This window comes from Eurosta solidaginis, chromosome 2 (genome assembly GCF_040869045.1).
Source record: "Eurosta solidaginis isolate ZX-2024a chromosome 2, ASM4086904v1, whole genome shotgun sequence".
NCBI classification, from domain to species: Eukaryota; Metazoa; Arthropoda; class Insecta; order Diptera; family Tephritidae; genus Eurosta; species Eurosta solidaginis.
The window spans coordinates 248935173-249079351 of NC_090320.1; the positions used below are offsets into that span (position 1 = coordinate 248935173).

At 37.3% G+C, this 144179-nt stretch overlaps 1 protein-coding gene across 2 annotated transcripts; it reads right to left on the bottom strand.

Moving 5' to 3' along the window:
- Positions 1–32225: 32225 nt before the first annotated feature.
- On the bottom strand, positions 32226–108074 carry LOC137242713 (T-box protein H15-like). 2 transcript variants are annotated; one of them, XM_067769966.1, is made up of 6 exons: positions 106800–108074; positions 83898–84262; positions 83685–83815; positions 48817–49102; positions 46735–46979; positions 32226–33231 (listed from the first exon to the last, which is right to left on the bottom strand). In XM_067769966.1, the coding sequence occupies exons 1-6, from the start codon at positions 107296–107298 to the stop codon at positions 32691–32693; spliced, it is 2067 nt and encodes a 688-aa protein (XP_067626067.1). In that variant the 5' UTR covers positions 107299–108074; the 3' UTR covers positions 32226–32690. The 2 variants fall into 2 exon arrangements, with proteins under 2 accessions (XP_067626067.1, XP_067626066.1); XM_067769965.1 differs by having other exon boundaries at positions 83886–84262.
- Positions 108075–144179: the final 36105 nt, after the last annotated feature.

A 144179-nucleotide genomic window follows, 5' to 3' on the forward strand; every position in this document is an offset into this window, starting at 1 on the left:
AGTCATCGATATGATTAAGTAATCTCATCAACCCAATATCACATCGTTTTATCATAGCGACAAGGCAGATCATATAAGTCAATAATTTGGTTGTTGTTGTGTTGATTTTAACAGGTGAAACCCTTCTCTGCTCATAGTATTATCACAATATCACTACACCTTATACCCACATTTTTGTGGCACTTTTTCAACAAACCAATTATTACAAGATTATCTGTTAGCCAAATAATCACTTACACAATATCACGTCGTCATAGCATAGTTGTCAATCGCTTTTATTGTTTTTTTTTTTAACATCAAAAACATTTAATCTCAGCACATCAATAAGGATAGAGCAAGTCTTTACCGCGCATTTGATTTTGGTTTCAGTCAGCCAGCCCGGCACCAACCGCTCCGTGAAGGAAGTGTAAAAACTGTCTATCGGTCTAAATGTGTGTCGATAAACACCTCCGAGGCATACTTCACTGCTACGCGACGACTTTCCGCACTCTTTCTTCAAGATAGAACTTTCTTCAACATCGATATTTCGCTGTAGCACTCGATGTGCGTACTGAGAATTTCACGTTTGTTCATATTCAGCAGATCTATATACTCATACCTGCACGTTTCGATAGGTGACATTCTTTATATGCTGATATTTTTCATAATAAAAACTTTTAATTACTTAAAATTGAAAGTAATTTTCCAAACACTGGATTTATTAATTTATAAAAATAAGGCAATTCAGTTAATTTAAATTTTGCAAACAAAATTTTTTGGAGAGTTCCCTCCTCCCCTCCATTCCTATTTGGCCCATTGGCAACCACGACCGCTAGCATTTAAACGTATTTTGCTAACGTTTGGCCATTAAAAATCTGGCTTCGAAGTACCTACAATGACGAGATCTGACGTACGTTTTTTCATGCTAAATCGTTAATTTTCACATTTTTTAATTGCTCCCTTTATTAATTTGGAATGCCAATATATTTTCAACGTTACAAGGAGTAAGAATTTAAAATAAGTATCATCATGAGAAAAAAATTAAAAAAAATATATATTAGACTGGGTCGATTTATTAACCGATATCGCACCATCGACTTTTCGATAGGATTTGGGCTCAGGAAAAAAAGTTCCACTAAGCATACCCAAAAAAATAATTTTCGAGCCAGCAAAATTCGAGTTTTTTGACTTTTTTTTTCTTTGATTTTTAAGGTTTTTTTCATGACCTACTTAAAAAATTTTCATTTGATTTTAAAATTTTCATGTATACCCTGTCCGACTCAAAATTGTCCGCTAAAAACGTTGGCGATAACAGTTTTTTGAAAAAAAACAAAAAAATAATTGTTATCGCCAACGTTTTTAGCGGACATTTTTGGGTCGGACAGGGTATACATATGAAAATTTTTTAAGTAGGTCATGAAAAAAACCTTAAAAATCAAAGTCGAAAAAAAGTAAAAAAAAATTAAATTTCGCAGCCTCGAAAATTATTTTTTTGGGTATGCGTAGTGGTACTTTTTTTCCTGAGCCCAAATCCTATCGAAAAGTCGATGGTGCGATATCGGTTAACTTTCGTCCATACAAATCGACCAACCCTAATATATACATATATAGAAAAAAGAAAAAATTAAAAATTAAATAATTCTCTAAAATTCCTTAGCTAAAATCTTTTTTTATTATAAATAAATGTACGGAAGCCACTATAACCCCCGAGGAGATTTTAGGCCGAGTTTATCTTTGAATTTGTTTCGTGCTCCTTTTAATTTTTCTTACAAATTGTTTTATGTCGATTCCGAACGGCATCTGCAAGCAGATGAATTTACATTGAGAAGCTTTTCATGGCAGAAATACACTCGGAGTGTTTGCCAAATCACTGCCGAGCGGCGACGCCGTTTAGAAAAACTTTTTTTCCAATTGAAAAAAATGTTTTCAAAATTTTCGCCGTTGCTTTGACTGGGATTTGAACCCCCGATCTTCGGTATGGTAGGCGAAGCACGCCTGTGATGGATCTTTTATTGTTTAAACTTTGAGCTGGATATGACTACATTTCGGGAAATAGCAAAGTCGATAGTCGTCACACCATTCATTATTATTTGTGATTCTTGCCGAGACAATTCTATTTTGAAAAAGTTATAGCTAAGTTATAAATAATATCACAAAATCTTAAACCGTTTTTGAAGTCGATGCAAAGATTTTCCTAATATTCGAAAAAAAAAACGCCCGGCAACGCCTGCTAAGTTATAAATGACGGAAATATCCCCTTAAGTATTGAATTATCACGGAATTATATTTCTTTTCTATGAGTTAAGCGGGGATTAGGTTAGGTTGAGCTGGCCGCTCCATGAAGACCTTACATAACTAGACTGAATAAGTCCGTAGTGTTACCAGAAGTTTGTTTTAACGACCAAACTGGAAAACCCTATCAAAAACCAGGACCTATGTTATAATATAACTCCGTCCTGTTGGCAAATACTAGAAGCTTCCTAGGATATAAGCCACTTGCTGCTTCTACATCTAACAGCTGTATCACTCCTAATAGCTGGAGTCTTAGCCTGGCAAGCGTAGGGTAAGAGCACAGAACGTGCTCGATCGTTTCCTCCTCCAGCCCGCACTTCCTACATCTGCTATCACTGACCAAGCCTAATTTAAAGAAATGTGACGCCAGAAGGCAGTGTCCAGTCAGAATACCCGTCATGAATCTACAGACCTCTTTTTTTTAATGATAGAAACAACTTTGTTAGTCTAAGGTTGTTAGACCTACACATAATCTTCGAAACTTTACAGCCACGCGCTTGAACCCACTCCTTTCCTGCTTGGTCGATCATGTGCACCTCTCGAATTCGTTCAATTTCGCCCAGTCTAATTGGGACGTCTACGGAGCAAGCTTCAAGGGATGCGCCCCTTTTAGCTAGTTCATCCGCTTTTTCATTCCCATCTATTCCCATATGCCTTGGGAACCAATATAGATGTATGCATCTCCCTGTCCCGATTCTCTCCAGAGACTGCTTACACTCTAACACGCATTTAGATGCTGTGCTATGCGAGATTATTGCCTTAATTGCTGCTTGACTGTCAATATAAAAGTTAACACGATTGCAGCTTGGGCTATATTCTTCCAGAGTTTCTACTGCTTTGGTTATGGCTACTATTTCCGCTTGGAAAACGCTACAGTAATCCGGCAGCCTGTAAAATCTGTTTATTTCCAGATTAGCACAGTATACCGCAGACCCTACTCCTTCCACTATTTTAGAACCATCTGTGTACACATGTATCGCCTCGTCCGCTATTTGAGCACCCTTGCGCCAATCCTCCACCTCTATTGTTGCCTTAAGATCGCCCTCGAAGCGCAGATAGGGAATCAGGTAGTATGTTCGTCTTGTGATTGATGACGCTATACCAGCCAGCCGTATGTTGGGCGCTCAAGTTGCCCCGAGGCACTGTGCCTGGTTGCAGTTGTTAACGCTATGTTCTTTGCTACCAGGTCTACAGGTGGAATGTGCAGAATGGCACACAGTGTAGCTGGTTGCTTTCAGATAGTCTGCATACCCCCTCTAATTTTTTTAAAGTAGGTTGCTTTTTGTGTGGCTTTCCACCAAACAAGAACTCCATAGTATAGGATAGGACTTACAATCGCTGTAAAACCCAGTGAGAAAGAGAGGGCGATAAGCCCCACGTACACCCCAGCATTGTTTTACTTGCATAAAGTGCTGTTGAAGTCTTCTTCACCCTCTCCCCCACGTTGAGCTTCCATGACAGCTTACTGTCTAGGATGATTCCTAGATACTTTGTGCAAGGTTTCTCCTGTAGGGTCACCCTTCCTAACTTAGGTCTGATCAAATTTGGGACCTTTTACCTCTTTGTAAACAAGACCATATCCGTCTTATCCGCGTTGACTTTCAACCCGACATTTGATGCCCAGGTATGAATATCCCGAAGCGTCCGATCCATCAAAGAGCTAATCGTTGGAAGGCACTTTCTACTTATGAAAATTGTAACGTCATCCGCGTAAGCCGTAAGTTTTACGGGTCCCTCATCAAATTGCCTGAGCAGTTGGTTGGTGACCAGCGTCCGCAGCAGAGGTGATAGCACCCCTCCTTGCGGCGTTCCCCTGTCCTCTGATTTCGTGGCCTCGTACAATCCCCATTGTAATGTAATCTTCCTGCAATTTAACATGCAGCCGCTCCATCTGGTTAAGGCTGGATGTACTTTAATGTAATTAAGGCCATCCATAATCGCCCATTTAGAAACATTATTGAAAGCCCCGGCAATGTCTATGAATACTCCTAGAGCATATACCTTATATTCCAGGGCTTTCTCTACGCTTATTACCACCCTATGCAATGCGGTGTCTACCGACTTACCTTTGGTGTACGCATGTTGTGTTGTGGAGAGCAGCTTTTCATTCACGTTGGACTTCATGCACACATCTATCAGCCTCTCAAAGGTTTTGAGCAGAAATGATGTTAAACTAATGGTTCTATAATCTTTGGGATACACGTGACCGATATACCCCGCCTTTGGTAGGAAAGCTACACGAGTAGTTCACCAAGAGTGCGGTACATGATTCAGTCCTATGCACCCATCGAATATTATTTTAAGCCATTCCACGACCGCCCTACTTGAAACTCGTAGCATGGCCGGGAATACACCATTTGGGCCCGTCGATTTAAACTTAGAAAACGTCTTCACTGCCCATTCGATCTTGGTATCGGTTACCACGCCCGGCACTACCCGCTCCGTGATCGAAGTGTGAGTGCTGTCTGCTGGCTCTTCTAAACCATCTCGCGATGGAAAATGTGTATCGAGAACCACCTCAAGGGTTCCTCACTATTACGTGACCATTCCCCGTTCTCTTTCTTTATTAGTCCTTGGACTATATTTCCCCTTGCTTGGACTTTTCTCAACCGCGCTGTTTCGCTGGAGCACTCTATGTTCGTACAGAAACTTTTCCATGAGATTCTCTTGGCTAAGCGGGGATTACCCTCATTGCTTTTTTAGATGTATGAAAACATTTATTTGAATTTAATTATATAAGATACATTAGCGCTTTGAGACTTAATCTTTTAATCTTTATTTTAGAATTTGTTTAATAATTTGGGAATATGAAACCGTCAACAAGAAGCATAACTTTAACACATGATTCCATACAAAGTATTTACTGTACAAGAGAATAAAAAATGCAATTAAGGCAATTGGGATAAAGTTTACAACAACTAAGGTATGACGTGGCTGAATGCGTTTGTAACACTTCAACCATCGCAGGAGTGCGGGTTCAAATCCAACTCCCGGGGTTAAAGGCTTTGCAGAGATTTACAAGGTATAATCGAAACAACTGTCGCCTTGTCCGTCCTGATGTCACGTTGCTTAAGTTTTTCCCAAATTTTTAAACGGAATTATATCTCATTTCGAAATAAATTTTATTTTTTAAATGAAATAGAATTCCGTTTAATAATTTGGGACGGACACGGCGACAGGAGTATTCTGACCGCGATTAATAGTAAGAAGTAGTGTATTTAGTTTCATACAATACATTTCTTTAAATGAAAGTTAAATAAAAACAAGTAAGGAAGGCTAACTTCGGGTGTAACCGAACATTACATAATCAGTTGAGAGCTATGGAGACAAAATAAGGGAAAATCACAATTTAGCAAAATTAACATAGGGTAACCCTGTAATGGGTTTGTATGACATGGGTTTCAAATGGAAGGTCTTAAAGAGTACTTTAAGAGGGAGTGGGCCTTAGTTCTATAGATGGACGCCGTTTCGAGATATCGCCATAAAGGTGGACCAGGGATGACCCTAGAATTTGTTTGTACAATATGAGTATCAAATGAAAGGTGTTAATGAGTATTTTAAAAGGGAGTGGGCCTTAGTTCTATAGGTGGACGTCTTTTCGAGATATCGCCATAAAGGTGCACCAGGTGTGACTTTAGAATTTGATTTTACGATATGGGTATCAAACGAAAAGTGATAATGAGTATTTTAAAAGGGAGTGGGCCTTAGTTCTGTAGGTGGACGACTTTTCGATATATCTCCATAAAGGTGGACCAGGGGTGACTCTATAATGTGTTTGTACAATATGGGTGTCAAATTAAAGGTATTAATAAGAATTTTAAAAGAGAGTGGTGATAGTTGTATATGTGAAGGCGTTTTCGAGATTTCGACCAAAATGTGGACCAGGGTGACCCAGAACATCATCTGTCGGGTACCGCTAATTTATTTATATATGTAATACCACGAACAGTATTCCTGCCATGATTCCAAGGGCTTTTGATTTCGCCCTGCAGAACTTTTTCATTTTCTTCTACTTAATATGGTAGGTGTCACACCCATTTAACAAAGTTTTTTTCTAAAGTTATATTTTGCGTCAATAAACCAATCCAATTACCATGTTTCATCACTTTTTTCGTATTTGGTATAGAATTATGGCATTTTTTTCATTTTTCGTAATTTTCGATATCGGAATAGTGGGCGTGTGCATAGTCGGATTTCGGCCATTTTTTATACCAATACAAAGTGAGTTCAGATAATTATGTGAACTGAGTTTAGTAAAGATATATCGATTTTTGCTCAAGTTATCGTGTTAACGGCCGAGCGGAAGGACAGACGACCGACTGTGTATAAAAACTGGGCGTGGCTTCAACCGATTTCACCCTTTTTCACAGAAAACAGTTATCGTCCTAGAGTCTTAAGCATATATATAGTAATAGAAGTAACGTTCCTGCCAAATTTCATCATGATATCTTCAACGACTGCCAAATTTCAGCTTGCAAAACTTCTAAATTACCTTCTTTTAAAAGTGGGCGGTGCCACACCCATTGTCCAAAATTTTCCTTATTTTCTATTCTGCGTCACAAGTTCAACCCACCTACCAAGTTTCATCGCTTTATCCGTCTTTGGTAATGAATTATCGAACTTTTTCGATTTTTCGAAATTTTCGATATCGAAAAAGTGGGCGTGGTTATAGTCCGATATCGTTCATTTTCAATAGCGATCTGAGATGAGTGGCTACAGGTTCCTACGTACCAAATTTCGTCTAGATACCTCAAAATTTACTCAAGTTATCGTGTTAACGGACGGACGGACGGACGGAAGGACATGGCTCAATCAAATTTTTTTTCGATACTGATGATTTTGATATATGCAAGTCTATATCTATCTCGATTCCTTAATACCTGTACAACCAACCGTTTCAATCAAAGTTAATATACTCTGTGAGCTCTGCTCAACTGAGTATAAAAAAATAAATGTAAGGCGCGATAACCTCCGAAGATATTTAAGGCCGAGCTTCGCTTCCAATTTGCGTCGTGCTCCTTTTTAATTTTTCCTACACATTGACGGGACGGGACCTACTTGTTTTATGCCGACTCCGAACGGCATCTGCGAGGCAAATGAGTTTTCACTGAGAGCTTTTCATGACAGAAATACACTCGGAGTGCTTGCCAAACACTGCCGAGGGGCGACCCCGCTTAAAAAAATTTTCTTCTAATTGAAAAACCTTCATTCTAAAATTTTGATGTTGCTTTGCCCGGGGTGTGAACCCAGGGCATCCGGTGTGGTAGGCGGAGCACGCTACAATCACATCACCGCGGCCGCCATGAAATGAAAGTTATTGCAAAGAAAACGTCTGATGATGACCCCTCGGACAAAGAGGTTGACGGATAGACCGATGAATGGATTAGCAGTGCTTACATACATTTTTTTTGGTTGAGACTACCGATTTTTTGGCTTGACTTAAGTAGGATACCAAACAAAATTGCAAGGTGATAACACCGATCAAATCGATGGTGGCTACTGAAAAAATTGGATTTTTTCGTGCCTAAATTTAGACATAACAGGACGCATGAAAAATCGTTATCGCGCTGTCAATAACTTCTTTTAGGTCAAAAAAGCGATGATGTGTGTCGATGATCTCCAGGACTTGGCGTGTCGTGAAAATCTGAACAATCGTACATCCCTTAAGTTTGCTGGGTAGTATTTTGAAAAATATTTCTTTGCCTATCAATACTTCGTATGAACAACAATTAAATAATTCTACCCGCATATAACCTATATAACTATATTGGCTTACCACATTCTTTAAATTCTCACGCAACCAATTATTAAAATATTTTTGAATTACTCAAGAAATGTGTCAATTTCTCAACAACTTAATTAAAAATTCAAATATGAAATAACACAAACTTTAAATTAAGTAATTTTCTTTGAACACTCATAAACGATTTTTAATTGCTTTAGAATTATTGGAAAAGGTGGAGAACATATTTAGGAAAGCGTTAGGTTAACTAAGTAATCATTGATATGACATTACGACAACGTCAATGACACAATGTGAAAATTAAGTAATTAAAATGACATATTTTACATAACATGATTACACATGCAGAGGTGTGTCTTAAGTTAATATATGGTTTATAGATAGGTCTTTGTGCTATAACAGAAATTGGTTGCATAGATTTTGCCGAGGTAAACCATTGGTAGTACAAAACATGTAATTAAGGTTAGTGTTTATAATAAGTAAGTACGTATAAAATTTCTATTTTGTGTGTTGACTATAATGAAATAACCTACTTGAATATAGCTTTCTCTGCAGTCTGTATACTGAATTTAATTATAAGGGAAGAAATTCTATAATTATGCATTCAAATTTTTGTCCAAAAAAATAACGCCGGCTAATAAGGAAGCTATCAAATTCAAAATCATATTGGGCGCTTTCATAAAACACAACTGTTCATCAGCCGTTGAGTAATAATCTTCTTAATGTATCGATACGTATTTTTGACCCACTCAACGCAGAAAGTTTTTTCGCTAGCAGTTCTTTGACATTTTAAAGTGTTGGTAGAGATTATGTTTTTTACTATACGAGCTCGAGCCAATCGATATGTCTAGTTCTTCAGCAACTTCTCTAACGGTGATTCGACGATTGGCCAATACCATTTTCTTCACTTCGTCGTTCACATCTTCTCTGCGTTCTTAGAACATTTCGCTCCAAGGTAGCTTCTCCGTATGCCACATTCGGAATGCATCCGCGCACTTAATTTCGTTTTTCACACAAAATGGGATATAGGTTCTTGGATCCATTTTTTTTTGTTTGTTTGTTTTTTTTTTTAATAGTTAAAATTGAAGACGAGCCACAACTAGTGCAAACAAAGCAGCTGTCAACAATTAAGCGAACATTCAAAATGGCCGAACTTGCAGGCATTAGGGAAAGACATGAGTACCAACATAACACCACAAAAAAATATACATACGTAACCCGCGAAAATTCAAAAGTCGCGATACTTTTTGAACACACCACGTATTATAGTGAAGTATGAAAACGAATTTAAGAAGTAATTTTGCCTGAAAGTGTTTGCCAAATCACTGCCGATTGCTTCTGATTGCAAGAACTTGTTTCTAAAATTTTGATGTTACTTTTCCCGGAGCATGATCCCACGATTTTCGGTGTGGTAGGTGGAGCACACTACCACCACATCACGGTCTCCGCCTTAAAATTTAGCGATATTTATTTCATTTATGACGGAAACATATTTGCAACGTATTGTAACGAATTTACTGCAATTCCCCTTATTTGCAATCTTCTGCTAACGTTGGAATCACTAAACTGTTGAATAAATAACTCCACTATTCAATAATACAAAATGGCCTTTATTAAAGTACTTCCAAAATAACATTGCTATTGCTCGCCAGATAGCGTCTTACATCAAACTGATTGTCGCGCCTTTACTGTTGCTGCCTTTTATACTCTGTGATTTCCTCGTTGCATCTTCTAGGCGCTTCCAGAATTTACTTAGTTACTGCTATAAAATTATAACTATAGATGCACGTGTATAGCTTCTCATATGCGCCTGTATTTTTGTGAGCGACACTTCCACAATTATAATTGCATACTTTTGGGAGCATCTCAGATAAGATATCTGCATGTGTTTGTGCGTATCTTCTCTGCTGCGTGTACTTGCATATGTGTAGACATAATGATTGATCTATTGATGTGCATACAAGTCATTGCTTAGCATCGGCATAGAGATGATAGTATCAATTAGTGCTGCTAATATTCGTTACACTGCCCTCCACCTAAGTCTGATCGTCCCGATCAGAAAAATCTGCCGATCTAAACGCTTCCAGCCTTTCCAAATGAACCACTTTCATTTTGGTTCGTGGTTTGCCAATGGTTTGTATGCGGTACACTACATCGTTGATCGGTTTTATAACTTTGTATGGGCCTGCCTATTACACTGCAGTTTCGGGGAGAAACCTTTTTTTCATTGTGGGTTGTATAACAGCACCAAATCTCCTCTCTGAAACCCTTCCCAATTAATTGCTTTATCGTACCTCGCTTTCATCTTGTCACTCATAATCTTGGCCCGTTGCGTTAACAGATCGTGTATATCTCTCAGCTCTTCTTCCAAGACACCAGTGGATTTCTTGACATTTCTCTCCGCATCGGCATCTATCCCATACTTCAAATCAGTAGGTCATTGCCAAAAATTACCTTTGCGGGAGTTTGGCCCGTTGTTTCATGTACTACCGGTCGGTAGGCCATCGAGAATAATGATATGTGTGTATCCCACTCCTTATTGTACTTGTCTACTACTTTTCTTAAATTCTCCTCCAATGTTCTATTGAAACGTTCCACCACACCTTCGGACTGAGGATGCAATGTAGTTGTCCGTGTTTTTCGAATGCCCAACTTTTTACACATTTCCTGGAACACAGCTGATTCGAAATTCTTGCATTGGTCAGAATGGAGCTCCATTGGTACACCATACCTTGCAACCCTTATAAACACTTCTGCTACTGTTTCCGCACCTTGATTTGGGATTGGGTATACCTCTGACCATTTGCTGAAATAATCCATAACCACCAGTACATATTTGTTTCCGCAGTTGCTAGTAGGAAATGGACCTGCGACATCCATAGCGATTCTTTCAAATGGCGCACCTGAGTTATATTGTTTCATCTGGCTATGACTTTGGGTTTTGGGACCTTTCGCTCTGCTTCAAACCTCGCAGTTCGCAATCCACTCAGTGACCGACTGACGGCAACTAACCCAATAGAATCTCTGTTTAATCTTCTCGAGCGTCTTCGTGATTCCAAGATGACCTCCGCTTGGACCGTTATGCAGCTCGCTGAGCACGTCAGGAATCCTCTTTCTGGGAACAACTATACACTCAGAGAAAAACGCCGTTCTAAAATCCAGCACCACCGGACTCAATTCAAGCTTTTCATGTTCTTACTTTTTTGTTCTTGAAAAACGAACGACCTGTTCTTAAAACAACAACCTTGTTCTTAAACTGACACCATTTTCTTTAAAACAGAACGGCTGGTCTTAAAATATGAACAAATGTTCTATTAATGAGAACGATATTCTTAAATTAAGCCCAAGAAAAAAAAAACGGTGCAATTCGTGTACACTACAATGTTAAATACAACATTTGGCACCATCTATCAAGCAGTTGTAATGGCCCAGCGGCTATGAAGTTCATCTTGCGATAGTGTGGCGCGAGTTCGCTCCCCGTAAAACCCTAAATTTTTTTAAAACAATTTTTTTATGTTCTATTTTTTTTAAATCTTATTTTTCGTTCAGTTCCATTTACATATGCACAGGTAATTCTCAAACTTGTTATGAAATGTTTTAAGTATATATGCAGATTACGTCTTCAAATAAGAATAATTTCTCAATAAGAGAAATGTATGAGAAAATGCTTATTATGCATTTTTTCTTAAATTTTTAAATTTAAATAACAATTTTTTTGTTATAAATATTTTTTATTTATGAAAAAAAAATTATTATTAATAAAAAATAAATAAATATATTTAAAAAATACTTTCCCCTCTCACCAAAGATCAAGCACGAACCGTTCTTAAATTGAGACCGAAAAATGTTAAATCGAACCCAAATCGTTCTGGAAGCATGAGAACGAAAAATCCTAAATCAAGCCCAAGTAGTGCTTGAAATGAGCACAGAAGTTTCACACATCAATACCAAACTGGTCATAAAATACGAACGGTGTGCTTGGAAAAACTGTTCTTAAAACAATCCCATCGGTCACGAGTTAAGAAAAAACGTACTTAACAGATTTTTTTGTCAACGAATGTTCTTAATTTTGAACTTGTTTCGTTCGTTTTAGAACGATTTTTTCTCTGAGTGTATCAGTTTCTTCTTGCATTGACCATCCTCACTCTCCCATACTCGATGCAAGCAACCGGACATCAATTCTAAACTGTTCCACTGTGCCCTATATGACTACGCAAAGGGACTCTCTGCTGACATCTCCTCTCTGTTTGGCTTTTCGTTTCGCTCGAGCCCTTGCATAACATGTGACAAATCTTTATCTTCCAGCTGACACTTTCTTAGTTCTTCCTTGTCCCATTCATCCGTGCACGTTATAGACATTAGCCGGACATCTATAATGTCTTCTTTAGCCTCGGCCCTTGAACAGTGCTTGCATTCCAAACTACATGGTCTTCGTGACATTGCATCGGCATTTCCATGGGTACTACCTTTTCGATGCTCCATGGAAAAGTCATAGCTTTGTAGTCGCTCGATCCACCGTGCCAATTGTCCTTCCGGATTATGGAATTTCATAAGCCATTTCAGCGCTACATGTTCTGTCCTGACGCGGAATCGCTGGCCGTAGAGGTATTTGGGAAAATGTTTAATGCTCTCTACCAATACCAACAGTTCTCTCCGTGTAACGCAATATTTCCTCTCTGGTTTTCTAATCGAAGGGCTGTAATATGCAACTACCTTCTCCTGTACATCGATCAGTTGTGATAAAACGCCTCCTATAGCATATCCACACGCATCTGTATCTAGAATAAATGTTGCTCCTGGAATCGGATATGCCAACATTGGGGCAGTGCACAAATGCTCCTTCAATGTTTGGAAAGCCACTTCTTGCTCCTTCTTCCATTCAAAAGCTTTATTTTTTCTTGTAAGCTCATGGAGGCTATGGGATACGTTGGAAAAGTTTGGCACAAATCGGCGGTAATATGTGCATAGCCCAAGGAAACTTCTCAATTCATGCAAGTTCAGTGGTCTTGGCCAATCCTTTACTGCCTCTATATTTTCATTGGCAGTACAGATGCCTTCTGTCGTTACCTTGTGACCCAAATAATTTACTTCTTTTTTAAACAGCGAACACTTTTTGAGACTTAGTTTCAGACCAGCGCCAGCTATTCTCTGGAAAACTTCCTCTAAGTTTTTACGATGTTCATCAAAGTTCTTGCCCAATACGAAGATGTCGTCCAGGTACACCAAGCATATTTTCTAATGTAGTCCTTTCAATACCTGATCCATGAGTCTCTCGAAAGTAGCTGGTGCATTACATAGTCCAAAGGGCATTACTGTAAATTGCCAAAGACCATCTCCGACGCTGAAGGCTGTTTCCTCTTTGTCTTCCTCCTTCACCTCCACTTGCCAGTAGCCACTTTTCAAGTCCAGTGTGGAAAACCATTTCGTACCAAAGAGCGAGTCCAGAGTGTCGTCAATTCTTGGCAATGGGTAGCTATCATTTTTTGTGACGTCGTTCAACTTGCGGTATTCCACGCAAAACCTTATTTTCCCATCCTTCTTCTTCACAAGTACCACAGGTGAGCTCCATGGGCTAGGTGATGGTTCGATGACGCCGCTGTCGCTCATTTCTTGTACGATTAGACTCACAACTTCCCGTTTCGCCAGTGGAACTCTACTAGGAGTTTGGCATATCGGCCTCGCGTCTCCAGTGTCAATTTGATGTTTCACAACATTGGTGCGGCCTGGTTTGGAACCATCCTGGTCAAATATGTTTGCGTACTTTAGGAGCATTTGCTTTGCCTTACTCTGATAATTTCCTCTAGCCCCTCCGTCCATGCCGTGATGTCATTTGAAAGATCAGTTTTGCTAGTTGAAACGTGGTCAAGGAGCTGTTCACAGTTAATAACTATTTCAGCCTCTTGGCGTTTTCCCAATATAGCTCCTTTTGTCAGTTTGAGTGGTGACTTGAACTCATTGAGTATTCTTACCGGAATGCGTCCATCTTATTTCGTCATAGCCAGGGTTTTCCTACAAGTACGTCCAGTGTTGATTTGTTTTCTGCTTCGACAACCCACAATTTGTTTGTCCAACAATCTCCATCAACCTTTGCCCAGATGACTGCTTCGGATTTTGGTGGTATTTGCTGACTCTCTTCCACCAGCACTCGTTTACTGCTGTAGCCTCTCTCGTAGCCGAAATTAAAAGGCACATCCATGTTCATATATCGCATCTTCTTGCTTTTCATATCGATATTGTTGCCTTGGTCGATTAAGAAGTCCACTCCAATTATGATTTCATCAACAATTTCTGCCACTATAAAATTGTGTAGTAGCGTGCGTTCCCAATTGCTACTTCGCATGCTACTTCTCCAATTACCTGGGTGTCCTCTCCCGTGGCTGTACGTAATCTTGCTCCAAGCATTGGTCTTATCTTCTTGTTGACTAAATCTGATCGAATGATGGAATGGGATGCACCCGTATCTACAGTCAGTAAACGTTCCTTTCCATCCACATGTCCTCCGACAGTAAGATTGTTTGACCTTCTTCCAATTTGTGAGATCGAGATTATGGGGCATTCAATTGAGGGAGCCAGCTGTCACCCCTTGCTGCTGACTCGCTTTAGTTTAACGATTGATTGGTCTTGGAGATCTGATCATCTCCTTCAGCTCTGCGTTTACGACCACCCACATTGTTGGAACTGTTAGGGTTGGTGTTGCAATAACGTGCAATGTGCCCTGGCTTTCCACACTTAAATTGACTGCATCATTATTCTTCTGCTGCGTACCCTTCAATGCTTCCAAAATTGTGTCTACCCACTCTGGTCTTTCTACTTTCACACGACGAGCCTTATATGCTGGTTTACTCAATAGGGAGGCAGTTTGATGAGTCAATGCATGTGATACCGTTTCAGCAAATATCAGCTTTGGGTTTGCGTATGTAGCTCGCTTCGTTTCCACGTCCCGTATGCCATTTATAAAACTCTGGATTTTTACCCTCTCGGTGTATTCCACGGGTGCGTCCGCATTTGCGAGATGAGCCAATCTTTGAACATCCGAGGCAAACTCCTGCAAAGTCTGATTCGCTCTTTGGTGACGGTTTTGCAAATCAAGTTGGTATATCTGTTTTCTATGCTCGCTTCCATAACATCTCTCGACAGCGGCCATCAATGCTTCATAGCTGTTCCGCTCTCCTTCGGGAATCGTCTGTAGGATTTCGGCTGCTGGCCCCATCAATGCTACGAATATAGCTGCAACTTTATCTTCAGCATTCCAGTTGTTCCCTGCTGCGGTCTGCTCAAATTGTAGTTTAAAGACCTGGAAAGGAACAGAACCGTCAAAGGATGGTGTTTTTACCTTTAGATTGCTCGCTGAAACAGCTGGGCGATTTAGTTGCAACTCCTGTATACGACCTCTCAAAGCATCCACCTCGGCTTCGGTTTTTCCTCAAACTGCGTTATTTTCTCGTCCATACGCGCTTCGAGTTTTGATGATATATGCGCCTCTTGCGCTTCGAGTTGTATTGTTATGCCAAATATTGATCGAAGAGTAAAGATGTTGCAGGAAAGAAAAATCGTATGAAGCAAGCTTCACAAAACCTCTAGTAGGTCACATTCACCACTTACCACAGCAGAATTTGTTAAACTACACTGTCTTTATTTGTTATTTGACAATTATTTGTACACTTTTTATTCAACTAATCTGTTCAGAATTTACAATTTTACACTCTAAAACTACAATCGGTGTATTTTGTGTGCTTAAATTATGTTAAAACTTGTGCTAAAGTTTGTGGTGTGGTGAAAGTGACCTACTAGAATTTTGTTACGCTCCGCTTTTTTCCACCGAAGTTTGCGCCTGCAACATCTTTATTCTGCGATCAATCTTTGGCTATGCGTTCCTCTTGTTCTATCAAGTGTTGTGTTTCCATCATTGATGTTATTCGTGTCTCTTGGGATTCCATCTGTGATGACATATAAGTTTTCTGTTCTTCCAGTTGAGTTTCCATCTTGGATGTTATGCGTGTCTCTTGCGATTTCAGTTGGCATGCAATATTTGTGGATATTTGTGATGACATTTCTGTTATGCGTGTTTCCTGGGTTTCCATTTTTGCCGATATCTGTGATAACAAAGCCAATATCGCATTATTCTCGCCGTTTGCGACTGGACTCGGACTTCCGTTCTTATCTTCGATTTTTGTTGTTGTCTCGTCCCCATCAGGATGAAAGACATCATCGTCCACATTAATTCTTCCGAATCCATAGCGTCTCGTAGCCGTGCTTGAAGTTCGATCTTATTGCCGGTTGTATTCAATCCACGGGCTTCCAACTCCTTTTTAAGTTGCTGTATCCTTAATTCACTTAACTTTGCTATGTCCAAGTTGTATTCGAAGTCTTCGGAATTTATTCAACAATTCCTCTTCTGACACCAATTGTAACGAATTTAATGCAATTCCCCTCATTTGTAATCTTATACTAATGTTCGAATCACTAAATTGTTGAATAAATAACTCCACTATTCAATAATGCAAAATAGCCTTTATTAAAGTACTTCCAAAATAACTCTATTATTGCTCGCCAGATAGCGTCTTACATCAAACTGATTGTCGCGCCTCTACTGTTGCAGCCTTTTATACTCTGTGATTTCCTCGTTGCATCTTCTAGGCGCTTCCAGAATTTACTTAGTTACTGCTATAAAATTATAACTATAGATGCACGTGTATAGCTTCTCATATGCGCGAGTTAGTGCAACAGAAAATACATTACTGTACCGATAACATCATCCCATGTATGATATAGAATCAGTAGTTTATATAAAAAGTATGGTCCTCTTTAAACATTGTCTATCTATCTATTAACCATTATCAGAAACCAAAACATTGTAAGCAAAGATAAGATTTCTATTTAAACATAAACCAAATACAAACATAAACAAAACATAAACAAAACCAAATAAAATATTATCAGCGAACAAAAGATTCCTATTCAACCATTGTAAGCATAGATAAGATTTCTACTTAAACATTATCAGCAAGATCCTTTTTTTGAACATTATCAGCAGCCACTAAACAAACGAAACCAGAGCATATAAATAGACGATTAAGCATAGAAATAAGTTAGTCTTCTATTACACTGAAGCATATGAACTTCAGTTTAGAATTCATTAAAGTACATATAGATACAAATAAAGTATATTGTTTTATTTAAAATCGAAAGTACATACTTAACTGGGGGCTCAATAAGTGAATAATAAAAGGAACTCCTAAAAAATCAAATTCCACACGTCCTGAAAAAGAGGACAAGGAGAACCAGAAAATAAAACTGGACCTCTTCCGCAAAAAACGATTACAAGTGTTTGACCAAAGCAGGGGAATCATTATGGAAGCAAGGTTAGTAACCTTGGAACAAGCTCATGCCGCTATAGAAGCACAATTAGCCCAGCTGCGGCAAGCGCAAGTACCTAATATCGAAGAATTCCAACCGATAAGTCCCAGGATAAACAATGCAAATGAAATAAATCTGAGACTATTCGAACGGCTACCAGTGTTCAACGGAGACACATCCAAATACAGGACATGGAGGGCAACCATTATATCAGCAATGAGTCCCATAGAAGCCTTTATTAATACCAAACCATATTACGATGCATTATTTATAATACGTCACACGAAGATCGAAGGAGAACCAGCAACTCTTCTACAGAATCATGGCACAGTGTTCCACTTACAAGCAATACTCAATCGCCTAGATTACAGCTACGCCGATACTAGAAGCTATAACGCCCTCATAGAGGAAATGAAAAGACAAATACAAGGAAAACAGACGCTATCCGAATTCCACAGCAAGATCTGTCAAATCTTTAATTTAGCAATGACTAAATGTGAAATTGATTACCCAGGGAATACTCACTCTCTACAGCAGGTCACAAAAGAAATGGCCATAGATTGCTTCCGCAATGGCATAAATGATGAATTTACTCAACACACATTATATGCAGCAAAACCAAGAGATTTAGAAAGTGCATACGCAATTGCCACGGAGATTCTTTATAAAAGGCAGAATAATCCAATACGACGAGAAGCGTATAACTTCCCTAAATAGCCACAAAATGAAAGGAGGTATCAACCAGGAGTTCAACCTATTCCCCATATGGGAAGATCAAACCCGACACCAATGGACGTGGATACATCAATAGGAAGATTCCGGCAATCCACGAATAATCAGCATCAATAACAGCAATCGTATCAACAGAATCCTTTCAGAAACAACTATGAACGACAAAGAGCAGGATATGCACCTTTTAATCCCAATAGAGGAGAACCATTTAAACGAAACCACAAACCAACGTCATCAAGATATAATATAGTACCGCAGAAACTACAAAGGATCAATCAAATAACGTATAATAATAGTGATCAGTCATTAAAGGTAAATATAGATGAAAGCGAATTTGAAAATAGAGCTACTTTTTTAGACGAGTAAATAATCTGCCGTGTCTTCAGATTATTTTACATGATAATAAAAAACTTTTAGTTTTAATAGACACAGGCTCGACATTAAATTATATTAGGAAAAATATTCCAAATGGAAAGACCTTTCCAGTTAAACAATTTGTTAGTAGAACTCTGAATGGTTCAAACACAATAAACTCAGCTAAGAAGATAAGAATGCTAGGACAAGAATTAGTATTTTTTGAAATCGAAGAATTAAAAGAATTTGATATGATATTAGGAGAACAATCCTTAAGAGAAATGAAGGCTAAGATAGATCTGTTCGAATATAAAATGATGTATGTCAGGAGAACAGAGCAGAAGAAAAAGAAATGGATGTCAGTATGGTGTGATGTTTCTCTACAACCTTTTCGACCTTATGTTCCACATTCTATGAGAAGAATTATATTTGACAAAATTCACTCATTATCTCATCCAAGTATAAGAACAACTAGAAAATTAATTCAAAATAAATATTATTGGCCTAACATGCGTAAAGAGATTAACGATTGGACTTCATCTTGCATCAATTGTCAAAAATCCAAAATTTCAAGACATACTAAATCTCCTATCCAAAAAATTCAAATACCATCAGGCCGTTTTGAACATATTCATATGGATATTGTTGGACCTCTTCCAGTTTCAAATGGAAATTGTTATATTTTAACAATTATTGACAGATTTTCACGTTGGCCTGAAGCTTATCCACTTAAAGATATTTCAACAAATACTATAGTAAAAACTTTTATTCAAAATTATATACCACGATTTGGTATACCATTGAATATTACAGTAGATCAAGGTTCACAATTCACCTCAAAATTTTTTACGGAATTAACTAAACTTTTAGGTTCTCATAAAATTCATACATCTCCTTACCATCCCCAAGCAAATGGCATGATAGAGAGATTTCATCGAACTTTAAAAGCAGCAATTATAGCATCAAACGACTCGGTTCATTGGTCTGACATTTTACCATTCATTCTACTTGGTTTACGAACTTCTATTAAAGAAGATTTAAAATGTTCATCTGCTGAACTTGTTTATGGCCAAACACTTAGAATACCTGGTGAATTAATTATTTCAGATAGTAATAAAGAACATGATTTTTCTAATGACGCTCTTCATAAAATAAGAGAATATTTTTCGCTTGTTCGTTCTAAAGTGTTTCATCATAATAAAGAAAATTTTTTCGTTCCTAAACAATTAGAAAATTGTGAGTATGTTTTTGTTAAAGTTCTTCGTAAATCTAATTTAGAATCACCTTATGAAGGACCTTTTAAAGTTATCTCTAAGAAAAATAAAACATTTACAATTCAATACAAAAATACTATTAAAAATATTTCAATTGATATACTTAAACCAGCAAACATACTTATTAACACTAATTTAAATACAAATACATTAAACAACAAAAAACAAAAAAAGGTTACTTTTAATATTAATTAATAATTTGTTTGTTTCAAATTTTCTTGGAGGGGGAGTAAATATAGTGTTAACTACTTTGTACTCTTTACTTTAATTTTTAAAATAATTTTAATTGAGTTTTCGTGTTAACTTAAAATTTTGAATAACTTCAAAAAAAGAAAATTCTAATTAGTTTGAAAATATCTAAACTCAAAAATAAACAAAATCAAAATAAAAAGATTTTTTAAATATCAACTTGAATGTTGATATAGTCAGTCAAGTAAATTTCACAATAGATGAGAGCAAATATAAAAAAGAGGTTGAAGAAATTATGAGAATTAATGAGGAAACAAATCCTATTTTACCATTTACAACAACAATTGAAGCCACGATTCGCACTAAAACTGAAGAGCCAATATGGACGAAACAGTACCCTTACCCCTTTTTAGACAATAATTTCATAAATAAAGAAATAAATAAAATGCTAGAGAATAATATAATTAAACCCAGTAAGAGTCCCTATAAACCACCCGTTTGGACTGTACCAAAGAAAGGAACTGACGAGTTAGGAAACCCTAAGAGAAGAATGGTCATAGACTTCCAGAAATTGAATAGCGAAACCATTACCGATAGATATCCCATACCTGATGTCAACATGACAATACAGAATTTAGGTAAAGCAACTGTTTTTACAACCCTAGATTTGGAAGCAGGTTCCATCAGATAAAAATCAAGGAGTCAGACACCGAAAAGACAGCCTTTAGCATAAACGGAGCAAAATATGAATTCTTAAGGCTGCCGTTTGGACTAAAGAATGCACCTTCAATATTTCAAAGATGCATAGATGACATATTAAGAAATTACATAGGAAAATTCGTACATGTATATATAGACGATGTGTTAATATATTCATCCTCACATGATGAACATATGGAACACATAAGAATTGTTATAAATGCACTGCGTCAAGCAAATATGAAGATTTCATATGAAAAATCTCATTTTTTCAAAGACAGCACTGAATATTTAGGACATATTATTAAACATAACAGAATAACTGTAGACCCACAAAAAATTGAGACCATAAAAAACTACCCTGTGCCTATGAATCCGAAAGAATTAAGATCATTTTTAGGGCTAGCAGGATATTATAGAAAATTCATCAAAGACTACGCCAAGATTACCAAACCCCTAACATTGTTTTTAAGAGGAGAAAACGGTATCGTAAAGAAAAAGCAAAGTGAAAGAATGCAAATAAAATTAGATGAGGAAGCCATAAAAGCGATGAATATATTAAAAAAGGAATTACAAGCACAAGTCGAACTCTTTCAACCCGATTTCAATAAACCCTTTGATTTAACCACGGACGCAAGTAATTTTGCCATAGGAGCTGTGTTATCCCAAGGTAGAAATCCCATTTGTTTTATATCCAGAACACTAAGCAAGACGAAACAAAAATATAGCACAAACGAAAAAGAGTTATTAGCCATAATTTGGGCACTACAAAAACTCAGAAACTATTTATATGGACGATCAGACCTTACAATCTATACGGAACATCAGTCCTTAACCTACTCTATTTCAGAGAAGAACCCTAATAATAAACTAAAAAGGTGGAAAAACCAAATAGAAGAATACGGTTCCAAATTGGTATACAAACCAGGTTCTCAGAACATCGTTGCGGATGCACTAAGTCGGCAACAAATTAATGAATCAACCGACTCAGAATCGCAGCACTCTCAACTCAGCTCACCCACTGAAACCATAAGAAGGGTAGGCACTAGCTTAAACCATTTTAATAATCAAATTATTATCCAAACTAACAATGGATTAGTAAGAATAGAAAGTAAAAATATATTCGGAAAATTTAGACATACCATATACTTCACAACTATAGAACAATTGATAAGTGATATTAAAGGCGTACTACACCCAAACAATATTAACGCCATAATCACTACCGAAGAAATTCTATACAAAATAAAACTACACTGGTACAAACTTTCCCAACCACTACTTTTGTAATAACAAATGCATTAGTCAGAGACATCACTGACGAAAATGAACAGAATGAGATAGTTGAACAAATACACAGAAGAGCACATAGAAATTATAGAAATAATATAAAAGAACTGTCTGAGAGCTATTACTGGCCTAACATGCGAGATATGGCAAAGAAGGCAGCACAAATATGTGAGATATGTAAAAAATGTAAATACGACAGACGTCCTAATAAATTACTTTACGGAAAAACACCAATACCAAATGAAGTAGGTACACATCTGCACATGGATACATTTTTTATGGACAACCAAATATATATAACTACAGTAGATAGATACTCAAAATTCTGCTATATAAGAAAAATACCAGATAAGAAAAACTCATACATATATTTGAATGAAATACTATCCCAAATATTCCCATACGCAACGAACCTAACAACTGATAACGACCCGACATATGTTAATGTAGTAGCAAAATCCTTATACGATCGACTACATATACAGCACACAGCAGTGCCACCACAACATTCGACAACGAACGGTCAAGTAGAGCGGACGCACAGCACAATAGTGGAGCTAACTAACTTACTAGTAAAGGAAACCAAAGGTAAACACGAAGAGGTAATATTCGAAGCAGTACGGCAGTACAATAAAACCATTCACTCGGTCACAGGACATAAACCCGAGGACGTTTTTTTCAACAGGGGAGGATACGACTATACAGTCATCAGAAACAGAATTCGTTATAAGCAAGAAAGAGATATCACCCAACAGAAGGCACCGAACAAACAAATTATTTACGAGAAAGGTGATATTATTTACGTTAAGAGAAGCCGAAGAAATAAAAAACACGATGGATTTATGAAAAAAATAATTGAACAGGATAACGGTAAAACAGTCACAACGAAACAGTCAGTACGAACTAGAAATGAATCTCACAATAATAATAATCTTGCTGTGCATAAACAGAATTAGTTCAGACACAAGTATTACAGACCTGAAAGGAAAAGATTATATATTAATAGAAACGAATCCAGCTTTTATATTTGATAGCTATGATTATTTATATCATATTACAAATTTAACTAGAATATTAACAACTTACCAAAATATATTAAACTCAAAATATAATTTAGATTCAAATCCTGAAGTGAAAATATTACACCAAAAAATTTAAATATTAATAAAACAGATTAATCCAGTTAATAGATTTAAAAGAGGATTAAACGCTTTAGGGGCAATATTAAAATGGATAACAGGTACACCAGACCACGATGATGAAGTAGAGATACAGACAATAATCAATCAACTAATTGTGGGACACAATAAACAAAAAATAATAAATAGTAATTTCGAAAAAATGTTAAACAAATTAAACCCCAAGGATTTCTCTGAAAAATTAATACTCACAGAAGTCTACAATGAACTTAATACTCTCCTAACTACAATTAATTTAGCTAAAAATAACAACTTCCTGTCAACTTCATTGGACTTAGAAGAAATTACAGAAATCATTGCGAAAGAAAAAACAAATGTTTTAACCATAAATATTTTAGAATATGCAGAAATTAAAATTGTTAAATTCAAACAAAACTTTGTAACAGTTTACAAATACCCAAAAATCAAAGAAAAATGTGAACAATTCTACATCCACTCATTAGCTTCAAAAAAAGGAAAATTAGTTATGGATAAAAATATTGCTTTATGTAAAGGAAATCAATACGTAAGAATCAATAAATGTAAAGATATTATAGATCAAACTATATGTAAGCAGAATAAAAAGGACGGATGTACAATACAAATATTAGAGAAAAATAATGCTCAATGTAAAATGATAAAAGAAAAGAATCCACCCTTTATTAATTATGGTAACGGAAACATTATTATTAGCGGATTGAATATATTAAACAACGAGATTTTAGATGGAGATTTTTTAATTTATTTCAAAACCAATATAACATTAAATAACGAAGTATATATAAACATTAGGGAAACTATGGTAAAAATACTCCATAAAAAGCATAAAGAAAATCTAGATATATTAGAATACTTAGAATCTCAATCAGAATACAAGTTCAATAATCTAGACGAAATATTATCCATATTTGTACCAATTGAACAAAATCCAATCAAGACTACATTTATAACTATATTAATTATAACCCTATTAATCACAATAACCAAACTATTATTAGAATTTAGAGTAAGGAGAAGGAATATACTTTATCAAAGAGGACTAATACAATGTCAAAAAGACCATGAAGAAAGAAAACAAAAATTACTAGAGTCCAAATTGTAAATGAGGACATTTAATTTTAAGAGGGAGGAGAGTTAGTGCAACAGAAAATACACTACTGTACCGATAACATCATCCCATGTATGATATAGAATCAGTAGTTTACATAAAAAGTATGGTCCCCTTTAAACGTTGTCTATCTATCTATTAACCACTATCAGAAACCAAAACATTGTAAGCAAAGATAAGATTTCTATTTAAACATAAACCAAATACAAACATAAACAAAACATAAACAAAACCAAATAAAATATTATCAGCGAACAAAAGATTCCTATTCAACCATTGTAAGCATGGATAAGATTTCTACTTAAACATTATCAGCAAGATCCTTTTTTTGAACATTATCAGCAGCCACTAAACAAAAGAAACCAGAGCATATAAATAGACGATTAAACATAGAAATAAGTTAGTCTTCTATTACACTGAAGCATATGAACTTCAGTTTAGAATTCATTAAAGTCCATATAGATACAAATAAAGTATATTGTTTTATTTAAAATCGAAAGTACATACTTAACTCGCGTGTATTTGTGAGCGAAACTTCCATAATTATAATTGCATACTTTTGGGAGCATCTCAGATAAGATATCTTCATGTGTTTGTGCGTCTCTTCTCCGCTGCGTGTACGTACATACGTGTACACATAATGATTGATCTATTGATGTGCTTAAAAGTCACTGCTTAGCATCGGCTTAGAGATGATAATATCCCTTAGTGCTGCTAATATTCGTTACAGTATAAACAAAAGAAAGTGTTCGCTGAAAGCGCCCATTGATTGTTCAGTTACGATAACTGTTGGTGGTAATGGATCTTGTTTACCATCGATTATTCGACTAATTGAGTAGCATTGATTGAAAATCTACTAAATTGTGGTCGACTGTCATAATTCAAATTCTGACGGTTTCATATATAAAACCGTTTGTCACTAAAAAAAAGAATTTTAAACACTTAATAAGTTAAATTTTTTTTATAAAAATTAAGGAAAATAAATTTTTTGCTGCAAAGCTAGCTTCTGAAAATGGGGCTGGGTATGAAATTTCTTTTCTAGACCGAAATATGTGAGCGGCCAAATTTTTGCAATTTCAAGTTTAGGTTCGACTGGCCTGACATTGAGGACCTCACATAGATTGAATGAGTCTGTAATGTCACCAGAAGTTTGTTTAACGACCAAACTGAAAAACTCTATCAATAACCAAGACCTATGAATGTTATAAAATAATTCGTCCTCTTGGGGAATACTAGAAGATTTCTAGGACCTATGCCACTTGCTGCTTCTAGACCTAGCAGCTGTATCACTTCTCTAAGGTTGTAAGACCTACACATATTCTTCGACACTTTCCAAGCCCGCGCTTGGGTCCACGCCTTTCCCGCTTTGTCGATCATGTGCAACACTCGCCTTTTCTTAATTTCGCCATTATCCGCTAGTTCATCGGCTTTTTCATTCCCATCTATTCCCATATCAACAACCAAGTCTGTAGGTGGGGTTGTTTTCAGGGCTCTCGTTGTGCTATTGAAATATTGTAATCACATTTGATTTTTATATATGATGTCTCCAAGTCTCAAATCATTTCATATTTGATGATTGCAATCATAGTATTTGGTTGAGTCTTTAAAATCATTGCGATCAAGTTGGTTCTAAAGAAGTGCTTGATATATAGTTGATTGAAAATGAAGTACTTAAAGTCATGTTGACTGTAGATTCTATTTTTTAAAATCGCAAAAAATCAATGAAATTTGTTTGCATTATTTGATTGTAGATTGCAACTTTTATTAACTCAAAAAAGCAATCAAACTTGATTACAATCATAAAAGGGAACCAACTTCGAGAAATCAAATAGCTTATTTGTCGGCACCCGTTGCCTGGTAATCTGTGAGCTACAGTTATCTAACAATAACTTCACACCGTCTTTACAAACCGTAGATCCCACTAAAAATTACAATAAAAATGTATTATTCACACACTCTAATCTGTCAATAATCTAATGCAAACAAATAGTCGATTATTGACAATCGATTATTTTGCTCAACAACTTTTGCTAATAGACTGATCGATTCTTTGAATTGTTGATTAACAATAGCTTACTACCAGGACATCCTAGCAAACAACTGTTTGATCTGGCCCCGCCTCCTCGGTGATTAAGGGAACATCTCCATAAGAACTATGACGAGATTCGGCCCCTGCCAACATAGCTGTTTGATTCAGACAAGCATAAGCAGGCTCTACTCCTAACAGAATCGGTAAACGCTTTTTCCAGGACGCGCCCGGTGAACCATGTTATTAATATCCTACCCTTGCAGAAGAAGAAAGCACACTACCAAGGGATACGCGAGTCATCCTGGCCCAACTTCCTTCTGGATACTGTAACAGATTAAACTCTTGTTTGTCCAGAATCAACCCCGACATACGTAATGTATGTCCTGTATGCGATGTGTCCCTACATGACACCAACCATCTTTTCAATTGTAATGTGGAACCTACGCCTCTAACTCCAATCCCTCTTTGGTGCGCCCCTGTTGTAACTGCCAGTTTCCTTGAACCCCCGTTGATAATTTGTGAGTGGTCGTGCCCATTGAATGAGGCGAAGCACTGTTAATACAACAAAAGCAACAATTTTGTTGCGGAAGCTCTGAAGCTATAAATGTTTGTATTGCGTTTATCAACCCCTTCAATTTCCGTTCTCGCTTTCTGAAGCGCCGGTACGTAGTGAGGGAAAAAAGTACTCCAGCTGCTGAGTTACAAGGTTAGGACTGAGAATCCGGTAGCGAGAGCCAATTTTGTTTTAATTATGAAAGGTCTTTCACGTGAGTCAGCAGATTTCAACAGCAAACTTACCTTGTGTAACACTTCCTACTCACAACGAAACAAGGTGCGAGCCGATATTTGGATGATATAGCTTTTCCACATCCAGCCGTCGATCTCGACATAATCAATTTGATTCCGTGGTCTTTGTTAAGGAGACAACCAATTTCTTTTATGGATATGGTGAAAGATGGGATTATTGCTCGGTAGTGACGATGCACTCAATGATTGGTCTACCAATACGATGCCACTCACTTTTAACTTGGCCCAATCAGTCTCATGCTTTTATTCACGTCAAGTTGCAATTTTACCACCAATAAGGAAACAGGTAAGAAAAGGCAGTAAGCCGAAGATTCAATGGGTTAAATATCAAAAACGCTATTTCAAAATATGCTAATACCGGAGCGTACCGGTTGCATATTCGCCATAGAACCGTTCTTAACTTTATGGCATTTCGCCTACAGCATCAATTTTGTGTCCACTGAATTATTCAAGTGAATGACCCAAGATTGCTTTCATGCCCATCCTGTCATTAAAGTCGTCAATCATTATGTTGATATCATGGCGGCGGCTACGAACTGATCCCGCTTCGCCTTTATCTTTGCAGCAATCCTTTTTAATGACGTCCACATGTTTTATCGGCTAGTAGGCGCAGATAGTCACATACTCAAAGACCTCAAAAATTGAACTTGAATCCGAGGTTTTGTACACCTATACCAACTTTCCGATATCATCCTCTGCAAGGCAGGAACGCTTTCAAACCCAAAAGTTACAACGCTGAACTAATGCGTCATTCCAACTTTGCGGTATCATCCTCCTCGTATCTGCAAAGAAATTAAAACGCTCTGCAGTCTCAAAGTTTTAAAGGCATGAATGTAGTTACGTCATCATTTACACTTTTGATCCAAATGTTCATACCTCACTCTATAAAGAATGCGAGCACGATGCTCAACTAAAAACTAAAACTCACCGCGAGTTGTTTATTCAAGATTGCTCCTTACTGCATTGTAGGATTTTAGTAGCAATTTACTGCCAGCATCCTTACGCCGGATTCACATTCAAAGTACTTACCCAGCATAGCACCCTCGCAGGCTCCCCCCTTATCTGACGCAACCCTGGACATCGCTCGGATAGGTTACGACAACTTGCATTTGATCTGCTCATATTGCTTAGAGTGCACAAACGTGATGGTAGGAGACAGGATCAGTGCAACGCAAATGAAACAGTGGGGAGCACTATTGAGTATAATTGTGTGCTTCGTGCATTATTTACTGCATGAGAATGAAAGTAACAAAGCAAACTAAAATGTTTTATTTCCTTTTATTTATGGTCAATTCTCTTCTGGACAAGATGCTGTCCTGGAGGCCCAATGTGGAAGATAGGGCCAGGAAGGCCGCGGTTGCCTTGTACTGCTGCAGGGGGGCTATCGGAAAGAGATGGGGGCTCTCGCCAGGAGTAGTACACTGGCTTTATGAGATGGTGGTCAAACCGATTCTGCTCTATGGCGTGCTGGTCTGGTGGAAAGCACTGGACACGGCGAGCACCTCCAAAATGTTAGTGCCAGTGCAACGAACGGCGCTTATTGGTATCAGTGGCGCTCTGAGAACAACACCTATCTTGGCACTGAATGTCATGCTGAATATACATCCAGTAGATATTGCAGGAAAGGCAGCCGCGGCCCGGTCATTGGTCAGGCTTCGTGATATGGGTTATATGCTTTCTGCTTTCGGACACTCTAGCCTTCTTACTAGTTTCGACTTTATTCCGGACAGGACGAACTATTGCATGCCGATAGCCGCTCCCTATGCAACCTTCACCCCAGTTATTCCCCCGAGGGAGGAGTGGGAAGGAGGAATTATCTGGAGCATGGGACCGGTTAACTTGTTCACGGATGGGTCGAAGTTGGACGGAAAGGTTAGCGGGGGGATTTTTGTCAAGAGCTAATTGTAGGCCACAAGTTTAAGTTGGCTGATCTCTGCAATGTATTCCAAGCGGAAGTTGCTGCGATTAAGAACGCGGTGCGTGAAATGCTATCCAGCGCTACTACGGTTAGGGAATTTAACGTCTACTCTGATAGCCAAGCGGCTATAAAGGCCTTGAGCTCAACTACAGTGCGATCGAGGGTGGTCTGCGAGTACCTGACCTCACTTGCGATTGCATCGAATTATTTTACAATTAAGATTATCTGGGTCCCGGGCCATAGTGATATTCCGGGTAACTGCCAAGCGGATCTCTTAGCCTGAATCGGTACAACTGAACCGGATGAAGATGGCTGTAGGGATTTCGGGATTCCGCTAGCCACCTGTGGATTGCTCTTCCATAACTTCGCCTCGAGTCAGCTCAGCAAACGTTGGGCTGGCACTACGTCTTGAAGGGTAGCAAGATCTTTCTGGCCGAAAGTGGATGGCAGGACGTCTGCTGAAATAATTGGGTTCACTAAGGCTCAGCTATAAATGGTCATTGGGGTTTTGACAGGGCACTGTTTCATGGTTATCCATGCGGTACGTCTCAATATATTGGAAACTCCATCCTGCTGCAGCTGTATGGAGGATGATGAGGTGGAATCACCAAATCACTTTATGCTTGATTTCCCAGCTTTTGCCAGAACTAGGCGAAAGTATTTCGGTCGTGACTCACTTGGATCTCCCGAGGAGCTATCCAAGGTTGATATCGGGATCATTCGGAACTTTATTGCTGCTACCCAACGATTCTCTAAGTAGTTATATCTACGTCACCGTTAGTTTAGTTTATTATATGTCGTATCAAAACGGACCGTCATGTTGTCCAAGTGAGCTTCCCCTATCAGGGAAGCTACCACCCAACCTAACCTAACCTATGTTCAATTCTTAAAAAAATGGTCCATAACACAAAATTGAAAACAACCAGTTGTATGAAAAAAAAAAACCAGTAAAACCAAAACAATTTTGCATCTTCGAGAAAATTTCGGGTTAGAGCTAATGTTTAATACTTTGTCCACTGCCCTTTATGTGTATGGCACTTTGTACACGGTTTGGCATACTTTCCACCAAATTCTGTATTATTACATTTGAAATACCATGCCATTCCCTTTGTGTCCGCTGCCAAAGCTCTCCCAGGTTTGTTGGCATTGGTCGGTATTGTCCTAGCCGTATTTTCACAATGGACCACAAATTCTCAATAGAACTGAGATCGAGACCATTCGCTGGCCACCACACTCAGAGAAAAACGCCGTTCTAAAATCCAGCACCACCGGACTCAATTAAAGCTTTTCATGTTCTTACTTTTTTGTTCTTGAAAAACGAATGACCTGTTCTCAAAACAACAACCTTGTTCTTGAACTGACAACCATTTTCTTGAAAAGAGAACAGCTGGTCTTAAAATATGAACAAATGTTCTATTAATGAGAACGATGTTCTTAAATTAAGTTCAAGAAAAAAGAAACGGTATAATTCGTGTACACTACAAAGTTAAATACAACATTTGGCACACGCTATCAAGCAGTGGCTATGATGTTGCGGTTGCGATCGTTTAACGCGGGTTCGATCGCCGCCAAACTCTGAAGTTTTTTAAAATAATTTTTTTATATTCTATTTTTTCAACTCTTATTTTTCGTTCACCTCCATTCACATATGCACAGGTAATTCTCAATCTTGTTATGGAATGCTTTACATATATATATTCAGATTGCATTATCAAATAAAAAAAATGTCTCGATAGGAGAAATATATGAAAAATGCATATTATGCGTTTTTTCAAACCTTTTTGAAATTTTAATAATAATTTGTTTTGTTATTAATATTTTTTATTAATGACAAAAAAATTATTTATTAATAAAAAAATAAATGAACTAACTTGAAAAAATTACCTTCCCCACTCCCCCAAAGATCAAGCGCACCGAAAAATATTAAATCGACCCCAAATCGTTCTCGAAGTGTGAGAACGAAAAATCTTAAATCAAGCCCAAGTAGTACTTGAAATGAGCACAGAAGTTTCACACATCAATACCAAAGTGGTCATAAAATACGAACGGTGTGCTTGGAGAAACTGTTCTTAAAACAAGCCCATCGGTCACGAGTTAAGAAAAACCGTACTTAACAGACTTTTGTCAACGAATGTTTTTAATTTTAAACGTGTTTCGTTCGTTTTAGAACGATTTTTTCTCTGAGTGTACATCAATAAGAAATTTTGCTCCGAAAGCCATTCCTTTACGATTTTAGACGTTTTTTTTAGGTCGCCATTATGTTGAAATATGAGTTCTTCTCCAGGATAGGTGCCCCTGTCCCCAAATCGGGTAAATGGGTTTGGAAAATATGCAAGTAGTCTTCTTTCCTCATTATTCCACGTTTTTGCAGTGGGTCCCCCACCGTGCTTCACTGTTCCTTTCACATGGTTCCTTATTTGTTTACAATTTATTTCAAAGCATTTTTTTTTCCGAGAATTCTAAATGCTTAACATAACGTAAGCAACATGTTGCATTGATAAGTTGCAGCTGTTTGATGCTTTCGAGAGAATTGGTGGAAGGAGATTGTGTGGAGTTTCAAAATCTGGAAAATAGCGTTGCTACCCTGTTGTAGTACTACGTAATTAATGAAAAAAGTATATTGGGTTTGAATGATCCAGTACAATAATTTTATTCTGCACAAATTTTTATCCAAATATTCATTCCAACTAAAATCTTCTCTCGCAAGCGGCAAATTATGTTGAACGTTTTTCGAATTATTTGAAATTTTTTATTCGATTGGCTTATTATTTAACTTTAGGTTTGTACAACAATAGACATTAGTATTTGTTATCATATTCATACAAATTAAAATAGTTTATGCATTAATGGGGTTGTGCGATTGATTGATTACTCCGCATGTGGATTAATTAGATCTTTATTGAGAGATTAATAAAAAGTTCGTACTAATCACAAAGCAAGTTTACTTTAGTTATCAATTTGTGGATTAAGCAAAAACTCAATCGATTGAATAATTAACACCTCTTCGAAGTCGCTTACATTTTGATATTACATATTATGAACTTTTTTCATGTAAAGTATTCTCTTTTGTAATTTTTATTAGAAGCAAAACTTTACACACTTATATTTTAAAAAATCAGGAATATTTGATTTAATTTTTTCTGACTCAGTCGAGTGATGTTCTATTCAATTCATCTAAACTGTGATTAGTTAAATAATTGATTATTCAAATTACTCGATTAATCAATCAACGCACAGCCGAATTATTTGTATACATATACATTAAATAAATACACATATTTGATTAGGAACATAAACACAAAAAATAAAAAGAAATTTGATAGAAATATTATTTATACACATAAATAAAATTCATTGCATTATTTTACAATTATTCAATTATTGCAATAGCCTAATATCATTTAATACTGTAGTCCTACATTGTCAACATTTCAATTAATTTATTTTTTATTTTTCTCATACTATTACAATATTTGCTTACAGCTCAATTACACACAATAAATACTTATAAATGTAGTATACAGCTAAATTTTACAAATAAACAAACAAAAAATGTTTCTGGCAACATGTTGCCGCTTACGTGCTATCACTGCTTAGCAACACTGTTTATGCTCATATGAAAATAACAAACATTTCTGACAAACACATTTTAAATCAATTCATAAATAAATATTTACTTATTTTTAAATATAAATATTGAATTGCACATTTTTACATCAGCTCATCATAATAAGCACCATCTCAAAGCGGTGGAGTACGCGTTAATGGTGGATGTTGCTGTTGCTGCGACGGCACCTGATATGGACTATAACGTTGAAAGTGTCGTATACGCATATCGGGTGATGCCGAACCTGATGATGAAGGCGTTGTTGCTGGTGGTGGCGGAGGCACTCCTAACATTATAGTCGATGTTGGTGGTGGCGGCGGCGGTGTACGACATGCATTTACAGCAGCAGTCGCAGCGGCAGCAGCTTGTGCTTGGGCTGCAGCTGCTTGTTGGTTGGCGCTCGCTATGAAACTGGCAGTCAATTGTGGCCATTGTTGCTGCCACATGCCTATATTGAATGCATTCAATACGGGAGGCCGTTGATAGATTTGAGGCAGCAACATTTCCGTATATGGTGAACGTCCGAATATTTGTAGATGTTGACGCGCTTTCTCTAGGAATGCCAACGAAGCGGCATCGGCCTCTTGTGGTGATAGTTGTGCCATAAGTGGATCGGGAAAGAATCGCAATGGTGAACGTAAATGTTGCTCAAGCAGAAATGAGTCCATTGGGTCTCTGTGGAAGATGAACAATGTTTTGTTTTTATTATATTTGTTATTTTTAACAAAAAACATAGGAAACATATTTAGGGTTTATTTGTATTTGTATTTGGTTAACTTAACTTAATTTTTTATTAAAGTACAACGAATATAGCGTTACTACCAAAGTTCAGCAAAGATCACAAAGTATTAAAATTAAAAAGAACCCCATATATCGCCAATATAAAATAGAAAACAAAAGGAGGACAAACGAATCTACAATTCCCGGGACCCTAGCTGCTAATAAGTATAAAATAATAAACTATATCTAGGGCTCAAGTTTCCATATATTCAGAGCACGTATTTTGGAACACTGCTCGACGTGAACTTCCTTCGTTTAATCCTAGCACGAAACTGAATAAAGTTTGCTTGAAGGCGTAGTGCTGCTTCTTGTCAAATATCTAGCGGTCCTTGATGTGAAGCAGTTATCTAGTTCGTTCGATTTTCTGCAAGTTCCATCATTTGATCTTTTGCATGCACAAACCTATTAAACACATGATAATGGTTTATGGGCTCTGAATTGCTTTAGTTTAGACGTTTGGTTAATCCTTTTATTTTAGCAGCCGGGGTCCTGTTCCTCATGGAACTAGGGGCTGGGAGCGAGCTAAAAACGGCGCTATACAGTATGAAGCCCGGAAAAGCTCTTTCAAGTATCGACTAGCTCTATTAAGGGACTACCTAAAATATCGCTGGCTCTCGTACGAAACAAATCAAGGTCAGATAAAGGTGAGGATAACAGGTGGGACAGACCAGGGATCGGTGTTAGGTTCCAACTTCTGGAATGTTTCGTATGACACCCTTGTTCGCTTGTACATGCCAGAAAGAACTTGTCGCTTTCGCAGACGATGAGGCTGCCGTAAAGATTCTATCTTACGATGACCACAACAATCGAGCTTCAGTGCTGCAAGCGAGTGGACCAGGAAAGTGATTTTAGAGCAGAATCCATGGTTGGATTGGTCACATGGAGATGTAGAATTCTACCTTACACAGTTTTTGTACTTCAGGGAATATCTCCACAGAATGGGTAAGGTTGAAAATCTGAACTTACGCCACACCTTTTTCGAATATGATCATCCACAGCAAAGAAGAAAAGGAGTAGGTGATCTATCTCCTTGCAGGCAGTGTCATTCATAAGGTGAACTGCGGAAGTGACAGATAAGTTATTGTCAGCCTACCTTGGGGAGATTCTCCTCGTAAAATGACAAAATGGTTGCTTAGCCCAATAACGTGAGAGTGGCCAAAGAGCTCATATAGCGCGCTTTCGTACCCGAAGTAATGCGTGTTCCATGGGAGGTTAGATTTTAGTTGGTTGCCCATGAACAATAGAAGGGAGACCGATAGTCGAAGAGGCTCCTTACTACAGAGTGTAGCATCGGGGCTTAGCTACCCGGTTAACTACAAAACTTCCCAAGCAGTGTTGGTCGAAATATATTAAGAACCTCAGGATAGAAGCACTGGTAACTTCCAGCACAAAAAACTTCTCATAGGATTTTGGAATCTGCAAATCTACATGCTTTCAACAGCAAAATCATCAAATCTTAAAAAAAATTCAAACAAATTACCAAAAATATTTCAAAAATTTACTATTCACATTCTTTATCACACTTTGCTTTCATTTCTCATGCGTTCACCAATATTCGGTAGGTGAAAATGATTAATTGCATTCGACGCTTGTCAAAATACGTTCACATTCTTGTCGCACCTCAGCCAAAGGCAGATCGGTACGTACATACATAAAAGGCAAAAACCAAAATTTGGCAAAGCAACAAAAGCCAATTTAGCAATAAATAAATTTTCAGCAACAATTACGCATTTCACTTGTATCGCATGTTGCGTGTCTTACTAGCAACCGCAAACGCCTATGCACGCTCATGCAACCTCTATACACCCCCTCTCATGGGTCGGCAGTTTCATAATGCAAAAGTGAGACTTTCGATGCAATGCGTGTGCTGTTGAATGAAGTGTTAAAAAATTAAATCGCATGTCATAAAAGACGAAAATATTTTTTGGTTGAAAATTTGCTACATTTCGTATAGACTGCGAAAAAAAAATTTTGAGATAATAAATTTTGGAATGCATGTAGTATTGCTATAAAAAAGCAAAAACTGGCAGCAAAAAAAATTAAATGTTGCAGACAAGATTGCACGCACCTAATAAAAACTGAGAACACAGTTTTCGAAAGTGTTGGAAAAAGGTAAGTGTTTTATTTCCTTAAAGTGTTTTTAGTGATTAACTTCGTTTCATCTTTTTTTTTGTTATTCGACACTTTCATTTCAATTATACGAAATCAACAACAGCTACGACTATAAAGCGACCAGAAGCGGATTAAACATATTTGGAAAAGTAAGGTAAACAATTAAGGGGAGCACAACGAATAAGGGCCCTGTAAAATTGAGCAGACCATTCGGGTTCATCTCTTTCGTGAAATAATATAATAATGGTAACAAAGTAATATTTTTAAAGCATATTAAAGAATTATTTTTTGAGTATTAACAAAAATACGTGCGTACATCTTACGTCGTCGCTCGTTAATCAACGACACACCGCTACAATTAATTTACTCTTACCAACACAGCCACAGTGTGGTGACCTTTTTCTTAATCGGAGAACAAACCTGCTAGAGCGCTGGGGAAACCCAACTGAGCAAAAATGATTCCGAAAAGATAACGCCAAAATTTAGAACCCGTCGAATAAGAATATGAATTTCTTAAGTCCACGAAAAAAACAAATTCGTACTCCATAGGATATAGTGTTAAAATTCAAAGAAATATCCAACCGTTCGAGCTCATGCTGCCTGAATTTATACAATTCTGACTTCCTAATAAGCTTTAAGTCAACATTTCCAAGGAACATGTTTCAATACTGTAACGTTTTTAAGGCTCACCATATAAAAGATAGTTAGAATCCCCTTATACAGGAAACCGTAGCCTGAAATTACACATAATGGACGAAAGGGTGTCCGACCTAAAAATTCACATATATAAGTGTTCTCTGGACTGAGGAACCACTAACAACTGTCAGCCCCACCATGAATTACAAATGCATAGGGTAATTTATTACTCATCAAAAGGTCAAATGGCATTCTTCAAATATGAACCGAGGCAAAAATAGTGTGCGTACCTAAAAAAGTAAGGGTTTCGTACTAGATCGACTTCCGGCCTATTAGCCTTACTTATGTTATTTCAAAATCTTGGAGAGATTTCAGGATGTGCACATTGAAACTATTCTGCTCTATCGTTCTGAGCACGCATACTCCAAAGTTAAATCGGCGAAGGCAGCTAACCACCGTATCGCCACAAAGACAGAGAAAGGGATTCTTGTTGATGAATATCTCCTTTCTACAACCAAAAAAAACCCTTAGGCGAACTATTGCGCACCACATTGAATCTCGTCGAGAGAATGTTGCGGATACATAAATGATTATACTTATCAGACGGTGTAAAATAATATTGCTCAAGCCACTGGTCTTGAATGGAGTAAGGCTTACCTCGACGTTATTTTAGATAGTAAACTAGACTGGAACAAACATTTCCAATTATATATTTGCTTTCTAGTTATCTAGAAAAGCCATGCGTGAAATGTTGGGGAGAAGCACACTACACTGCGGTCGTAAGACTCATCTTATGGTTTGTAGGCCGTTACCCTGAAGAGGCAACACAATCAGTGAATCCTCAATTCTCAACTTAGAGGCACCTCCCACAATATCCACAAAGACTATGTAAGTTGTGATCAAACATTTTCCAGAAAGACCAATATGGTGAACTCCAGGTAAGTTGTTACAGTTAGACTGAATGCAGCCCTATACTCAGAGTACAAGCCCTATTCGCATATAACTCTATATTGAATGCAAATGTAGGAAAGATCTTTCGCTCCTCATCGCCGATCGATTGCAGCGTCTTTTCAAGCGGAACTAATAGTCCTAAAAGAAGCCACCCCCTATGGCTTCTCTCTAAGAATTCCACGTCTATGCCAACTAACTCTGACAGAAAAGCAGCGATCATAGCAGGTCAAGCCTTGAATACTTCATCGATAAAGCTTTAAATTGCTATCATTTACTAAACAATTAGTGATAAGGGTCTCAGGCACAGCGATGAGCATGAGAACTGTGCAGCGGGCGAAAAAGGGAGGAAAGCTACTGAATAGATCGAGTTATATCAGTTGAGAAATATCGCAAATTCTCTTGTCGTGTGTAAATAATGCCTATGGTCTCTTCTCACCGAAAAATCTAATTCCAGATTTGAAAAAAATCCGCGTTTGAGGAGTCCAGACAAATTTGTCCTCTCATAAATGAGAATTAGTGTATAGGAATTGCTTACAAATTACTTTTGCTGCAGCGTTAGGGATGAAGAGGAAATACATGGCTGCTCTGACCAGGACACCTTTGCAATATCTTAACAAGCTCATCGTTAATTGTTAAGCGGAGCTTGAGTCAAGGACACTCTGCGCTACACAACCTTACCTAACCTAACCTACGGTAAACTAAGCACTCTAGCATCGATAAAAAATTTGTTTCAAACGAATATTTTTATATCTGTGGATTATTTCATTTACCGCCCGTTGCATTTTGGAGGGTCTCCGACATGGTTACTTTGCCTCTGACAATAAATAACATCAATAGCAAAAATTGCACTATACGTACATATGTATGTGTAGAATATTTTCGTACAACAACACAAATTACTCGCAGCGGCCGGCAATATTTTAAGTTGGCCGAGAAAATTATAGGTCGGCGAATTTAACTTTGAAGCTCATTCGTACATGCAACACGAACATGGCCAACTAAAGAAACGCGTGTAATGAGCGAATATCGCTGACGTACAATGTTAGTCTTACAACAACAATAACTATAAAGAATGTTTATGTATTCTATTATTTTTTTCAGTTTTGTATTGATGTTATTACTTTTTTCCATGTTCTAAGTTTCTGATGTTGGTCATGTTTTTGTTTTGTGATTGCTACCTTAATGTGTTAGTTGTAATTGTTGTTGTTGTTTAAGTTGTTAGTCAACTGTTAATTACGGTATGAAATGCGAAGTCAATGAGACGATGCAATTGTGCATTGAAATATGTGGTGTTGTCGCAAAAAAACAAAAAAAAAAAAACATAAACACTCAGCAACATGTTGCAGGAGCTTCGAGCGAGATGTTAACTAAAGTTCGACTTTTATGTTTTGAGCAAGGATTGGCGTTGTTGACAATTTTTGTTATTTCAATGCCAAAAATTTTAATTTCCGAATATCTTATAACAGTTTCCAATATTTGCATATGAATATATTTTCATTACCCATGCGGTTCTGTTACGAATAGAAATAGGTGGCTGTTATCAAGGTTTTAATCAAATAAAAGCAGTGAAAATGAAACTTATGGCTAAAGCATATCACATGTGACCCTTATTAACATCACAAACTATGTCACTTTCACATGAACCGGGCGCTTCTAAGAGGTCCAGCTAACTGCATGTGAATTGATTACAATTACAGCAGCGAACATGAAAATAGTAATGGCAATTTTGATCTTTTGTCAAGAGCTAAATGTAAGCCGCAAGTTAAAGTTGGCTGATCACTGCAGTGTATCCCAAGTGGAAGTTGCTGCGATTAAGGATGCGGTGGATGAAATGCTATCCAGTGCTACGGTTAGGGAACTTAACATCTACTCTGATAGTCAAGCGGCTATAAATGCCTTGAGCTCAACTACAGTGCAATCGAGGGTGGTCTGGGAGTGCCTGACCTTACTTGCGATTGTATCGAATTATTTTACAATTAAGATTATCTGGGTCCCGGGCCATAATGATAATCCGGGTAACTGTGGAGCGGATCTCTTAGCCCGAACCGGTACAAATGAACCGGATGAAGATGGCTGTTGGGATTTCGGGATTCCGCTAGCCACCTGTGGACTGCTCCTCCACAGCTGGGCCTCGAGTCAGCTCAGCAAATGTTGGACGGACACTACGTCTTGCAGGGTAGCAAGATCTTTCTGGCCGAGAGTGGGTGGCAGGAGGTCTGCTGAAATAATTGGGTTCACTAAGTTTCACCTATCAATGGTAATTGGGGTTTTGACAGGGCACTGTCCCATGGGTATTCATGCGGTACGTCTCAATATATTGGAAACCCCATCCTGCTGCAGCTGTATGGAGGAAGATGAGTTGGAATCATCAAATCACTTTATGCTTGATTGCCCAGAACTAGGCGAAAGTATTTTGGTCGCGACTCACTTGGATCTCCCGGGGAGCTATGCAATTTTTGCAATCGATCACCAGATGAATACGGCGCAAAAGTTTTTGACATTGCTACCTGCCGCAAGTCTGGCTCTCAAAGCTAACACAGTTCCACAAAATTTGTACTTTTTATACTCAGTTGAGCAGAGCTCACAGAGTATATTAAGTTTGATTGGATAACGGTTGGTTGTACATATATAAAGGAATCGAGATAGATATAGACTTCCATATATCAAAATAATCAGGATCGAAAAAAAATTTGATTGAGCCATGTCCGTCCGTCCGTCCGTCCGTCCGTTAACACGATAACTTGAGTAAATTTTGAGGTATCTTGATGAAATTTGGTATGTAGGTTCCTGAGCACTCATCTCAGATCGCTATTTAAAATGAACGATATCGGACTATAACCACGCCCACTTTTTCGATATCGAAAATTTCGAAAAACCGAAAAAGTGCGATAACTCATTACAAAAGACAGATAAAGCGACGAAACTTGGTAGATGGGTTGATGTTATGACGCAGAATAGAAAATTAGTAAGATTTTGGACAATGGGCGTGGCACCGCCCACTTTTACAAGAAGGTAATTTAAAAGTTTTGGAAGCTGTAATTTGGCATTCGTTGAAGATATCATGATGAAATTTGGCAGGAACGTTACTACTATTACTCTATATGTGCTAAATAAAAATTAGCAAAATTGGATGAAGAACACGCCCACTTTTTAAAAAAAAATTTTTTTTAATTCAAATTTTAACAAAAAATTTAATATCTTTACTGTATATAAGTAAATTAAGTCAAAATTCAACTCCAGTAATGATATGATGCAACAAAATACAAAAATAAAAGAAAATTTCAAAATGGGCGTGGCTCCGCCCATTTTCATTTAGTTTGTCTAGAATACTTTTATTGCTATAAGTCGAACAAAAATTTACCAATCCTTCTCAAATTTGGTAGGAGCATAGATTCTATGACGGTAACTGTTCTCTGTGAAAATGGGCGAAATTGGTGGAAGCCACGCCCAGTTTTTATACACAGTCCACCGTCTGTCCTTCCGCTCGGCCATTAACACAATAACTTGAGCAAAATCCTATATATCTTTACTAAACTTAGCCCACGTACTTACCTGAGCTCAGTTTTTCTTGGTATAAAAAATGGGCGAAATCTGACCATAACCACGCCCACTTTATCGATATCGAAAATTACGAAAAATGAAAAAAATGCCATAATTCTATACCAAATACGAAAAAAGGGATGAAACATGGTAACTGGATTGGTTTATTGACGCAAAACATAACTTTGGAAAAAACTTTGTAAAATGGGTGTGACACCTACCATATTAAGTAGAAGAAAATGAAAAAGTTATACAAGGCGAAATCAACAGCCCTTGGAATCTTGGCAGGAATACTGTTAGTGGTATTGCATATATAAATAAATTAGCAGTACCCGACAGATGATTTTCTGGATCACCTGGTCCACATTTTGGTCGATATCGCGAGAACGCCTTCACATATAAATCTAAGGGCCACTCGCTTTTAAAACCCTCATTAGTACCTTTAATTTGATATCCATATCGTCCGAAAACATACCAGAGTCACCCCTGTCCCACCCTAATGGCGATATCTCGAAAAGGCGTCCACCTATAGACCTAATGCCCCCTCCCTCTTAAAATGCTTAGTAACACCTTTCGTTTGATACCCATATCGTACAAACATTCCAGAGTCACCCCTGGCCCACCCTAATGGCGATATCTCGAAAAGGCGTCCACCTATAGACCTAGTGTCCACTCCCTCTTAAAATGCTCAGTAACACCTTTCGTTTGATACCCATATCGTACAAACATTCTAGAGTCACCCCTGGCCCACCCTAATGGCGATATCTCGAAAAGGCGTCCACCTATAGACCTAATGCCCACTCCCTCTTAAAATGCTCAGTAACAGCTTTCGTTTGATACCCATATCGTACAAACATTCTAGAGTCACACCTGGCCCACCCTAATGGCGATATTTCGAAAAGGCGTCCACCTATAGAACTAAGGATTACTCCCTTTTAAAATACTCATTACCACCTTTCATTTGATACCCATATCGTACAAACACATTCTAGAGTCACCCTGGCCCACCCTAATGGCGATATCTCGAAAAGGCGTCCATCTATAGACCTAATGTCCACTCCCTCTTAAAATGCTCAGTAACACCTTTCGTTTGATACCCATATCGTACAAACATTCTAGAGTCACCCCTGGCCCACCCTAATGGCGATATGTCGAAAAGGCGTCCACCTATAGACCTAATGTCCACTCCCTCTTAAAATGCTCAGTAACACCTTTCGTTTGATACCCATATCGTACAAACATTTTAGAGTCACCCCTGTCCCACCCTAATGGCGATATCTCGAAAAGGCGTCCACCTATAGACCTAATGCCCACTCCCTCTTAAAATGCTCAGTAACACCTTTCGTTTGATACCCATATCGTACAAACATTCTAGAGTCACACCTGGCCCACCCTAATGGCGATATCTCGAAAAGGCGTCCACCTATAGAACTAAGGATTACTCCCTTTTAAAATACTCATTACCACCTTTCATTTGATACCCATATCGTACAAACACATTCTAGAGTCACCCTGGCCCACCCTAATGGCGATATCTCGAAAAAGCGTCCACCTATAGACCTAATGCCCACTCCCTCTTAAAATGCTCAGTAACACCTTTCGTTTGATACCCATACCGTACAAACATTCTAGAGTCACCCTTGGTCCAGCTTTATGGCGATATCTCGAAAAGGCGTCCACCTATAGAACTAAGGATTACTCCCTTTTAAAATACTCATTACCACCTTTCATTTGATACCCATATCGTACAAACACATTCTAGAGTCACCCTGGCCCACCCTAATGGCGATATCTCGAAAAGGCGTCCACCTATAGACCTAATGCCCACTCCCTCTTAAAATGCTCAGTAACACCTTTCGTTTGATACCCATATCGTACAAACATTCTAGAGTCACCCTTGGTCCACCTTTATGGCGATATCTCGAAAAGGCGTCCACCTATAGAACTAAGGATTACTCCTTTTAAAATACTCCTTACCACCTTTCATTTGATACCCATATCGTACAAACACATTCTAGAGTCACCCCTGGCCCACCCTAATGGCGATATCTCGAAAAGGCGTCCACCTATAGACCTAATGCCCACTCCCTCTTAAAATGCTCAGTAACACCTTTCGTTTGATACCCATATCGTACAAACATTCTAGAGTCACCCCTGGCCCACCCTAATGGCGATATCTCGAAAGGGCGTCCACCTATAGACCAAATGCCCACTCCCTCTTAAAATGCTCAGTAACACCTTTCGTTTCATGCACATATCGTACAAACACATTCTAGAGTCACCCCTGGCCCACCCTAATGACGATATCTCGAAAAGGCGTCCACCTATAGACCTCATGCCCACTCCCTCTTAAAATGCTCAGTAACACCTTTCGTTTGATACCCATACCGTACAAACATTCTAGAGTCACCCCTGGCCCACCCTAATGGCGATATCTCCAAAAGGCGTCCACCATAGACCTAATGCCCACTCCCTCTTAAAATGCTCAGTAACACCTTTCATTTGATTCCCATATCGTACAAACACATTCTAGAGACACCCCTGGTCCACCTTTATGGCGATATCTCGAAACGGCGTCCACCTATGGAACTAAGGATCACTCCTTTTCAAAATACTCATTAACAGCTTTCATTTGATACCCATATCGTACAAACACATTATAGAATCACCCCTGGTCCACCTTAATGGGGACATCTCGAAAAGGCATCCACCGATAGACCTAAGGCCCACTCCCTCTTAAAATGCTCAGTAACACCTTTCATTTGATACCCATATCGTACAAACAAATTCTAGAGTCAGCCCTGGTCTACCTTTATGGCGATATCCCTAAATGGCGTTCATCCATAGAACTGTGGCCTACTCTCTCTTAAAATACCCTTTAATACCTTTCATTTGATACACATGTTATACAACCACATTCCAGGGTTACCCCAGATTGATTTTCCTTATTTTGTCTCCATAGCTCTCAACTGAGTATGTTATGTTCGGTTACACCCGAACTTAGCCTTCCTTACTTGTTTTGTATAGCGTTTTTCAGAAAACTCACTTTATAGCTTCAAAGCTTAACATTTCATACAAACACAACAACTTACACTGTTAGTACTTTCATATCCTTAAGAAGTGAAAATGCCAAGTATTTCTTTAGCAGCATGTTGCATCACCATGTAGAAATTATTTGGAGCCTTCGGGAAGAATTTGAAACAGTGGTGGAAGGAGTAATGATGGAAATTCTAAGTGCTAGTATGAAATGTTGTTTATTTGATAAGGACCAAAAAGCCAAAATTTAAAGATTTCAGTATTCTGCATACATGGCCGAAGCGTATTTTGAGAGCAGTTTAACCATCAAATGCAACTTGAAAGTATACTAGTTGTATTATAAGTTAGTTCATAAGAATTTAAGAGTGTGACATCACCTTTCAAAACAATATCTATCTATAAACATTTATATTCCGAAATTCATAAATTCTAGCAGGGTAGGAGCAAGCATAGAAGAATATCTCCCGGCTGGATCATCCGATAGTTATTTTCAATAAAGGCTGAGAGAAACGGGACTCACTTCCGATCTACAGTTAATCGAGATGAGCGGGTTGGGTATCTAGAAAGAATTTTCAGTTTATTTAGAAGGCTGTCTATCCAGTCTCGAGGAGCAAGAACAGGTAATAAAAAGCTACTTTGAATATCAAAAAGTTGTTTAACGAATGCTACTCAACGAGCGGCCTTCAAGATTATAGAAATTCCGTACGCATTTCGAAGGTGAACCCCATGCGATAACATTGAGGGTCAATTGAGGCTACGAAGCTTGGTTAAATGCTTGCCGGAAATGTTACAAATAAAACCTTTTTTCAGTGCGCTAACACAACTTCGACACACTGAACGGAAGGGTGCTATTAAAATCAACAAATCGGTTCTGTTGTTCTTAACTTAACGGAGATTCGGTGAAATTGATCGAATTATGGTTAATTCGACCAAGTTCTATATCAAACGAACAAATTGGTTTAGTCATTTCAAGAGAAGAGAAATTTTCGCTCTTAAGTTAACAAAATTCTGTAAAATTGACAGATTCCTGGTCAATCTAACTGATTTTTCTGTTAACACAACTGAGCTCACTGGTCATTTCAACAGCGATCAACAGTCAATACATGAGCAAATTTCAAAAAGTATTTTACGCTCACTGCGCTCCCTACTTTGTACTTATAACGATGGTCCCACTTGTTTAAAAAAAAACACCAAAATAAGAAAACCACCAAATCGAAAGAACACACAAAATGCGAAAACAACAAAAAACTAGTTTTTCAGTTATCAATACAAAACGAAAAACCCTTTTTTGAATTTACTGTGCAAAAAATTATGAGATACCGGGACACCTATTTATCGGGTACAATTTTGCAACTTCTCCTCCAAGCGAAATGCAAAATTGCTCCCTCTTGTTGCAAAAGTTTTGTTTGAACGAACAGGATTTTTCCAAAGTTAGTAACATTTTGTTCAAGTTTTTACGTATTTTCACTCACGCGAACGAATTTAATAAGATAAAAGAAAACATCATTTTTTAATGTTGATGTTTCCGACAACATAAAAGTTTGAGTTGTTTTGGAATCGTTTCAACTTAAAGTGTTACGAAAATTAAATTTGCCGAATTACATGTAAAGTTACAACAGTGGTGAATTACCATCCTGCGATTTGATTCTTTACTTTTCTATAACTTACAAGTTCTCTTCTTAAAATGTTATGTCAAACATTTATACTACAAGTTTTATTCGAAACAATCAAGTGTGGCAACTACATGCCAGAGAAGAAATTTAGAATGAGCTGAGCTGCAACTGAAAGAATTGAGAATCAGTTTTGTGACTACTATTTTCCTTTCTATTTGCAAAGCGAAGTTCAAAGCTATAAATTAAATACATTATAAAATATAAAATTTGGTAAAAGTGCGTTTAATAAAACAAACTAATAGTGTATAATGTTTAATGTGTGCCAGCATATTTGATGTAAGGTTAGTAAGTGCCACCGTGGTGTGATGAGTTCTCGCACCCCGGGCAAAGCAACATAAAAATTTTAGAAATAAGGGTTTTCAATTAGAAGAAAATTTTTCTAAGCGGGGTCGCCCCTCGGCAGTGTTTGGCAAGCGCTCCGAGTGTGTTTCTGCTATGAAAAGCTCTCAGTGAAAACTCATCTGCCTTGCAGATGCCGTTCGGAGTCGGTATAAAACATGTAGGTCCCGTCCGGCCAATTTTTAGGGAAAATCAAGAGGAGCACGACGCAAATTGGAAGAGAAGGTCGGCTTTAGATCTCTTCGGATTTATTTATTTATTTATGTATATGGCTCCATAGCTACTTTCGTACAAAGCTGTCGCAAAAACTTTTTTTGTTCATTTGACTACTAAAACGGTCAATTACGAATCAACGATTTCTGCGCAGTTGAATCAACATCTTGTTGCGATGGATAAAAGTTAACAGAAATTTCGGTTGAATTGACCCGTATTTCGGTTGATTTTACCAGTATTTTTCATTCAGTGCAGAAACAACAGCTGAGGGTAGTAAGTGTGATTTTGATACCAAATCTTACGGCATTTTCCTGACATAAAATGTGTTTAAAGATGATTTCTAACTCTATGTCGTAAATGGTTTGCTTGATATTCGACGAAAAATCACGAATCTTAAACAAATTATTGGCGTAACATCGGTTTACGGGCGGCAAATCATTAAAAGTAAAATTAAAACAATCAAACGAAAACATCTAGACTACCGTGTACCTGTTTTATCAAACACTTATGAAATTTAGCTGGATTATCACTTACCTTATTAAGTTACCATTTTGGATTTTTTAGGAAAAATTCCCGTATCCATACCAAAATATTTGACCCATTTTGGACCACAAAATTTTTCAATATCCATACCACACATTAATTTAAATTTTGAGAAGGTGATACGTCGTCTTTGAAATTTTTCTATTGAGGAAAGTTGTGAAGGGTACGAAAATTTGTCTAGCACCCCCCCTCCCCCCCCTTAGTTAAGAATTCAATGAAAATAAGAATTCTTGTGAAATTATTAGGGAATAACTCACTGTCACAAGGGCATTTTAAGTTATTCAGAGATCCTACATAGTCATAAATATATATTTTTGTTGACATCATTAACATAGAGCAAACAAATTACACCCACCTATCAAAGTCAGTCAAACGTGATGAGTCACGAAAACCTTTTGCAAATGGATTCGAATCAATTTTCAGCTTTGTAATCAATTGATTTTGATATGCCGTCACCGCAGTAAATACAGTTTCAGGAAAAACGTAAGTTTTATGATCCAATTCCTGCAGCTCTTTCGGATTTGTAGGTATAGTCTGACCATGAGCAAGTCGAACCAAATGTATGCGCGGTTGATAACGATGCATGGAATTGAGTACAATCTAAATGTAAGTGGGAAAAATAAGTGGAAAATATATGCACAATTATTTTTCATAGTAACAGTATAAACTTACATTAACTCGGACATATCTAAATATATACAAATAAACAAGTTAAAAATTTCGCTCCCCTTTTAATACTAAGATTTAAAGAGTTATACATGTATCGAAAGGTTTCTCAAGGAGAAGTGCAGACTATTAAAAAAAATGTTACCACAAAATATTCCCTGCAAAAAATCGTGCGATTAATCCCTAAAGCGATTGGTCTCCGATTAATCTCTTTTGTCTACATTTGGGCAAAAGTTATCCCTTTTAGTCCCTTTTGGGTACAGTTGGGATAAAGTCAGTTTGAAATCTGTGTAGCTCATTAGAAATATAAAAAAAAAACGGCAACGCAATGAGTAAAATAAATAAGATTACACTCAGAGAAAACTCCGTTCTAAAATCCAGCCCCACCGGATTCAATTCAAGCTTTTCATAATGTTAAAAACAACATTTGGCACAAGCTATCAAGCAGTTGTAGTGGCCCAGCGGCTATGATGTTGCGGTTGAATTTTTTTAAGAAAAACATTTTTTTTTTGTTTAGAAAAAACGTACTTAACAGACTTTGTGAACGAATGTTCTTTTTCTTTATTTTGAATTTGTTTCGTTCGTTTTAGAACGAGTGTTTCTCTGAGTGTACAAGTGATTGAATCGAATTATTTGAGAAAAATGCGGAGCCCTATACCGAACCTAAATTACTGGGACGTAATGGCTGCGCTGGAGTTAGGGTAAAATTCTCGGAGAATACTATCATTGGGGTTAAAAATGCGACTGATCCCTATTTGAGGCCTTATTGAAACGAAAAGGAACTAGTCTTCATATGTTTTCATATGGGTGCAAGCGGGATTGGTCCTATAAATCCCTTTCGGGTATAAATGGGTACATTTAGTATATTCATGGGACATACTCAAACAAAAGAGAACGGAATAACTCATATAAAGAGATCAAAACTGGCTTTGGTCGCATACTCCTTTGCGACACATTCCGGATTCATCCTAGACTAATCGCATTTTTTGCTGGTTTAGTTTAAAAATGGCACCACTACCAATATCAAACACCTATATAACCTATAAGACTGTTGACATGGACACTTTGGACGCTACGTCTGTTTTATGTTGTTATGTTGAGAAAACGAGTATGCAACAAATCAGATTTGATCTCGTAAGCAAATAGATGAAGGCTGGGTTTGAATTATAGCCAGAGAGTCCACAACTATGAGTAAATGTGTATTTTTCTTTGCTGATATTGAAAGTGTTTACAAGAGCAAACAAGAATATTCAAGTCGGAGTATTTATTGGTTTTGTTGGTTGCAAAAATTTTGGGTACAACTTTGTCAGTTAAAAAATAAAATAAATGAAAGAGAAGGAAAAGAAAGAAAAAGGAAAGGAAAGAAAAGGAAAAAAAAAGTAATTGAAATCAATAAGAAGAAAAGTGAAGTGAAAGAATGAAAAGAAAAGGGGTTAGAAGGAAAGGAACGAAAAGCAAAGGGAAGAAAGCGAAAGAATAACACCGTTTGTAGTGGCTAAATTTCCAAAGGGCGAACTCTAGTATACATAAGTGTACATAAGTAGTCCACAAGTACACGAAAATAAATTTAAATTCTTTTCGATGATTTAAGAAATTGTCTATACATAAACCGTCCCAAAACCTTTCATGGGTACTCATTTCATACAAACACATTCTGTACTCCCCTATCCCATAATTTTTAAAACATTTTTTTTTCTCGGTAGCTTTAAGGATTTTTTTTTCTATATGTACTATTTTATACCTTCACATTTTTTTCTTTTTGCTTACTCACCTGTCCATTTTTATCCATTTCATTGTTCGTTAATTTGACTTTCTCGAAGGAAACGACTTGCTTTCGCAGCGCATCCACACTTATCGGACAATCTGGATGTGAATAGAGACGCGCTGGCGGTGGCGGATCTGCTTTACCAGCAACTAGCCACGATGAACGATGATAGGCATATCGATAACGCCTTGAATCCATTGGTACAACATCCAACACGACAGCATAACGATCAGGTGGTTGTATTTGCCGTAATGGACCTGAGAAACTTACACGTACGGTCGGAAACATGCGCCTGTAAAAACAAGAATACTGACAAGTGTCAATAAGTTTTTGAAGAAAAAACTGTTTCTATTTCCTGTTAAGCGCGAAATTTAATCAAGTTAAAGGAAGTGGAAGTCTACATTTTAGTTTAAGTAAAAAAATGTTAGTCACAAACACCATGGCGCTTCATTGTATCAGGACAAGTGTCATATTTAACTGAAATAAGTCGTGCACGTGTTGAAATATGTGCTTTGGGTAAGTCAGGATTTATAGACTAATGTTAAGAGTTAACCAACTATTATTAGACCGAAACCGCATAATAGCATATTAACGGAGATCTCCTAGGTAATATTGCGTCTTCCTCTACGATAGGTTGAGATAGCTATACAGCATGCACCAGAATTGAAACTGAGGCTATGTTGGTACGAGTAAAATCATCAAAGTGGTAGTGACTTAGTCGTTGATTAACGCGCAACAAGGCAAGGCGTATACACGCAGCTCGTTAATATGCTATAAATATACTATTTTATTGCGTCTAGGAAAAAAAAGAAAAATATATATATTTGTAGAAAAAAAATAGTATAACTGACGACGTTTGACCTTTTAAGACATGCACATGTCAGAGGCTTTCAAATGATGCCATCAAATTTTTAAAGATATCGTTGAGGGTTTTATTGCACATGGTCAGATCTAACGGTTATTTGATGCACTCATGGAGGTTCCTCCTTATCAGTCTTCCCGTAAAAAATTTTACTGCACTCATTGCAGGGGCAGGTATAAAGGAAGCGAGATAGATATAGACTTCCATATATCAAAATCATCAGTATCGAAAAAAAATTTGATTGAGCCATGTCCGTCCGTCTGCCCGTTAACACGATAACTTGAGTAAATATTGAGATATCTTCACAAAATTTGGTACACTCAGAGAAAAAATCGTTCTAAAACGAACGAAACAAGTTCAAAATTAAGAACATTCGTTGACAAAAGTCTGTTAAGTACGTTTTTTCTTAACTTGTGACCGATGGGCTTGTTTTAAGAACAGTTTTTCCAAGCATACCGTTCGTTTTTTTTTGTGACCACTTTGGTATTGATGTGTGAACCTTCTGTGCTCATTTCAAGCACTACTTGGGCTTGATTTAGGATTTTTCGTTCTCACGCTTCGAGAACGATTTGGGTTGGATTTAACATTTTTCGGTCTCAATTTAAGAACGGTTCGTGCTTGATCTTTGGTGGGAGGGAAAGTATTTTTTTAAATATATTTATTTAATTTTTATTAATAATAATATTTTTGTCATAAATAAAGAATATTTACAACAAAAAAATTGTTATTAAAATTCAAAAGTTTAAGAAAAAATGCATAATAAGCATTTTCTCATACCTTTCTCTTATTGAGAAATTATTCTTATTTAAAGATGTAATCTGCATATATACTTAAAACATTTCATAACAAGTTTGAGAATTACCTGTGGATATGTGAATGGAACTGAACGAAAAATAAGAGTTAAAAAAATAGAACAAAAAAAAATTGTTTTAAAAAATTCAGAGTTTGGCGGTGATCGAACTCGCGCAACACGATCGCAAGCGCAACATCATAGCCGCTGGGCCACTACAACCGCTTCATAGCTGGTGCCAAATGGTGTATTTAACATTGTAGTGCACACGAATTGTACCGTTTTTTTTTTTCTTGGGCTTGATTTAAGAACATCGTTCTCATTAATAGAACATTTGTTCATATTTTAAGACCGGCCGTTCTTTTTTCAAGAAAATGGTGTCAGTTCAAGAACAAGGTTGTTGTTTTAAGAACAGGTCGTTCGTTTTTCAATAACAAAAAAGTAAGAACATGAAAAGCTTGAGTTGAGTCCGGTGGTGCTGGATTTTAGAACGGCGTTTTTCTCTGAGTGTACACGAGCTTATTTTGGCCCAGAATAGATTGGTGTTGAAAACGAGCGAAATCGGATTATAACCACGCCCACTTTTTATATATATAACATTTTTGAAAACACAAAAAACCTGATTATTTCGTAAATAATACACCTAGAATGTTGAAATTTGACGTGTGGACTGATATTGAGACTCTTGATAAAAATTTGAAAAAAGTGTTTAATATGGGCGCGGCACCGCCCACTGGTGATAAAATCAATTTTACAAATATTATTAATCATAAATCAAAAATTATTAAATCTATCATAACAAAATTCGGCCTTTACTATAAGGAATGCTTTGAGAAAAAATAACGAAATCGGTTAAGGGCCACGCCCACTTTTATATAAAAGAGTTTTAAAAGGGTCGCGGACGAATAAAATAAGCTATATCTCTGCAAAAAAGAGCTTTATATCAATGGTATTTCATTTCCCAAGTGGATTTATAACAATAAATAGGAAAAACTTCAAATTTTAAAAAATGAGCGTGGCACCGCACCTTTTATGACTAAGCACTTTTCTATGTTTCGGGAGCCATAACTCGAAGAAAAATTAGTTCAGAATAGAACCATATGTATATGTATGGTGACGAATATTACCATCACTAGTAATAAACTCCCAACACAATAACATTGAAGTGAACCACATTGTGTACATAAACACATCAATCATCATTTACACCCATATACATATATAAGGCACGAAGAGATATTACGCGCACACACTTGTAGCCGAAAGTTGCTACACACACACGCATATGATTATGAGAAACGCATAAACTACAAATATACATGTATATAGCTAAGTAGGAGATATGTACAGCAGTTCTAGCAGGCGAAACGTCTAGACTGTATTAGGCATATGCGAATGAAGGAGCAGAGAGTATAAAAGAACGCAAGCTGAGTAGTCAAAAAATCAGTTTGATTTAAGCACGCTATCAGTTGCGAAGTGAAGTTTAATTGCGAAGTACTCTTAAAGTAGTCTAATAAAGACCATTTTGTAATACCGAATATTGGAGTGTTTTATTCAACGGTTTAGCGATACGAACGTAAGCAGAAGGTTGCCAATAAGCGGAATTTCCCTAAATTCATTACAGTATTATTGCGCAGCCTTGTAGCACTATTAAGCACACAAAACAAACAACAACAGCATTTCAAGTGTACAGCTGGGTATGTAATGTTCGGTTTCACCCGAACTTAGACTTCCTTACTTGTTTAAATGACTAAATGGTATATCGGATTAATGAAATATGTGAACTAGGGACAACGCGTACTCACTAGTTCCATAATTTATTATTACTTTCTTAAATAGTTGGATAGCCTAATTTTTATCGCTTGAGAGAAAATAGTTTTCGATCCGCGATCGGATGTTTTATAGAAGTACGTGAAAGGGTTGCAAGTTAAAAAGGAAATAGAAGGAATAAACCTGAGTTGCAGTTATGATAAGGAACCGTTGCAACTGAAGGGATTGTTGGTGTCGAGCGGCTGTGTGATGACCAGCACTGCTGACAGTCGTTGAAGCACTCTACTATTCCAGTTTCTAAAGGAGAATTAAACCAAGAGATTTTGCAGAGTAATCTGTTCAAGGAACTTCCAGCGCAATTTATAGCTTCTCTACCAATTGTACATCGGTGACCTAGATGACCGGGTTGGCGAAGGTTCCGAGAAGGCTCAGCGTAGTCATATCAATTAGCGCCCGACTAGGTCATGCTAGTATCATAATATTTTTCGGAACGTGCCGCATTTGTATCCAGCAAAGCACCATCAACATCGATGAAGCTTCCCAAAACCTTCAGGAAGTATCCTTATCGCTAAAATAAGAAGAAGAACAAACAGAAGAGTTTGTGTGTTCTTTTGATTCGGAAAACCCAAAATTCAGCCGTTAGATCGGTCTTTAGCACGAATAAAGCTACAATCGATATCAATGCGTATAATTTAAACATTTCCTTTTTCTCAAGACAAATACCTTTGATATATTTAATTTGTCACTAATTAGCATATCAAGCCATCGCATAAGAACTCATAAAAACTTAATATCGTCTTTTGAAATAGAGCCGCGCCAAAGCAGCGACCATATTGAGAGTAAACTAAGATCTCAAGTATAGACAAAAATGTTATTAATTTTCACGACTTAATTAATATTTCATTGTGAAAAATTCATTGGATTGTGCCAAACGGCAGCTGAACTAATTCAAAGGACATTTATCATTGCAGCAAAGGCCCATATATGGATAGCAAGCACTACATAAAAGGAAGAATACGAAAAAACATTTAGTAGCCAACGAATTAATCCTGGTCACATAAACAAAGAAGAACACACAAAAAAAAATGTGTTTAATTCTAAAAGCCGAATATTACGGACAGCCGACAAGGAACACGCAATAAAATCGTACTATCTATATTTTCTAAGCTCACTTTAGAGTGCAAGGAAGTGCAAAAGAATTATATAGGAAACTACAGCAGCGAACACGAAAATAGCAGTGGAAATTTTTATAGAATTCTTCATTTTATATTTTCGATAACTTAAGGAAACATTTCTGTGAATTTTGTAACTGAAACTATACAAATCAATCTCGAAAACATTTTCGAAAAAACTTAAAAATTCGAACAACTTTTACGGGAAATTTCGAACTTTTTATTCAAAATTTTCGAAATTTTTTCGAGTATGGACTTTTGTAGGCCAATCAATTTTTATCTAAGCAAACCCGACTTGAAGAGGACTGAAATTGAAATGCTGCATATGGAAGGCAAAACAGGAGTCATGGAAAGAATACTGTGAAAACCTGGCGAAAAAAAATGATGCATCAAGGCTTCGCAAAATACTAGCTTGGTCAAATGTAACCCCAAGTAGCATAAAGAAATCTGATGCGACGAGCAGAAAATTGTGCCTATTGTCCGGAAACCGATGTCACAAACATTGTACACCAGGATGAAATATTATGGGCTGAATCACTGGAGCCTTCCGAGTCAGCAGAAGCGGCTGGAGTGATACCGGTCATGTTGTCAACTGCTTGCGACAAATTGATACCCCATCTACATGGTATATTTTCAAGATGCCTAAAAGACGGTTATGTTTCCGAAACCTGGATAGATAGATAGATAATTAATTGAAGATCGCACTGCGACCATTGGTCTATTGTGCCCTCAGCTACTTCACAGCACCTCTACCAAGCCGACATCTCTGATGAACACTACACTCAGAGAAAAAATCGTTCTAAAAGGAACGAAACAAGTTCAAAATTAAGAACATTCGTCGACAAAAGTGGAAAGTATTTTTTTAAATATATTTATTTATTTTTTAATAATAATAATTTTTCTGTCATAAATAAAAAACGATTTTACTAAATTCAAAAGTTTAAGAAAAATGCATAATAAGCATTTTTTTATACAATTCTCTTTATTATTTTTATTATTCTTATTTGAAGACGTAATCTGTATATATACTTAAAACATTTTATAACAAGTTTGAGAATTACCTGTGCGTATGTGAACGAAAAAGAAGAGTGAAAAAAATTGAACATAAACAAGTAAGGAAGGCTAAGTTCGGGTGTAACCGAACATTACATACTCAGTTGAGAGCTATGGAGACAAAATAAGGAAAATCACCATGTAGGAAAATGAACCTAGGGTAACCCTGGAATGTGGTTGTATGACATGTGTATCAAATGGAAGGTATTAAAGAGTATTTTAAGAGAGAGTAGGCCATAGTTCTATGGATGGACGCCATTTAGGGATATCGCCATAAAGGTGGACCAGGGGTGACTATAGAATATGTTTGTACGATATGGGTATCAAATGAAAGCTGTTAATGAGTATTTTAAAAAGGAGTGATCCTTAGTTCCATAGGTGGACGCCGTTTCGAGATATCGCCACAAAGGTGGACCAGGGGTGTCTCTAGAAAGTGTTTGTACGATATGGGTATCAAACGAAAGGTGTTACTGAGCATTTTAAGAGGGAGTGGGCATTAGGTCTATAGGTGGACGCCTTTTCGAGATATCGCCATAAAGGTGGACCAAGGGTGACTCTAGAATGTTTGTACGATATGGGTATCAAACGAAAGGTGTTACTGAGCATTTTAAGAGGGAGTGGGCATGAGGTCTATAGGTGGACGCCTTTTCGAGATATCGTCATTAGGGTGGGCCAGGGGTGACTCTAGAATGTGTTTGTACGATATGGGTATCAAACGAAAGGTGTTACTGAGCATTTTAAGAGGGAGTGGGCATTAGGTCTATAGGTGGACGCCTTTTCGAGATATCGCCATTAGGGTGGGCCAGGGGTGACTCTAGAATGTTTTTGTACGATATGGGTATCAAATGAAAGGTGGTAATGAGTATTTTAAAAGGGAGTAATCCTTAGTTCTATAGGTGGACGCCTTTTCGAGATATCGCCATAAAGGTGGACCAAGGGTGACTCTAGAATGTTTGTACGATATGGGTATCAAACGAAAGGTGTTACTGAGCATTTTAAGAGGGAGTGGGCATGAGGTCTATAGGTGGACGCCTTTTCGAGATATCGTCATTAGGGTGGGCCAGGGGTGACTCTAGAATGTGTTTGTACGATATGGGTATCAAACGAAAGGTGTTACTGAGCATTCTAAGAGGGAGTGGGCATTAGGTCTATAGGTGGACGCCTTTTCGAGATATCGCCATTAGGGTGGGCCAGGGGTGACTCTAGAATGTTTTTGTACGATATGGGTATCATATGAAAGGTGGTAATGAGTATTTTAAAAGGGAGTAATCCTTAGTTCTATAGGTGGACGCCTTTTCGAGATATCGCCATTAGGGTGGGCCAGGGGTGACTCTAAAATGTTTGTACGATATGGGTATCAAACGAAAGGTGTTACTGAGCATTTTAAGAGGGAGTGGGCATTAGGTCTATAGGTGGACGCCTTTTCGAAATGTCGCCATTAGGGTGGGCCAGGGGTGACTCTAGAATGTGTTTGTATGATATGGGTATCAAATGAAAGATGGTAATGAGTATTTTAAAAGGGAGTAATCCTTAGTTCTATAGGTGGACGCCTTTTCGAGATATCGCCATAAAGGTGGACCAAGGGTGACTCTAGAATGTTTGTACGATATGGGTATCAAACGAAAGGTGTTACTGAGCATTTTAAGGGGGAGTGGGCATGAGGTCTATAGGTGGACGCCTTTTCGAGATATCGTCATTAGGGTGGGCCAGGGGTGACTCTAGAATGTGTTTGTACGATATGGGTATCAAACGAAAGGTGTTACTGAGCATTTTAAGAGGGAGTGGGCATGAGGTCTATAGGTGGACGCCTTTTCGAGATATCGTCATTAGGGTGGGCCAGGGGTGACTCTAGAAAGTGTTTGTACGATATGGGTATCAAACGAAAGGTGTTACTGAGCATTTTAAGAGGGAGTGGGCATTAGGTCTATAGGTGGACGCCTTTTCGAGATATCGCCATTAGGGTGGGCCAGGGGTGACTCTAGAATGTTTTTGTACGATATGGGTATCAAATGAAAGGTGGTAATGAGTATTTTAAAAGGGAGTAATCCTTAGTTCTATAGGTGGACGCCTTTTCGAGATATCGCCTTTAGGGTGGGCCAGGGTGACTCTAGAATGTATTTGTACGATATGGATATCAAATTAAAAGTATTAGTGAGGGTTTTAAAAGCGACTGGCCCTTAGATGTACATATATGTGAAGGCGTTCTCGCGATATCGACCAAAATGTGGACCAGGTGATCCAGAAAATCATCTGTCGGGTATTGCTAATTTATTTATATATGCAATACCACTAACAGTATTCCTGCCAAGATTCCAAGGGCTGTTGATTTCGCCTTGTAGAACTTTTTCATTTTCTTCTACTTAATATGGTAGGTGTCACACCCATTTTACAAAGTTTTTTCCAAAGTTATATTTTGCGTCAATAAACCAATCCAGTTACCATGTTTCATCCCTTTTTTCGTAGTTGGTATAGAATTATGGCATTTTTTTAATTTTTCGTAATTTTCGATATCGATAAAGTGGGCGTGGTTATGGTCGGATTTCGGCCATTTTTTATACCAAGATAAAGTGAGTTCAGATAAGTATGTGGGCTAAGTTTAGTAAAGATATATCGGTTTTTGCTCAAGTTATTGTGTTAACGGCCGAGCGGAAGGGCAGAAGGTGGACTGTGTATAAAAACTGGGCGTGGCTTCCACCGATTTCGCCTATTTTCACAGAGAACAGTTACCGTCACAGAATCTATGCTTCTACCAAATTTGAGAAGGATTGGTAAATTTTTGTTCGACTTATAGCATTAAAAGTATTCTAGACAAACTAAATGAAAATGGGCGGAGCCCAGCCCATTTTGAAATTTTCTTTTATTTTTATATTTTGTTGCATCATATCATTACTTGAGTTGAATTTTGACTTAATTTACTTATATACAGTAAAGATATTAAATTTTTTGTTAAAATTTTAATTAAAAAAATTTTTTTTTTAAAAAGTGGGCGTGTTCTTCATCCAATTTTGCTAATTTTTATTCAGCACATATATAGTAATAGTAGTAACGTTCCTGCCAAATTTCATCATGATATCTTCAACGACTGCCAAATTACAGCTTGCAAAACTTTTAAATTACCTTCTTGTAAAAGTGGGCGGTGCCACGCCCATTGTCCAAAATCTTACTAATTTTCTATTCTGCGTCATAACGTCAACCCATCTACCAAGTTTCATCGCTTTAACCACGTTTGGCAATGAATTATCGCATTTTTTCGGTTTTTCGAAATTTTCGATATCGAAAAAATGGGCGTGGTTATAGTCCGATATCGTTCATTTTAAATAGCGATCTGAGATGAGCGCTCAGGAACCTACATACCAAATTTCATCAAGATACCTCAAAATTTACTCAAGTTATCGTGTTAACGGACGGACGGACGGACGGACGGACGGACGGACGGACATGGCTCAATCAAATTTTTTTTCGATCCTGATTATTTTGATATATGGAAGTCTATATCTATCTCGATTCCTTTATATATGTACAACCAACCGTTATCCAATCAAACTTAATATACTCTGTGAGCTCTGCTCAACTGAGTATAAAAAATTGTTTTAAAAAAATTTAGAGTTTGACTGTGATCGAACTCGCGCCACACGATCGCAAGCGCAACATCATAGCCGCTTGGTCACTACAACTGCATGATAGCTGGTGCCAAATGTTGTATTTAACATTGTAGTGCACACGAATTGTACCATTTTTTTTTTTTTCTTGGGCTTAATTTAAGAACATCGGTCTCATCAATAGAACATTTGTTCATATTTTAAGACCAGCCGTTCTCTTTTCAATAAAATGGTGTCAGTTCAAGAACAAGGTTGTTGTTTTGAGAACAGGTCGGCCGTGTTTCAAGAACAAAAAAGTAAGAACATGAAAAGCTTGAATTGAATCCGGTGGTGCTGGATTATAGAACGGCATATTTCTCTGAGTGTAGCAGTTCACCTAACTTGAGGGGTTTGATGTGAGAATGCTCTGGCCATGGTGAGCCCATAAACATAGCCCTGCGTCTTGAGATTGCGTCAAACTCCAGGAGGATATGGCCCGCCGTCTCCGCTAATCGATCACAAAATCGGCATGTGTTTTTCATTCTACAGTGAACTGTAAGGATATTTGTTAGGATTCTTAGGTTTTCTTTCGAGAGGCCTATTAATGCCCTATATCGAGTTGTGCTGTAACCCCCTAACAGTAACTAAGATTGTCTCAGGCCTGGCATATTGCGCCAGTGTTCTTCCCTCTTTTCCCTCTCTTCTACTAATAGATGCCCCTAATTTCCTAAGAGCCTACTGGCAGGAACGGCTCAGGGGCCAATGGCTCGTGTCGTTGCTGCCTCTCTGGCCAGGTTGTCCGCCTGCTCACTACACTCAACTCCCCTGTGGCCAGGAGACCAGGCCAACAGTTGTGTTGTCCTAGTTGATAGTCGTTGTGTGCTCCTAGTTGATTTAGCTTTTCAACGCACTCAAGGACCAGTGCTGATTTTATTTCAAACGCCGAAATCGCCTTGAGCGCGGCCTGACTGTCACTGATTAAAGCGATTGTTTCATTGGATTATTCCGGCTGAAGGTTCAGGTCAGCGCACTGGCTTATGGCGAATACTTCCGCTTGAAAAATGCTCGTTTATGCTCCCAGGGGTAATGATATCTTGGCTCTACGTCCAACGACTCCAGATCCAATCCCCTCTGGCGTCTTCGAGCTGTCGGAATTCCATACTATTCTATTTTGCTGCTGAATGCTCTCAATCCTGCTTTCTTTTCATGTACCCCTGTCTCCAAATTCTACTTTATACCTTTTCTCAAAAACAATCTGCCTGAAGATATCATCGGGGAGTTGAGAGATTGGGATCTTCTCTCTCAAGTCCTCCATGATTTTGGACGATATGACTTTACCTTTGCCCGATTCCTCCTTGATAATATTAACTTCTCTATCGATATATGCAGCGGGGTTAGATCGAAGATAGCTTCCAGCGCTGTTTTAGGGCATATGCGCATAGCTCCCGTGAAGCCTGAATAAGTGTAGCGGTTGTGTTTATAAAGCAGCGAAACTAAACCCCTCGAAAGCCAAAGACTACCACTGGCCGATAAGTCTCTCTTCCTCTATTCTTAAAAGGTTGGGAAAGTGGATCTTTCACTCCTACACTCAGAGAAAAACGCCGTTCTAAAATCCAGCACCACCGGACTCAATTCAAGCTTTTCATGTTCTTACTTTTTTATTCTTGAAAAACGAACGACCTGTTCTTAAAACAGCAACCTTGTTCTTGAACTGACACCATTTTCTTTAAAACAGGACGGCTGGTCTTAAAATATGAACAAATGTTCTATTAATGAGAATGATGTTCTTAAATTAAGCCCAAGAAAAAAAAACTGTACAATTCGTGTGCACTACAATGTTAAATACAATATTGGCACCAGCTATTAAGCAGTTGTAATGGCCCAGCGGGTATGAAGTTCATCTTGCGATCGTGTGGCGCGAGTTCGCTCCCCATCAAACTCTGAATTTTTTTAAACAATTTTTTTATGTTCTATTTTTTTTAACTCTTATTTTTCGTTCAGTTCCATTTACATATGCACAGGTAATTCTCAAACTTGTTATGAAATGTTTTAAGTATATATGCAGATTACGTCTTCAAATAAGAATAATTTCTCAATAAGAGAAATGTATGAGAAAATGCTTATTATGCATTTTTTCTTAAACTTTTGAATTTAAATAACAATTTTTTTGTTATAAATATTTTTTTATTTATGACAAAAAAATTATTATTAATAAAAAATAAATAAATATATTTAAAAAAAATACTTTCCCCTCCCACCAAAGATCAAGCACGAACCGTTCTTAAATTGAGACCGAAAAATGTTAAATCCAACCCAAATCGTTCTCGAAGCGTGAAAACGAAAAATCCTAAATCAAGCCCAAGTAGTGCTTGAAATGAGCACAGAAGTTTCACACATCAATACAAAACTGGTCATAAAATACGAACGGTATGCTGGGAAAAACTGTTCTTAAAACAATCCCATCGGTCACGAGTTAAGAAAAAACGTACTTAGCAGACTTTTGTCAACGAATGTTCTTAATTTTGAACTTGTTTCGTTCGTTTTAGAACGATTTTTTCTCTGAGTGTACTTAGGTTCATCAGAGAAAGCAAATGGTTCGTTGAGGACTGCTAGAAAGTGATCTGATGGGACGAATTCGCCGCCACCTAGCACTGCTAATGGACATAAATTTATGGAAGTGTGGAAAACTCCCATGCGCGTTCCCTTAATCTAACCAAACCTTACCTTCGTAAAGCTTTCTCGAATATACGATTTTTTTCAAAAACGCTTTTAAGAGAATGCGACTAAAGTTGCCACTGCTATTTTCGTGTTCGGTGCTGTATGTGGACTTATATCTATAAAAAAGGGAATTTTATGCAAATCGCATCAAACTGACCGTTGACCGCATGCATTGTGGAATGGTCGGGGTGTCAAGGTACATACATACATATATGAATACATAGTCGTACGTTAAACAGTCTGTGTTCTTCTTTTCATTAAAGAATTATGAAATTTATAAAATAATAATAAAGGCAGGCAAATGTTTAAGAGCAGTTTGTTATTGTTGAGACTTTTTGTTTGAATTGAATTTATTGTTGTTGGCAAGGTAATAAACAGCAATGCGCACACCTCTTATCGAGTGTAACGATAAAGATCGCGTGTGAGTCTTGCTAAGGCTAATCATTGCAATAGTATGGGTCAGTGGTGCACTCAAGAGCATCGGCAAACTATTCGGCGTTCACCTACATGCCGTGTGAGCACAGCGACAGAAATTCAGTAAAGCAAGTTGTCAATAAGTACTTCAAGCGGTAAACAATTTTTGCCATAATTCTCCATGTAAACACAAACTACCACAAAAAATTTGCGTTTTGATTCCAAGTTCTCCCGACGCTGTGCACCCCTGGTGTAGGTTTAAGTGGTGTATTATGTTTGTATAAGTATATGTACTTATGTATGTGTATATGCCAGGGTGTGTACTTATGCGCTTTTATGTTACTTAAGTGTGGCATGTTGCAGGTTGCGCTGCTATAGATATTTGTCTTATTCGGCTAACACGCATTTTTATATGAACATTCTTTACAATCCGGAAAGGTATGAAACTATTTGTACGCGCAATGGAAGAGTGCACAGTGGTTATAGTTTGTGTAATTGTATCTTAATGCAATTTCAATTCAATGCGCCCATGTTGCCTCTAGTAGTCGGAGCCTTAACCTCGCATACGCAGGGCATGAACATAGAGCGTGCTTTACTGTTTCTTCCTGCCTTACTTATAAGCATGTAACGCCAGAAAGCAGTGCCCAAGTACTATGCCCATTGTGAGTCTTAAGTCTTAAGAGACACGTTGCGAATCTAACGTCGTAGAATTTCCACATGAACTTAGAAATTTTGTAGCCTCACGCTTCTGTCCTTGTCTTTCCTGCTAATGGATCATATGCAGCTCCTGTCTCTTTTTGATTTCTACCAGGCTGATTGGGACTCCTACTGTCGAACACTCTTTTGACAACCGGTACCTTGGAAATGTAAAACCTTAAGCTTCTTTTCTAGAAAATAAAAGAAATTTCGTTTTTTTATAAAAAAAAAAAAGTTATAAAATAGACAAAAATGGTACTATTCCAATTTTTGATAGTTTTTGTAGTCATCGCGAATATGTATTTAGCCTCAGAAACAAAGAGGACGAAAATAATCTTGCAATCGAATGGGCTACGATGAAGGACAATGGCTTGGCATAAGAGCTTTAATCATCGACTTCTCAAAAACGTTGTACGAAAGCTGGCGAGTACCGAAACAGCTTTAAAGTTGACCTCCATGAGCTTTACGCATGCATCAACACATTACAGCGAATTAAAACGCGCAGCTACGCTGGCTAGACCTTATTATGCGCATGAAGGTGATGCCCCGATAAAAGTACTTTTATCGGAACCTGCCTAATGAAAGCAGAGGAAAAGGGCTCCACTCCGCTGGAAGGACCGGATGGAAAATTATTTAAATTCCCTTGGTGTCACCAATTGGCACCAGTAAGCCTAAAGAAGGGACTGGTACGACCTAATGAACTGCTTTAACCGTTTAAATGGTTAAGTACCAATTAAGTAAGTAACTAAATAAGTAAACTTGGTCTGTACTCTAATAATCAATTTGATCACGCCTCGCTGCCTTTTGCGCCACTGTGCTAAATCGCTTTGAGTTCAGTCCAGAAAAGCTGCAGAAAATTTTAATTTATGTGTTGAGTTGTCATAAAAACTGGGAAAAATTTGCATTTTATGTTTTATTGCATTTGTCGGCAAATGGATTAACGAGCGCTCGAATGAAGGTGTTGATAATGAAACTGTTAAGCATAACCTAAAAAAAGTCTATATAGCTATATTTAAGTTGTGTGCAATAGGCTTTTGAATTTCGAAGCAACATGTGAAATGAGTACAGTCAAAAAAAGTAGGAAATTGAAAAATTGCAAAGCCCCCTTAAAAACAAGTAAGGAAGGCTAAGCTCGGGTGTAACCGAACATTACATACTCAGTTGAGAGCTGTGGAGACAAAGTAAGGGAAAATCACCATATTGTAAACAGAACCTAGGGTAACCCTGGAATGTGTTTGTATGACATGTGTATCAAATGGAAGGTACTAAAGAGTATTTTAAGAGGAAATGGGCCATAGTTCTATAGATGGACGCCATTAAGGGATATCGCCATAAAGGTGGACCAGGCCTGACTCTAGAATTGGTTTGTACGATATGAGTATCAAGTGAAAGGTGTTAATGAGTATTTTACGAGGGCGTGGGCCTTAGTTCTATATGTGGACGCTTTTTCGAGATATCGCCATAAAGGTGTACCAGGGGTGACTATAGAATGTGTTTGTACGATATGGGTATCAAATTAAAGGTATTAATGAGGGTTTTAAAAGGGAGTGGCCCTTATTTGTATATGTGAAGGCGTTTACGAGATATTGACCAAAATGGGGACCAGGGTGATCCAGACCGTCATGGGTCGGGTACCGCTAATTTATTTATATATGTAATACCACGAAGAGTATTCCTTCCAAGATTCCAAGGGCTTTTGATTTCGCCCTGCAAAACTTTTTCATTTTCTTCTACTTAATATGGTAGGTGTCACACCCATTTTACCAAGTTTTTTTCTAAAGTTATATTTCGCGTCAATAGACCAATACAATTACCATGTTTCATCCCTTTTTTCACAGTTGGTATATAATTATGGCATTCTTTTTATTTTTCGTAATTTTCGATATCGAAATGTGGGAAAAGTCGGATTTCGATCGACCATTTTTTACACCAATACAAAGTGAGTTCAGATAAGTACGTGAACTGAGTTTAGTAAAGATATATCGATTTTTGCTTAAGTTTTCGTGTTAACGGCCGGGCGGAAAGACAGACGGTCGACTGTGTATAAAAACTGGGCGTGGCTACAACCGATTTCGCCCATTTTCACAGAAAACAGTTATCGTCCTAGAATCTAAGCCTCTACCAAAGTTCACAAGGATTGGTAAATTTTTGTTCTACTTATGGCATTAAAAGTATCCTAGACAAATTAAATGAAAAAGGGCGGAGCCACGCCCATTTTGAAATTTTCTTTTATTTTTGTATTTTGTTGCACCATATCATTACTGGAGTTGAATGTTGACATAATTTACATACATACGGTAAAGATATTAACTTTTCTTTTAAAATTTGAATAAAAAAAAAAATTTTTTTTAAAAGTGGGCGTGGTCGTTCTCCGATTTTGCTAATTTTTATTAGCAGACATATAGTAATAAGAGTAACGTTCCCGCTAAATTTCATCATGATATCTTCAACGACTGCCAAATTACAGCTTGCAATACTTCTAAATTACCTTCTTTTAAAAGTGGGCGGTGCCACGCCTATTGTCCAAAATTTTACTAGTTTTCTATTCTGCGTCATAAGTTCAACTCACCTACCAAATTTTATCGTTTAATCCGTATTTGGTAATGAATTATCGCACTTTTTCGATTTTTCGAAATTTTCGATATCGAAAAAGTGGGCGTGGTTATAGTCCGATATCGTGTATTTTAAATAGCGATCTGAGATGAGTGCCCAGGAACCTACGTACCAAATTTCATCAAGATACCTCAAAATTCACTCAAGTTATCGTGTTAACGGGCAGACGGACGGACGGACGGACGGACATGGCTCAATCGAATTTTTTTTCGATACTGATGATTTTGATATATGGAAGTCTATATCTATCTCGATTCCTTTATACCTGTACAACCAACCGTTATCCAATCAAAGTTAATATACTCTGTGAGCTCTGCTCAATTGAGTATAAAAGTGTATCATTCGAGCAGGGAGATCTTAGGTCACTTTAAGCGGATTCCTACTTCCCATCGTAGATTCCTGCGGCAATCCAAATGAAATATAGATTTAGTTTAGATATATCGTTAAAGATCTTTACTTTTTTTCATAAGTTTTAACTCCCAGCATGTTTAAATCTATACACATTGCAGTGATACGAAGGACCAAAGGTCATTCTTCAATTTAAATCATTCAGGTGTTACTTTGATATGGTCCAACAAAACCGTATACACCTCACATGGCACCCGGCGCACAGGGTTATTCAGTGAAACTGTATTTCAGACAACCTGACTAGGCAGGGTATGACAAATAAGATCTTTTCCGATAAGGAGCGCTTAGATATAACGTATGTCACATGCAAGATAACGATGGATGTCTGCAAACTAGAGGAGGTCAGATATCTAAGCAAACCTGAACAAAGCTGATATCTTAAGAGATCCTTTCACGTTTACACCCTTTGTAGCGATACAATTTTCACACCTGTAAGAGAAGGACAGCCTATCGTCGACGTTGTGTGATTTGAAAAGACGACGAAGAGAAAAAAACGGTGGATCACCTCACTTGTACTTTTTCGATTACTTACGCCAGCTCGTGAAGTACGATATCAAGGACTTGGTAGCCTTTATCTGGTCCTCAAAATTGTTCGAAGAGAAGGGTATATTTTTGTGGCTTCACAATGAGGCCACTGATACTGGCCTATGCGTGCCTCCGCGGCAGCCACTTCAACCTAACCCACAGTTTATTTCGGTAAACAGATAAGCAAGATAACCAGAAGGATCGATGTTAGAGTACCCAATAAGGCAAATACATATTATCATTTTGGATATAGTTTTCTGCTTCCAGCACTGTAACGGAGTCAATAATAATTGAGCGTCTCTGAAAGTTTTTAACTTACATCTTTGTGGCCTTTCTCCAAACTGGAAAAAGAAGCGGTAAAGATGGATTTGATGCTGAATGAGGACAAAACGAAGTACCTGCTGTTACCGAGCAAAGAGTTAGGGCATATGCGCCTTTGCAACCACGCTGCTATTGGCAGCCATAATTTCGATATAGTAAAAGACTTCGTTTCGGCGGCTACCGTGTAGTGATGGTAGCGTGCTCCGCGTGCCACACCGTATGCCCTGGGTTCACACCCCGGGCAAAGCAACATCAAAATTTTAGAAATAAAATTTTTCAATTAGAAGAAAATTTTTCTTCTGCGGGGTCACCCCTCGGCAGTGTTTGGCAAGCGATCCGGGTGTATTTCTGCCATGAAAAGCTCTCAGTGAAAACTCATCTGCCTTGCAGATGCCGTTCGGAGTCGCCATAAAACATGTAGGTCCCATCCGGCCAATTTGTAGGGAAAATCCAGAGGAGCACGATGAAAATTGGAAGAGAAGCTCGGCCTTAGGTGTCTTCGGAGATTATCGCGCCTTACATTTATTTTTTATTTTTGTAAAGACTTCGTTTATTTGGGAACCATCATCAACACTAGCAACAACATCAGCTCTGAAATCCAGCAAAGAATCGCTCTTTCCAATAAATGCTACTTTGGACTAGGTAGGCAATTGAAAAGTAAAGTCGTCTCTCGGCAAACGAAAATCATACTCTACAAGTCACGTATCATTCCCGTCCTGCTATATGGTGCAGAAACATGGACCATGACAACAACAGATGAAACGGCTCTGGGAGTGTTCGAGAGAAAAGTTCTTCGAAAGATTTATGGACCTCTACGTGATGGCGATGACGAGTACCGAATACGATTTAACGATGAGCTGTACGGGCTATACCCAGACATCAATATAGTCCAGCAAATTAAAACGCAGCGGCTGCGCTTGCTAGGCCATGTTATGCGAATGAAAGATGACGCTCCGGCCAAGAAAGTGTTTCTATCGCAACCGGCCTATGAAGCAGAGGTAGAGGGCAGCCCCCATTCCGTTGAAAGGACCAGGTGGAAAACGATTTAAACTCCCTTGGCGTGACCAATTGGCACCGGTTGGCAGAGAGAAGAAGCGACTGGCGCGCATTGTTGGGCGGCCATAACCGTTTAAACGGTTAAGCGCCAATTAAGTAATTATTGAGCTGAAAACAAATTAATAGTAAATTTACAAAACTACCTTCATCACTTCGGCATGAGCCTGTTCGAAATTGCCAAAGTGGACCTCAGAAATGTTTTTGGCAACATGTTGCTAGAGGAGCAGTTGAAATTATCAAACAACATCAAATGGAATCTAACAAATCAGATTCAAATAACCTTCAGAACCTCATGTAACAACAAAAACCACTCAATTATCCCACTAAGTACTTACAGTTGTCAACAAAATCAATAAGAGAGCAATAAACCAAAAAGTTAAATAGTCGCAGAAATGTATGTAATTGCAAAAAAAAAACAAAATACAAAAACAAATAAAGGCGTGTCCAACAAGCAACACATGCACTTTACTAAATAATTAAAAATATTTCACGTTTATTTGCTGGTATGTGACTTGTCATATGAATTTATGATCTCCACCCACTCGAGCTTTTAGCCGACCAAACGACTGGCAACATTCAACAATCAACAATTTACGGCCAGCCAGCCAAAGGAACAGAAAAGCAAGCAATGGCCAACATTTGTCGTTTGCATTATTTGTTTAAGAATTTGTTTTGCTTTCAACGCCAATACACAAACTAAGGTGGGGGACGGATTAGGTCGACCACAAGCGGCATGCCACAATTAGCACCATTGTAGTTTGTATTTACTAAAATATATAAAGCATAGAAATGTGTCGAATACTAAGAAAACAACAACATAGTTTAAGTTTAGAGGTTGCATTCGAAAACTGAGAATTCTTATCGCAACTATTACATCTGTAACAACAACAAATAAGCTTATTCGTTTTTCTTTTTATACTCAGTTGAGCAAAGCTCTCAGAGTATATTAACTTTGATTGGAAAACGGTTGGTTGTACAGGTATAAAGGAATCGAGATAGATATAGACTTCCATATATCAAAATCATCAGTATCGAAAAAAATTCGATTGAGCCATGTCCGTCCGTCCGTCCGTCCGTCTGCCGTTAACACGATAACTTGAGTAAATTTTGAGATATCTTGATGAAATTTTGTATGTAGGTTCCTGGGCACTCATCTCAGATCGCTATTTAAAATGAACAATATTGGACAATAACCACGCCCACTTTTTCGATATCGAAAATTCCGAAAAGTCGAAAAAGTGCGATAATTCATTACCAAATACGGATTAAGCGATGAAACTTGGTAGTTGAGTTGTCTTTATGACTCAGAATAGAAAACTAGTAAAATTTTGGACAATGGGCGTGGCACCGCCCACTTTTAAAAGAAGGTAATTTGAAAGTTTTGCAATCTGTAATTTGGCAGTCGTTGAAGATATCATGATGAAATTTGGCAAGAACGTTACTCTTATTACTATATGTCTGCTCAATAAAAATTACCAAAATCGGAGAACGACCACGGAGAACGACCACGCCCTCTTTTAAAATTTTTTTTTTTTTAAATTCAAATTTTAAAAGAAAAGTTAATATCTTTACAATATACAAGTAAATTATGTCAACATTCAACTCCAGTAATGATATGGTGCAGCAAAATACAAAAATAAAAGAAAATTTCAAAATGGGCGTGGCTCCGCCCTTTTTCATTTAATTTGTATAGGATACTTTTAATGCCATAAGTCGAACAAAAATTTACCAATCCTTTTGAAATTTGGTAGGGGCATAGATATTATGACGTTAAATGTTTTCTGTGAAAATGGGCGAAATCGGTTGAAGCCACGCCCAGTTTTTATACACAGTCTTCCGTTTGTCCTTCCGCATGGCCGTTAACATGATAACTTGAGCAAAAATCGGCATATCTTTACTGAACTTAGTTCACGTACTTATCTGAACTCACTTTATCTTGGTATAAAAAATGAACGAAATCCGACTATGACCACGGCCACTTTTTCGATATCGAACATTACGAAAAATGAAAAAAAATGCCATAATTCTATACCAAATACGAAAAAAGGGATGAAACATGGTAAGGTAATTGGATTGGTTTATTGACGCGAAATATAACTTTAGAAAAAACTTTATAAAATGGTTGTGACACCTACCATATGAAGTAGAAGAAAATGAAAAAGTTCTGCAGGGCGAAATAAAAAAACCCTTAAAATCTTGGCAGGTATTACATATATAAATAAATTAGCGGTATCCAACAGATGATGTTCGGGGTCACCCTGGTCCACATTTTGGTCGATATCTGGAAAACGCCTTCACATATACAACTACCACTACTCCCTTTTAAAACTCTCATTAATCCCTTTCATTTGATACCCATATCGTACAAACATATTCTAAAGTCACCCCTGATCCACCTTTATGGCGATATCTCGAAAAGGCGAACACCTATAGAACGAAGGCCCACTCCCTTTTAAAAGTACTCATTAACACCTTTCATTTGATATCCATATCGTACAAACAAAGTCTAGAGTCACCCCTGGTCCACCTTTATTGCGATACCTCGAAAACGCGTCCACCTATAGAACTAAGGCCCACTCCCTCTTAAAATACTCATTAACTCCTTTAATTTGATACCCATATCGTACAAACAAATTCTAGGGTCACACCTGGTCCACCTTTATGGCGATATCTCGAAACGCCGTCCACCTGTGGAACTAAGCATCACTCCCTTTTAAAATACTCATTAACACATTTCTTTTGATACCCATATTGTGCAAACAAATTCTAGGGTCACCCCTGGTCCACCTGTATGGCGATATCTCGAAACGGCGTCCACCTATGGAACTAAGTATAACTCCCTTTTAAAATACTCATTAACACCTTTCATTTGATACTCACATCGTACAAACGCATTCTAGAGTCAACCCTGATCCACCTTTATGGCTATATCCCTAAATGGCGTCCCCCTATAGAACTATGGCCCACTCCCTCATAAAATATTCTTTAATGCCTTTCATTTGATACACATGTCATACAAACACATTCCAGGGTTTCCATCGGTTCATTTTCCTACACGGTTATTTTCCCTTATGTTGTCACCATAGCTCTCAACTGAGTATGTAATGTTCGGTTACACGCGAACTTAACCTTCCTTACGTGTTTTGTTTGGTTTACATTTTTTTAAGTGTTATTTCCGTGAAATGTGCTTTATTTGTTTTACAATAAAATATGAATTGTTTTGTACGAATATAACATGTAGCTATTGTTTTCTTGAAAAAAAAAAAATCTACCAACTTCTACCACTATTTTATTTTTTCGTCTACCAACATTATCTTTTTAAAAGTCCGTGCACTAGTCACTACATTGTAGCGTAATATGGTAGTAGAGTTGATATGCACGAAAAAACACAATAAATCAAGGCAAACATTTCACATATATATAAACTAAAGTCTCTGAGCATAAACACAATTTGCATATGTACATGCAAAGGCACGAAGAGAAGTATACACGTTTGTTATACAAAAACTTTGGATTTAAGTATCATCGAAAAATTATAGATCTGTCACCGATTTGTTATCGGATTAATACCTATTTCTTATCTGAGCGTTGCCGAAAAGACATCGACTTGTTTTCAAAAAGTTATTGAATCATTACCGAAAAAAAAAACAATATATAATAAACAAGTAAAGAAGGTTAAGTTCGGGTGTAACCGAACATTACATACTCAGTTGAGAGCTATGGTGACAACATAAGGGAAAATAACCATGTAGGAAAATACACCGAAGGAAACCCTGGAATGTGTTTGTATGACATGTCTATCAAATGAAAGGCACTAAACAGTATTTTGTGAGGGAGTGGGCCATAGTTCTATAGGTGGACGCCGTTTCGAGATATCGCCATAAAGGTGGACCAGGGGTGACCCTAGAACTTGTTTGTACAATACGGGTATCAAATGAAAGGTGTTAATGAGTATTTTAAAGGAAGTGATCTTTAGTTCCATAGGTGGACGCCGTTTCGAGATATCGCCATAAAGGTGGACCAGGGGTGACCCTAGAACTTGTTCGTACAATATGGGTATCAAACGAAAGGTGTTAATGAGTATTTTAAAAGGGAGTGGGCCTTAGTTCTATAGGTGGTCGCTTTTTCGAGATATCGGCATAAAGGTGGACCAGGGGTGACTCTAGAATATGTTTGTACGATATCGGTATCAAATGAAAGGTGTTAAGGAGTATTTTAAAAGGGCGTGGGGCTTAGTTCTATAGGTGGACGCCTTTTCGAGATATCGCCATAAAGGTGGACCAGGGGTGACTCTAGAATGTGTTTGTACGATATTGGTATCAAATTCAAGGTATTAATGAGAGTTTTAAAAGGGAGTGGTGGTAGTTGTATATGTGAAGGCGTTTTCCAGATATCGACCAAAATGTGGACCAGGGTGACCCAGAATATCATCTGTTGGATACCGCTAATTTATTTATATATGTAATACCTGCCTAGATTTCAAGGGTTTTTTATTTCGCACTGCACAACTTTTTCATTTTCTTCTACTTAATGTGGTAGGTGTCACAACCATTTTACAAAGTTTTTTCTTCGCGTCAATAAACACATCCAATTACCATGTTTCATCCCTTTTTAGTATTTGGTATAGAAATATGGCACTTTTTTCATTTTTTGTAATTTTCGATATCGAAAAAGTGGGCGTGGTCATGGTCGGATTTCGTTCATTTTTTATAAAGTGAGTTCATGTAAGTACGTGAACTAAGTTCAGTAAAGATATGTCGATTTTTGCCCAAGTTATCGTGTTAAGGGTCATGCGGAAGGACAGACGGACGACTGTGTATAAAAACTGGGCGTGGCTTCAACCGATTTCGCCCATTTTCACAGAAAACAGTTAACGTCATAAAGTATATGCCCCTACCAAATTTCGAAAGGATTCGTTAATTTTTGTTCGACTTATGGCATTAAAAGTATTCTAGACAGATTAAATGAAAGAGGGCGGAGCCACGCCCATTTTGAGATTTTCTTTTATTTTTGTATTTTGTTGCACCATATCATTCTTGAGTTGAATGTTGACATAATTTACTTATATACTGTAAAGATATTAAATTTTTTGTTAAAATTTTACTTTAAAAAAATTTTTTTTTTAAAAGTGGGCGTGGTCCTTTTCCGATTTTGCTAATTTTTATTAAGCGTACATATAGTAATAGGAGTAACGCTCCTGCCAAATTTCATCATGATTTCTTCAACGACTGCCAAGTTACAGCTTCCAAAATTTTAAATTACCTTCTTTTAACAGTGGGCGGTGCCACGCCCATTGACCAAAATTTTACTAATTTTTTATTCTGCGTCATAAGTTCAACCCACCTACCAAATTTCATCGCTTTATCTGTCTTTGGTAATGAATTATAGCACTTTTTCGGTTTTTCGAAAAAGTGGGCGTGGTTATAGTCCGATATTGTTTATTTTAAATAGCGATCTCAGATGAGTACTCAGGAACCTACATACCAAATTTCATCAAGATACCTCAAAATTTACTCAAGTTATCGTGTTAACGGACGGACGGACGGACGGACATGGCCCAATCAAATTTTTTTTCGATTCTGATGATTTTGATATATGAAAGTCTATATCTATCTCGATTCCTTTATACCTGTACAACCAACCGTTATCCAATCAAACTTAATATACTCTGTGAGCTCTGCTCAAATGAGTATAAGAAGATATCAATTTATTATAGTTTCGGTATCGGAGTGTTGCCAAGTATTTATAGCCGTGTTATAAAAGAAAAAGTTATCTATTTCATTATCAAAAACTTATCGATTTGCAATAAAAATTATCGATTTCTTATCGGAGAGTTACAACTTTGTTATCGGCATGTTTAGGTGTTATGCTCGTTATGATACAGATACCTGTAAAACTTTAATATAAAATCGAGGACAAATGTAAGACCCTTCTATGAAAAGCCGATAAGAAACCAACAAGAAGCCGATGACTCGTCATTAACAAGCCTTTATGGGTTGTTACCATTTAGAAGTTACCTCTGTTGTGGGTTAACTTCAACCCCTGTTAATTTCAAAAACAAGTTTCCAGACGTCCATTTCTATGTCTACCCATTGAACTTCACGATTACTTTGTACTCACGCCCTTTTAATTTAAGTTTGGGTTAGGGCGTTCTTTAACTGAATTTTTACACAAATCCTTAGATAGAGCATTTTAGAACTGGAAGGCGAGACAGGGTAATATTTCACTCAGAAGTCAATAAAAATAAATTCATAGCGCGATTTACCTCCGAAGAGATTCAGGCGAGCTTCTACTCCAATTTTCGTCGTGCTTCTTCTTAAAATTTCCTATTAACTGACGGAGAGGGACCTGCGTATTTTATGCCGACTCCGAACGACATGAATTTTCACTAAGAAACTTTTATTGGCAGAAAGACATTCCGAATGTTTGCCAAGCCGCCGAGTAGCAACCACATTAAGAAAAACATTTTTCTAATTGAAACAACTTTTTTCTATATGCTTGATTTTGCTTTTCCCGGGGCTAAATCCCAGGACCTTCCGCGACGGCCGCAGTCAATATGTTATGGTTTAAAAATGTGAAGGTGAAACAAGAAATATCGATTTTTACATTACATTACATAAATTAATTTCCATGTAGTTTCCTCAAAATCTCCTATGAACTTAGGGTTGGGTTGTTCTCTTCTGTAATACCATCTTCCTGAGAGATCGCTCACAGTTCAGAACAAACGAAAATATAATCGAAAAGGCACCAACAGATTAATAGATTTACTAGCAAGTTAATTATCACTGAAAATCAAGATTTATTTTCCTCCGAGTTCACTGCTAATATAAAAACATCCAAGCTTTAAGACCATGCAGTTATGTGAAAGAGAGATAACGATTTTTTTGAATATGAAAATTTTTATTTATAGATTTAGCCACTATCCCGCCTTTTCTTATTATATTCACGAAAGTTCCTAAGACACATGATACGTCAAATGGCATCAATCAAGGCATGTTTGAAGTTCTATTTTGCAATTTTTTGATTATTTTTTATCGATTCGTTGTTTGAATCGGGACTAAAAAATATAAGACATATTTAATATTTTTCATGACTCTTTTCCTAGACTTGAACTCGGTATCTTTAGCATGGTGGGAAAGCATGATACTTTCATAACCATCTTACCTTGGGGTGAGGCTTCGACCATGCAGTGTTGACTGGACCATTCTAAAAGTCGTATTTTTAGGCCGATTTCGTTCATACCTCAACCTACATACATACATAAAAATTGTAGCAAGACCTGAAATTGCTAGACGGAATCTATATATTAAAGCATCATAATCCAAATCAATAACTTTGTAAACTTTTTTCTGTATGCATGTTTGTGCGGATATCACCAAAACCACCGCAGATAAAACTTTGTGAAGAGCGTAAAGGAAGTTTTCATTTGATAATTCTGTTAGCTTTTTATTTATTTGTAATAGTTAATCGGGGATCGCCCGTGTTGCTTTAAATGTATGAAAAACATTTATTTCAAGCAATTTTTAATTTTATAATTTATTTAATAATTTGTGAAAAATTTAAACAACGTGACATCAGGATGGATTTCGCAAAAATAAAAGTTTCAAGTGCATGGGTTGAGTCTCCGTTAATAATGCGACAACTTTTGGATAAAATATTGATAACAAATCGTTAACACTTTGATAACATATCGAAAACTTTTCGTTTACAGATCGATGGTGCGATAGTTTTACATTGGTAACGCTCCACTAAGAAATCGTTAACCTTTCTATAGGAAATCGATACGATTTTTATAACATATCGATAACGCTTCGATAACAAAATGATTACTTTTTGACAACAAAACAATAAATTTTTGATCACAAATTTATAATTTTTCGATTACGAACCTACAACTTAAACATAAAAAAATTATAAAAAAATCTATTCCACGCCTATAAAAAAATTGTGGCTCTTCGATAACTTTTCTATAACAAGTATATAACTTTTTTATGGCATATCGATAATTTATCGATAAAAAATCGATATTTTTCGATAACAACCCAATAATTAATCGATAAAAAATCTATAAATTTTTGTATCGATAGCAAATCGATATCAGTTTGGTACAAAAGGTTGTTAGCATTCCGAAAAAACGTACCATACAGTCTTAGTTTAAGAACCATCTTCACCAACTTTAGTTAGTCGCCTTTCTATAAGTTATGGAAATTTTCGTTTTTCCATGCTAACTGAAACTTTGCGTCTCAGTCAAGTCCAAAAAAAAGGTATCAACAAAAGTCCGAGGTCAGCCCACAAAATATTCACAGTAATCGATTTAACCGGGGGTTGGTAACTCTCTGTTGGTGGAAAAGAAAATTGTATATAAAGCAAGCTGATAGATTTCAATCTTACTTTAATAGAGATGATGAATACCGCTCTTATAAGCTACTAACAGCACTCTTTGTACGGCTTTACTTCAAGAAGTTGGAAATCATATCCGAGTGACTAAAAAAATCTTAAGCCCACTTGTTTAGTTTGAGTCTCAACTACACTTCATGTTATCCGTAGCCATGAAGAGCAAAGAGTCAGTTTAAATTTTAATACTAAGTAGTTACGCCTTCTGTACACGCGGTACTTCACTTTAGGCGGCGATATGCAAATACGGATATCATTGTGTAGGAAAATTGAGAATTTGAACCCAGAATTTTGAATAACTCAGAAAATTAGAATAAGCTCACATTATGACCGCTTTCTTTTCACGTTAGTGTAGGAAAAGTCATAAAATGTTATAAAATAGGTGAAAGGGGGAAGAATGTACAATTTGTGATGGAATATTTAACAAAATATACAGAGCAATACATTGTTGCTGCAGGAACTCAAGTGCGTAGGGAAAATTGCTACCGAAAATCGTAAATCATACATAGTCTTCGTCATTTACATTTTATGAACGGTTAACAGTGTTTTTTTTATTACGGTACTATTACGATTATATTACAAAATGTTTACACACATACCAACATGTACATACTATGTGTATCGAAGTTTGTATGTGCATATTTCTATTTTTATTATATTCATACATTTGTTGAGTAAGTGTGAAAGTCTAAATCCGGCGCCATTACACCTTCGTCATATACAAATATGCACACCTTCATACATACATATCACAATTTTAGTGGGCGGGAAGTGGCAAGTGTCGAATTTATGGTTTATTTTATGGCGAGAAAAACTAGTGAATATAGGCAAATTTGTAAAAGAGTATAATAGCAAAAAAATATGAATTTCAAAGGGGCAAACGAAAATTCACGTGTTGATACACTCATATTTTATGTACAGTGAGACCTTCCTTGGGCGAACACTCACCGTCAGCCAACTTTTGTCCGCCCAAGAGAGGTGTCCCAAACAAACAAATGCAACCGGGATGGTATATGGTATACTGTGCCTACACGCTCAAAGCGAGATCGTACAAACTGGCAGAGATACTGGAAAAAATTGCGTAAACTGCAGTCGTGTAAGCTTTTGTATTGACAACAAAGCGGTCAACGGGGCGATAATCACGCATAGTACAAAAACTAGAAGTGTATTAGGATTGCAAATAAGCACTGAGAAGAATGGGAACAGGGAGAAGCTTACAATCATTACAAGGCCCCGGCCATATGGGCAAAGATGTTAGCGAAAAGTCGGATGAACTGGGTAAAGAGACAGTAGCTGCAAATGATCAACTAGGGCAAAGTTGTTAAACTAAGCGTAGGACTGCTAGGTATCAAAGATTACGTCTAATCAAATTTTCAGGTCCAAAAGCTAGTGAAGTGGGCCCTATGTAAGTTGTAGTATGTTCCAAAACAACGTAGTTGGTTCTTGAGGGGTATTTCCTTTTGGTCATCGAATAAGCTTCTGCTAATTCTATGGACACATTCATTTTAAGTGAAGTCCTTAAGGGCGACCAGTTTAACTTAATCTAACTTCAGACAGTCAGAAAACCTTACTTTTCATTTACTGTGCCACTTCTTAAACTTAAGTATATATTTATCGAACACAAAATTGGTTTTATTCAGCGATCACCTTTTTCATTTGGCAAATAAACATGTCCGCGACCAGTACGACGTTCTTCAAACGCATAACTTGATATAAATTCTATACTTAGTCCGCTTAGGAGGAGTTCCCTTCCGTCCAATAGAGGATTTTGATTGATTTGTCGTAAAAAAGGTATCAGTGTGTCCGCTCAGTTGAGGTTTTAAGTTCCGTTTTATAGCAAATAACTGTCGGTGTACGGCCAAGAGAGTGTTCGCCTAACGGAAGGCAATTTGTTCTCAAACCGGCACCTTAAACTTGCTGCATGAAAAACTGTCCGGCCAAGAGAGATGTCCATCTAATAGAGGTGTCCGTTATGATTGGTTTCTCTGTATTTTTTATGGTGGCATACGCACATAAATATGTAGTGTTGCTGATTTACGTAGATATTATTCACACGCCATTACAGCTGCAAATTCTGAGCACTACTTTTTCCAGTACATCCACTTCGAAATTTAGTAACTTTTCGTCAATCGATGTACAGATTTTTATTGAAGTCCGTTGCTTAGGTGTGGCGTGCAAATCACAATTTTTGACGCTACAGCTACCGTGCCGATTATACTAAATGCCGAATTGACGAAATTAAATTTTGTTTTAAATTTATTTTCAATTTCTCAGAAATGACGTTTAGAGTTGACTGCTGCAATGTCTATTGCTACTGTCTTGTTGTGCCCGCTTGGAGCGTATAAAATTGAGTGTTGGCAAATATTTTGGCACCTATCATAACAGAGGAGCGAGTTTAAGGTGCGTGTATGTGTATGTATGTGTATCATACCTATATTAGGATGGGGCAACATTTTATTCGTCTTGAATTAGCAGCAAGAAGGGAAATTTTGGTTTAAATATTTGGATATTAGGTTAGGTTGAACTGGCCGATTCGTGAAGACCTCACATGGAATGAATAAGTCTAGAATAGGGTTAGCAAAAATTTTGTTAAAGACAAAACTGAAAAATCCTTTCAAAATACCAGGACCTATGCCACCTGCTGCTCCCAGATCTGATGCAATATTACTCCTAGTAGCTGAAGTCTTAGCCTGATAAGTGCAGGGTACGAGCACAAAACATGCTAGATCGTTTCCTCCTCAAACCCACATTTCCTCACCGATTAGGCCTAAATGAAAAGCATGTTACGCCAGAAGCCCAATCAGAAAACCCGTCATGAGTATAAAGTCCTCTCTTTTTAATGATAAGATTAACTTTATTAGTCAAAGTTTTTAAGACTTACACATGCATAGGCGAGGTACACGCCTCTCCCACTTGGTCGTTCACAGGGATGTACCTTAACGTTAAGCTAATCGTTTATCAAAAAATTTCCACCGTTTCCGTTGAAACACTTCGAAATATTATCGATAAAGAAATTATCAAGATAAATTGTATCTCGTTTTTAACCGAAACGAAAAGCTTTCGTTAACGTTAAAAACGTTAACAAAAACGTGATATTTTGTGTTTGAATTGTGCTGGCAATACTATAGCCATGGTGAAGCCGTAAGGTGGTAACAGCGAGCCGACATACACACACAAACTCCATGTAATTTTTTTGTGTAATTCGTTGGTGGTAATGTCAAAAATACTCTGAGAAATGTTCGTACTGTCAAAATTTATGAGAAAAGTTGCAATCAGCTTGTCTAATGCTTTCACCTTTAATGACTCCGCCATCAATCAGCTTTGCCAGCATAGTTTGAAATTAATAATCAACATAAACGATTTGATTTCGTTTTGATATGGCAGAAAACGAAACAAAATCATTTCGTTAATTTGATGTTCTTAACGTTAATAAACGAAACGAAATGACTTTGTTTCGTTTATTAACGTTAATTATCGTAACGAAATGATATCGGTTCGTTGGTTAAGCATGCCTAGTCGATCATGTGCACTTCTCGCCTTCCCTTGATCTCGTCCAATCCAATTGTGACGCTTTTTCATTCCCATCCGACCTGGTACCCAATATACATGTATCCTCTCTCTGTCCCGATTCTTTTTAAGAATTGTTTACATTCAAACACACTTTTAGATTTGCTGCTATACGAGATTATTTCCTTAATTGCCGATTGGCTGTCAATCTTAAAGTTGACTCGACTGCATTATAAGCTATTTTCTTCCAGTGTTGCTACTGCTTTGATTACGGCTGCTACTTCCGAAGAAAAATATTACAGTGAACTGGTTGCTTCTAGGACCTGTTGATTTCCAGATCAGCACAGTATACCGCCTACCATTCCATAATTTGAAACCATCGGTGCACATGATGTACACATCTATGCATCAGCCTCTCGAAGGTTTGAAATTAAATTGTTTTTGTTTTCTGACCCACCATAATGTTTACATAAATTCTTTTTAGTTTGTAATATATGTATTTACCAAGATTCGTATAAATTTTAAAATATTTACAACTGCGTTGCTAACTAATTCCACAATAGTTTGAAAACCTCCACAGTGCAACCGCTGCGACCACTTTTGCTACTGTTACATCTGAGTGTGCCTTGGTTATAGCTGCGACTGCTGGGACCACTTACAGCGTAACAAAAACCAAACTGACCACGTGTTATGCCGCTGCTTACCGCAACCAAGCGAGAATTTGGTTTTTATGGCATACAAAACTACATAAAAGTGGATAAGGAGACATGCATATATATGTACGAGTATGTACATGCTTGTACGTGGTTATAAGGAGAACCTGTATGTGTTCAATTTTATTTTATAGACCTTTACAAGTAGCTCAGGTAAGAATAATTTAACAATAAATTCAAATTTGTAAACAGTTTTAGTGGATATTCTCGAATTATGCACGCAGTTGCTGACATTTCCATATTAAAAAAAAAAAAAAAACAACAAAAACGACAAATGTAACTTAATTTTCCCTTCTTAATTTCACCTTCCTTTTTTTTAATTTGTACAATGTCATATTTTTGCACTGGCAGCTGTGAAAAATTTACGCTACGCATGCGTATTTGCATGTCAGTGGCTCATAGAAAACCAACGCAGAGACATTAAAAGGCAGCAACAAGCATTTATCAGAGCGTTTTGTTGGTTGGTATGCAATAAATTGATGAAGCACCGCTTAAAGGGGATACATACAAAATAGGTATCTTTAAAATTTTCAGTGGCGCAAAAGTGCATAATAGTTGACTGCCATTAAATGTGGAATGCCTCTTTGATATGACAAGCTAAAACGAAAACTTGTTAAGCACACCTTTGCTCATTTTTTTCATAGATTTGGGGTTAAACCTTAATCAATATGAAAAGGAAAATAACTTTTATCAATCGATATCGATATTTTCTACAACTAAGTTTTTTGTTTGGCTATCCCTTTTCGTCAGAAAAATTCAATCAAATGAAAAGGAAAGAAAAGTCCTAAATTTTTTATAGTCAAGTTGTTGATATCTTATCGAAAAGTTATCGATTTATTATCGAAAAACAAACGATTATTTTTGGAGAAATTATCGATATGTTATAAAAAAATTAAAAGATTTGTTATCAAAAAGATATCGATTTCTTACTAGTTTGTTATCGGAGTATTATAGATTTTTTGTCTAAGACACTGGATTTGTTATTGAAATTTATTTATTAATTATCGAAAAACGAACGATTATTTTTGGAGAAATTGTCGATATGTTATAAAAAAGTAAAAAATTTGTTATCAGAAAGTTATAGATTTTTTACTAGTTTTTTATCGGAATGTTATCGATTTTTATCGAAGAATAATCGATTTGTTATTGAAAATTTATTATTTTCTTATCCAAAAATTTAGCAATTTTTTTCGAAAAGTTATACAACTGTTATCGAAACTTCACCGAATATTTATCGAAAACTTATCTATATGCCATCAAAATGTAATCGATTTTTTATCGCAAAGTTATCGATTAATTTTCGAAGTGTTACAAATTTGTTATGGAATATGTATCGATTTGTTGTCGCAAATGCTTCTCCTTGCTATCGAAAAGTTATCGGTTTTTTATTAAGAAGTTATTTTTTTGCCATGCATTTCTTATCAAAACGTTATAGTTTACTATAGGAGTTTAAAAAATTTGTTATCTACAATGTAACGATTTGTTATCAAGAATTATCGATTTACTGCCGAAGGGTTATAGATTGGTGCTTGCAAAGTTATATAACTCTTATCGCAAACCCATCGATTATTTATCGAAATCTTATCTATGTGCCATCAAGATTATATATTTGTTATCGCAAAGTTATCGATCTGTTATCGAAGGGTTACCAATTTGTTATCGCAAAGTTATCGATTTGTTATCGAAGGGTTACCAATTTGTTATCGAAAATGTACCTATTTGTTTTCGAAAATGTATCGATTTCTAAGGCGGCCATCGTGGTATGTTGGTAACATCAAAAATTTAGAAACAAATTTTTCATGTAAAAAAGCTTTTCTAATCGGGGTCGCCCCTCGAGCCAGTGATTTAGCAAACACTCCGAGCGTACTTTTGCATGAAAAGCTTCTCAGTGAAAATTCATCTGCCCTACAAATGCCGTTCGCAGTCGGCGTAAAATATGGGACCTACAATGCGTAGAAAAATTTGAAAAGGGGCACGATGGAAATTGGAAGAGAAGAGAGGCCTAAAATCTCTTCGAAGGTAATCGAGCCTTGCGTTTATTTATTTAATTGGGACGCCTAAGTTGTTTGAAAAAATATTTCATCTCGGTCCTAATGAGCTCTGCGAAAACAATTTCAAATGCGTATATCCGTATACGTTACATCAGACTGGGATTTATTTTAGATAAAGCGAGCTCCCAGTTTAGTGTCCGGCTACTTCAACACTAGCAATATTAATAACTAGTTGTAAATATGAAGACAAGCTTATATTGTTTTTAAACCCATTCAGAAACATTGCAATAAAATTCTATTCTGCAATTATAAAACAACTAAGTACTCCCACACCAACAATTGCATTGAGTGCATTGTGACAAAAAAAAAAAATATTCCAAAACAACAACGATAATGAACGAAGTGCTGACATAGATTCATATCTTCAAAGCGGTAGAGGCAAAAACGCGACGAAAGAGTAGTCTAACAAGCTGAGTGCTGCCAAGTTAGCAAGCAAACAAATAACAATCAACCAACTAGCGAATTAACGCTTGGCATGTGTGACGAAAGCGCACCCACAGTTTGGCCAAAAAGAAAAGGGTAAAACTGCAAAAGTCTACGTGGCAAACAAAGGCAGAGAGAGCGGCGACTAATGAGTGTCCGACCCGCTGTGCGCGCTCTGTGACAACAAGTCAACTTTGCTTAAGGCCACATTATTAGGTCTATAGTATGGGGGGTGGAGTGACTGGCATCGCTCGGGAAAGGCAGTCCCATATTCTTACTGCGTGCCGCATTGTCGGTGTCCTTTTCATAATTACAGAGCAAAGGATATTTGCGCTAACGGAAATAACAACACCAATGACATATTCGCTAGTGCTAATAACAACAACAACAGCAGCCTCTTGGTGACGACTATGAAAATATTCTACTTATTTTTCACATGCAATGCGTGTCGTAGAGCTAAAATGCAGTAAATGTAGAAGCTTGATTTTATAACATTTACATGTGTACATTAGAGTGTTTTATTTTCCAACGATTTTTTCCTTTGTTTTATTTGTAGACATCATCACATGGGATGATCCATGGGCCCACTCTGTCACTCTTCCTTCTCCCCCCATCTGATTCTACCAATGCCGTTTTCTGTCTTCCACCTACAGGAATCGCGACGGGTAGGTGAGATTGACAATTGGGTTGGAGAAGCTTTAATTACTTCCACCAGGTAAAAAATTGCTCGATAGGGATTTGTCTAAAGACTACGAAGGGTTCAGCGAAGTACTTTCCAATCCTTTGAAGCCGACAGAGAGGTGGTGCATGCATATTCTCTTGTCGTGGGTTTCTTCCGGTATTAAACCTACAGTGAACATGAAGTCGATAGTCGCCTTACCAGGTCTGAAGTCGCACTAATAATGCAAACTATCGGCTTTGAGGTCAATACGATCAAACAGCCTGATTTCGCGATAGGTTTTTTCGAATATTCAGGGATTGCCTTGTCGAGTTCATTAACTTGCACGTTGCGTAGCAGTAAGAAGAAGTATTCCCTACTCATCTTAAGCACGATTTTTCTCCTCCGTGACTAGGTCGATGGTCTTGAAACATTCTGTTATGCGCCGGTTTTTTGGTAAAATTTTCGGGCGTTATTTGAATCAGTCGCTTCAGAAACTCCTCGCAATCATACCGATCGACATCACGTAACGCTCACATACACCGCGCATACATAGCGGAGCCCTTTCCGTACTAGCATGACATTCTTTATAGTACCAGTTGTTTTTCGGGCTTTCTTGAAACCTCTGATATCTAAAGTGGCGGTACGTAGTGAGCAAAAAATATGCTCCCACTACTCGCGTACATTGCTAGGTCACGAATTGCTCCCAGTGAGCCGAAGTGTGAGCCGAATGTAGAAATCATCTGCTGTCTATTTCGATAGCGGCTTCTCTGCCTGCTGGGAGATGGTACATCGTGGAGGCTGTATCTCACTGCTAAAGAGCCAAGGGCCTCGCTCTTTCCTGCCCATTTTAGCTTTAAGATCGCCTGCCATAATGGCAGGGGCAGCAATAGTGTGTCTATTCTAGTTTATCATGTAGGGAATATCCATATCGACCGCAGCCTTCAACTAATGGCTGTCTTGTGTTTTCCCCCTCCTGGGCTTCTGGACCTTCCCCTAAATCATAGTCCATAAAACATGGTCCGCTATAATTATTTCCGGGGCGTCCAAAAATAAGACGATTTTAAAATGTCTCCCAAAATAATGTCACGCTTACTATAAACCCTCGTTTACCCAAAATTTTCCATTCCAATAAAAAATTTATTTACTCACCTTCCCGTTTTGGTTATAATCATCTCTGTGCCCAACTCATGAAATTTATCCCACAACTCCTTTGTTTCCAGGTGGCATTGCACAGGCACCAGTTCATCACAATTACAGGAACCCACAATTTTCGGAACCGACTGTCAAACAAAGTAAAATTTAATTAGTCACGAATGTGTTCCGTGAGTTTTCAAATTTGGGTTTGCTGACTTTGCGTTTTACCTGCGCTGGCTCTGGCGACAGGCGATCCTCATCGTTGCCGGTTGCGCTATTCGGGCTCTGAGGTGAAGAGCGTCCTCGACTACTGCTACGATTCGCATGATGTGTGACTTCACCTACGCTACCACTGCCAACACCATTGCAAATGATATTCGTATTGAGATTGTGGTTGTTGCTATGATTTTGTTGACTGTGATGATGATGCCGCTGCAATTTGTGATGTCCTGCTTGTAATTGTTGCTGTATTTGGTGGCGATGATGATGAGCACGCATTGGACGCGCCGACGTTGATTCGGAATCACTGCAATCGACAACATCAACATCGACATCATCATCCGGGTCGGGGTAACGTTCGACGGAAATGGGACCTGTGGGAGTAATTTGAAAAAAAAAAAAAAGTTTATTGAATAGAGCTGTGTTTTGTATTGTAAATGCTTATATAAGTAGATATGTATATGGGGTATTCCATCCCATTTCGACCAATTTTGAACCCGACCCCTTTAGAATTGGCTGAAAGTTTTTCTTCTTTTTCTAACTTACGAAAGACGTTTTTCAGAATTTTTTCAAATTTTTTCATCCAACTCAAAAAAAGTTATGAATTTTTAAAAAAACACCGTTTTTGTTTTCAAAATGCTATAACTTTTTCAAAAATTGACCGTTTGGGATCTTTTATTTTTTAATTTGTTTTTAAATGTACTTTTCGGAAAAAATACAAAAAAAATTTTTTAAGTTTTTTTTTGTAATTTTTCAGTTTTTCGAGATTTTTCGAATTTCGCCATTTTTTTTTTTTCTCATAAAAAACTTCAATCAATTCTGCAATCATCCCCACTAATCCCGGAGTGTGGCGTTATTTTTTTGTTTTTTTAATTAATTGGAAAAAAACTTTAAAAATGTTTTCGAATTTTTTTCGAAAAGTACATTTAAAAATAAATTTTTTTTAAAAAAAAGATCCCAAACGGTCCATTTTTGAAAAAGTTATAGCATTTTGAAAACAAAAACGGTGTCCAACTCAAAATAAGTTATGAATTTAAAAAAAAAAACGGTGTTTTTTTCAAAATGCTATAACTTTTTCAAAAATTGACCGTTTGGGATCTTTTTTTTTTAAATTTGTTTCTAAATGTGCTTTAAGGAAAAAATACAAAAAAATGTTTAAAGTTTTTTTTTTCAATTGAATAAAAAAAAAAAAATAAATATCGGCCCACACCGGGATTAGTGGGGATGATTGCAGAATTGATTGAAGTTTTTTATGAGCGAAAAAAAAAAAAAATGGCGAAATTAGAAAAATCTTGAAAAACTGAAAAATTACAAAAAAAAAACTTTAAAAATTTTTTTTGTATTTTTTCCGAAAAGTACATTTAAAAACAAATTAAAAAATAAAAGATCCCAAACGGTCAATTTTTGAAAAAGCTATAGCATTTTGAAAACAAAAACGATATTTTTTTAAAAATTCATAACTTTTTTTGACTTGGATGAAAAAATTTGAAAAAAGTCTGAAAAACGTCTTTCGTAAGCTAGAAAAAGAAGAAAAACTTTCAGTCAATTCTAAAGGGGTCGGGTTCAAAATCGGTCGAAATGGGATGGAATACCCCATATATAATTGCATACACATATACATACATACATAAGCGTTGATCAGTTGTGTGAAAAATATGTTGTTGCTTTGATTGGTTGACCGTCACAAAATTTGGTCTTTTCTGCTACATGGACTGAGTGGACATTGACAACTTGGCTCTTATATCGAATTCAGCTTTCTCGAGCAAAAAAAAAATCACTGACTGTCAAATATTGCACAGCTCACAGCAATTGCAATTATTTATGCAGTCAAATGCGTATGTAAGTATGGGTTGTACGTGAGCTGTCCATAATAGAGATATACGCCGCCGATAAACGCCGCCGCTGCCGCCGATTAGTGTCGTTTTTCGCACGCCGCCGCCGAAAGTCAAAAATATCGGCGCGGCGGCGTCCGGCGCGTTACTATATTTTCTACTCGTTTAAGACTGTTTAGGCCATTTATTGTTCATGTCGAAAATTGGTCGGATATGGTCGAAAGTGGTATCAACGGATGCGCATAACTGCCAGTTATAAGAAACTAATTGCGAAATTTAACTCGTTCTAAATGTTCAAAGTTATTTAAAAAAACAGGCGTTTTCGATGTCTGCTTAACACGGACAAAACAAAGCACTAAATGAAAAGTTATATAATAAATTTATATGCTCACTTTGCATATTTTTTTCAAAAAATTAATAATGAACAATGATTTCAAATAAAATGACCCAAGGCGTTTCAAATTGCTTTCAAATTGTCCTCAAGTAGTAAAAAAAACACAAAATCCCCAAAAAAGGTGCCGATTTTTTTTTTAAATATTATATTGCGATTGGCTGAAAGAATAATCGAAATCAGTGATGCAAAATACTTTAGCAGGTTCTAGGGGCATAAACAGTCCATAGAAATGATTCTTACCTCATAGTTAAGTTGAGGATATATGTACTTATGAGAAGGGTTTGAAAAATCACTAAGTCTTGCATTCAAACATCTGTTGTTTATTTGCGAAACTATACAATAGCGTCTGAAATGTTAATTTTGATTTTCACACTTCATCCTTCAACACCCAAGTCTTCCGGTTTGACATTTCCTAAAGTTGGCGGTCCTATCCAAAACTAGTCCTTTGGAGTGAATCACATTGATTATAGCCTATCAACCAAGTTTAAATATCAACTACACGTTACGGCTCCATTTACAAATGTGATTACGTAGGCACATATATTTACCAGGTGAGGCTTTGTCTTTCGCAAGAACACTCAAAGTGGTGAAGCAAAAGCTTTCCGAAGACAGTCGAACTAATGACCATGTGTGCTACTATCCTAACGTAGTGGATATTCGAACTAGTCTGAATATTGAAGCTACGCGGTTATCCATAATGAGCTGTTATATCATAAGGCCGGAAAACAGCAGTAAACATTTTCAACTTAAAATCGGTCGACTTTCATTCTTAAATATCGTTTTGATTTAACGAAGACTATTGAAATCAATGTTGTGAACACAAACGTCTGCAAACTTTGCTCTACATTTTAAAAATTTTATCCAGGGTCCTTGTAAAATTTTAATCATGCAGATGCGCCGAGGATTATACGATTTGCACCCATTCCGCAATGACTTTCACTTAAATTGCTTATGATTTCCTTGGCCGAATAGTCACTCTCTAACGTTTTATGGCGTTTCTCTGGTGTAGCTCGGCAGCATAGCTCGACAAGAGCATCCGTTGGAAAGTCTTCGAGGCTACACCTAGAGCTTCTAGGAAAATGACGTCGACGAAGGTATGAGTTCGAAGTCGCCGTCCTATAGCTTCTGTACTGGCATATGGTGTGAGGGTCAGGAGGCGTGGTAGCGACTGGTTGTAGGGATTGCTACTGTTCGCACATCGGGAATTGTAGCTCTTCAAAACAGCCGAAAACACTGGAGGCGCCCTGTGCTACGAGAGTCATGAGTATTAATAGACTATTAATAGCAACCGTAAGTCACCTTTGTGCGTGACCGCCAAGGAGCCACAAATGATTTAAAGAAATTGTGTTCGCGACGATTATTAGGAGTTAACCCTAGGTGAAACTACGCTTTGCACGAGATATGCAGACAAAAGTGTGGCCATTTCTTTTCAGCAGACGCAGCAGTACCAATTCCAAAGACCGCGGCTAGGTTCGAAGCCTCTCTGGAGCAAGTGAACGAGGGACAATCCCTCCGCAAGGAGCTACTCCTGAAAATGTTTGAACAGTCTGCGAGATCTTGAGGCAAAAACCCCAGATCTTTCCGAAATGACCAACACGTTGATTTCCTTAAATACATACGACCAAAACCTTTCCTAAATATTATTTTTTTAAATAGAAAAATCAAGCTTTTTAAAGTAAGAACACCGGGGTACGCCGGCGCGCCACCTACGCCGCCGCCGCCGATAAAGCGATCGGCGTAAACCTCTAGTCCATAAGAGAGTGTAGGTAACATACGGTCCAAATTTCAAAGAGTGCTAATGTGAATACCAACATATTTCACAACAGAGGTACCTTTACTTTTTGACAAAAACTTCGTCGGCTTCTTATCGGTAACATCCTATAGTGAATTACTATTTTCGAATTATCTCTTTGTTTTTGGTTTCTTATCGGTTTATTATCGAGGAGTTACAGGTGTGTCATCGAATTTATATTAAAATTGTTTTGCTATCTGTTTCATAACCAACCGATGAATCGTCAATAATATATCGATAACACGCTGACAACAAATTGGTAACACTCCAATCAAGTCGAGTACTTTTCGTTATCAAATAGATAACTCTTTGATATCAAATCGATAACTTTTCTATAAAAAAAGATAATGAATCGGTTTATTTGTCTTAACATATCGATAGGACACCGACAACAATTGGTAAGACTCCGATAGCAAATCGATAGCGTTTTAAAAATATATAGACAGTTTTTCGATAAATGATGAAAAATTTTCTTTAACAAATCAATAAGTTTTCGATAACATATCGATAATTTTTAAATAAATCCATAACTTTTTGAAAAGAAATCGATAAATATTCGATGAAAAATTGGTAAATCTCAGATGAAAAATCTATGTATGTTTGTAAAAATGAATTGCTGTGCTTTTGTCTGGCTAAAGCGTAATAACGACTTGACCGATTTCGATAATTTATTTGTTTCATTCGTTTTGATTAAGGTATGGATTAGAAAATATTTTTGGAAAAGAAGGCGGTGCCATGCCTCCTATTAGGAACAATTTTCATTAGCTTTTACTCCGCAAATATTTGAAGGAGGCAACCGACATATTTTATAGAAATTCATGTATAGTGGGGGTGCAGTGGAAGTGGAGGTGAGATTTGGAGTGGAAGTGAAGGTTGACGTAGGAGTAGGTGTGCGAGTTGGAGTAAAAGTGGGAGTAGGAGTGGAAGTGGATGCGAGAGTTGGAGTGGGAGCGGGGGTGGAAGTGGAGGTGGGAGCGAGAGTTAGAGTGAGAATGGAGGAGCGAGTGGGATTTGGAGTGGGAGCGAGAATTGAAGTGCGAATGAGAATGGGAAAGAGAGTGGGAGTGGGAGTGGGTTGGGGAGTGGGATTGGAATTGGGATTTGGATTGGTAGTAGGAGTGGAAGGAGGCATGATGCCAATTTTCAAAAAAATATATCAAATGTATCCTTTCAGACCATTAGCTATGTGTATGCAAAATTTTTGCATTTAATCTGTCTAGCCCTACTGTCGTAATTTGGTGACGATGGTAAAAATCTGCACGTCCAAACTTTTACGCCTTTAAACTAATAAGAATGTGAATATTCTAAAACAATGAAAGAATTTAAATAAATTTAGCAAAGACGATGTCCTGCCTATTGCACTGAACAAGAAAGGCTCTTATTCTTAATCACAGCTGGGGAATCATGATTAGTAAACCTAATTATTAGTAATCGGATTAGAATCTTTTACTTTGCAGAATAATTGATTTATTAGGATTAGTTGGCTATACTAATCGATTACTTATTGATTAGATTAGAACTAATCAAAAATCTAATCGCGATTAGTGACGATTAGCATATATAATCAAAACTAATCAAAACTAATCAAAAAAAATTCTATTAGATGTCTCGATTAGTTTTGATTAGGTTTGATTAGATCAACTATTTTGAAAATTAAAAAAAAAAAATTTATTTATTTTTGTATATACTCTCGTTTTGGACTTTCTCCAAGGTGAAATATGGTTACTTTCTTTGAGTAATAAACTGCCTCAGTTGGACTATGAAAGCTCTTTTTATGATTTCAATGATGAAGGTAATTTCATCTGTAGGATATGATTTTTCAAACTAAATATTATTTTGGTTCCAGAGCATGATGAGGAGGCGTTAATTCCCAGAACATCAATTTCACCAAACGAGTCAAACGGTTTCAAAGAAGTGGTTAGCAATCAGCTATATGCGTATTTGAATGACCCGACACCAGGTCCTGAAATTTGGAATAAATATGGTGCACTGAAGGAAGCGTGTCTAGCGTTCAATACCCCGCTTACGTCATCAGCGCCCGTCGAAAGGCTGTTTTCATTTGCTGGAATAGTCGATACCCCAAGACGGAATTCATTGTCTGAATTTTCTTTTGAAAAGTTGGTAGTAATGAAGTCGAATATAAACTTTTTCTGATACATATGTAATATAAGTCAGCATACATTTAAAGCGTCGAGAATCTTGTTTTTTTTTTTTAGAACGTGCCTTTAATTTTTATACTACAATTAATATGAGAGTGGAGATAGACCCACCAATAAGTGTACCGAAATGACCATAGCTATGAGCCGAACACAATCCCGTCCTTACTTGTTTAATAAGGTTTATGTTTACAGTGAGTGAATAAAAGTTATTTTAAGTTTCTTACTTTATGAATTAAACGAAAAAAACAACAAAAATATTTCAAAATAGTTGATCTAATCAGATCTAATCAAAACTAATGAACAAATCTAATCGTATTTTTTTTTTTTTTTTTGATTAGTTTTGATTAGTATTGATTAGATATGCTAATCGTCGCTAATCGCCATTAGATTTTTGATTAGTAATCAATTAGTAATCTAAAATATTAAAGAATAAAAAAAAAACTAATGACTAGACTATTTTATATTTCTAATCGTAATGATTTCTAATTCTAATCGAAATTCCCCAGCTCTGTTCTTAATCCGCCCCTGAATATATCGCTACAATGCAACTTTAACGCATTTACTGTCGCTAATGAGACAAAATTTCTCACATACACGCTCAGTTAAGTTGCAAGATTGTATGCGAACTTGTTTTTGTATCTGTTTGCAGCAAACATGTATGAAAGTATGTAGTATTCACGTGCAACATGCCCCCAGTGCATAGTACACTTTCCGCATAGATGCATATTTGAGATATGAAATTCAATTATTTATTTTATGAAATTATTTTATGCAAATGCATTCCACCAATGAATGGTATTTCAAATAATTTGCGATTATATTCATATATATGTATTTACAATAAATTCATATTTGCTATTTGAATTTGCTAAATGCACTTTAACATATTTGTGCGTTTTTTGCACATGTAAATATATTTAAATTTTCTGCATTTACGTTCATATAAATAATTTAAGTAATTTACACAACACATTGTACATACATATGTATATGTTTTTTACATATAATTTTTGATTTGTTGATTTTACCGTAAATGTGCTGCTATAATTATCAAGTCATCAAATCTTGTTTATTTTTCAGAATTTGTGTATTAACATTAAGCTGTTTTTGATTTTTTCTCTGCTTACATAATATACTTCATGTATATTATGCATACATATATATTTATGACTTTGTATATATTTTCTAATTACCTAATGCAGTTGTTGGCTGTATTTATGTTCAAATAAACCTTTAATAAATATTTTAGAAAACTCAATTGCCATCTCTTTAGAGCAGTGGTCATCAAAATCGAAACTGAATGTGTGTTGTCAAGAGTAACTTCGTCATAGTGGTAGTGGTTTAGTATTTGATTAACCAGCAACGTATGCACGCAATTTTCGTGAATTAATCAACACTAACTGTTTTAATATGGCAACACCACACAAAATTGGCGGCAAATTTTTGCTTTAGCGCATGACGTAATAAACCAGACAGGTGAAGTCTATATCACAAAATGGAGTCGCATTTAACAAAACTCGCCCTCATCGATTTAAGTGTTGTTAGGATAGGATAGGATAGGTTAGGTGGTAGCTGCCCTGATAAGAATAGCTCACTTGGACAACACGAAGGTCCGTTGTGATACCACATACACAAAAAATAACGGTGACCTAGATCCAGCTACTTAGAGAATCGTTGGGTAGCAACGATAAAGCTCCGAATGATACCGATCTCAACTTTGGATATATCCTCGGGAGATCCAAGTGAGTCGCGACCGAAGTACTTTCGCCTAATTCTGGCAAAAGCTGGACAATCAAGCATAAAGTGATTTGGTGATTCCACCTCATCATCCTCCATACAGCTGCAGCAGGATGGAGTTTCCAGTATATTGAGACGTACCGCATGGATACCCATGGGACAGTGCCCTGTCAAAACCCCAATGACCATTGATAGGTAAGCCTTAGTGAACCCAATTATTTCAGCAGACCTCCTGCCATCCACTTTCGGCCAGAAAGATCTTGCTACCCTGCAAGACGTGGTATCCGCCCAACGTTTGCTGAGCTGATTCGAGGCCCAGCTATGGAGGAGCAATCCACAGGTGGCCAGCGGGATCCCGAAGTCCCTACAGCCATCTTCATCCGGTTCAGTTGTACCGATGCGGGCTAAGAGATCCGCTTGACAGTTACCCGGGATATCACTATGGCCCGGGACCCAGATAATCTTAATTGTAAAATAATTCGATGCAATCGCAAGCGAGGTCAGGCACTCCCAGACCACCCTCGATCGCACTGTAGTTGAGCTCAAGGCCTTGATAGCCGATTGGCTATCAGAGTAGATGTTAAATTCCCTAACCGTGGTAGCACTGGATAGCATTCCATCCACCGCATCCTTAATCGCAGCAATTTCCGCTTGGAATACACTGCAGTGATCAGCCAACTTAAACTTGCGGCTTAAATTTAGCTCTTGACAAAAGACCCCCCCACCAACCTTTCCATCCAGCTTTGACCCATCCGTGAACAAGTTAACCGGTCCCATGCCCCAGATAATTCCTCTTCCCCACTCCTCTCTCTCTGGAATAACTGGGGTGAAGGTTGTATAGGGAGCTGTTATCGGCATACAGTAGTCCGTTCTGTCCGGGATGAAGTCGAAACTGGTAAGAAGGCTAGAGTGTCCGCGGTCAGAAAGTCTATATCCCATATCACGAAGCCTGACCAACGACCGTGCCGCGGTGTTGTTACTTGCCTTGCAATTTTAGAAACAAGTTTTTTCAATTAGAAGACAATTTTTCTAAACGGGGTCGACCTTCGGTAGTATTTGGCAAGCACTCCGAGTGTATTTCTGCCATGAAAAGCTCTCAGCGAAAACTCATCAGCCTTGCAGATGCCGGTACAAAAACAAGTAGGTCCCTTCCCGGCAATTTGTAGGAAAAATTAAAAGGAGATCGACTGAAATTGGAAGAGATACTCATCCTTAAATCTCTTCGGAAACCATTGCGCCTTACATTTATTTATTTTTTTCTTGACTTAACTGCAGCATTAATTATTTGAGTATCATAGAAAAATGATACATTAATGCGTTTCTGAAATATGAAGCAACGTGTAGGAAACTAACGCCTGCGGTCTGTGTTTCCTTTTGTGGGAGGGTGTATTTCCTGAACCAAACGGTATATAGTCCAAGCGCTGAGGTAGGCACGATGAGCAGGAAGAGGTGGCTGGTGTAAAAATATAAAGCGGCAGAGGCTTCAACAAATCAGAGCTTATAAATTGACCTGATGGTAAAAAAGAAAAACAAAAACCTTTGGCTTATCAAAACTTTATTTTAAACATCTCTGGCTAACCTTGGAAACATTTAATAAACATAAAATACTCCCAGCCATATGATCAAACAAGACAGATATTGTTCTAATTTTCTCCACCCATCCAACTGCCTCTCCTCTGTTTAACCCTTTTCTTATCTTATTTTCTCTCCCCCCTGCATTTTCTAGCTTACCTTAATCGGCTCATTCAATTTCCCTATCCCTTTCATTATTTCGTAAATCTTCCCGCTTATCCTCTTACTCTTCCCACATTTGCTATTATCCAAGATTAACTCTCACTATTACTCTTTATCTTATCCTTATTCTTAATCTAACTGTTAACCTCTTTTTATATCTATCTGCACATAAACGAAAATTTCAGAGGCATTGGAGGCATGGAGTGGAAGTAGGAGTGGGAATGGGCGCAGGAGCGGGAGAAAGATACACGGGATATGGGATGGACAAAAAGTGTAGGCAAACCATACCAGGGTACTCTATTAGTTTCATAAAACAATTATTAGAAAACTACTGGTGACCTTGAAAGAATGTTCGAAGGAATTAAACAGTTTCTCAAGACCAAAGTAAAATAACCAAATTACAATAAACAAGTAAGGAAGGTTAAGTTCGGGTGTAACCGAACATTACATACTCAGTTGAGAGCTATGGTGATAAAATAAGGGAAAATAACCATGTAGGAAAATGAACCGACGGAAACCCTGGAATGTGTTTGTATGACATGTGTATCAAATGAAAGGCATTAAAGAGTATTTTATGAGGGAGTGGGCCAAAGTTCTATAGGTGGATGCCATTTAGGGATATCGCCATAAAGGTGGACCAGGGGTGACTCTAGAATGCGTTTGTACGATATGGGTATCAAATTAAAGGTATTAATGAGAGTTTTAAAATGGAGTGGTGTGAAGGCCTTTTCCAGATATCGACCAAAATGTGGACCAGGGTGACCCAGAGCATCATCTGTTGGATGCCGCTAATTTATTTATATATGTAATACCTGGCAAGATTTCAAGGGTTTTCTATTTCGCCCTGCAGAACTTTTTCATTTTCTTCTACTTAATATGGTAGGTGTCGCAACAATTTTACAAAGTTTTTTCTAAAGTTATATTTCGCGTCAATAAACCAATCCAATTACCATGTTTCATCCCTTTTTTCGTATTTGGTATAGAATTATGGCATTTTTTTAATTTTTCGTAATTTTCGATATCGAAAAATTGGGCGTGGTCATAGTCGGATTTCGTTCATTTTTTATAACAAGATAAAGTGAGTTCAGGTAAGTACGTGAACTAAGTTCAGTAAAGATATGTCGATTTTTGCCCAAGTTATCGTGTTAACGGCCATGCGGAAGGACAGACGGACGACTGTGTATGAAAACTTGGCGTGGCTTAAAACCAATTTCGCCCATTTTCAGAAAACAGTTACCGTCATAGAATCTATGCCCCTATCAAATTTCACAAGGATTGGTTAATTTTTGTTCGACTTATGGCATTAAAAGTATCCTAGACACATTAAATGAAAAAGGGCGGAGCCACGCCCATTTTGAAATTTTCTTTTATTTTTTGTATTTTGTTGCCCCATATCATTACTGGAGTTGAATGTTGACATAATTTACTTATATATTGTAAAGATATTAAATTTTTTGTTAAAATTTTACTTTAAAATTTTTTTTTTTAAAAGTGGGCGTGGTCCTTATCCGATTTTGCTAATTTTTATTAAGCGTACAAATAGTAAGAGGTGTAACGCTACTGACAAATTTCATCATGATATCTTCAACGACTGCCAAATTACAGCTTGCAAAATTTTAAATTACCTTCTTTAAAATGTGGGCGTTGCCACGCCCGTGGTTCAAAATTTTACTAATTTTCTATTCCGCGTCATAAGTTCAATTCACCTACCAACTTTCATCGCTTTATCTGTCTTTGGTAGTGAATTATTGCACTTTTTCGGTTTTTCGAAATTTTCGATATGGAAAAAGTGGGCGTGGTTATAGTCCGATATCGTTCATTTTAAATAGCGATCTGAGATGAGTGCTCAGGAACCTACATACCAAATTTGATCAAGATACCTCAAAATTTACTCAAGTTATCGTGTTAACGGACGGACGGACGGACGGACGAACGGACGGAGATGGCTCAATCAAATTTTTTTTCGATCCTGATGATTTTGATATATGGAAGTCTATATCTATCTCGATTCCTTTATACCTGTACAACCAACCGTTATCCAATCAAACTTAATATACTCTGTGAGCTCTGCTCAACTGAGTATAAAAAGAGGACCAAAAAATTTATTTCGAAACCTTCTCAACATACTTAAGCATTAAATTTAGGGGCGAACTTTTACGACTTATTTTTCTAAGTAATACTATTTTATTTAAATTTATGCGTACTAATTGAGTTACACATTTCTTTCATATAACTTTTTCTTGAGAGAACAATTAACTGAAACAAATTGAAAACGCAATTTACATACATTTAAATTTACTGACAGATTTTAAAAAACAATTTTGATTTACTAAGTGTTGCAATTCATTTCCTCACAAATTATGACGTTATTCGCGCTACAGTTATAATTATTCCTCACTTCATATTATAAAGCATAAAATTATACATTAAATGCAAATAAATGTACATATTAATGTGTGATATGTAAATTCATTGCCATGGGTACACTCATGTGCAATAAAAAAGGTGCGACATATACGACTCAATCTACAACAAATAACTTGCATGTAGATCTGAACTGATTCGACCTTAGCAGTGTTCCTTCGTTCCTGACAGGTCTATCCAAGCTTTCACGAAAAAACAAATGCTGGCGAAAACTTTTAAGAAAAACCGACACACACTATCTTTGTCGACTTGAAAGCAGTTTTTAGTAGAGCAAAGATGACTTGCCAATAGAATGAGATGAGTCAATTTAAGCTTGGGGAAGCTAATAAATAATAAAAAAAAAATGTGATGCAACTTACAAAATATAAAAAAATTGGAACCTAAAGTTAGTGGCCGCTTTTTTTTGGCAGATAGCCTTGTGGAAATAACATCAAGAAGCTATAGCTTCAATAACACTGTGCTACAGCAATTTTTCAACAAAACTAAAAAGCTATGATATTTTTCTGAAAGGTGACATCGCACGGATAAATTTTTATCAACAAACTTATAGCATAACTCGTCTAGTTTAATTTCAATTTGCATTTTTAGGTTAAACTGCTCTCAAGGTGATCTATCCTGAAGTGTTTAAGTTTAAGTTCTTAATGAATATTAGTCCATAAAAAATAAATAGCATATAATACTAATACCAACATTTCTCCTTCCTCCACTTTTTCACATTCTTCCCAAAGGCTTCAGGTAGTTGCCAATGCTGATAAAAAAACTGTGTAAAAAAGAAAATTGTGGATTGGTGGAGAGTTGAAGTGTCAGTACGAGAACTTTTTTCCGTTCTTCCGTTTATCAAAGGCCTCGTTTTTTTGGACTATGTAATCATTAATAGCCAAACTTGCTGCAGATATCAATGTCAACAATTTAACATGCGCCTTACTCATCTGGTGATATCGATGTCGACAAACTCCAGCGGGTTAGGGGGCTTAGAAAATCCCCGCGGTAGGAATGCCTGCCGTAAGAGGCGATTAAAATAACAAATTGATTCAAGGGGTTGCCAGCGCAGTATATAGCTTCTTCAACCCAATTGTCCACCTCACCTACCCGTGGCGAATCATGTTTCATTAAAAGCCGAGGCTCTGGCGACCCCGAACTCCTGATGGATCTAGGTGTTGGCAGGGCGGTACTGTCTAGAAGGTTTCATGTGAGCATACCACATCGTACCCGAGATGGTAGGGCTAGTACCTTTATGGTGATTGTTACCGGAATGTACCCGATCTGTATCTGGCAAAGGACCATCAACATCGATAACACTCCCCAGGGCCTTCGGGAAGTGTCTTTATCGCTACAACAACAACATGCCGCTAAAGTTTTTAGCTTGACATCTCCCATGTCAAACCTTAGTCTTCGGGGTAAGGCCGCAACAAGGATTTTGTCTGTATAAAGTACTCGATGAAAATCTCAAATATCCACTCTTCATTGAGTTCTCTTAATATTATTTCTCACATTCGCAAGAGAAATTTGTATATAATCTCTGATCATGTCTTTGTGAGTGTGCTGTCATTATTGACATTGCGATCATTCATATCCGAGTGAATTGTGTTCCTCACCCATATATTTAATACCAATTTTTTGCATTTATTGGTTCTCACGATTATACTGAAAAGGGTTGATCGACTCGGGCAGAATCAGCATATCGCGGTGAAGCATTTATTACAACTGTTCTTTTCTGGCCACCAGAAGTGACCGTTCGTGTTCACCTTTTAAATATGCGCCCGTTGGTTATTCGCCGTCGGATTTGTTATATCAAAGCCTTTGCCGTAAGTACAGTAGCGAACACGAAAATAGCAGTGGCAATCAATGAATTTTGTAACTGAACGTATGCAAACCAATTTCGAAAATTCGAGAAAATATTACGAAAATTTAGAACTTTTTAGAGTTTTTCCTGAAGTTTTGTAGTACCCCAAATTTTACTTCAACAAAGAACAATACGCCTCTCAAAATTCGCATTGATTTTTGGCATTTTTTTTCGATGTCGTTTTTGAGATTGATATACAAAGGTCGTAAGCACCTTACTAATTTGAAATAGACTTATTTCTCATTATTATATTTAATTAAGCTGCTATTTTATTGCACCTTAGTGTATTTAGTATGTGTTTCTGTGTTGCGTAGATTTATTAGTCAACTTTGTCAATTCTCAACACTATTCAAATAAAATAATAACAACTACATACAAAATTGTTTTAAACTTTGCATTTTGAAATATTTATAGGGAAAAACACACACGCACACACTCAGACAATTTAGTCATTAAAATAGTTTCTACGAAAGGCCTAAAATGATGCGTTTCCTCTTCCTTTCAACGAGGTTGAAGTGTGAAAAACATTTATTTGCATGCGCGCTGTCGGCTGTCTCAGCTGTCTCGTCTATCTCAACGCTTGGCGGCTGAGTGAGCTCTTGGCTACTTGACGTTTTTAGTTGAGGCGTTTTTCTGCTAATATGCATAAGTAAATTTATATCGTTGATAAAAGTGTAAAACAGCTTAACAAAAAGCTACAAAATTTTATAAGCAAAATTTGTGTGAAATATTTTCTGACGCTGCTAATAGCAAGATTTGTCTCGCTACAGCTATGAATCCTATTCTGGGGGGTCTGAACAGCGGATTAGGGGCTTAGAATATATTCGCGGCAGGTATGCCTGTTGTAACAGAGGACTAAAATACCCAAATGCTGAAAGGGCTTGTGTAGCGCAACCCTTTCAAGGGGTGGTCAGCGCAATTTATAACTTCTCCTACTCAATCTTTATCAGACGAAGTTTTGGCCACCAAAAGTCCCTCATGGAGCAAATGGGTCGGACGGGATTGCCTAGAAGGTTCAATGTGGTCACTTTTATTCGTTACAGAGATGGTCGGGTTAGCACCTTAATGGCGCCTGTTACATCGATCAACATCGATAACACTCTTCAAAACCTTCGGGGGTGTCTTTAATGCTACAACGTCTTCATTGAATCTAAGTAAAAGTGGAACTCATTTCTCAAATTTCTAATTGATTTGCAATTTAGTTTTGAAAGTTGTGCCTAATTGCAAAAAATTTGTTACGCTGTTTTGCACTTGCAATGCCTATATAGTGTTGAATGTATGTAGATAGTAATAGTTGTGTGCTTTATATTTGGTATATTAAATTTGTTTTCATGTATGTATTTATTTATGAATCCAAAACTACTCGTGATTTGCTTGAATGATTTGTAAATGTGTGAATATTTGCTTAATATTTTTTATTACGGTATCAAGCTAAAAAGACTTAATAGTTGAAACCTTATTAAGTCTTTTATACATTTTCAGGTATATATGTATGTACATATTATTTATTTTTCTGTCCTTTGTTGATAATTAAATTCAACGCATGGCAGAAAAATAATAAAAACAAGTAAGGAAGGATAAGTTCGGGTGTAACCGAACATTACATACTCAGCTGAGAGCTTTGGAGACAATATAAGGGAAAATCACCATTTAGTAAAATGAACAGAGGGTAACCCTGGAATGGTTTGTATCACATGTGTATCAAATGAAAGGTGGTAATGATTATTTAAAACGTAGTGGGCCTTAGTTCTACAGGTGGACGCCTTTTCGAGATATCGACCAAAATGTGGACCAGGGTGACCCAGAACATCTTCTGTCGGGTACCGCTAATTTATTTATATATATCATACCACGAACAGTATTCCTGCCAAGATTTCAAGGGCTTTTGGTTTCGCCTTTTGCAGAGCTTCTGTCATTTTCTTCTACCTCATATGGTAGGTGTCACATCCATTTTACAAAGTTTTTTCTAAAGTTATATTTTGCGTCAATAAACCAATCCAATTACCATGTTTCATCTCTTTTTTCATATTTGGTACAGAGTTATGGCATTTTTTTCATTTTTCGATTTCGGAAAAGTGGGCGTGGTCATAGTCGGATTTCGGCCATATTTTATACCAAGATAAAGTGACTTCAGATAAGTACGTGAACTAAGTTTAGTTAAGATATATCGTTTTTTGCGCAAGTTATCGTGTTAACAGCCGAGCGGAAGAACAGACGGTCGACTGTGTATAAAAACTGGGCGTGGCTTTAAGCCAATGTCGCTCATTTTCACAGAAAACAGTTATCGTCATAGAGTCTATGTCCCTGCCAAATTTCACAAGGATTGGTAAATTTTTGTTCGACTTATGGCATTAAAAGTATTCTACACGAATTAAATGAAAAAGGGCGGAGTTACGCCCATTTTGAAATTTTCTTCTATCTTTGTATTTTGTTGAACCACATCATTACTGGTGTCGAATGTTGACATAATTTACTTTTATACTGTAAAAATATAAAATTTTTTGTTAAAATTTGACTTAAAAAAAAAATTTTTTTAAAAGTGGGCTTTTTCGTCATTCGATTTCGCTAACACACATATAGTAATAGGAGTAATTTAGCACACATATAGTAATAGGAGTAACGTGCCTACCAAATTTCATCATCATACATTCACCGACTGCCAAATTACAGCTTGCAAAACTTTTAAATTACCTTCTTTTAAAAGTGGGCGGTACCACGCCCATTGTCCAAAATTTTTCTAATTTTCTATTTTGCGTCATAAGGTCAACGCACCTACCAAGTTTCATCGCTTTATCCGTCTTTGGTAATGAATTATCGCACTTTTTCGATTTTTCGAAATTTTCGATATCGAAAAAGTGGGCGTGGTTGTAGTCCGATTTCGTTCATTTTAAATAGCGATCTGAGATCCCCAGGAACCTACATAACAAATTTCATCAAGATACCTCAAAATTTACTCAAGTTATCGTGTTTACAGGCGGACGGACGGACATGGCTAGATGAATTTCTTTTTTCACCCAGATCATTTTGATATAGATAAGTCTATATCTATCTCGATTAGTTTATGCCGTTACGGATTACCGTTATGCGAACAAAGTTAATATACTCTGTGAGCTCTGCTCAGCTGAGTATAAAAAGGTTAGCATGTTGTTGGACTTAGTAAAAAATAAAAATAAATGTAAGGCGCGATAACCTCCGAAGAGATCTAAGGCCGAGCTTCTCTTCCAATTTGCGTCGTGCTCCTCTTGATTTTCCCTACAAATTGGCCGGACGGGACCTACATGTTTTATGCCGACTCCGAACGGCATCTGCGAAGCAGATGAGTTTTCACTGAGAGCTTTTCATGGCAGAAATACACCCGGAGTGCTTGCCAAACACTGCCGAGGGGCGACCCCGCTTAGAAAAATTTTCTTCTAATTGAAAAATCTTATTTCTAAAATTTTGATGTTGCTTTGCCCGGGAGTTGAACCCAGGGCATACGGTGTGATAGGCGGAGCACGCTACCCATCACACCACGGTGGCCGCCATTGGACTTAGTAGACAATTGAAAAGTAAAGACCGCTCTCGGCGTACAAAAACCATACTCTACATGTCTCTTGGAGTGTTCGATAGAAAAGTTCTCTGAAAGGGTTATAGACCTGTCCGTGATACCGGCAGCGAGTATCGAAGGAGGGTAATGATGGGCTTTACGCAGTTAATGAAGATAGTGCAGCGTATAAAAGGCTTCGCTGGATAGTTCATGTTATACGAATGGATGAAGACGCTCCGGCTAAGAAAGTATTTCTATACACACTAAACTGAGTTGGTCCACATTCTTCTTCTTCTTTCTTTAACCGTTTAAACGATTATGCCCGTTCAACAAGGCTCGGGAATTTAAATCGTTTACCACCTGCTCCTTCCAGCGGAGAGGGGCCATCCTCTTCCTCTGCCTCTGCTGCCATAGGCGGATTCCGATAAAAATACTTTCTTAGCGGAAGCATTGCCGTTCATTTGCATGGCATGGCCTAGTCAGCGTAGCCGCTGCATTTTAATTCACTGGCGATGTCGCTATCTTCGTAACGCAGGTACAGCTCATCATTAAATCTTTTTCGGTATTCGCCATCGCCAACACCTAGAGGTCTGTAAATCTTCCAAAAAACTTTTATCTCGAACACTCCCAGAGACGCTTCTTATGATGTTGCCAGTGTCCATGCTTCGGAACCATATGGCATGACGGGTACGATGTGTACCCTGTTGGGCATGAGTTTCGTTTGAGGAGCGAGGACTTTACCTGTTAATTGGCTCCCATACGAAATAAAAAATATGGAGCTAATGTCAAGGGTTTCGGGAAAATCAAGACTATTATTTTTATCCATGCAAATAAAGCCGAACTGTTTTTTGTCGTAACTTAGTTATTTGAAATCTGGTTTTTTAAATGGATATGCCACTATTTTTGCCTTCAGGAGCTCTGTTATTCTTTTTAATTGTCCTTAGAGTCTTGCAGTCGTTTTCCTGTACTCATTTTTGTATAATTAGTTGAAAAGTAGATTAAAAAAAAAAAAAAATGTTTCGAACCCTCACAGAAAAAGAAGGAGAGAGTTGGAAGAGGCAGGTGGAGGAAGCCCTGATTCCGTTTTCCTCCCAATTGGAGTAATTTATCGAAAAACAGGGATATCTGAAGAGACTTGTTACGCGACAGATAAAATAGCTTAGGCCCCAATTAATAATTATAATGAAGAACAAAAATTGAGTAAAGAAAATTCCAGAAAAAAATATCAATTGCTAAATAAAAGTTAATTTAGGGCCAGATTATGTATGACGCCGTGAAACTTTGCGTCGCAGTCACTCACATTCGCCACTACATAATTCCAAAAATTTCGCAATGACACTCAGGTACGTGGTTATTTGTCTCTTACTAAAGTGAATGAATGCTGAGCAAACAGTTTCTGTTGAATACACAGAAATCTGAGCATCCTCTCAGTTATATCCAGAAAACGGCGTCGGACCTCTATACCAGCAATCGCCCTAAGAACCCCGTTCTTAAAGTTATATACCCTGAACTTTCAGAAGTTGAAAGCGTTCTCCCCTAAAGCGCCAAATACACGACACGAATATTTCCGCGAAGATTCCGCAATCTTGTTCGCAGCTTTGGCCATACACCATACAAACTTTTGGCCGAACATTAGTTCTCTTTCAGACAGCGATGAATACGGACAACAATTGTGCTGCAGCAATATTGCTCGCTGTGGCAATTAAGCGTAAAAAAAGAGATAATCTTTGCCTTTTACTTGCCACAATGATGGCAAAGATTTATACATTTCAATAAATTCACTCAGAAATTTTTTATTGTCCATTTTACTTTTCCACGCACGTCTGTTCCGTTCAGAAATTACTACGATTATGAGCTATTTCGCCATACACGCTGGAACAGTTCGCGCAAATGTTCGCCAAAAATTAAAATATTTTGATTTTTGGCGAACATTTGCGCGAACTGGCAAACACCACCATACACGACAGAAAAGGTCGCAGAAACATGACATAAAGGGAATGTTCGCGGAAATGTTCGTGTCGTGTATTTGGCGCTTAACTCTAGCTCAACTGCGATCTAGATACTGTAACAGGTTAAACTCTTACCTACTCTAGAATCAACGCCGACATACATACATAATGTATATCCTACTTGCAACGTGTTCCCATATGCCATATGACACCGACCATCTTTTCAACTGCAACCAATGCCTCTAAAACCCCTCTCTCACTCTCTGATACTGAACAGTTACATATAAAAAATAAAAAGAAATGTAAGGCGCGATAACCTCCGAAAAGATTTTAGGCCGAGCATCTCTTCCAATTTGCGTTGTGCTCCTTTCAATTTTACCTTCAAATTGGCGGGACGGGACTTACTTCTTTTATGCCAACTCCGAACGGCATCTGCAAGGCAGATAAGTTTTCACTGAGAGCTTTTCATGGCAGAAGTACACTCGGAGTGCTTGCAAAACACTGCCGAGGGGCGACCCCGCTTAGAAAAATTTTCTTCTAATTGAAAAAAATTGTTTCTAAAATTTTAGTGTTGCTTTGCCCGTGGCACTTGGCAATAGCCTGACAATTATGCAGCAAACCCGACAGGTGAAGTCAATATTACAAAATGGAGTCGGTTTTGATAATAATCTCCCTCGTAAATTTATTTGTTGCTTTTTGACTTATCTGCAGCATTAATTTTGATGCCTTTCTTAAATATGAAGTAACGTGCAGGAAAATAACGCCTGCAGCCGGTTTTTCATTTTGTGGGAGGGTTTATTTACTTTTTCTGAGAGGAAATGGCAAAGTTTTAGTCAACAGAACTGAACGAGTATCACAATTAAGGAAAATGCATACATCCTGCTGCCGTCAATGAGATGATAGCCGATTCGGAACAATACCACAAAGTTGCGGATGAGTATCTGCAAGGCTTGTAATACGAAAACTCGGGATTGACGACATACGTTAACACGACGCAACTTTTATCTATGTAAACCAAGCGTTGAGGTAGGCTCATTGAGCAGAAAGAGGTGCCTGATGTAAAAATATATAGAAGCAAAGGCTTTACAGCAACGGCGCTTCAACAAATCAGAGCTTATAAATTGACCGGATGGTAAAAACAAAACGTTGGCTTACCAAAACTTTATAGCTCTGTGTAGGATACGTTTAGACAAACATGAAAAACTCCCAGCGGTATGATTAAACCCGACAGACATTGTTTTGATTTACCCCATCTATCCACCTGCTTCTACTCTGCCGAAACCTCTTCCTCTCTTATTTCCTCTCCGCTCTGCATTTTCTATTTTATTTATTACCGGCTCATTCATTCTCTGTAAATCCTTCCGCTTTTACATTTGGTCTTCCCGCTCTTGCTCTTATTCAAGTCTAACTCTCAATATAACTGTTAATTACTTTTACTATTTCTCTATATTCCTCTTGTTCTCTTTACTTTTCTGACTTTCCCCCAATTTATATTTTGAATGCGACGATGAAACAAGATAGCGGAAAGGCTTCCTTCATATATACATAGAGGCCCGGCATACCAACCAGCGCATACCGGCGGGAGCAGTTATTAGGAAATATAAGGTCCCTAATTGGACTAAGCTTAAGCTTGGAGCGGTAACCCTACGAGAAAAGTACAGACAAAATATCAAGGAATTATTCTAGATAGTAAGTTGTCGTGGAAACTCCATGTGGAAGAGAGAGCGATGCAAGTGTCCGTGCTACTTTATGCATGCAAGAGGATGCTAGGTTGCACGTGGGGCCTATTGCCCAAACTCTCTCATTGGGTATTTACAACAATTGTCAAGCTCATACTTAACTATGGGATCGTTGTATGGTAGACAGCCACATGAAAAAGTACGTTTACCAAAAAACTTCAGGGGATATACATATTATCAATGCTTCAAATAAGGAAAGCCCTGAAGTCCACCCCGAAAGCAGCATTTCATGCCATTGTACACATCATAACTGCGGAGTGAATCGCCAAAAATATAACGCTAGCAACTGTAACAAGACTTAAATCCTCGGGGCAGCTAGGGTGCAGGCCGTATGGCCAAGTACTATACACGTGTATACCGATGGTTCCAAAATAACGGAAGTGGTTGAGTCTGCTTTTTACGGTGTCGAAACAGAAATAAGAAGATCCAACATGCTGCGAGATCCCTGCAGTGTATTTCAGCTGCAGAAATTGTGGAGAAAGCGTGCTTAAGCTGCAGTCGCGTCTATATATGTATATTGATAGTCAGGCGACGACCAAGGCCTATAACCTCAAACAGTACCTTGTCAAGAAGTGTCCTGGAATGCAGAGAATCATTGGAGGTACTTCCCTCAGACCGGACCATACATCTATGCTGGGTTGACGGTCATAAAAAAATATAAGGTAACGAGAAGGCCGATGCGTTGGCAAAGTGGTGCAGCACTCGATTATTCGACGGTAAACGTCCCAATACGTTTGGGAAAAATGAAAAGGAGACAGAAGTTTCATATGATCCATCAAGCAGGAAAGGTCTGAACAGAAGCGCGGACTGCAAAATTTCTAAGATCATATGTAAATCCTACGATGTTAGACGTACAGAGTTGCTCTTATCTCTAAAGGGAGAAGATTTAATGCTTACGATAGGCATACTAACTGGACACTGCCTTTGGGCCTCACGTGCATATAAGTTGGAACTCGTCAGTAACAGCAGATGCAGGAAGAGCGAGCTGCGGTTAGGAATGGTTGAACACGTTCTCTGTTTGTGTCCTGGGCTTGCGAGAACAAGGCTCCAGCTATAAGGGGTTGAAGAGTTGCCAGATCTCAAGGCAGTAATTAAGCTAAGTCCTAGAAAGCTTCTACTATATGCCAAGAGGATGGAGCTATTATATAACATACGGTCTTGGGGCCTCATTGGGGGTTTCCGTTTGGTCGTTACACAAACACTATGGACACATACAATCTATGTGAGATCTTTACTGACAGGCCAGTTCAACCTTACCTTACCGACTTTATTAGTTAAAATTGGTATGTAGTTTTCCGACGGCGTTTTTGGCGGAAATCTAAAAATCGAATGTTTGTAAGACAAAGTTGTTTTATGGGTATACAAATTTTGTCACCAATGTGGAGCCGATAGTTGACAGAAGTAATCGATACAACGATACCATATGTATGAAAGTTCTTGTCGGAGACCATTCCACAGCTAACTTCGTAATTCTTAACCATTAAGCATCTCGCCTGTAGATGGAAATACCACAATTGACATTGTATTTTGTATGCAGTATATGCCGTTATTTTGCGCGCCAATGCTTGATTTTTATTCTTGTCTATTTGAAACTAGTAGGAGACTAGTGTAAATATTATAATAGAAATTTTAATGATGAAAAAAAACATACGGCTGACAAGTTACATCTGGGTTGTGTACGATTCCGCGCTATATATTAACACGTGTGTATAAAAACCAACATACAAATATACATGCGTGCAAAAGATATTTGGCGAACGATAAGTACATCACATTACTCACTCAAACTCCTTTCGGATGGTTCACGGCTTGAGGCATTTGCGCCTCTTGCCATTATTGCAGCGATTGAGAAATCCGTGGCGCCGACACAAGAATTACTATTAATGATATTTTGCAAGTTTGTTATTGTTCTTATTGGTGATGATACTGTTGCTGTTTTAGCTGCTGCGACGGCACTTGGTACAAATGCGCCAGTTTGTTGTAGCAATAATGTTGCAGCTGCCACAACGGCGGCTGTAGTGGTGGGTGTTGAAAGTATTGTTGTTGCTGTTGTTTTTGTTGGCAAAAGCTGTTGTTGTTGTGTTGTATAATGTTGATTTTGTTTATTTTTATGATAATAGAAGTTATTGTTGTTATTGTTGTTATGCAAAATTTGTATATCCTGTTGATGCAATTGTTGTTGCTGCACTTGGATTTGCGTTGACTTTGTTGACGTTAATTGTTGTGCTTTTTGTTTTTGTTGTTGCTGCTGTGATTGCGACTGAGTTGTGGTAAGAAGCATTTTCTTTTACAACTGACAGCAATTTCAAAAGCAATTTAGCGCTCAACAGGCTAAAGCGCGCAAAATGTTAGAGAGTAATCTGCTTGCAACACAATATTTTGGTGTTTAGATTATTAAAATAATTTTCTATTAATTATGTAATTTTTTTATATTTTCTTTTTTTTTTTTTATTGTAGAAAACTATTTTTTTTTATTTTTTATAATTTATTTATTTCATAAATCTATACATTGTTTAAACACATTCTACCCTTCAAAACAGTAATTCAAAATTTAAAAAAAAATTTTAAAACAAAATATATCTGTATATAGTTTTGCTGCAAAATTTTACTGACTTTTGCACAACCGCGACGGTATTTGCACTTGAACTCGCTCAAAAAACCTTTTTTTGTATACAAATTTCAACAATTTGTTTTCTTCCTTAAAATGTTTCAACTAACCGATTTGTTTATGAATTTTAACATATGAATGCAACACGCTTCACTTACAAATTCGTAATGCGCAGCGTTATTTGACGACGGCGATAAATCGAAAAATCCGTTAACACGACAACCGCTCCATTGTCACGCTGACCATTGAATGAAGATGCCAAAACGGCGGCTGTTGGCGAAATGTCAGGTGGCGTACCCCTACATATGCAACGTTTGTGTGCTTTGAGTTGCGTCAGTCAACGACGAGCAACGCAAAGCTTAGCGCATAGTACAAAACGCACACACACACACACTCGTGAAATATGCCACCAAACAATTGTGCGACGGATTTAGCAAATCTACTACGTACTAAACTAAAACGCAATGACGACCACGACGATAGCAGCGCTAGTATTGCGGATATTAACGAAGCGATGAAATAGACGAAAGCGTCGGCAACAATAAAGTGTGTACTAAGTAGAGCGAACGCCGACGTTGTTGGACTATTATTGTAGTCGATTGTGCGAAACGCATACGAGGTGGCAAGCTAAGTCTGAAAGCTGGCTGCGAATTACGCGGCATTGGCAGCAGCAGCAGTAGCAACAAGAAAAACAACAACAACAATTCGAGTAACAGCACCACCACCAGCTGATCGATATAGGCGACAATTGCCTGAGCGACGAGCAAACGGCCATTCACAAAGAGGCAGTCAACAAAAACGTTAAATAAAAAAGTAATTGACGTAAGCAAAGCAAAAAAATAAGCAAAAAAGCTCACAAAACGAGCAGCGCAAAACGATTCGAGAAGTTGAGAATCTAACACGACTAGTAGAGAAAATTTATCTTTTCAACACTTGACGCAACAACATAAGTGGCTGGGCGGCAGTAGAAGAACGTTGTTGGTAGGCAATGGTCAGTGGTTGTTGTTGTGCTGGCCAGCAGCCAGCTGTGTTATGTAGATAGTATGAGAGCAACCCCCTGGCAGAGGTACAGCAAATGTTTGCCGGGGTTTAGGGGGCATGTGATCAGAAGTGAATTGAGTGAAAAAATGCAGCAAAAATTGAGAGGGGAGCAAGCGCATTGGAGGAATGATAAACAAAAAAAAATTATTTAGTCGGTTGTTAGAGTTCATCATATGGCGCTTAAGACGACGTACCACAATTTCCATCAACATTATCATAATAATATTTTACATAATCATCAACTTCAAAGTCAAAATCAAGAAGTTTAAACAGCTTGTGAGAGGTTCTACGCAAAAACCCGTTCTCTTGCGATTTTCGAAACAAAGGCAATTGTACAACAATTTTATGTAATTTACTTGCAAAATTTCGGTTGAGCGCAAATAGCGACGCACAGTGGGGCAAATCGCATGCCTTTTATGAAAATTAAAAATTCTTATCTACACGTAATGCGGTCAGCGTGAATATTTTGGTGTACGATAAGACATTTGTCGCAACAAATCGCATAGCAATTCTATAGCATATATCCTCCATACAAACGTTTTTTCAAACAAGCGATTTTTTTTTATCTTTATCAGATAGAAGCTTGAAATTTCCCCAAAATGTTTAGGTATAGGTCACATATTGTTGTCTAAAAAAGTCTTAAAGATGGTTAATAAATATTATATATACCCCATAAAACCGATTGTTCAGATAAGAAACTTTTTGAGATTTCTGCCCCATTTTAACAACTAGATGTTTGAAATTTCACCAAATGCTTCGAAGCTGCATATGTTGTTGTCTGAGAAAATAGTAGAGATCGGTCGTATATATCGCATATATCCTATACCGCCGATTATTCAGATTAGAAGCTTTTCGTAATTTCTGCCCCATTTTTACAGCTAGAAGCTTCAAATTTTGGCAAATGCTGACGTATACGGCATTTACTACCCACCCAGCATTTTTTGAAATTATTAATCATATTAGAGTCTTTTTCGAGTCTCCAGCATGATCAAAATAAGCATATATGCGCTCATTTTCTAATCAGAAAAGACTCCCTCGTCGGGTGAAAATAGTACCCTACGCTCGACTACACTTGTTGAGCCTCTTTTAACCTATATTTCCAATCAGTATTTAGTCGTTTTCGAGTCATATTTACCATCATTTATGAGTCTTGTGGGAATAATTTTTAAGTGTGTTTTAAAGCTTTTGCTATTCTTACTCGAGACATTTAAGAGTCTATTTGGAATCTTATTTTAATAATTTTTTGTGATCGCTTTACATTTTGTTGTTGCATTTTCAATAAATCACATTTCACTCATAAGAGGGAGTCGATTTCGAGTCTTCCTTTGATCGCAGAATTAATTAAACAGTTTTTAGTCGTCAAAAGGAGTCTAAGATGTCTCATTGTGGTGATTTATACTTTAATCAATCTTCCATATGCTATATGGGTATTGTCTATAAAAATAGCAGATATCGTATGTATCGCATATATCCAATGCAACCGAAAAATGAAAAAAAAAAATAAATGTTTCGAATATTTTTTAAAAAAGTATTTTTGTTTTTTTTTTTTGTGTTTGGGAGTTTTACATTTTCCTATACAAATTTTAGTTTGGCGATTTTCATCTGGTTTCCGTCTCATTCAAATTTGGGCAGAATTACAGATCTCTCCTTAATTTCAAAAACTTTCTATTAAATCAAGTGTTTTCAAAATCGGTTAAAAATTTTGATATGCAGTGAGTAATAAAAAAAATACATACGATTGGCACCCACTGTACGATGGCCTTTCAACTAAATGTTAACTAAGCGTTTAGAAACCAAAATATGTTTACTCACATACATACACTCACAAAACACATGCGTAAAAATTAGAAAAAGATTCCAAACACCTCTCTTCAATTCCAATAGCGAATGCACATACCAATTTGCTAGCACAACAAGGCTGCCTGCAACAGAACAGCAATGCAAGCGAATCTCATTTAGAGCGCACAAGTGAGTTGCAACTGAACGCAATCAAATAGCGACTGTGAGTAAACTTGACTTTCCCGAAGAAAAGAACGAAATGCATACAAAGCACAGTGGCGGACTTGCACGAAAGTTAGAAAGAAACAATAAATCAATGAAAAATGTAGAGCGCACTCACTTATCAGTATGCGCTCTCAAATTTGTTGTAGAAATTTCCTAATGCACAGGAAAATGGCAATTACATTCCAATTGGGAATTTCCTGATAACCAACAACTGTTAATATTTAATATTCTCTGCGGCGCTTAACAAATCCGCTGCAACATTGCCTAAGTTAAAAAGAGATGCCATGAGTGCAACCTTATTCTCTTTTTCACAACAATAGCGGAATACTCTTGCTTAAAACAAAGCAAAAGTACAAAAAAATATCGTCCACTCATTATGCAAACAGAAAACACGATATGGTTACATCCCGTAACTCACTATAGTCATCTCTTTCGCACACTTTTATAAATACCCACAGCCATCATCAATTCGTCAATTTGTTTATTGCTATTGGTTTTGTTTCTTTTTTTTCATTTTTAAGTGGAGTCTGCTGTTGACAGCTGAGCACGTTTGTAAATATATAGATTTATTGTTTATTGTTGGTTTTATTGCGAGTGTGAGGAGTAGGGAAACTGTTTATTTTCTCTTACTTTTGTTGTATGCATTGAGCAATGTGCGTGAGTGGAGTGAATATTTTGGTTGAGCTTAGTTATCGCGTTTCACATGATTCTCACCACGTTCCTGATGACTATTAAATGAATTGAGTGAAATGTTTTATGGGTGCAGTTTGAGTGTTCTGTCGGGTAATACCTGTTCATGTAGATATGTATGTATTTATGGTTGTGTAGTAAATGTACTCATCAATATGCACAATGAATGAGCATAATCGTGAAGTATAGTCAAAAGCATATAGTGAATGTGGTTATACATATGTATGCATTTAGTTACTTAACGTTTACGTCGATCACTTTATCGGCGGCGACGGCTTATGTACATATATATTTGCGGAAATCAAAGTTTTGGCAACCGGTTCTATATACCGGTGTGCTCCGGGGTTTTCGCCTGAACCAATGACTGGTATTTCAATCAATTTCTAGCAGATCGTTCAACAAATTTTAGGACTACCTCCTTGCGGAGGGACTTGTCCTTCATTCACTTACTCCATAGAGGCTTCGAACCTAACCCCAGTCTTAGGGACTGGTACTGCTGCGTCTACCGAAAAAACTATACAAATACTTCAAATTGTAAACGTGTTGTCTGTATGTCTCGTGCAAAGCGTAGTTTCACCGAAGGAGTTTTTCTGGGCTAACTTCTGATACTCGACGCAATTTATTGAAATCATTTGTAGCGCCTTCAAAAGGCTATTTTTAAGAGCTACAATTTCCGAAGTTCGAACAATAGCAATCCCAACCAACAGCTGCTACCGCGTTCCCTAATCCTCACACCGTTTGCCAGCACAGAAGAGTCTATGCGAATCACCAGTGAAACACCTTGAAACGTCAGGGAGTTACTATTCGGCCAAGTATGCCACTCTCGAATTCATAAGCTGTCTAAGTGGATATAATTGCGTAACTCTTGGGTGAAAATCGTACAATCCTATAATCGTCGGCGGATCTACATAATTTCAATTTTACATGGATACAATTTTTGAAATGTATGCCGAAATTTGCAGAAGTTCCTGTTCGAAACATTGATTTCAATACTCTTCGTTTAAACAAAACGATATTTTAAAATGAAATTCGACCAATTTTAAGTTGAAAGATGTTAATGCTCATAAGCTCAATACAAACTGTTTTTTCGTGGCTTTATAATATAAGAGTTTAATATGCATGACCACGTAGCTTCAATTTTCCAACTACTTCGGACTTGTAGACAGACGTTATGGTATGCTAGCACTTGGGAGTGGAAGCGCGAGTGGTAGTCTTGGGAAAGCTTTTGCTTTACCACTTTGAGTCTTCTTGGAAAAGTCAGAGCCTTATCTGGTAAATGTAAATATGTGCCAACATACTCACATTTGTGACAGGAGCCGTGATATGTAGGTGATATTTAAACTTGGTTGAGAGGCTATAATCAATGTTATTCACTCCAAGGGACTAGACACTTTGGTTTTGAATATGATCAAGTGCGAAAATCTAAATTAACATTTTAGACGTTTTTTTATAGTTTCGCAAATAAACAACAGAAATTTGAATGCAAGGCCAAGTGATTCTTTGAACCCAACTCATGATATATGTACGTATGAGGTGAGAATCATACAGGGGTATTTAAATCCCATATTCAGTCTGGTTTGAAGTAGCTGTTGAAAAATGGTATCCGAAAAGAGATTCATCTGTGTTAACCATTTTCAAGCAAAATTTTTTGCAGAGGTGCAACCCTAAAAATGCAAAATATTTCCAAATGCGTTTTTGCGACGGCGGCGGCGTATATCTCTAGTATGTCAAAAAAAATTATGTATGAATAATAAATTAACTATGAACCTAGTAATTCAATTTTTTATTGTAATAAATATATGGACGTTACCAAAACAAGTCTCAACCAAAAACAAAAACAGTGAAATTTTGCGTACACGCTTAGAAGTATCGACCTATTTTTTAAACCCGTATTGGTTTAAGCCTTTGACTACTGTTTTCAATTCATTTTGGTTTGGACTTTGGAACTGGATTTGAAACTGGAACAAATTATGACAATTAAAAGGCTGGCAATTTTGAAAAAAAATTTATAAAATTAATTGAAGGGCTCAGAACCAAAAGGATCTAAGTGACATTTTTTTTTTTAATTGAGTTATACCCATATTTGTATATTTAATATAGTGCCTATTTGTTGACAATGCGATCCAAGCAATTTTGGACATATTAGTGCCATATATTTGCCAGGCCAAAAACGTACTAAATTTTATTGCATTAATGATTGGAGCCAAAAGGATCTAAGTGCGCTCCTCCAAGCAATAAAATTTAATTGCTCGGCCAAAAGAACATGCGGAATTGTTTCAAGTATGCAGTTTTGTATTCAGTTAATCTTAGTTTTGTAAAAAATTTCCCTAATTTTTGGCAATTTTTTTCGTGAGTTATATACCCCATAAGAATTTTTTAACGTAATTTTTTTTATATGTAAAAAGTCCTTATCCTCGTAAGAAAGAAAATATTGCCAAAAATCAGCGATACATTCTACGAACTTAAGTTTAGCACTTTATTACACTAAAATTAAACGGGCTACAAGACTGCATACTTGAAAAAATTCTACATGTTCTTTTGGCCGAGCAATCAACGTTAGAAATTTTATTGCAACAATTTTTGGAGCCAAAACGGTCTAAGTGCGCTTGGATCCAGAAAAAAAATTGCCAAAAAACAGCGAGACTTCCTACGAACTTCAGTTTAGCACTTTATTACACTAAAATTAAACGGGCTACAAGACTGCATACTCAAAAAAATTCTACATGTTCTTTTGGCTGAGCACTCAACGTTCGAAATTTTATTGCAATAATGATATATGTAGGTATGAGTTGGGAATCATACAGGGGTATTTAAACCCCATATTCAGTCTGGTTTGAAGTAGCTGTTGAAAAATGGTATCCGAAAAGAGATTCATCTGTGTTAACCCTTTTCAAGGAAAATTTTTTGCAGAGGTGCAACCATAAAAATGCAAAATGTTTCCAAATGCGTTTTTGCGACGGCGGCGGCGTATATCTCTAGTTTGTCCAAAAAAATTATGTATGAATAATAAATTAACTATGAACCTAGTAGTTCAATTTTTTTATTGTAATAAATATATGGACGTTAGCAAAACAAGTCTCAACCAAAAACAAAAACAGTGAAATTTTGCGTACACGCTTAGAAGTATCGACCTATTTTTTAATCCCGTATTGGTTTAAGCCTTTGACTACTGTTTTCAATTCATTTTGGTTTGGACTTTGGAACTGGATTTGAAACTGGAACAAATTATGACAATTGAAAGGCTGGCAATTTTGGAAAATATTTATAAAATTAATTGAAGGGCTCAGAACCAAAAGGATCTAAGTGACATTTTTTTTAATTGAGTTATACCCATATTTGTATATTTAATATAGTGCCTATTTGTTGACAATGCGATGCAAGCAATTTTGGACATATTAGTGCCATATATTTGCCAGGCCAAAAACGTACTAAATTTTATTGCATTAATGATTGGAGCCAAAAGGATCTAAGTACGCTCCTCCAAGCAATAAAATTTAATTGCTCGGCCAAAAGAACATGCGGAATTGTTTCAAGTATGCAGTTTTGTAGCCAGTAAGTCAGTCAATCTTAGTTTTGTAAAAAATTTCCCTAATTTTTGGCAATTTTTTTCGTGAGTTATATACCCCATAAGAATTTTTTAACGTAATTTTTTTTATATGGAAAAAAGTCCTTATCCTCGTAAGAAAGAAAATATTGCCAAAAATCAGCGATACATTCTACGAACTTAAGTTTAGCACTTTATTATACTAAAATTAAACGGGCTACAAGACTGCATACTCGAAAAATGTTCTTTTGGCCGAGCAATCAACGTTCGAAATTTTATTGCAACAATTTTTGGAGCCAAAACGGTTTACGTGCGCTTGGATCCAGAAAAAAAATTGCCAAAAATCAGCGAGACTTCCTACGAACTTCAGTTTAGCACTTTATTATACTAAAATTAAACGGGCTACAAGACTGCATACTCGAAAAAATTCTACATGTTCTTTTGGCCGAGCAATCAACGTTCGAAATTTTATTGCAACAATTTTTGGAGCCAAAACGGTCTAAGTGCGCTTGGATCCAGAAAAAAAATTGCCAAAAATCAGTGAGACTTCCTACGAACTTCAGTTTAGCACTTTATTATACTAAAATTAAACGGGCTACAAGGCTGCATACTCAAAAAAAAATTCTACATGTTCTTTTGGCTGAGCACTCAACGTTCGAAATTTTATTGCAATAATTTTTGGAAATTTTTGCAATAAATTTTGGAAATTTACAGTTATTTTCCATCTGCAGTAAACATCCTTTGAATTAGTTGACTAACCTGCATTCATTTAGACAGGAATCATTTCAAACGCATTTACCCAGAATTTACAATAAGTAATTTACATTAACTTTAATTATCTCAATTCAACGTCGATGTTACTTAGATCCTGGTTCTAAGCCCTTCAATTGTGGTAGTTTTTTGTTATTTTTTTGAAAGTTTGAAAACCGCTTTGGCCAAGATACAAAAATAGAGAGGTAGTTCTTCGCAATTGCCCTCATTTGACATAAACTGTGTTTTGGCACAGCGCTACCGTATCATAAAAGAATGAATAACGAAACAATGTTTTTGTTGCAATTATACTTGTCCTTTTCTTTCGATTTTTTGTCGATTTTTTGATATTCAACAAGCTGTTCCGATATTCATTACGGTATAACCCCACAGCAAACATACATAATCATAGTTTCTTGTACGCTATTGGATTTAAAGGGCACCGCCGAACTCAATACCAACCGACTACAAAGCTTAGAGGCTTGCACGATATTTGAGCAGAGATTTTAACCACTGGACCACCATGCGAAATAACGGTGGCCTTACCGCAGCCGAAGTTATTGATAAAATGAAAGAAGGTAACGAAGAGACTCCGGTTTACTCACAGCAGACGCTGCGACTCTCGTCATTACCAAGAATATGAACGAAGTAAAGGAACAGTCAGTAGCGGGTTTTAGGGGGGGAGGGGGGAGGGAGGTGGGAACAATAGCGCTCAGGTAAGAATGCCCATGCAAATCAGTTCAATGCTCAGAAATATTTGCGCTGTTGTTAACATACTGAATCAAACCTTACTTTATTCAATAAAGTTTATTCAGAATCTTATATGATGGCAATATAAGAGAAGATTTTGTAACTTTCCTTGATGCGTACGATTCGATTCGAGAAGAAGACGCTACAAATGGAGAAAAAAATTGACAAGTGTAGCCTTGGCACACATAGTGATTTAATAATTTAGGACTACCCTTCGAAGATTTTTTGGAATTGGAACGGATGGATGTTCTGTAAATACATCACAAGTTAAGGGAGCTGCGCAGGTCTTATTAAAATATGTATCAATGATAATCATTGTCCGTGTTTCAACCATTGTCTTAATAACTCGCTTGCGAAAACGTCGAAAGTTCTTCAAACAAAGGATTGTATTACTTACTTACTTACTTAATTGGCGCTTAACCGTCTAAACGGTTATGGCCGTCCAACAAGGCGCGCCAGTCGCTCCTTCGCTCCGCCAACCGGCGCCAATTGGTCACACCAAGGGAGTTTAAATCGTTTTCCACCTGGTCCTTCCAACGGAGTGGGGGCCGCCCTCTACCTCTGCTTGCATAGGCGGGTTCCGATAGAAACACTTTCTTGGCCGGCGCATCATCTTTCATTCGAAGGATTGTATTACGTTGAAGAAAAAAATTATCAGTTTTCCAAATCGGTCTCCGAAACGTACCATAGTTTTCAAAAAACATCTGCAGGAATCTTTAAGTGGACTATGTGAAACGCGCTGGTTTGAAAAACATGATGATATAATGCAGTTTGAAGAAAACATCACAAAAATTTTTGCTTCGTTTCAAGAAATTTCTACTTGGCAAGATTCAACAACAAGTTCTGAGGCCCGTTCTATGTTGAAATCTATTTGCGAGACAGAGTTCGTGATTTCAATGATTTGTTTGAGCAATGTACTTTCTGTTACACGACCACTAAGCTTACTTTTCCAAACGCCGTCAATAGATTTGAATCAAGCTTCTGAAGCATTGAGTGACACTTTGCGAACATTAAAAAACCATAGACTTGAAGCAGGAAGTCATTTTTCGGGACTTTATAAAAAAATAGGCGCCATAGCAATGAGTTGAAGTTTGATATTGTCCTCCCACGAATTGCTAAAAAGCAAATACATCGAGCGAATTACACTTCATCAGACGCTGAAGAGTATTATCGAAAAGCAATTTATATAGATGGAGAGTACGAAGTGTAGTCAGAACGCTGGTCTGATAAGCAACACAAAAAATCAATTCCACTATCAGCTGAAAAAGGTTTAAATGATTGCAATGAATATGCGTTTCCATCAATACATGTTCTTATCAAAATTCTGGCCACGCTTCCAGCTAGCAATGCTTGTGCTGAAAGGAGTTTTTCGGCACTTTGCCGGTTGAAAACGTGGTTACGGTCCACAATGTCCCAGAACAGACTCACTGGTCTTGCACTTTTAAATAACCATTTCGATATTGAGATTGATATTGATCATATAATTGAAAGATATGTAAAAAAAAGGAAGCATAGAATTAAATTTACTGTGTGAATATGAATTATGCAGAAGATAAAAATGATGTCAAATAATTGGATGTACTATTGTTAATTTGAATAACTAAATGAAACCAAATATGTGTATGAAATTATTAAACGATGTAAAAAAATACTAATAAATTTACCCCAAAAAAATAACGGTCTGATATACGTTTCCCTTGTTGTTTTTTATTGCATTTTCACGTATAAAGTATCTTGATGTGAACTTTGTTCAAAAGACATCAGCTGTTGGGAGAAACAATTACTGACTGAAATCGCCCCCTCCCCCCTCTCAAAAAGCAGCCTGGATCCGCCACTGGGAACAGTTCCCCTATCGGCAGATATTTATCGAAATTTGGAGATCTGAAGAAAGGTCAGAATGTTCAGAGATGAAACAAATAAACCGCTACCACTCTTTAATTTAGCAGGTATAAAGGAGTTGTATTGATATGAACGAGAAATATTAGCACCCTGGAATAGCTAAAGGTAGTTTTTCCAAATAAATGGAGCATATCTTCCAAGATGTGTCGTTGTTGTTGTAGCGATTAAGTTACTCCCCGAAGGCTTTGGGGAGTGTTATCGATGTGATGGTCCTTTGTCGGATACAGATCCGATACGCTCCGGTAACACAGCACCATTAAGGTGCTGGTCCGACCATCTCGGGAACGATGTGTCAGATGTGTCGTGCTTCTTTTTGTTTTACCTAGAAATTGGCGGGACGGGACCAACATGTTTTATGACGACTCCGAATGACATCTGCAAGGAAGATGACTTTTACCTGAGAAGCTTTTCATGGCAGAAATTCATGCGAAGTGTTTGCAAAATCAATTTCGAGGAAAAACTTGTTTCTAAATGAAAAAACTTTTTTCAAAATTTGTGATGCTACTTTGCCCGGAGTTGAATCCAGGGCCCTCGATATGGTAGGTGCTACCACCACACAACAGTGACCTTTCTGGAAAATATTTGAGTTTTTCTAAAATACAGTTACTGATTTTTTTGAAATACATTTGACTTTCTGAAATATTTTTTAAATCTTCCGAAATAAGTGTGTGGTTTTCTGAAATACATTTGAGGTTTTCTGAAGTACATTCGGAAAATCTGAAATGCAGTTGACTTTTTTATACTCAGTTGAGCAGAGCTCACAGAGTATATTAAGTTTGATTGGATAACGGTTGGTTGTACATATATAAAGGAATCGAGATAGATATAGACTTCCATATATCAAAATAATCAGGATCCAGAAAAAATTTGATTGAGCCATGTCCGTCCGTCCGTCCGTCCGTCCGTTAACACGATAACTTGAGTAAATTTTGAGGTATCTTGATGAAATTTGGTATGTAGGTTCCTGAGCACTCATCTCAGATCGCTATTTAAAATGAACGATATCGGACTATAACCACGCCCACTTTTTCGATATCGAAAATTTCGAAAAACCGAAAAAATGCGATAATTCATTGCCAAAGGCGGTTAAAGCGATGAAACTTGGTAGATGGGTTGACCTTATGACGCAGAATAGAAAATTAGTAAGATTTTGGAAAATGGGCGTGGCACCGCCCACTTTTACAAGAAGGTAATTTAAAAGTTTTGCAAGCTGTAATTTGGCAGTCGTTGAAGATATCATGATGAAATTTGGCAGGAACGTTACTACTATTACTATATATGCGCTAAATAAAAATTAGCAAAATTGGATGAAGAACACGCCCAATTTTTTAAAAAATTTTTTTTTAAATTCAAATTTTAACAAAAAATTTAATATCTTTACTGTATATAAGTAAATAAAGTCAAAATTCAACTCCAGTAATGATATGATGCAACAAAATACAAAAATAAAAGAAAATTTCAAAATGGGCGTGGCTCCGCCCATTTTCATTTAGTGTGTCTAGAATACTTTTAATGCCATAAGTCGAACAAAAATTTACCAATCCTTTTGAAATTTGGTAGGAGCATAGATTCTATGACGTTAACTGTTCTCTGTGAAAATGGGCGAAATCGGTGGAAGCCACGCCCAGTTTTTATACACAGTCCACCGTCTGTCCTTCCGCTCGGCCGTTAACACAATAACTTGAGCAAAAACCGATATATCTTTACTAAACTTAGCCCACGTACTTATCTGAACTCACCTTATCTTGGTATAAAAAATGGCCGAAATCAGGCCATAACCACGCCCACTTTATCGATATCGAAAATTACGAAAAATTAAAAAAATGCCATAATTCTATACCAAATACGAAAAAAGGGATGAAACATGGTAACTGGAATGGTTTATTGACGCAAAATATAACTTTGGAAAAAACTTTGTAAAATGGGTGTGACACCTACCATATTAAGTAGAAGAAAATGAAAAAGTTCTACAAGGCGAAATCAACAGCCCTTGGAATCTTGGCAGGAATACTGTTAGTGTTATTGAATATATAAATAAATTAGCAGTACCCGACAGATGATTTTCTGGATCACCTGATCCACATTTGGTCGATATCGCGAGAACGCCTTCACATATACATCTAAGGGCCACTCGCTTTTAAAACCCTCATCAATACCTTTAATTTGATATCCATATCGTACAAACACATTCTAGAGTCAATCCTGGTCCACCCTAATGGCGATATCTCGAAAAGGCGTGCACCTATAGACCTAATGCCCACTCCCTCTTAAAATGCTCAGTAACACCTTTCGTTTGATACCCATATCGTACAAACACATTCTAGAGTCACCCCTGGCCCACCCTAATGGCGACATTTCGAAAAGGCGTCCACCTATGGACCTAATGCCCACTCCCTCTTAAAATGCTCAGTAACACCTTTCGTTTGATACCCATATCGTACAAACACATTCTAGAGTCACCCCTGGCCCACCCTAATGGCGACATTTCGAAAAGGCGTCCACCTATAGACCTAATGCCCACTCCCTCTTAAAACGCTCAGTAACACCTTTCATTTGATTCCCATATCGTACAACTAGAGACACCCCTGGTCCACCTTTATGGCGATATCTCGAAACGGCGTCCACCTAGGGAACTAAGGATCACTCCTTTTCAAAATACTCATTAACAGCTTTCATTTGATACCCATATCGTACAAACATATTCTAGAGTCACCCCTGGTCCACCTTTATGGGGATTTCTCGAAAAGGCGTTCACCTATAGAACTAAAGCCCATTCCCTTTTAAAATACTCATTATCACCTTTTATTTGATACCCATATCGTACAAACACATTCTAGAGTCAGCCCTGGTCCACCTTTATGGCGATATCCCTAAATGGCGTCCATCCATAGAACTATGGCCTACTCTCTCTTAAAATACTCTTTAATACCTTCCATTTGATACACATGTCATACAACCACATTCCAGGGTTACCCTAGGTTCATTTTCCTACATGGTGATTTTCCTTATTTTGTCTCCATAGCTCTCAACTGAGTATGTAATGTTCGGTTACACCCGAACTTAGCCTTCCTTACTTGTTTGAATTACATTTGAGCTTCTCTAAAACAAAGTTGAGGTTTTCTGAAATAAATTTACACTTTTCGGATATTTATATGAGCTTTACTGAAATGGAATTGATTATTCTTAAATGTATTCGTTCCTTTACGAAATACAGTTGGAAAAGATGTAGCGCAGCTTGAGACTTTTCAATATTCGCTTCAAAATCATTGCAGAGCGTCTTGGAAAGTGCTTCACCTGTCTTGCTATTACCTAACACGTTGAATGCCCCAGCTTAACAAGAGCCGGGGTAATACATATAGGCATATTGAATCAATATTATTAAAACATGGCTAAATCTACGTGCTCCAATACCGGTTCCTTGAACACTCTGTCAGTATGATCAAGAAGCACAATCCACCAAATATATAAGACCAATAACATAATAAAATTTTCTATATCTTTCTCAAATTAAATCAACAATTTGTGGTCGCAAACGCATTGTCATAAATTTATTTATTTAGTTATTAAAACATTTATGTTAGCGCAGAAAATAATTGAAAAAATTTTCAAGCATACGCTCATTTCATATTTATAATATTCAAAAAAAATTGTAAATGCACAACTAAGTTCCCAGGCGAAAATTTGAAAAAAAAAAAACAAGTAAAGAAAGTTAAGTTCGGGTGTAACCGAACATTACATACTCAGTTGAGAGCTATGGTGACAAAATAAGGGAAAATAACCATGTAGGAAAATGAACCGAGGGAAACCCTGGAATGTGTTTGTATGACATGTCTATCAAATGAAAGGCACTAAAGAGTATTTTATGAGGGAGTGGGCCATAGTTCTATAGGTGGACGCCATTTAGGGATATCGCCATAAAGGTGGACCAGGGTTGACTCTAGAATTTTTTTGCACGATATGGGTATCAAATGAAAGGTGTTAATGAGTATTTTAAAAGGGAGTAATCCTTAGTTCCATAGGTGGACGCCATTTAGGGATATCGCCATAAAGGTGGACTAGGGTTGACTCTAGAATTTGTTTGCACGATATGGGTATCAAATGAAAGGTGTTAATGAGTATTTTAAAAGGGAGTAATCCTTAGTTCCATAGGTGGACGCCGTTTCGAGATATCGCCATAAAGGTGGAGCAGGGGTGACCCTAGAATTTGTTTGTACGATATGGGTGTCAAATGAAAGGTGTAAATGAGTATTTTAAAAGGGTGTGGGGCTTAGTTTTTAGGTGGACGCCTTTTCGAGATATCGCCATAAAGGTGGACCAGGGGCGACTCTAGAATGTATTTGTACGATATTGGTATCAAATTCAAGTTATTAATGAGAGTTTTAAAAGGGAGTGGTGGTAGTTGTATATGTGAAGGGGTTTTCCAGATATCGACCAAAATGTGGACCAGGGTGACCCAGAACATCATCTGTTTGATACCGCTAATTTATTTATATATGTAATACCTGCTAATATTTCAAGGATTTTTTCTTTCGCACTGCAGAACTTTTTCATTTTCTTCTACTTAATATGGTAGGTGTCACAACCATTTTACAAAGTTTTTTCTAAAGTTCTATTTCGCGTCAATAAACCAATCCCATTACCGTGTTTCATCCCTTTTTTAGTATTTGGTATAGAATTATTGCATTTTTTTCATTTTTCGTAATTTTCGATATCGAAAAAGTGGGCGTGGTCATAGTCGGATTTCGTTCATTTTTTATACCAAGATAAAGTGAGTTCAGATAAGTACGTGAACTAAGTTCAGTAAAGATATATCGATTTTTGCTCAAGTTATCGTGTTAACGGTCGAGCGGAAGGACAGACGGACGACTGTGTATAAAAACTGGGCGTGGCTTCAACCGATTTCGCCCATTTTCACAGAAAACAGTTAACGTCATAAAATCACCACTACCAAATTTCAAAAGGATTGGTAAATGTTTGTTCGACTTATGGCATTAAAAGTATCCTAGAAAAATTAAATGAAAAAGGGCGGAGCCACGCCCATTTTGAAATATTCTTATATTTTTGTATTTTGTTGCACCATATCATTACTGGAGTTGAATGTTGACATAATTTACTTATATACTGTAAAGATATTAAATTTTTTGTTAAAATTTTACTTAAAAAACAATTTTTTTTAAAGTGGGCGTGGTTCTTCTCCGATTTTGCTAATTTTTATTAAGCGTACATATAGTAATAGGCGTAACGTTCCTGCCAAATTTCATCATGATATCTTCAACGACTGCCAAATTACAGCTTGCAAAATTTTAAATTACCTTCTTTTAAAAGTGTGCGGTGCCACGCCCATTGTCCAAAATTTTACTAATTTTATATTCTGCGTCATAAGTTCAACCCACCTACCAAGTTTCATCGCTTTATCTGTCTTTGGTAATGAATTATCGCACTTTTTCGGTTTTTCGAAATTTTCGATATCGAAAAAGTGGGCGTGGTTATAGTCCGATATCGTTCATTTCAAATAGTGATCTCAGATGAGTGCTCAGGAACCTATATACCAAATTTCATCAAGATACCTCAAAATTTACTCAAGTTATCGTGGTAACGGTCGGACGGACGGACATGGCTCAATCAAATTTTTTTTCGATGCTGATGATTTTGATATATGGAAGTCTATATCTATTTCGATTCCTTTATACCTGTACAACCAAACGTTATCCAATCATAGTTAATATACTCTGTATACTGTGCTCAACTGAGTATAAAAATACTTATGTGAAGTAATGTTCAATGCAAATGAAAATAAATCTCACTGTCTTTTCCAACCACAAAATGAGGCAAAAGTTTTGGTTAATTTACATGCACGCAATGACACAAACCATCCCAACCACCAGTAACTTTAAAGCGATCAAAAACTGTCAATGTCATATTACAAATTTATTACTGCCAACAACAACAGATATACAACAATTTGAATATGATAATATATGTACTTATGTATCTTAGATGTGTGGTAACAGAAGCGACACATAAATTTATTTATTTATTTTTAAGTACATATTTTCAAATGCTTGTTAGGTTTGTCACAGCCTCCTTCCACCGCGGCTTTTACACTTCATACAACTCATAAACAATTTACGAATTTATGAAGTTAGCGCGCGTACTCTTTTTTCCACACTTCGGTTCTCATTAGTTCTGTAAGTAGCAGTTGGCTCAATTAAAGTTTGGCTGCCTGCCACCCCATAACTTTATTTGGTTCAAGTTTTTTTTGTGCAAAATAAAGCTAGGTTAGGTAAGGTAGAGCTGGCAGTCGCATAGACTTAATCAGTTCGTAGTGTTAACAGTTTGTTTAACAAAAATCAAATCCTATCAAAAATCAGGACCTATATTACAAAATTAATCTATCTTATTAACAAATACTAGCAGCATAGTTTTAAGATGCTATTTGCTGCTTTTATATGACAGCTGTATAACTCCAAATAGCTGGAGTTTTAGCCTGGAAAGCGCAGGGCATGAGCACAAAACGTGCTCGATCGTTTCCTCCTCCAACCCGCACTTTCTACTTCTGCTATCACTGACCAAGCCTAGTTTAAAGGCATGTGACGCCAAAAGGCAGTGTCCAGTCAGAATAGCTGCCATGCGCCTACAGTCCTCTATTTTTAATGATAAGAGTAAATTTTCTAGTCTAAGGTTGTCAGACCTACACATGATTTTCGATACTTTACAGCACCGAGCTTGGGTCCACGCTTTTCCCGCTCGGTCGATCACGTGCAACTCTCGCCTTGTCGTAATCTCGTCCAATCTTATTGGGACTTTTACAGAGCAAACTTTGAGGGATGCGCTTTTTTAGCTAGTTCATCCGCTTTTTGATTTCCATCTATTCCCTTATGCCCCGGGACCCAATAAAGATGTTTGCTTCTCCCTATCCCGATTCTTTCCAGGGATTGCTTACACTCTTACACACATATAGATGCTGTGCTATCCGAGATTATTGCGTTATTTGCTACTTGGCTGTCAATATAAAAGTGTTTCTACCGCTTTGGTTACCGCAACTACTTCCGCATGAAAATGTTACATTGATCTGGCAGCTTGTAGGATCTGTTTATTTCCGCATCAGCAAAGTATACCGCAGACTCCTTTCATTAATTCGGAGCCATCGGTGTACACATGTATCGCCTCGTCTGCGATATGGGTACCCTTTGGTCAATCGTCCACCTTTATTATGACTCTAAGAGCCCCTTGGAAGCGCAGTTACGGAATCAGCTAGTATGTTCGTCCTGGAATTGATGACGCTATACCACTATGGCTAACTGCGCTCCAGGTGTCCCGAGGCACTGGGAGCTAAGGAAAATGTTATTATTATTTTGTTACGATACATAACAAATAGTTTCAAGCTCTTCAAGAACAGTTTATTTTACTTGTTTTCCGTAACAATCGATACCGGAAAGTTACTGTTCTATTATCTCGGCTTATTCTCGAAGTCGAATTATTATCGTCAAGAGTGATCGGTTTGTTATCGGCTTATTATCGTTATTATTTGCAGGAATATTAAAAAGGCGTACGACGCAAATTGGTAGAGAAGCTTGGCCTCTCTCTCTTTATTTCTCTTTATTTTTTTATATATTTGGTTTCTTATCGACTTCTTAACGACAGGTTACAGATGTGTAATCGATTTTATATTAAATTTTTATCGGTATTTGTTTCATAATACACCGATGAGTTGTGTATAACTTATCGATTATATATATAATATAATAGTAAACCGATAACTTCCTCTTTTCAAATCGAAATATTTTTGATAAAAAATTTATAGATTTAGATAAAATATCGTTTGCTTTTCACTAAAACATCGAAAAGATTTCTTTAACTTTTTTGATAACAAATTAAAAACTTCTGCTAACAAATTGGTAAAAAATCGATAACTTTTCGATTAAAAATCGATAGCTTTTCAATCACAAAACAATAACATTTCAATAAATAATCCAAAACTTTTTGTTAATAAATCGATAATCTTTCGATGACAAGCCAAAAATTCTTTGATAAATAATCCGTTACTCACTATGTAAAAAATTGATAGCTCCCCAGCGGTTGAGCGACCTTTGAATATACCAACCGCAGGTATGCCTGTCTTAAGAGGCAAATAAAATACACAAATTGATATAAGGGGTTGTGTAGCGCAACCCTTCCAAAATCTTGTTTCTCCAGCGGTTGAGGCGCTGGCGACCCCAAGTTCCTCAAGGAACAAGGAGGTGGTGGGCGGCTTAAACCTTATTAGTGCTTGTTACCATAACGTACCGGTTCTATATCCGGAAAAGGACCATCAACATCGATAATACTACCCAAAATCTTCGGGTAGTGTCTTTATCGTTTCAACAACCACAACCTTAAGTCACTCCTCCGAATAACACCTAAATTTTAATATTTTCACTATGCGTTTGTTGGGATAAAAATACCAATTAATGCATTGAGTGTAAAAGTTGTCTAAGCTATGAATAAGGAAGTTTTAGAATTCTATTAGGTCCATAAATGGGTTCCGAAAAATCGATTAAAATAAGTCCGGCGATGATAGCTTAGAAATACGAAGAAACACTATTTAAATTGGTCATAAGGCCAATTGTTGTTATGGCAATTTGAAGTGGTAAAGGGTCAATGGAACTCATGATCACTGACCGTATATCCCCCACCTACTTGGCCACGAGTTTTACCTACTAATAAAGTTATTTATAATGTTCTGTTCAAAATAACTTTGTTTATAAGCACGAATATTAAATATTATTTTAAGGCTTCGATGCACTGGGACATTTATTTAGATCTATTGTGCTTAACCTTTCCGTCTATTACTCTGTATGTGAAGGCTTTTGGTGTAGTGAATTACCTCTACAGGTTTTGTACATCATATCACGAAGGGAGAGTCTCTGCCTTGCTAATAAGATCAATTGGCCTTTCATCCTCCAGCTAACATAAGCTTAACAGTAAATGTGTAAGACTACGAGGCACACATGGCTGCCTGGCTGTCTGACGTAATGAGGATACTCCTCGAGGATAATAAGCTCCTTCGTAGACATTCTCTTCCGCAAAGTTCTCTTGCATGGACGTTTGCCTGAAAATAGTGGGATAATATCCCACTGTTATCGATTTCAGCTGCCATTTTTCGTCATCAAATTTTGATCCATCCGCGTGCCAAACCTCTGAGTTAATATCAGTATATGGATTACTTATTTTCCAAAGGGTTATGTCCACTATGGGCAACTCAAAATTCCGTGAGATTTTAAGTTTGGGGGCCATTGAATCACGTAGTTATAATAAGTCATATGGAAAATGGCGCGATATATTTGTTTGAATAATATCACTGGTTTACAGCCAGAAAGCACCAGAAACGCCATTATGAAATTCCTATGTAAAATCACTCCCTGATTCAGAAAGTCAAGGTTATTTTTAATTCTATGGTAACGTTTTTGAGATATTTACGAATTACCGTTATTTCAAAAAAAAAAAAAAAAAAAAATTGGGTCTACTTAATCATATATATCTCAAGAATTCCAAAACGGTTTGAAGATTTTAAAAGGTAATAAAATTTGCTATAAACTGTGCATACAAAACTTTTTGCGGGGCCCTGCAGATTCAAAGATAACCAACAATCATTACGGATTTTTTTAATTTTATTTGTAAAAATATAAACAAATTTGTATTTTGCGAGGAAGGATCTCGAAAACTTTTTATTTTTTTGCAGATTTTTTGATTTCTCTCTAAGCTCTTTTTTTGTTACAAAAAAACAAGCTTTCATTCAATGGACTAATAAAAAAGTTATAAGCATTCAAGTAAATATTCCCATTTAATACTTAAGTACCTTACTGGTGCATATTAATATTCACTAACTCACTGATATACGAATACTAACGCATATGTACCAGTAAGGTAATTAAGTATTAAATGGATATATTTACTTGAATGCTTATAACTTTTGTACTGATCCATCGATTTTGTTGAGTGAAAGCTCATTTTTTTGTAATAAAACAGAGCTTAGAGAGAACAGAAAAAATCTGCAAAAAAATAAAAAGTTTTCGAGATCCTTCCTCGCAAAATACAAAATTTTTTTTATTTTTACAAAAAAAATTAAAAAATCCGTAATGATCGTTCGTTATCTTTGAATCTGCAGTGCCCCGCAAAAGGTGTGCACAGTTTATAGCAAATTTTATTACCTTTTAAAAACTTCAAACCGTTTTGGAACTGCTCAATTCGTTCTTGAGATATATATGATTAAGTGGACCCAATTTTTTTTTTTTTTTTTTTTTTGAAATAACGGCAATTCGTTAATATCTCAAAAACATTACCATAGAATTAAAAATAACCTTGATTTTAGGAATCAGGGGGTGATTCTACATATGAATTTCATAATGGCGTCTCTGGTGCAGAAAAAAAAGTTGGAATTTGTGATCCAGTGTATTTAATGCACCTCCTGCGGTTATTTTCGTCGCATGTGTTCGCTTGGCTACTTCAATGGTATGTGAAAGAAAATACAAATTATTGTATAATAGGAAGTCGTTGCTGTTGTCATCTTTCCGCCATTGACTTCCTTCTTATCACACATAGACTCCACTCTCATATATTAGCAAATGTATCTACAAATGTACCGAGATAGGAATTTTTACATATTTTCACTTAGGTACGCACATATAAACGCGTCAACTAATCTCAAATTGGTGGTTCTTTTCGAAAATTGTCAGCTGCGTTCGCGACGCGTTCACACATTTCACCAAAGCCATAGACGGACGATGAACGCTTTGCATGTTCACTAAACAAAAAAAAAAAGAAGCCAATTCACATACACACAAAAAACTTTTGTGACAGCTTGCATGTGTCCTCAGGCTCCTTGTTGTCAATGCCGCGCGCAGCGTCTACGTTCGTCTTCCGTTTGCGGTTTAATTTGCATGCAATTTATTGTGGTGGCACTGTTGATGTGTTTGGTGACAGTGTCGATGCTGGTGGTGCCGGTGTCACTAGTAATGATGGCTTTGTTGGTAGGCTAGGCAAATTGTTATTATAACGTAAGTCTATGCATACATATGTGGCTATATACACAGACATATGTACATATAAACTTGAACCGGTAATGGCGGCCATGTTTTTGGTTATAGCCTTCACTGCTTCACTTTCAGCCTAGGGTGTCCTGCACACACAAATTCACACACGTTCAAGTTTCCTTACGTTTTTTTCATTGCTTCATTGTTTGCTTTATTATTACGTTTCTGCATACACACCGGTGACAATTTTTCAATGATTTGTTTCCTCATTTACATATTCCACCATATTTTTTTCTTTTTACTTGCTTTATACCTACGTTACTGTGGTTGTTGCTACTGTTTTGTTTGCATTGGCTAAAGCAGCTTCTGTTTGTTGTATTGTGCTCAGTGCAGACTTTCTATTCTTTTTCGCCTTTATGTTGCATGTTGTTTATTCAGGGCTGACAGGCGTGTTTAATGAGGGTGAATATGCATATCAGTTTTTTGTACCATTTTTTTCCCAATTTCTCTACGGTTATTTTAATTAATGTTTCAATTTAGGAGAGGTCTGAATTATGCACTTTTTATTATTTTATTTATTTTATTATTACTGGAGTGAAAAAATATAAGCTGAGATTTTTGTTCAGTAATATGCAAACTCTTGTCTTCCATTTTATTTGATGATCAGACTGAAAATCGATGACGAATGTCCTTCCGTTATATCTAGTACAAGAAACAATAGAGTAAACGGAGAATAACTCTTGCTAACAAATTTTACTTTGGACGGAGTAGGAAACTAAAATTTAATGTTGTCTCTAACTAAATAGTAATGTTCTTTCACGCTCTACAAGTATATCATAATACATGTCTTGATGTATAGCTCGAAATCAAGAATAGGAGTGACAAGTTCTCCGGAAAATGTATGGCACTGTCCGTTATGCCAACGACGTGTATCGAAGTAGGTATAATAACTCAGCAATCAAGCGCTGGTTATGAGAATAGCAACGGACATCTGTTTTAAGAGGCCCTATCGCCCACGGCCAAGCCGCCTTCAACAGCACGAAAAGGAGCTGCCTATATGTCGCTATGTCTGAATTTGGTTTCCCCGCAAAACTTATACCGCTGTGCAAAATGACGTTGAGCAACACCATCAGCTCAGTCAGAATTGGGAAGGACCTCTCCGAGCCGTTCGAAACTAAACGAGGTTTCAGACAGGGTGACCCCTTATCGTGCGATTTCTTTAATTTGATGCTGGAGAAAATTATACTAGCTGCAGAACTTAACCGCACTGGAACAATATACTATAAAAGCGTGCAATTACTGGTATATGCTGATGACATTGATATCATCGGCCTTAACAACCGCGCTGTTAGTTCTGCTTATTCCAAACTGGAAAAAGAAGCGGTAAAGATGGGTTTGATGGTGAATGAGGACAAAACGAAGTACCTGCTGTCATCGAGCAAAGAGTCAACGCATATGCGCCTTGGCAACCACGCTACTGTTGGCAGCCATAATTTCGAAATAGTAAAAGACTTCGTTTATTTGGGAACCAGCATCAACACTAGCAACAACATCAGCACTGAAATCAAGCGAAGAATCAATCTTGCCAATAAATGCTACTTTGGACTAAGTAGGCAATTGAAAAGTAAAGTCCTCTCTCGGCGAACGAAAATCATACTCTACAAGCCACTTATCGTATCCGTCCTGCTATATGGGGCAGAAGCATGGACCATGACAACAGCAGATGAAGCGGCTTTGGGAGTGTTCGAGAGAAAAGTTCTTCGAAAAATTTATGGACCTCTACGCGTTGGCGATGGCGAGTACCGAAGAAGATTTAATGATGAGCTGTACGAGCTATACGCAGACATTAACATAGTCCAGCGAATTAAAACGCAGCGGCTGCGCTGGCTAGGCCATGTTATGCGAATGAAAGATGATGCTCCGGCCAACAAAGTGTTTCTATCGGAACCCGCCTATGGAAGCAGAGGTAGAGGGCGGCCCCCACTCCGTTGAAAAGACCAGGTGGAAAACGATTTAAACTCCCTTGGTGTGACCAATTGGCGCCGGTTGGCGGAGCGAAGGAGCGACTGGCGCGCCTTGTTGGACGGCCATAACCGTTTAGATGGTTAAGCGCCAATTAAGTAAGTATCGCCCACGGGCTTAAGAAGTCATCTCCGCGAGCATTATGATGACATACGGCACCAGAGAACACAGCCGTTTGTCGAATAAAAACCCAAACAGGTCCTCAGTAATATACAAAAAGGCGTCGGGCCTCTATGTCGGGAATTTCCCGGCGAACGCCGTACTTAAAGATAAATACCCTGAACTCGCAGGAGAGAAAAGCATTCTCCTCAGTGAGACACCCGTCACTCTAGCTCAACTACGACTTGGATACGGTAACAGGTTAAACCCGTACATATCCGGAATCAATTCCAACATGTATAATGTATGTCCTGCGTGCAACATGACACCAACCATTTCTTTAATTACAATGTAGAACCAGCGCTTCCAACACCCTTATCACTCTGGTCTATCCCTGTTGAAACTGCAAGATTCCTTGGACTTCCTTTAGAGGATATTGATGACGATTTGAGAGTGGCCACACCTCTTGAATGGGCAGAAGCACTGCTACAACAACACCAACAACAAAAGAATTGGCGAAGACAAACGCATAGGAAAGGGAAGACCTACACAAAGTTTGGAGAGACAGATGTAAAAAGACTTGACTTCCGTTGATGCTGAAAATTGGAAACAGTCAAAATTGCTAAGGCGCCAATTAATTAGGATGATTATGGGTTTTATATGATTCATCGGAGCTAGATAGGTCTGAAATGAGTAAAATGGTTAGGTTGAACTGGCTGGTCAATAAGATCTCACATAGACTAAACTTGTCCATAGTGTTACCAGAATTTTTTTGAATGAATAAAATTGTAAAATCACTCTCCTCTACGCACGAAATAAGGTAAGATAGTGACTTCCATATAAGCACACATGAAGAACCTCCGTCATTTATCTCAGCTGAGTTACAACTTGCACTAAGAATCTTGAAAAACAATAAGGCCCCAGAGCCAGATAGCATATCAGCAGAAACCAATAAAGAAATCGCATAAATCCACCCAGAGGTCGGCTGGGAATGTATATCATTTTTCTAAAGGACGCAGCGTTCTCTGAAACAATTAGCAACTTGTGCTAATTTGTAAAGGCAAGTGGTACCCGAAATCGCCATGCTCGACACAGCGGAAAACTTTTTGAAATACTCCTAAAACCACGCATCTCTAACGTCATAGAACAAGCAGAATTTATATTACCCATTCAACATGGATTCAGGGCCAGAAATGCACTTGAGGCACAATTGGAGATGTCCTTACAAGCGTAGAAATAGCACAGCGAGGAAATGCTAAATCCAAGAGAGTTGTCTTCCTTACAACCTGAGACGTAAGAAACGCTGTCAACAGCGCCAGATGGGCAGACATGCTGGCTGTCTAAGAGCGACGATTACAAATATACCACGCTACCTACAGCGCGTCATCATAAGCAAACTCAGTGATCACATCCTTATATATTGTAACGAATTTACTGCAATTCCCCTGATTTGCAATCTTCTGCCAACGTTCGTATCGCTATACTGTTGAATAAATAACTCCAATATTGAATAATGGAAAAATGGCCTTTATTAAAGTACTTCACAATAACACTTATACTTTGCAACGAATAGCTTGCTTAATAACCAAACTGATTGATAGCTCAAATGAAACTGACTATTGCCCGACAGATTACGTGCTTAATCAAAAACTGATTATAGTGCCTCTACCGCTGGTGCTTTTATACTCTGTGATTTCCTCGTGGCATCTTCTAGGCGCTTCCAGAATTTACTTAATTAGTTGTAAATTTCTCAGCTACAACTACAGATGTATAATTTTTATAGATTCTCTCATACTCCATGCGCTTGTATGTGTGAGCGACACTTCCACAATCATTGCATACCTTTAGGAGCATTTCAGATAAGATATCTGCATGTGCTTGTGCGTTGCTTCTCCGCCGCGTGCACGCGTATGTGTAGACAAAATGATTGAATTATTGATGTGAATTTACGTCACTGCTTAGCATCGGCCTAGAGATGGCAGTACCCCTTAGCGCCGCCAAGATTCGTAACAATATTAAACTTTAGAGGGTCCGCGTACCGTGAATCAATTCTTGTTGCTGACTTTTGGAACGTCAGTAACGCTGAAACTTTCGATTTTGAAATGCCTGATGATTAATTTTTAGTTTGATAAGGGGGCGATATTGCCGCAGTCGTTAAAGCTGCTGATGGACACCACGGTATCCACGTTACTCTACGGCTCCAAACTGTGGGCCAACACATTTTATAAGAAGAATCGTTGTAAGCTTCTAACAGCTGTACAGTAAGCAGCAGCTCTGAGAGTATCCTCCGCTAAGAACAGATTTTGAAGTATGGAGCACCAGAAATTTGGATGAAGTAAATTAGTTCGTTACCCAAATGCTCTGCGGGCATGGGAATAAAAAAAATATTTGCGCAAGATGAAAAAGTCCGAAGATCCTAAGTACGCTTAGGGTAATGCAGACGAGGACTATGCTGAATACACTTTCTTAAAATGATCGCGATGGAGCCAGAACCGATATATGCTTGAGGAAACAGTCGGAGAAATCAGTGTCAACAACGTTAAAACAAAAATGCTGAGCCGCACAGAAAAGTGTCACACATCAGTAACTTCGTAGAAACCACATTCAAAAATGCTGGTCTTAGACGCAGGAACAGCAGAAGGTTCTTAAGAAATGAGAAATATAAAACTCCATCCTGAAGTTTTGTGAAAGCGGTTCCTGGCTGGGCGACGGGTTCAAATGGTTCATTAAATCACACATTCATTTTTAGCATCATACTTATGACTCTCTATGACATTTACTTTCTACTAATCCCAATATGAATTAGGAAATACCAAAGGTACAAAATTGTGCCTAATTCGTGGCAGTTACTGATGCAACATTTGTATTAAATGTTCTGTTTTTTCCCACTCAAATAATATCACACATACAACCATGCGTGCTTAAAATACAGATAGCACACCCCCCCCCCCCCCCCCCCCCTCTCTACTCACAAAAACTATACGTTTACATGTCGCACAGTGAACTCTTTTTGCCTATGGAGTTTCGTTTAAAGAGATAAGTTTTTCATTCATCAAGTTTTTGAGAAGAAATTATGTATAGCTTATGGGCCTGTAGTCTTTGGAGTACATACGACTGACCTTCCCCATCTTTGGTAGGAAAACGACATGAGCAGTTCTACAAGATTGGTCGTACATGAATCAGTCATATGCATCCGTCGAGTATTATTCCATTCGACAATCACTTCACTAGATAGTTTTAGAATGGCAGGGAATTCACCATTCAAGCCGCAAGATTTAAACTTGGAGAAAACTTTCACCGCCCATTCGATCATATATCAGTCAATCAGTCCTGCACTACCCGCTCCGTGTCCAAGGTGTAAGACCCATCTACTGGCTTTTCTGCATCACCTCCCGATGGGATATGTGTGTCGGAAAGCGCCCCACTACCGTTCTAGTTACTTATTAGTATCTGGGATATATCTACTCTAGCTAGAAATTTCTACAAACGGGCTGTTTCGCTGGAGCACTCGATTTGCGCACAGAAATTTTTTTCTTTGAGGGCAATCTCAGTTATAGGCAGGCATAAACGTCGTTGATAGGAAGTTATAAGATTAATCCAGTTCCACTCCATTACTTAACAAAATAGAAACTCGCCTTTATCATATGTGTCGTCTCCTCCCCACGTCAGTCAAAGAGAAAACCGATTACAGAAAAAAAAAATAAATCACGTTCTGTTAAGGCGTACATATCTGTAAGCTTACAGAGTTGCTGTAAACGAATAACACACCTGTAAATGTGCTTGCGCGAAGGAAAGATAGGGAAAGAAACCCAAAAGAGAGGGACACATGGAAAACAAATGAGAGATGTTAAAGAATAACCTATTTTTTTATCAACGCATTGTAAATTTGTTATCGATAGCAAACGTTATCGATAATTTACCGGTTCTTTTTCAATTAGTAATAAACAAAAAAAATTTCATAAAAATGTTATCGATGTTTTATCGAAAATTATCAATGTCTACTCCGATGGAAGGACCAGGTGGAAAACGATTTAAACTCTCTTGGTGTGGTTGGCAGAGAGAAGAAGCGACTAAAGCGCCTTGTTGGACGGCCATAACCGGTTAAACGGTTAAGCGCCAATTAATTAAGTAGTAAGTTATTTGTTTACAAAAAGCAATCGAGAAAATATAAATCTCTTATCGAAAATTAATCAAGTTGTCACGAAAACTTATCGACTTGTTATAAAAAAACTATCGAAAATATATCGATTTGTTATCGGAAAGCTATCGACACAAAATCTATATTTTTTTCGATAACAAATAAAAATAAAGTTTCGACATTTTGACGACCACAACTCGGCAACTAAACGATGTTTTTTCGATAGCAAACCGATAGCTTTTCGATAATAAACCGATAAAAAGTCGATAATTCTCTGATACATTAACCGGCAACGGTATTAGCCACCAGTAAGTTTTCTAGCTACGTGTAACGCTCACTTCTCACGTCAAAGCTCTGGATTATTGCGAGGCTTGAGAAGCAGAGGCCCTTATATTTTGTATCAACAAGTTGTGAAATTCAGATGTCGCCGTTGTGTTTCAATTAACATGTACGGCTGAAGGCCAAGTAGTGACATCTAGTTTTGAAAAGATAGGTTTACTAAAGGCATTGTTGCCAAACTTAAGACAAGAAATTAACATCTGGCTCAAAAATTTAACCAGACATCTATTTGGATTTATTTGGCTCAAACTGTTGCTGATTCGTTTGCATGGAAACTTTTTTATCTGGCTCAGGATCTTTGCGACGGGCCAATGATAACAACCGTTAACTCATCGATAACAAACCAATAATATGCCAATGACAATCCGATAATATCAACAGTCCGATAACTTTTCGTATTGTTAAATGAATTTTACGGTACCAAGCCCGACCATCTCGGGAACGATTTGTTATGACCACATGCGACCTTCTAGGCAATGTCGCCTTCCCACTACCATGAGGAGTTCGGGGCCGCCAAAGCCTTGGCTGTTAATGAAAAAGGATTCGCCATGGACAGGTGAGGTTGACAATTAAGTTTGGTGAAGCTATATATTGCGCTGCCAACCTGAAAGAGTTGCGCTCCACAACCCCTTGAATCTATTTGGTATTTTAGTCGCCTCTTACGACAGGCATACCTACCGCAGGTATATTCTAACCCCCTAACCCACTGGAGGTTCTCGAAATAGATCTTAAATTGGTCTTGGAAATAGATTCGGTCGCAAAATAAAACTTCTAAAAAAAAAACTTGAGCAATAAATCTTACTAAACGATCACAGTGGTAGTGAGAAAATATATGAAAATAAAATTTAATCGCTGAAAAATACCGAAAAAATTTAAAAATTAACATGCCACTGAGAAAGACCTTTTTTGTGCTTGGATATCGGTTTATATTTGTGATAAAACGAATTGCTTTTTCTTGTTAACCGCTAAATGCAATCTCTGCCATTTTATCTACATACACTTATCTTAATATATAAAAAACACGTGTCACACAATTGAGGCCAATGGACTCCTAAACTACTGAACCGATTTTGAATTTGTTTTGCACCCCATGTGTAGTTTGATCTAACTTGAAATATAGGATAGGTGACTGGGTGACTAGGGTCTCGAGATATAGGCCAAAACGTGGACCCGGGTACCCCTAGAGTGTGTTTATAGAATATGGATATCAAATGAAAGCTGTTGATGAGTGCTTTAGTTGAGGGTAATTTTCATACCCCTGGATGACTCGGGTGTCGAGATATAGGCCAAAACGTGGACCTGGGTACCCCTAGAATGTGTGTATAGAATATTGATATCAAATGAAAGCTGTTGGTGGGTGCTTTAGTTGAGGGTAATTTTCATACCACTGGGTGACTAAGGTCTCGATATATAGGCCAAAACGTGGACCCGGGTACCCCTAGAATGTGTTTGTAGAATGTGGATTACAAATGAAAGCTGTTGATGAGTGCTTTAGCAGAGGGTAATTTTCATACACCTGGGTGACTATGGTCTCGAGATATAGGCCAAAACGTGGGCGAGTGAATGACTTGACAGTGTTTATAGAATATGGATATCAAATGAAAGTTGTTGATGAGTGCTTTAGTACAGAGTAATATATTATCCAGAGACGGATTGGGACGGGGATTAGGACTAGGACTGGGACTGAGACTAGGAGTGGGACTGGAACTGGGACTGGAATAAAATACATACCACCTTCTGGAACAGGCCATACGAGATGCAGAAGACTGAGAAGAAATTGAGAGAAGAGAAAAGAGGGAAGGAGATTGAGAAAGAGATAGAATGAGACGAAGATGGAGATAGATGAAGCGAAAAAGATGGAGGAAGGAGTGAATAAAAGGATTAGGAAAAAGTGACGAGGGGGGGGCGCAGAGTCAGATAGAAAAAGCTTATTAAAATATATGCAGATTGGCCAAATTTAGGGCAGGACAACGTCTGCCGGGTCTTCTAGTATTATGTAAATTCTTAAATATATCGAGATTTATTAAATACATTACAAAACCCGATTTCTGTAAATTCTTCCAAATCTGTAACATTTAACATTAATTTAAAACAAGTAAGGAAGGTTAAGTTCGGGTGTAACCGAACATTACATACTCAGTTGAGAGCTATGGTGACAACATAAGGGAAAATAACCATGTAGGAAAATGAACCGAGGGAAAACCTGGAATGTGTATCAAATGAAAGGCATTAAAGAGTATTTTATGAGGGAGTGGGCCATAGTTCTATAGGTGGACGCCATTTAGGGATATAGCCATAAAGGTGGATCAGGGTTGACTCTAGAATGCGTTTGTACGATATGGGTATCAAATGAAAGGTGTTAATGAGTATTTTAAAAGGGAGTAATCCTTAGTTCCATAGGTAGACGCCGTTTCGAGATATCGCCACAAAGGTGGACCAGGGGTGACTCTAGAATGTGTTTGTACTATATGGGTATCAAATTATAGGTATTAATGAGGGTTTTAAAAGGGAGTGGTGGTTGTTGTATAGGTGGTCGCCTTTTCGAGATATCGCCATAAAGGTGGACCAGGGGTGACTCTAGAATGCGTTTGTACGATATGGGTATCAAATGAAAGGTGTTTATGAGTATTTTAAAAGGGAGTAATCCTTAGTTCCATAGGTGGACGCCGTTTCGAGATATCGCTATAAAGGTGGACCAGGGGTGACCCTAGAATTTGTTTGTTCAATATGGGCATCAAACGAATGGTGTAATGAGTATTTTAAAAGGGAGTGGGCCTTAGTTCTATAGGTGGATGCCGTTTCGAAATATCGCCAAAAAGGTGGACCAGGGGTGACTCTAGAATGCGTTTGTACGATATGGGTATCAAATGAAAGGTGTTTATGAGTATTTTAAAAGGGAGTAATCCTTAGTTCCATAGGTGGACGCCTTTTCGAGGAATCGCAATAAAGGTGGACCAGGGGTGAGTCTAGACTTTGTTTGTACGATATGGGTATCAAATGAAAGGTGTTAATGAGTATTTTTAAAATCTCATTCTATCTTCGTTTTATAGGTGTTCGCCTTTTCGAGATATCGCCATAAAGGTGGACCAGGGGTGACTTTAGATTATGTTTGTACGATATGGGTATCAAATGAAAGGTTTTAATGAGTATTTTAAAAGGGCGTGGGACTTAGTTCTATAGGTGGACGCCTTTTCCAGATATCGCCATAAAGGTGGACCAGGGGTGACTCTAAAATAAGTTTGTACGATATGGGTATCAAATTAAAGGTATTATTGAGAGTTTTAAAAGTGAGTGGTGGTAGTTGTATATGTGAAGGCATTTTCCAGATATCGACCAAAATGTGGACCAGGGTGACCCAGAACATCATCTGTTGGATACCGCTAATTTATTTATACCTGCCAAGATTTTAAGGGTTTTTTATTTCGCCCTGCAGAACTTTTTTAATTTTCTTCTACTCAATATGGTAGGTGTCACAGCCATTTTATAAAGTTTTTTCTAAAGTTATATTTCGCGTCAATAAAACAATCCAATTACCTTACCATGTTTCATCCTTTTTTTCGTATTTGGTATAAAATTATTGCATTTTTTTCATTTTTCGTAATTTTCGATATCGAAAAAGTGGGCGTGGTCATAGTCGGATTTCGTTCATTTTTCATACCAAGATAAAGTGAGTTCAAGAAAGCACTTGAACTAAGTTCATTAAAGATATGCCGATTTTTGCTCAAGTTATCGTGTTAACGGCCATGCGGAAGGACAGACGGACGACTGTGTATAAAAACTGGGCGTGGCATCAACCGATTTCGCCCATTTTCACAGAAAACAGTTAACGTTATAAAATCTATGCCCATACCAAATTTCAAAAGGATTGGTTAGTTTTTGTTCGAATTATGGCGTTAAAAGTATCCTAGACAAATTAAATGAAAAAGGGCGGAGCCACGCCCATTTTGAAATTTTCTTTTATTTTTGTATTTTGTTGCACCATATCATTACTGGAGTTGAATGTTGACATAATTTACTTATATACTGTAAAGATATTAAATTTTTTGTTAAAATTTTACTTTAAAAAAAATTTTTTTTTAAAAGTAGGCGTGGTCCTTCTCCGATTTTGCTAATTTTTATTGAGCGCACATATAGTAATAGCAGTAACGTTCCTGCCAAAGTTCATCATGATATCTTCAACGACTGCCAAATTACAGCTTGCAAAACTTCTAAATTACCTTCTTTTAAAAGTGGGCGGTGCCACGCCCATTGTCCAAAATTTTACTAATTTTCTATTCTGCGTCTTAAGTTCAACTCATCTACCAAGTTTCGTCGCTTTATCTGTCTTTTGTAATGAATTATCGCACTTTTTCTGTTTTTCGAAATTTTCGATACCGAAAAAGTGGGCGTGGTTATAGTCCGATATCGTTCATTTTAAATGGCGATCTGAGATGAGTGCTCAGGAATCTACATACCAAATTTCATCAAGATACCTCAAAATTTACTCAAGTTATCGTGTTAACGGACGGACGGACATGGCTCAATCAAATTTTTTTTCGATCCTGATTATTTTGATATATGGAAGTCTATATCTATCTCGATTCCTTTATATATGTACAACCAACCGTTATCCAATCAAACTTAATATACTCTGTGAGCTCTGCTCAACTGAGTATAAAAAAACTATATTAATGCCCACTTGATACCTAGAATTGTACACTGTAAACGTAGACTGATTGGTTTTCTTTGAATTGAAACTGCAATTTACCAAAGGATTTAGCAATTTGTAGTTTTGAAATCTGTTTATGCTATGACAGGATTATTGCAGACGAAATGTCCTGCTGCCGTATCATTCGTATAAGAATATTGCATGAGTTTTGCTTAAAGTATTTGGTTCTACAAACACGTAGTATATACGCAACCATGCATGGATAGATGTATGTGGCATGCAACATGTGGCATGCTATTAAATTTTATTTTCTTGTTTGTGTTTTTTTTTAGTCTTACGCACTTGCAATGCGACAAGGAAACACGAAAGTAATTGCGAAAGAGAAAAAATAGGTTTTATTCACATATGAACGTACATATGAAACAAATTGGCAATATGCGTGTGCGGTGCTAGCTATTAAGTGCTCTTTGTTACCGCAAAACAAGAATATATATCAGCTTTATTGCCATCAATAGACATTGAGTTGCTTCAGGCCAAAAGAAAAAAACAAAAGTCTAAAAAATTTGAGGGGGACACCAGCATTAACAACATATGTCGTAGATCTATTTTTCCATTTTTTGTTTGTTCTTATCAAATCAACGAACAAATTTTATATAGCTAAATCATCTATAATTAAGTTTGAAATGTTTGAAGTTTTAAGTCCTCTTGAAGGGGTGCAGAGGGGCATTGTTTCAGAATAACCAGTGAAAGTGATAAAAAAGGAGTGGGTACCAAGTACTCGCGAGGATCGATAAGTAAGCATACAGGTGTACGTCGAGGAAACTAATATTTTAAGGTAAACTTCACCCAGGAGTTGAAGTTAAGCCATAATATAACTTTACCAGAAACAAATAATTTCGGGCATTTTGAGAAGAGCAAACAATTTTTGTATCAGCTTGTCATCGTCTTCTTATTGGCATGTTAACGAAGGGTTGAACATGCATCATCCATTTTATATTGAAGTCTGTTTGATATCAAGCAGATTAGTCATCGTTAACAAATCGATAAAAAATTGGTAACACTAACATTTTGATATCAAATCGATATATATTTGATATCAAAATACTAACTTTTCGATAACAAATTGATAGTACTTCGATAAGAAATGGGTAATCCTCCGACAGTTTAGGTTAGGTTGAACTGGCCGGTCCATGAGGGCCTCACATAGACTGAATGAGTCCGTAGTGTTACCAGAAGTTTGTTTTAACAACCAAACTGAAAACCTCTATCAAAACCAGGACCTATGTTATAAAATAACTCCGTCCTCTTGGCAAATACTAGGAGCTTCCTAGGACTTAAGTCACTTGCTGCTTCTAGATCAGACAGCAGTATCACTCCTAATAGCTGAAGTCTTAGCTTGGCAAGCGCAGTGCAAGAGCACAGAACGTGCTCGATCGTTTCTTCCTCCAACCCGCACTTCCTACATCTGCTATCACTGACCAGGCCTAATTTAAAGGCATGTGACGCGAGAGCGCAGTGTCCAGTCAGAATATCCGTCATGAGTATACCGTCCTCTCCTTTTAATGATAGAACAAACTTTGTTAGCCTAAGGTTGTATGACCTACACATAATCTTCGACACTTTACAGCGCCGCGCTTGAAACCACGCCTTTCCCGCTTGGTCGATCTGTAAGTTTCCAAAAAACAATTTGATATACTTTGGTTATATATTGATAACTTTTCCGCAAGTAGTTGAAAGCTTTCTGAAAACTTTTCGATTACACTGTCAAGAAAATTGGTAACAATACGATAACAAATCGAAACATTTTGATAATATATTGATAATTTTTCGCAGATAAATTAATAGTTTTTCGATGATAAGCATACAAATCGTGGATTAAAAATCGATTATATTTTATTATTTTATTTTACCCTTGTTTATTTTTTTAATTTAGTTATTTTTTTCACTTTAATTAAATTAAGTCTTAATTTATTTAATTAAATTTTATTTTATTTTGTTATATCTTTATAAGCTTAATTCTATTTCGATTATACTCCGATAGGAAATTTAACAATCCGATAACAAAGCAATAAAATTTTGATAACACACCGATACATTTTTGCCTATAAATCGAGAGTTCTTAGATACCAAGCCGATTACTCTTGGACTAAAAATAGATTTTATAAATTTTTTTTTAATATTTTTATTTTATACTAGCTTATGGCCGCTACTTCGGATGTGAGGAATTCCAAATAAAGTCCCATCCAGGGGCGGAGCCAGCACGATTTGGTAGGGGGGCGAGTTTAATCAACTTTTAAAGTAATAAAAAGTGACCTTAAAATTTTTCATACAAACACACATACATATCTACACTCATCTGCAAAAGTCATCATCACTTAGATTTTTCCAGTTTTTACTAAGTTTTGCTTCGCCCTTCATTATTTTCGATATTTTTATAAAAATACTAGAAGACCCGACAGACGTTGTCCTGCCCTAAATTTCGCCTAACTGCATACATTTTAATAAACTTTTTCCGTCTAACTCTGCCCTCCCCTCCTCTTCACTTTTTCTTAATCCTTTTATTCACTCCTCCCTCCGTCTTTTTTGCATCATCTATCTTTATCTTCGTCTCATTCTATCTCTTTCTCAATCTCCTTCTCTCTTTTCTCTTCTCTCAATTTCTTCTCATTCTTCTGCATCCCTTATTGCCTGTCCCAGAGGGTGGTATGTATTTTACTCCAGTCCCAGTCCCAGTCCCACTCCGAGTCTCAGTCCCAGTCCGTCTCTGGATAATATATTGCTCTGTACTAAAGCACTCACCAACAGCTTTCATTTAATATGAATATTGTATAATCACTGTCTAGGCATTCACTGGCCCACGGTTTGGCCTATATCTCGAGACCCTAGTCACCCAGGCGTATGAAAATTACCCTATGCTAAAGCACTCATCCACAGCTTTCATTTGATATCCATATTCTATAAACACATTCTAGGGGTACCCGGGTCCACGTTTTGGCCTATATCTTGAGACCCTACACTCAGAGAAAAAATCGTTCTAAAACGGACGAAACAAGTTAAAAATTAAGAACATTCGTTGACAAAAGTCTGTTAAGTACGTTTTTTATGACCAGTTTTGTATTGATGTGTGAACCTTCTGTGCTCATTACAAGCACTATTTTGTGTTTAAAATAAGACTTTTAGTTCTCACGTTTCGAGAACGACTTGTGGTCAATTCAAGAAGGGTTTGGGCTTGATCATTGATGGGAGGGGAAAGTATTTCTTTCAACAGGTACCCCTTTATTTGTTATTAATAATAATTTTTTTGTCATAAATAAAAAATATATATAACAAAAAAATTTTTATTATAGTCCAAAAATTTTATGTTTCTCTTATTGAGAAATTATTCTTATATGAAGATGTAATCTGCATATATACTTAAAACACTTCATAACAAGTTAGAGAATTATCTGTGCATAAGGGAATGGAAAAATAATTGAACGAAAAATAAAAGTTAAAAAATTGCTATAAAAAATTGTATAGTTTGACGGTGATCGAACTCGCGCCACGCGATCGCAACCACAACATCATAAACGCTGGGCCACCACGACTGCTTGATAGCTTGCGCCAAATGTTGTATTT

Bases quoted from the DNA above. Each gene is read 5' to 3' on its own strand.
- LOC137242713 (XM_067769965.1), bottom strand. From the start codon at position 107,298: ATGCTTCTTACCACAACTCAGTCGCAATCACAGCAGCAACAACAAAAA. The intron at 49,103-83,684 runs GTGAGTAAATAA...TTGTTTTTACAG, and splicing joins ATTATAACCAAAACGGGAAG to GCGCATGTTTCCGACCGTAC. The intron at 33,232-46,734 runs GTGGGTGTAATT...CATCTTCCACAG, and splicing joins CGTTTGACTGACTTTGATAG to AGACCCAATGGACTCATTTC.